Source organism: Myotis nattereri, assembly GCF_964212035.1.
Source record: "Myotis nattereri genome assembly, chromosome: 8".
Taxonomy (NCBI): Eukaryota; Metazoa; Chordata; class Mammalia; order Chiroptera; family Vespertilionidae; genus Myotis; species Myotis nattereri.
This window is the reverse complement of record NC_138083.1, coordinates 24,893,971-25,008,025: the sequence shown is the minus strand read 5'-3', so window position 1 is coordinate 25,008,025 and position 114,055 is coordinate 24,893,971. Positions and strand designations below refer to the sequence as shown.

The following is a 114,055-nucleotide window of genomic DNA, read 5'->3' as shown; positions in this document are numbered from 1 at the left end:
TCTCCTTCTGCAAGGGTTGTGGGAAAATCAGATATTTAGTCTCTAACAATGCTATTAAAGGACTCTGGGAAAATCCACTTGCTCCCTGAGTTGCAATCTCTAATTTCCCTCTGGTTCTAAAAGAGTTGTGATTCTGGTGCCCACCAAATTCAGAAAAGTATGTCAGCAAACATGAACCTGACAGTGAAAAAAATGAAGGAACATACCTGAGGGCTAGAACTGAGTCCATGTGTATAGAGAATTCGTGGACAGTGCATGTGATTTAAAAAGCAAAGTAGCCAGTCGGAGAAAGACAAGTATCACATGATTTCACTCATGTGGACTCTAATGAACAAAATAAACTGATGAACAAAATAGATCCAGAGACACAGAAGCACGAAACAGACTGTGGAATCTCAGAGAGAAGGTGGGAGAGGGTGGGTGGGTGGTTGGGAAGAGATCAACTAAAGAACTTGTATGCATATATGCATAACCCATGGACACAAAAAGGTGTTGAAGGCCTGGGATAGGGGGGTGAAGGGGGTTAGAAGAAGTCAATGGAGGAAAAAGCGGACATATATAATACTTCCAACTATAAAGATTAAAAAAGGAGCAAATTTTGAAAAATATTACTCTATAGAAAATATCATGGTTTGCTATATTTTTCTGAGGATTTTGTTCACAAAAATTCAAGGTCTCTGTACTAGTATTTTAGGAAACATAGCCTTTGAATCTTCATTCTATCCAACTGATTTCACCTGAGGGCACTGCCTTCTTTTGTAGGCCCATCCCATAGTCCTCTGGGACTTTGAATTTTTGCCTTACTGAGTCTATATCTCCTTTCTTCTCTTTATAAAAGCCAGCAGTCTCCATAGGAAAATCCTGCAACAGATTATGAAAGGGGGAGTGGATGGTGTGTTTGTCAATAGTGTCCAGCATGAACCCTGGCAGTTGGGGTCTTCCATTGTTGCAGAAATGAGGCCTGAGATTTCTTCCATGTCGTTACTTTCCCATTTTGATTCTACTTCATGCTGCACGGAATAACCTCCCGAATCAATTTCAAAGCTTCTCAGGAAGAATGAGTCACATTTAGGTGGTTTCCTCTAAAACCTATCCTGAAACAGCTGGCAACATTACCAGTTTCTTATAATTCCTTCCAGAGACATTCTGGAAACATTCTATATCCATCATATACACATATACATATATATATACATACCATATACATATACATATACATATACATACCATATACATATACATATACAAGTATACACACATATATACTTTTATTCCACCCTAATGGTGCCACATTATATATAAAATTCTATATTTTCCTCTTTTTCTTCTAATGGGGCATTTCTGCGATCTGATCCATATCAGTACAGGTAGGTTGCCTCATTCTTCTTTTGTGGGGTGTGTGTGTGTGTGTGTGTGTGTGTGTGTGTGTGTGTCCAGATTCTTTTTATTTATTTGTTTTTGTTCTTTTTTTTTTAAAGAATGGGGGCTCAAGTATAAGATGCAGATTTTTTAAAGCATTTTTGTTTGTTTTTACAAAAGAAACAAAAATAAAACAAAAAACTCCTTATACATTCCGTAAAAATTGATAGAAAAGCACTTGGCCAGGACAGCAGAAGGGTCAGCAGCTCCCACACCCTGCACCCCACACCCTCACAATGTGGTCTCCAGGGGGAGAGGCCAGTCTGCGCAGGACAATGCTGAGGGCCCCTTCTCCTTTCTCCCAGAGCTGTCCCCTGTCTGCCCCCCAACCCCAAGCCCCTCCTAAAGACATGTGGAACCAGATCTCCAGTTTTTCTCTATCTTTCACACACCACTGTTATTTCATAAATTTTTATTTTACATTTTTTACACCAATGTTACAAAAAGGTGGGAGGGAAGGAGAGGCAGACAGTGTATTTTATACCTATGAATGGGTGTTGGGGAGATAGGGGATTGGGGCAAACAAAACACACACGGTCACTATGGAAACATAGAGTTTCATAGCAAAACGTGGTGGGAAGCAGACCTTGGAGACAAAGAAGGGTGTTTAGTGGCTTTATTCTCAGGGAGAGATGGCGATGTGCAGGTCACTGACACAAGTTATGTGACCTGTCAGGGAGGGAAAGGACAAGGGAAAGGAACAGAAATGCAGCCACACCTGGCTGGTGTGGCTCAGTTGGTTGGGCATTGTCCTGTGCACCTAGGGTTGTGGGTTCAATTCTCGGGGGGGGGGGCGGCATGCAGGAGGCAGTTGATCCATGTTCTGCTCTCACATCGATGTTTCTCTTTCTCCCTTCCTCAATCTCTGAAAAAAACCCCAAACAAACCTCTATATATATAAAAGCCTAAGCGACGGTCATGACCGAATGACTGGAACAACCGGTTGACCAGTCGCTATGACACGCACTGACCACCAGGGGGCATATGCTCAGTGGTGCAGTGGTGAGGGAAGGAGGAGGGGATCCAGCGTCTGTTCCTTCCTCGCCCGGCTCGGCGACTGTCACCTCCTTTCCTGACCCCCCTGGGGCCTTCGGGCCCCAGGCTGGAATGGGGAACTGGGGGTGGGTGGCGATGGACACAGCCCCTTTCCCAGGGGGGCCGAGGGCTGGCTCCCTCCTTGGGGCCAATGGCCAACCTCTGGTGCCCCTTATTCCACTGTAGGGATTCCCTGTACATTATTTAGCTGGTTTCTTACTGATGAATTAGATTGTTTCCAATATTTTGCTATTACAGGCAATTCTGTTATACCTCATTCTGCACATGTGCAAGTATATCTGTAGAATAAATATCTAGAAATGTTATTGCCAGGTCAAAAGATATATGCAATTTGAATGTGGAAATATTTAAATAGGTTTGAAAATGGTCAGTATAAAGGGCAATTGGTTTGGGCCAAATGCATCACTTGGGAAAATAGGATATATTTCACTAAAAGCAGACATGTGGCCACACATCTGTGTGCTTTAGTTCAGTAAAGCACAGGGGTGAGTTAGGACAGAAGTACATTACAACATCACTCTTCTGGAGCTAGTGACTCCAAGGTGATTGGTAAGTGTGTGGTCAGAGTTTCTGAAGATCTGTCTCTAGCCACTGATATGGTCCATAATTTGCATCTGAGCTTTGTATGACAGATACCAGGCTCCTGGGAAAAGCTCAGCATCTTCCCATTGAGAAGGGAGGCTTCATCAGCTCTTACCCCAGAAGCTTGTAGTCCCAAGGCAAGTAGTCTCTGGAAGCCAGGATTAAGCTATAAACTTGACGGTGAAGGAGCAATCTATGAGACTAAGTAATAAATCAAAGCCAGAGCAGTAACAATGAAAACAATTCTCCATTCAGATAAGAGCCTGGTATCTCTGGAGCTCCATTCTCCCACCTCCTGCCCCATGACATGAGAGAGTTGGGGTGAACAACGCAAGAATTGGGCGTCATAAAATTAAGAAGGTTTTCTGTTGAAGGTGTCCCACCCCTTGCAATCAACTTCCTTTGGAGCCTCAAACCATAATATTTCCAGGGCAGAGTTCTCAAACACCAGGTGATGTGCCCAGAAGGAACAAGATGTTTGTTTCAACAGGGAAGATCCATAAATCTAAGATACCACCTCTGGTAGCTGGGCACCCCTTTTCTAATCTCCTGTACTTTAACACATGAAGCATTTCCTCGTGTGTTAGCGTGGGAAAGGTCGAGGAGGAAATGAGGCTGGAGGGGAATGGTTGCATTATCCAGAGTAGACACAAGAAAGTAGAGTGAAGAAAGAGCTGTGGCCTCCCATTTATCTATATTTATTCCTTTATCAAACAAGACAGAAAGTGGACCTCTCTTTTCCTGAGTTAGTGTTCCTAGAGTTCAGGAAGTACAGTGCACAGCAGTTAAGTCAGAGTCATGGATTCTATACCCAGCTCCCCCATTCTCCCAGTGACCATGGACTTAGCCCAAGGAGGCTCGGAGTCTACATTTATAAAACAGGGGTAATAACAGTACACTTATCTCAAAGATAATGTGGGTAGAGACAACATACTGCCTGGCACATACAAACTAGTCAATAACTGTCGGCTGTTCTCATTAATATGAATCTTACAGAGTCAGCTGTGTTGCAACTTGGTTTGCACCAAAGCCAATCCCTTATTGTCACAGTCCCTTGGGGAGCATCATTGCTTTGGCTTATCCTCCTTCGATCATGTGTGGCTTCCATATATACAGACGCGGTGCAGGTAATAGCATTGGATGGCAGGAATCTGCAATGCAGTTGTACATAACTGGACATTAGGCTAGTGGTTTTTAAAGTGTCTCTTTGAACCATTAGCAATTTCTTGCTGCAGACCTCATCAATCAAAATCTCTGGGGTATGGCTGCCTCCCTACCCCTCAAGGCTCCAGGTGATATGGATGCATACTAACATGGGAAAAACACTGATCTAGACTCTGGGATGCATTGAAGTCTCCTACTTCACACAGGAAGAGCTGGAGTGAAGAAAAAAATCCAAGAGGTCATGCTCATAGCTCATGGCCTAATTTAGGTGAGTGGTTTAACAATCTTGCCTGTTCTTGAATAGTCTCCTCTTTGGCTGGGAACAACTTGTCAAGCTGCAGATATCTCCTTTCCTCTTTCTCTCCCTGCTTCTCTCCCACAAGACACAAGATAGTTCCTGCCCAGGCATCTCAGATTACCATTTCTTCCTTAAAGCCAATTAAAGGTCTCTAATCCCTCCTGTGTTTACCTAAAGGATCAATTTGATAGGAAAGGATGAATGGGAAGGGCAAAATCCTAGAAGGGCTTGGGAAAGGAAATTTCTGCTCCAGCGGTGGGAACACACCCTTTCTTTCTCACTAAGCTTATTATGAACTGGTGCATTTTTTGAATTAGAATTCTCCATCCAGCCGGCCTCTTTTATCTAAAGCTTTGGGTTATCCTTTCAAAGGCAGCGTCTGACTTTATTTACCCTTAGTATTAATACTTTTGAGATCCCCCCCCCCCCAGTCATCTCAGCCTCTCCCGAGTAATTAGTTTGAATCATATGAAATATCCATGTTTGTAGGTAGAAAGCAGGTGGATATCAGCAATGTCTTATGATTCAACTTAATATATGCACTCAGGTCATTTACTGGGATCCATCATTCTGCCTTCCTCACAATTGAAGGCAGATTGTTTTTAGGGACTTCTAGGCACAGCAGATCATCTCCGTTGTGAGACTACTTAGAGTTTGACACTTACTTGCTAGGGTTTTTGTAAAAATAAGTTAATCTCCAAGTCTTACTTCCCTCCTCTGTAGAGTGGGGATGTGTCACCCTCCTTATAGGTTCATATAGGATTAAATGAGAAATCTGCCTACAGTGTCTGGCGTGGTGCCTGACTTCTAACTGGTATCAGATACATTAGTGTCCTATTTCAGTGAGGCTGGAGGTAATATTCTTTTTTTTTTTTTTGGAGGTAATATTCTTAAAACTCATGTCTCTGCCTCTTCTCTGTTCTACATATCTACTGATGGTCAGTCTCCAAGTTATAATTGTTACTCATCTAGAAGTGAGGGGTCTGGACATGTTTTTAAAGGCCCTTACACATTATGCGTGGTTATGAGATGGCAAGAGAGTGAAATATTTTTCTGTCTCAAGTAATCATTATTCTTCTTCATTTCAGAGAAATGTCAGATTAATTTATTTATGTGTTTTGGAATCTTAGTAGAAGAAAAAGCAGTTCAATAAATGAATGCAGAGAGTTCTGGTCTCATCACTAACCAGATTGTGCAACCTCAGAGGATTGGCTTAATCTCTGAGTGTCTTTGTTTTCCTGGCCTGGCCACGAGGCTTGTACATATGCCTCAATCTCCCTCAGTGAGGATGAAAGAGATGGAGCTAGTGCTTCATGAACGTGCTTTGAGCTTTAGGAAGGCAGAGATGTTACACAGATACAGGTGTTATTACATTACATAAAAACCATCATTTTTCTTTGGCAAAGTCATGACACCAGGAAAACCTATCTTCCATTAAAGTTCAAAAGCAGAATGAGGCAAGAAAAAACAATTTTTTAATTTGTTTTACAGTAGAACCATCATCACCCCAGAGATGTTTTGGAGGGTGTAACAGGAGTATTCTCAATGGTCTTTAAGAGCAAGGTTAAGAGCTACCTGCACTTGGTGCTTCCTTTACTACACAGGGGTGAGAGTCCTGACGGATTGTCTTTCTGGTTAATTACTAGATGTTCAAAAAGGTGAGTGGAAACCTGATACTCTGCAAGTTGAACTGTTGACAAGTGACCCTGTGAATTTTCAAAGGCGGGTGTTGATTGGAAATATGCATGTGCTCCCAGCCAGTTTTGCTTATGGAGTCATTTTATGCTTGGAAGTAAACAAAGGAAAGTAATCCAACATTCCGATCAATAAAACGGCTTGCCCTGTGCTTGTAAAATGTTCTGTGTCTTATTTGTAAATTGAGAGTTGAATAATGACAGGTGTATGGTACCATGCATGAGCAATGAGTTGGGAAGCCTCATTTTCCTGACTGTGAAGCTGTTTGTATTTGTAGAAAAATGGGAGAGTGATGTGTGAATGGGAGAACTGGACTCTGGGGGCCTCTATTTTTTTTTCCTTGTTAAGTTAAAGAGCTTGTAGCTTTTTGTTTATATCAAACTATGCAGTATAAATGCATCCTATATAATAAAAGCCTAATATGATAAGTGTCTGGCCGACTGGTCAGCCATTCAACCAATCAAAGCGTAATATGCTAATAATATGCTAAGACCACTCAACCGTTCGCTATGACGTGCACTGACCACCATGGGGCAGACGCTCTGACTGGTAGGTGAGCTTGCTGCTGGGGTCCGGCCAATTGGAACTGAGTGAGACAGGCTGGACATGCCCTGGAGCCCTCCTGCAGTCCCTCCCCAGCTGGCCAACCTCTTGCATTCCTTCCTGGCCCCAATTGTGCACCAGTAGGGTCGCTCAGCCTGGCCTGCACCTTCTTGCATCCAGGACCTCTTGGGGGATGTTGGAGAGCCTGTTTCAGCCTAATCCCACCGAGGGACCCCACTGGTGCACGAATTTGTGCACTGGGCCTCTAGTATTTAATAAAGATCCTTACCCAAGGATATGCTGTGAGATAGATAGATAGAGAATGAGAGAGAGATCTGTTGCCTTCTGTATGCTCCCCAATTTGGATCAAACCTGCATACGTCCTGAGCGGGAATGAAACCAGCAATCCTTTGGTGCATGGGATGATATTCAACCAACTGAGTTACTCTGATTGGGCTGAATGTGTAGTTTGAATACCTTCCTTCCTTAAAAACTTTTCAGCTATCACCACTGATGCCTTACTCATCACATATCCAGTCACTCTGTGGACATTCTTTCTTCTTCCTTAAAGAGGAAGTATAGTCTAGCCTTTCTCCATTCTCCTTCTCCTCCTCTTTTTACAGGTCATGTTTACAAATTTATGCCCATTCTGGCTACTTTCTTTGGTCTCTTTTGGGGAAGGCAGGTAATCAGGATTACTAACAGCTGCCTTAGAAGTGATTAGTTAAGTAAATGAAAAGTGAATTAATACCCTTAGTAACCAAACCCCAAATAGGTCAAGATGGAAAAATTCTGTAGTTACATCATCTGATGCCAGCAAAATGATAATTCAGGATTTTTTTCTGACATTTTTAATTTGGCAAATGCCAGCTTTCTTGCATGAGTCTAAATCAGGGGTGGGCAAACTTTTTGACTCGAGGGCCACAATGGGTTCTTAAACTGGACCGGAGGGCCAGAACAAAAGCATGGATGGAGTGTTTGTGTGAACTAATATAAATTCAAAGTAAACATCATTACATAAAAGGGTACGGTTTTTTTTTTTTTTTTTTAGTTTTATTCATTTCAAACAGACCGGATCTGGCCCGCGGGCCGTAGTTTGCCCATGGCTGGTCTAAATCAAGGGTGGCTTCCATAGAGGCAATTTGGCATAAAATACCATTAGAGGTTGGCAAAAGTAGGTTTGCAGTTGTTTGTATGGAAAATACAATAATCCTATATAATAAAACCCTAATATGCAAATCAACTGAGCGGCAGAACAACCAGCCGTGTACTGACAACCAGGGGGCAGACACTCAATGCAGGAGCTGCCTCCTGGTGGTCAGTGTGCTCCCACATGGGGAGCACCGCTCAGCCAGAAGCCAGGCTCACAACTGATGAGCACAGTGGTGGTGGCAGGAGCCTCTCCTGCCTCCGTTGCAGGTGGGTGGTAAGGAACAAGGGGTCCCGGACTGCAAGAGCCCTGGACTGTGAGAGGGATGTCTGACTGTCGGCTTAGTGCACGAATGTCATACACCAGGCCTCTAGTTAATAAATAATAATAATACAAGAATAAACTCTGTGCTTTGTGTACTCACAACTATCCATCTACTTTTGCACATCCCTTATATGTTTTGAAAATACAACTTGGCACTGTCACTTGATTAGAGACATACCAACTAAATATTAAGGTGGACTCTGCTCTGTCTCTGCCTCTCTTTGCAGCTCTTCCAAACACCCCAGAGCTAGTGATCAGATTAAAAAGCTTGAGTTCACACAAGCATTTCAGATGTCATTGGAGGAACTGGAGCTGGGAACTAACCATGCCCTTGTCACCTAGGTTGTGATGTCATTGCTGATATTCTCCAGGTTTCCTACATGCACCTAAGGCAGAAGAATAGTTATGCAGCCTTCAGAATTGCAGTAATTTGCAGTCCTAACTAGTTTTCTTCTCTCCATGCTGGTTTATTTTAACTCAGTCTTAAGGCTGAAGGTACTAGAGAAGTTACCAAAGGTTTACTCATGTGGGCACTTTTTCTCACTAAATTTGAGATAATTAACTTTCTTCTATTTTCCGAGACACAGAATTTAGCCTAAATTCAGTTAAAATGGGATTGCCAGATAAGCATTTTATTCAATATCAAGTATTTGCATATCATTAAGTTACAAGGGAAAAACATGGACCAGAAAAATCTACTGAGATCAGAAAATCTACTTGTCTCTAAAAAATTTTGGACTTACATTGATTGCAACACTAAGTAGCAGGAACGTCATCTTTTTAAAAAATATATATATTTTATTGATTTTTTTTACAGAGAGGAAGGGAGAGGTATAGAGAGTTAGAAACATCGATGAGAGAGAAACATCGATCAGCTGCCTCCTGCACACTCCCCACTGGGCATGTGCCCGCAACCAAGGCACATGCCCTTGACCGGAATCAAACCTGGAACCCTTGAGTCCGCAGGCTGACGCTCTATCCACTGAGCCAAACTGGTTAGGGCAGGAACTTCATCTTTCTTCCCTAATGTAATCCTAGCATTTAGCATAGTTTCTGGCACTTAATAAATGCTCAATAAATAATTCTTGACTAAACAATTAAAACACGAAAGTTTTTTTGTTTTTGGTGGCTGTCAGAGAATGTAGATCTTTGTATCAAAGTCTACATTGTTAATTTTCATCTTACTGAAACACAAATATTGTTCTAGAGCCTGAAAGATGATCAGGTCTAGACCCCTCTATCATGATATGTATACATGCCACCTCATCCTCACCCTACACACACACACACACACACACACACACACACACACACACAAGCTTATGTGCACACTTAGGCATGCTTAGACCATCTGGGCATGCTCCTTATCTGATCATTTGGATAGGGTCCCTGCTTGCTGGATAAAGTAGAGCCATTTGGACTTCTCCAGATGGGTATCTTGGTAGGACACCAGTGTTGATGGCCAAGAAATATTTATTGAACACTTAAGTGAATGATGAAAGTTTCAATTTTTATTTCCAGAGCTCAACATGAACTAAAAATTTTATATGACGTGATTTATAAGAGACACAAGAAACTGTACAAAGCCATCTTTGGCAAACATCTTGATCCTGTGAAATATATGTGCCCACATTATATTTAACTTAGAGGCTATTAAAAGACTTAGATCTTTATTGCTTCTTAATACTCTGAATAGAGTCCAAAATGGTTTTGAAATATCCTTTGAGTAGCCTATAAATACCTCCCACTTCATATCAACACAGTATTATTGCCTTCTGGATATTTTAGCTACAGATATAATTTCATTAATTTTATCAGGATTCCGGTCTATTTATTATTGGGATAATGATTTCCACAGCAAACTCTTCATAAAATGTATAGCTTAATAGAGGGTTAACCCATATTTAATTCACTTTGTTAATTTTAAAAGAATTAGGATACAATAGAGTTTATTAGAATTTACAAACCCCATTGAACATTATCTGCTCTTTTCTGAATGGTACAGAGGGGACCCCAGCACCTTGTCGCGCTTCCTGATCATCATTAATGTGATAACCATTACTGCGTTGCAGAAGTATGGCTTTGCCAGCTCATTACACACCACACACGTCAGTTTCCTCTTGTTGAATATCCAGCGTGCCCAGGCTGTGGTTCTAATCAGAAGAACCGTTTCCTATTCCTATCTAACTATCTTAATTGCCACTGCTTCCTATTATGCTACATAAGCAGATAAGAATAACATCAATTAAAAATTGTCAGCCTCACTACGTAACCCATAGATTACAGGTGTTTTATAATCTGGTTTGCTAAAGTAGGGGGGATTTCTTTACTAGATCTTTTGTGTTTTGAATCCAAAGACATTTCAGGGAATGAGTTGCCGAATTCCAGCAGCTTGAGTTGTGGGGTGCCTGTGTCTTTTTATTGTGCAATTATTCCATCACGAATGGCACGGTTCAGGCATGGGATGCTGCTTTATTTGACTTTTATGTGATTACTTTGGGATGCTCCCCTTTTTGGCCTTCAACTACTGAAGAGGGAGTGACTTCTTTCTGTGAGTAACCTTAAGAACCAGTGGTTGCACTTAAACAGATCACCCACATTTAGCAGCTGCAGAACAGAATTCAGACACTTCTATAGCCAGCTTATATCAGCCCCAAAGTTGGTAGATTCATTACAAGCTTGTCTCTTGATTTTAGTCAAAATAAGCTGATTTCTTTTCTGGAAAAAAAAAAAAAGAAAAAAAAAAAGAAAGAAAGAAATCTTTCTTAGACCATTTCCTTTCTTTTTTTTCCTTCTCCAATCAGCAGATCAAAACTTTGGGCCCTTCTGAACCTTAATTCAAACATCACTTCAGAAGTTAACACATTTGAGTTCGAAAAGCAATGCTTTTAACTTCTGTCCCATGGTCAATAAGGGGCTAAATCGATCTATAAACAGTGTCAGATGGTGTCTCACACATGGCACTTAAGAAACCTTACTCCTGATAGTGCCTTGACCTCAGGGCCCCCTGATCAGGCTGTCTGGGTGACACTGAGCAGGGAGGCATCAAAGCGAAGGCCTGTGCGGTCCTGTGAGCCTGACAGCCGCCCAGCCCCCGGGAGAGGGTGTTGAAGACAGGACAGGCATGGAACTGATGTGGACACAGCATTTTAGTTTGGCTTGTAGCATGACTGGGGGAGGCAGATTTCTGGCTCCTTTTCTTTGACTGGTTCCATTTCCCATGCCACCTGCATTGCAGTTTACCTAGACGCTTTGCACTGGGCACTGATGGAGTTCAGGGATGCCTTTCAAGGAAGCCCAAACAAGGTCAGCTCAGAGCTAGGGAGGCACAACGTAGTCTCGGAGGATGGCAGGATGGTCATCTGTTGAGCAGAGCAGCGTTTCGATGTCCTGCAGACTGTTCATGTAGACACTGCTAGTTTCGTGGAGGTCCCTTGCAGGCAGTTCTGCCAGACACTGAGAACGTCTAGTGTAACTATCTGAGGGTGTCTGTGACCCCGAGGTGTGCTTGGTCTGCTTGCAGGGCATGCTGGGAAAGTCGGGAGCTAATGCCCCCAGAGAGGTATTAGTGAATTAATACCCCTTCTTGCTCCTCAGTGCACAATTCTGAGATGTGTTCCATACAGCCTCTCAGGGTGGTCCCAGTCGGGTTGGGCCCACAGTCTCCCACAGCAACTAACTCATGGATACACTTTATATTGGCTTTCTTTCCCTTCCTTTCTCCCAGCTCCAGTCTCTCCCTCTTACTTCCTGGGACATTTCTCAAATAAACGCCCGGCACCCAAGTTTTTTTTCTCAGGGCCTGCTTTGGGAGAAACCCAAACTACCACAGGGACAGACAACAATGCAGTTGTCTCATCAAAAAGAATTTAAGTGACCCCCTCAAAAGCTCTATTTTCCATAAGTTGGTACCCCCATGCCTTGGTTTGAGTTCCCCAGAAGCAAATCCTAACACAAAGATTTCACTGCAAATTGTTTATTTGGGAAGTAATTCCAGAAAATGCCGTTAGAGTAGGGAAGGAAGACAGGGAAGGGCTGGAAGACATAAAGGGCGTATTATCAAACCAGTCACTACTGTGGGCAGCTGGAGCCCAATCCTGAGGAGGCATCTGGAACACTGGAACAGGCCTCAGAGATGTCCTGCCCAAGGGACGAGGCAGCCTGAGTATTGAGCCAGCAATTCTACATCTGGCATGGACTGAGGGAGGCTGTGGGGATACTTTCCAGAACTTCTGGGATGACTGCGCTCAGGCTGACCATGACCGTGTGGCCAGAAAAGAAGTCCTCTGGAGGAGCATCTCAGTTTGCAGCGAGCAGCCTTTGGAGACAGCGATAAGTACTGAGGGAATTTGGGAGGGCATCCAAAAAGCCCCTGCTACACACGCTGAGACTAAAAACCTACAAATATATCTCCGAAATAAGGGGAAACGCAAACGAATGGTTCCTTCATTCAACAACTGTTTATAAAGCCCTGCTGATGTTCCAGTGCTGCAGACTCAGGTGGAAAAGATTGTGCTTGTGTTGCTTTCGTGTGGACACTTCCCTCCTGTAAGAGCTCCTTGGTGCCAGCATGGAGAGACAACTGTGAATCCTAATGTGACTCACAGAGCCTGGCTTTCGGAGTTCATGGTTTCATGCAGACCATTGGACTGAGAGTTAGAAGACTTGTGTTCTAGTTTTGGCTCTGCCCTTCACTAGCCATGTGACCATGTTATCTTGCCTCCCAGGACCTTGATTTCCTCTCGTGCTAAATGAAGGAGCTGGCATAAGATACTCTGGGGGCCTTCCTGCCTGAAACACGGTGGCCAAGGATCCTTGTGCTGAAGTGGGCGTGGGGCAGGGCTGTTTGTGCTGTGTGGGTCTCTTGCCTCTGGTCTGGAGGCATTTCAGGTCAAGTGATGTCTGAGCTGGGAGAAGTTAGAACTGAAAACCTATTTTTATGATTAAAAGCAACGAGGCTTAGGGAAGCAACATGTCTTGTGCAAGCTCACCCAGCTAATTAGGGGGCAGAATTGGAGGCAGAACCTAGGTTTCTATTGCTCAATTGATGGATCTTTCTATTAATCCATGAATCACACTTTTTGTAGCAAGCTATAAGAAATATGGCTTTTGAGATGGTAGACTAAAGGCTGAAGGACCCACTTGATCCAGAGTAATCATGAAATTCAAAGGCATTCACATTTAAGGGCTTAAACCAAATCTCAGAGGCTATATAGTTCATTTAAAATGTTCTCCTGCTGCCGAAACCGGTTTGGCTCAGTGGATAGAGCGTCAGCCTGCGGACTGAAAGGTCCCAGGTTCGATTCCTGTCAAGGGCATGTACCTGGGTTGCGGGCACATCCCCAGTAGGAGATGTGCAGGAGGCGGCTGATCGATGTTTCTCTCTCATCGATGTTTCTAACTCTCTATCTCTCTCCCTTCCTGTTAAAAAAAAAAAATCAATAAAATATATTTTTTTAAAAAAATGTTCTCCTGCTAAATTGGTTTTATGTATTTCCCAATAGAATCCCCAGTCCATACATAGGGATTGGATTCAAGTGGAAAAGGTGAACCAAACAACTGAATACAAAATATCCAATTTCTTTTTATACCTTACCATGAGTGCTTGCTTCAGTAGTTACCACCTGTGTTATTTAGCCTTGGTTGAAATAGATTCAAGATGGCAGGTTGATGACAGGAGAGGCAAAAAAAGGAAACAGAATTGCAGAAACAAGTAGGGGAGCCCAGCCTCTATAGAATGTGAAAGTAATTTAGATGTGAATTTAGAATGTGAAGATGTCCCAGAACTGCTCTTCCTGTGTTAACACAAATAAGTATGTTGATTTCATTAAGTAAACGACCAGCTAGGTGATGATATGTTTGGCCTTACACAGGACTGAGTTCAGGCAGGTGATCACAGGGTGAATTATAGGTATTATGCAAACCACTGTCTATTATCTGGCCTGATCTTCATGTGCTGTATCATGTTCCATCTGAGTAAAGTTTTAAGTGTTTGGAAATCCTGCAAAGTAAAAGTCTGCTTTAGACTCTTGTGTGGTCCATGGACCAGCACCATCAATGTCACTTGGCAGCTTGTTAGAAATGCAGAATATCAATCCTGACCCCAGACCGACTGCATTAGAATCTGTGCTTAAACAAGATCGCCCAGGGATATGTATGCATGTTAAAGTTTAAGAAGCACTGCTGCTGGCAAGTGCTACTCAAAACAAGTGGGTACTTCCTTGAGTGGAATCACTGAAAAAACTTTCAGCCAAAAATAGACTGCTCAAGGAGACCTTGCAAACAAATGGAAAAACTGAATGTAATTCAAATAATTAATACACTGATGTCACGCTTAGTGCTGTTGTGAGCTAATATTGAAACACTGTTAAATCAAACACATCGCTTTTAAGAAAAACCTGCTTCACTTTTTTTCAGGTGTGAACATATGGGAAGATGTTATTTATAGTCATACCTTAGTTCTTTCCACAAAGGACAGAGATCTGTGGCTATTAGGCACAACAGCTATGGTTGCACAGAAAACCACCAGACACTGTTCAAGGGCTGTTGTACTTTCCACTCCGTGTCTTCAGACTGTACATGAAATAGATCTCAAAACCCTCCAATTCCTTCCTTGTCTTCGAGCCCACAGAGATAATTCTCAGTCTTAGTTCTATAAGATCATCAGCATTTATTCCAAAGGATATAAGACAGTGGTTCTCAACCTTCCTAATGCCGCGACCCTTCAATACAGTTCCTCATGTTGTGGTGACCCCCAATTTCATTGTTACAAATTGAACATAATTAAAGCATAGTGCTTAATCATAAAAACAATATGTGATTATATACGTGTTTTCTGATGGTCTTAGGCGACCCCTGTGAAAGGGTCGTCCGACCCCCAAAGGGGTCGCGACCCACAGGTTGAGAACCGCTGATATAAGATATTTGAAAAGTATGTGAGTTAAAGTTGGCTTTTTCTTTTTCAAAGACCATTGAAAGGATCATTTACAAGACACATCTTGACTAAATACATTTTGTTGGGAGAAGCGTTTAAATTTTTAAAGAGAACTAAAGGTTTGAGAAACATCTTTTCACTGGCAAGGTTCAACAGAATAATTACGAGCCATTTTTTAATATCCATACAATGCATGCTATGCTTCTTGAGAGCTAGGCTTGGAAATGGCACTTCTGCTATGTTTCATTTGCCAAGGAATTGTCCAGGCCAATCCTGGACTCAAGGGATGAAAGTAGACTACAACATTTAATGGGAAAATCTACTAAATCACATTGCAGGGGAGGGAAATAATTGGGAGAAACGTTGTAATCCATTTACCACATCAGAGTAGGCTGATTGCTATAGTAAAACAAACCCTGTGTCTCAGGATTTTAACACAATAATGTTTTATTTCTTGACTTTATTACAGTCCAATAAGGGTGGTCAGGGAGGTGGGAGGGGTTCTGCTGCACACAGCCATTCAGGAATGCTAGGCTCCTTCCTTCTAGTTACTGTGACCTCCAAGGCCATGAAGTCTTCTATCGTGTCCTCTGTTTCCAGCCAGTAGATAAGGAAAGAGCAATATGTAGCAGGAGCATCTACTCCTAATCGTCCCCGCCTGGAGGCACCGTACTTATTGCTCTGCCTTCTTTCTGATGGCAAGAACATGGGACGTGGCCCAATTGAACAATAAGGGAAGTTGGAAAACCTGGTCTCGCTGTGTTAGGAGCACGGAGGGAAAATGGTGTGCTGAATACCTACCTGGGCTCTATTTTATTCCAGGAGAAGGTGCACCCGAGGTATTTTAAAATGTTAATGACTGAGGCTCATAAAATGTTAATGACCTGAATCTTGACCTCTCACCTTCCTCCTTAAACAACCTGAGCTTTAGCACCCACTCATTTGTCCACAAACTACCAGATTCCAGTCTCTGTGAAGTCGTCCAGCCACTGGCCCTGCAAGTCAGCAGCATGGCCAGTGTCTGTGCAAGTGGCAGGAGCTCTCGCTCCCAGATCTCCATGTCCCACTCCACCAGCATGCAGGGTGTCTGGGTGTCTGGGGGCCTGGCTGCAGTGATGGCTGGGGTTCTGAAGGGCCGGGTGGGGGGGGGCATCCAAAGTGAGAAGGAGACTATGAAATGTCCGAATGACCACCTGGCCTCCTACCTGGAGAGGGTGAGAAGCCTGGAGGCTGATAATTAGAGACTGGACAACAAAATCTGTGAACACCTGGAGAAGAAGGGACCCTAGGCAAGAAATTAGGAGAATTATCTCAAGACCATCGAGGGCCTGAGGACTCAGATCTTTGTAAGTTTTGTGGACAATGCCCACATGGTTCTGCAGATTGACAATGCCGGTCTTGTTGCTGATGACTTCAGAGTCAAGTATGAGATGGAGTTGGCCATGCACTGGTCTGTGGAGGGTGACATCAATGGGTTCTGAAAGGTTACTGATATTACTCAGCTGGAGACAGAGATCAAGGCTCTCAAGGAGGAGCTGCTCTCCATTAAGAAGAACCATGAGGAGGAAGTACATGGTCTACAAAACCAGATTGCCAACTCTGGGTTGACGGTGGAGTTGGATGCCTCCAAATCTCAGAACTTTAGCAAGATCATGGTGGACATCCAGGCCCAGTATGGTGAGCTGGCTCAGAAGAACTGAGAGGCGCTAGATAAGTACTGGTCCCAGCAGAGCACCCAGTGGTCACCTTGCAGACCTCTGAGATAGGAACAGTTGAGATGTCACTCTTGGAGCTGAGATGTACAATCCAGTCCTTGGAAACTGACGTGGATTCCATGAGAAATCTGAAGGCCATTCTGGGGAACATCCTGAGAGAGGTGTAGATGCGCTAAGCCATGCAGATGGAACAGCTCAATGGGATCCCGCTGCACCTGGTGTCAGAGCTAGCCAGGTCCAGAGAGAGGGATAGCACCAGGCCCAGGAGTAAGATGCCCTGGTGAACATCAAGGTCAAGCTGGAGACTGAGATCGCCACCTACCGCCACCTGCTGGAAGAAGGGGAGAATTTGGATCTTGGCGATGCCCTGGACAACAGCGACTCCATGCAATTCATCCAACAGACCACCACCTGCAGCAAAGTGGTGTCTGAGGTCAATGACAGTAAAGTCCTGAGGCATTAAGGCAGCAGTAGCGGGGCACCCCTGGCTGGGCAAGTGGCCAATAAAAAGTTCAGAGGTCATTGAATGTGAAAAAATGTTGCATGAAACCGTGGGGTAGACAAAGTTTTGAAACATAAGATCATAATTAGGAAGGCAAGACAGAGCCAGATACCTAAGTAAATACCTAGGCTGAAAGTGGAGCCTGGGGAGGGTTTGGAGAAGTTTTCGGATGCAGTGGCTGCTTTGGAGGCCGTGGAACTTTAATCGGAGGAGAGGGGAGTGAAGGGCAAAGGGAAAGCTTTGAGCCGCAGGGGAAACTGGATTTGTTTGCTTGTTTAACATTGTTGTCTCTAGTGGGGCCTAAAGTTGACGCCTTAATGTAGGAGGCCTATGTTAGTGCTGATCAGAATAATGTACCCCTTAGGGCTACATTAAAAAACACTGCTCGGTGTCTCATTTGCACCTTCAAAATATGCACATACATGTGTGGGCCAGAAAAGGCTGTGCTCAGAACATGCATTCTTATGTGAACTGTAGGTAATTGCACAAGCAAGCAGGAAGTTGCGTAGGTATGCAGGCAGCCACCTGTTGGAGAGGCGTGTGCCTTGCCCTTTGAGTACCATTTTAAAGGTTTCTGCAGAGGGCAGGGAGGGGAAGCAGGCCTCTGGGCGTTTGCTTCTTTAACTGCAGCTGTCGTTTGTCCTTCTCAAGGTTTCCTTTCTGGGCAGGGCCAAGTTCAGAATGCGCTGTTTGTGGCTGTAAGAAAATGCCTTTTCAAGGTCTTTGTGGAAGCACTGATGCAGGGGGCTTTTCTCTGAAAGTTTGTGTTCCCGGAAATTCACAAGTTGGGTTCCTAAGGCCCAATGTGTTGGTGTTAGGAGGTGGGACTTCTGGGACGTGCTTAGGTCATGATAGTAAAGCCTCATGAATGGGATCAGTGCTCTCATAGAAGGGGCCCCAGAGAGGTCTCTAGCCCCTTCTACCATATGGGACACAATAAGTCTGTGACCCCTAAGAGGACCCTCACCTGACCAGGCCAGAGGGTTTAGAGGCAGCTGGTTTAGTTGGACATGTGTTAGTTCTGTGCTGGGAATTTGTTGTTGTTACTTTTGTGAACTGCTGATCTGGTGAATAAACTCTTCCTTTGAAATCCCCTTTGCTAGGACCTCTGTCTCCTGGTCCTCCTCCTGGTTCTACAGGCCACTTTCCCCTTCTTATTCACTGTCCTCTTCCTCCATTTGTCCCTCTGATCTTTCCCTGGGGGTCTGTCCTTCACCACCTCCTGCCTGTCTGGACCAGCACCGTCCAATGGAACTTTCTGCAATGGTGGAAATGTTCTATGTCTGAGCTGCCCAATACTGCACACACTTGCCCAAGGAACTGACTTTTACATTTAATTGAATGTAAATAGTCACATGTGGCTGGAGGCTGCCCTAGAGGACAGATAGAATAGTTAGAGCATAGTTCCTCTTTGGTCAGAGTTTCTTCCTTAGTGTCACCATCTACCTCATTGCTCCGGGTCTGCATCTTGCCCTGCCTGCTCTCCTGACCCACATTTATAAATATCCAAGACACATCCACCTGGCTGCTCTGTGGTCCCCTCAGATCAATGCAGTTAATGTTTAACTCTTTATCTTTACCCACAAAACACATTTTCTCCTGGCCTTCCTCCTATCACTTTATCCTTGGTCACCCTTGTTCATGTTTTAGAACACAGTTCTGATCATACCATGCCATGCATACATTATCATTGAGGTGGATCCTAAACTTACACAGATTTTTTTCTCCTTAATAAAAAAAGTAATAAAGTGCAAATGCAAAATTACATTCGGAACTTTGGAGGGGCCTGAATAAATGAGGGAGGGAGTGTCTGAAGGTTAAGCTTTATTCCCTTTAGTGTAAATTGGCCTCAGTTTATTTTAGAAAATCTTCCAGTTTCAGGGTTGGAATTTCAGTTTGGTCACTTTTTTTGCTGTACAAACATGCTGAGAGTCAATTGGTTATTAAAAATAAAGATGATAATGCCTATTAAACTGAGTTATTACAAAATTAAATGTGTCCATTGATAGATGAATGGATAAAAAAGTTGTGATATGTATAAAGTGGAATATTATGCGGCAGTAAAAAGAATGAAATCCTGCCATCTTTGACAATATGGATGGATCTAGATGGTATTATACTAAATGAAATAAATCAGGCAGAGAAAGACAAATACTGTATGGTTTCACTTATATGTGAAATCGAAAAACAAAACAAACAATCAGACAGAAACAGACTCATAGGAACAGAGATGAAAAGTATGTTTACCAGAAGGGAGGAGGTAAGGGGAAGGGGGAATATAGTCAATAATATTGTGATAAGTTTGCCCAGTGGCAGGTGATATAGAATTAGTGGGGTGATCACATTGTAAGGTATACAAATGTCAAATCACTATATTGTACACATAAAACTAATATAACCAATATAAGATTGTATGACAACTATACTTTAAAAAAAAGATAATATATGAAAAGCTCAGTACATCTAGAGCAGTGGTTCTCAACCTTAGCTGCACATTAGAATCACCTGGGAATCTTTTTAAAATCCTGATTTCTGGGCCCTATCCTCCGGAAATTCTGTTTCTTTGTTATGGGGTGAGGCTATAACATTAGTAACAAAGAAACAGAATTTCCGGAGGATGAGGCCTAGGAATCAGGATTTTAAAAAGATTCCCAGGTGATTCTAATGTGCTTCCAAGGTTGAGAACCACTGATCTAGAGGTTATTTCTTGAAAAATTTATTCCCTTGTTCTCATTATGTAGAGAGTATTGTTAGCAATAATAATGACAATAATAATAGCTACTATATCCGATGCTATGTTCAACACTTTACGTAGAATGTTTCATTTATTCCTATAAGGTAGGCACTCGTTTTGCTCCCACTTTACAAGTGGGGAAGTTGAGGCCCAAAGAAGGTAGGCAACCTGCCTGAATTCTCACATGTTATAAATAGTGAAGCTGGGATTCAAACCTAGGCTCTTAACCTCATGTCTTGAGTAGGGCTTTCAGGATTCCCTCCACATGCTGACTTCCCTCCACATGGGTCTATGTTCCTGCCAACCTCTAAACATTTCATGACTTGCTGTGTTTCTTTTTCTCTCCTCATACTGTTTCTTTTCCCTGGAGCTCTCTCCCTTCCTCCTCAGTCTCCTGTGTGTTCCTTGGGCTTCATTCATGTTTTCATATATCACTCTCACTGCTTTTACTCTAAAGGGGTTGCTGAGCGTGACTTCCCCCCGTACAACACAATGTCCTTCCTCTGAGCCTCATGAATGATTATCTCCTGAGCAACTGCTCTGTTTTTATCTCACAAGGGAGCCTTAAATATACAGCTGCCTGAGCCCTCACCCCTAGGCCACATTCATCAGAATGTTTGGGGTTGGGTTGAGATTTGCTGATTGAAAATATTATGTTTCTCTCTTTGAGCTAGTTACTAGAAAGCCAAGAACCAAGTCTTAGCTCAGCTCTGCAAGGAGGTAGGGCCTTGGGCTTTAATTTGACTCTTACTCTTATTTTCCCTTCATTCCTTATTTTACATTGTACATCACCCCCATTTTGGCATGCATTTGTGTAGGTCACCTAAAATAATTTTGCAATAATCTCAAAACAGGCATGGGTAGAAAACAAAAGGTGAAATCAATTGGAAGCCCTGAAGACAACTTTCTCTTCTAATTCAGGGACTCCAATCGCTTAGAACAATTCCATAGCCATGGGCATCTAAATGCAGCTTACATGTGGCCATACATCTGATGGCTTCATCGTATTGGACCCTTCTTGGATTCTAGCTTTATTGAGGAGATTTAAAAAGTCTGACTACTGCTTAACTGGTTTGGTTCAGTGGATAGAGAGTCAGCCTGCGGACGTCCCAGGTTCGATTCCGGTCAAGGGCATGTACCTTGGTTGCAGGCACACCCTCACTGGGGGGGCGTGCAGGAGGCAGCTGATCGATGTTTCTCTCTCATCGATGTTTCTAACTCTCTATCCCTCTCCCTTCTACTCTGTAAAAAATCAATAAAATATATTTTTAAAAAAAGTCTGACTACTAACAAAGGTGTATTTAATAAAATCTTCTAAAACAAATAAATTCCTTATATATTCTAAGCTATTGACATATATAAATGCCCAGTGTCTAAGTCTACCCCTCAATTCTTGTTATCTTGGTGACTTCCTGCTCAGGTGTCCTGAGCTAGTTGGGTAATGACCCCTGAGTGCATTGAGCACATATGTCTGTTACAGCTGCAGGATCTTCAGTTTTCCCATTTGCCGGCCTTCATCCCCAGGATCTGAAAGCAGGCACAGGGGCTGTGGCTGTGAAATGGCTTTTTGTCCTCATCACACATTAGGTACTTTGGGTCCTAAGATGGCAAAATGGAGAGCGGTGGCTGGAGAAAGGGGGTATGGGGAGATTCCCTTGGTTTCCAGCCGGCCTCTTGCCAATGCCCCCAGATGGTGGGGGCTGAGGGCAGGCCGCTCCGGTAGGGGCCCATATGCCTGGGCTGTCCGCTCAGTCCCTGGCAGCCTGGTGTGCCCAGCACCTCCTTAAAAACTGATTATCCGGCTTGTCTGCTTTGTGAGCCGGCTCATTACCATTTCATTGTGGTGTGGTAATTCTTACCCTGTGCAATGAATATTGACTTCGTGCTTGCTTTTCTAACTGAATTACAGGCAGGCAGTCTGAGGCCCGCACGGCTTGCCCAGCTCCAGCCGCCCTGGCAGCCTCTTGAATAGTCTCAAAGAAAAGCTGTTTGCTTGAGCATTTAGGGATAACAGAGAGCTGTCACTGGCCGCTACAGTGATTTATTAAAAGACAGGGAAGTGGGAGAAAAGGCCCTTACTTCTTTCTCGCACCAGCTGCCTGCTTGCTTTCTTTCATTCTCTGTCTATCCCCCTCTCTCTCTCTGCTTCCTGCCTCCCCTTTTCTTCCTTCCTCTCTTCTTTCTCTCTCTTCCTCTCTGCCTATCCCTCCCTCCTTCCTCCTTGCCTTTCCCTCTCTCTTTCTCTGCCTTCTCTTTGTTCTTATTTTTAAAATGAGAGAGGAAAAAAGAGGGCCGTGTTTTAGGCTACACTTTACACCTAAACGCAACACCCTAATAAAGGGAGAGGGTCCCTAGGTTTATCATTTGAAGACTATGAGAGGAGATTGAACACTTGCAGGCAGACACACACACACACACACACACACACACACACACACACACACACGGTGCTCAGCTGTCCTGAAAAGAGGAAACCCTGGGGGGAAAGTAGGGCAGGTTGTCTGTTGTCCTCTCCTCACCACCACCCCTCCCTTCCAGACTTGCTCCAGTGGCCCCGACCTCCTGAGACCTGCCCTGACGCAGTGCCCGTCTTCTGCAGAGGCCCCCTTCCGGCCAGGGCTCCTCTCAAGAACGTGATGCCTGGAAGGTCTCCCCTCTTTGTTGTGGTTCTTCTCGGGCCTGGATTCAGCCCCATTGAGTCTCTGACACAAACATGGCACATCTTGGGTGACCACAAACTAACCTAGTGGACCACTGAGCAAGCTGTTTCACAGGCTCACTGAGATAGGAAGGAAAGGGAGGGTGTGCTGGACACCCCTGGGCATGCTGGCCACTTGTAGGCAACCGTGGGGGCTGGGGAGCTGCTCCAAATCTAGCCACAGGGACTTTGTTTTTAGATCTTGTCTGAGGTTCAGGAACAGGGGCCTTTTCTTTGTGGCTTCTAGGAAGTTTCTAGACATGCAATTTTCTTGGGGCTAAAAAAATATTAATACTTTTCCTCCCATCTTCTAAGTTCTTCTGGCTGGGCTAATAACCAAATTAACACCGACAGATTATCAGGAGAAAATATTTACTATTATCAGAGGGATTTTGCATAGAAATGATAAATCCATGACAATCCCAAAGACAGTGAGGCAACATTGGGTACAGAAGACATTTGGACAAAGGAGAGAAGGGGAATGAGGCATTAGATTTCAGAGGAGAGCATAAGTGATTTATAGGTAGTTGAGGAACACACAAGGCAGGAAAATCCTTGCTAGGTGACTCAGGGACAATGTGAAACGGGTGCATCTAGCTAACAGGCACCTGCCTGAAGCCCCCTATTTTACCATATCGAATTCAAGTTAGGCTAAGGCAGCATCCTAAGATCTCCTTCCTGAAGCAGGTTTCTCTGTCTGAATTTCTTGGGCAGGAGAGGGGGGAGGGTCAAAGGTTCTTTCTGAGACTTTTGTTTCTTAATAAACAGCTTAAAATCAATGTCCCCCCCCAGCAGCGTCAGGGTGGCAGACGTTGGTTCCCTGCACTGCCTACAGTCTCTCTGCTTTGCTGCTGGAACTTATTTCTGCCGCCCCCTCCCCTCTCTAGCTCATTGTTTGCTCTCTGTCCTCTGCTGTGCCCTCACCTTTCACTTTGCTGTTCCCAAATGCCTTTGGTCCCTCTTATCTCTCTCCATGAGGCTCTAATTAGCCTCCTCACAACCCCATAAATCAGCTGCCCCCACTCCTCCGGTTGGCTTCCTCTCGGAGGCTGCAGGCTCACCTTTCCCTTCCCAGATGACAAATCAGCCATTAATCTTGGTTTGAAAAACATTTATTGGCTGACTTCCTTCAGTAGCTTCTGAGCTGTTTGCAAATAAAGAGGAGGGCTTTTGGGTGACCTCAACAGAGATAGGGACTCACAGGTGGATTTATTCTCAGGTTTGATTTTTTTCTTTTTCTTTTTTTCATGAAAAGGGTAAATATATTACCCTGCCTCTTCATGCTTGTGATTTCTAATTTTTAAAAAGTTTTAGGATCTTCTGTTGGGCTGCAGGGCCTTTGTTTGTATGGGTCAGGCTGGTTTGTTGCGAGGTATGCATCCAGACAGGGTGACCTGCAGCGATAATGAAGGGGGTGGCTTGACTGGGTGCTCAGTGACTCTGAACAGTTCAAACAGGGCACCGCCATAATGTGTTTATGGTCAACAGACAATGGCTGCAGAAGAGTAATCTAAATGTTTAGGAAATGGAGTTTATTTAGGCCTCTGGTCAGCCTGTTGGTTTCTCCTGCCTGATCTCCAGCTGGGAGTGCGCTCCAGTCTCCCGTCTTAGGCTCTGGGAGTTTGAGTGCTCTCACAGTCTAGATCCAGTCTCTGGGAAGTGGGATGAATGTATCAGCTGCGGTGTGTTTTTAAGGATGTAGGACATACAGCTGGAAAGCTCAGGGGAGGATCGGAAGGGTGTCTCTTGAGGGAGAGTCTCTTGTGGTTCTCAACCTTCCTAATGCTGCGACCCTTTAATACAGTTCCTCATGTTGTGGTGACCCCCAACCATAAGATTATTTTCGTTGCTACTTCATAACTGTAATGTTGCTACTGATATGAATCGTAATGTAAATATCTGATATGCAGGATGTATTTTCATTGTTTGTGACCCACAGGTTGAGAACCGCTGCTTCAAAGCGAAGACCATGTTTTCAAATAGGATGGATTAGAGACAGAATGTGGGTAAGAGGTGGAGTGTTGAATCCTTTAGTCCCCACTCTGCTTTAAAGCAAAGGAATTTGTGATGTGAGCATTTTGGTAGAGGACCAGGGCAGTGGGGGAGGTGTTTTCAAGTCCTCAGGCTCCATTCCGATTGTACCTCACGAAAAAGATTAATGGGGCTTCGTGACCTCAGTGCAATGGATAATCTTAAAACTGGAAGCCCTTGGGACATGATGTATGAAGTAATCTACACCAAAGTAGTGATGTTGAAGTTTGTAATCTTGGTGTTCATTGTCTGGTGAACATCCCAACAGTTCATTTAGATTAAGGATTACCCATTCAAATAATTTTTAGAAAAATATTTTTTAGTCACCAGGGTTTAAAAAAAGATCACATGTATGCTATTAAAATGTGTTCAGCAACTCTGTCTTGTCTTCCCCACGCTCTTTGACCTTCTCAGATAGTGTCTCCCCATCATTGGAAGGTCATTGAGGATTAGAGTATTGTCATTTCTATCTTTGTGTCATCATCTCCCTCCCCAGGCTTATGTATTTACTTTTTTCCATAGATTTCTATTGATGCATAAATTACTTACAGTAAAATGCACAAATCTTTAGTGTGAGTTTAATCATTTTTGACAAATTCATACACATATGTAACCCACAGAACATTTCCATTATTCCAAAAAGTTCCTTTGGGCCTCTTATCAGATAGTCCTCTTCCCTTTGCCAAAACCAGCTACTTTGATTTCCATCACTGTAGATTCATCTCGCCTGTTTCAAAATTTCATACAATTGGAATCATGCAATACGTATTATTTTGTGTCTGACTTTCTCTACTCTCTCTCTCTCTCTCTCTCTCTCTCTCTCTCTCTCTCTCTCGATTAATCCTTTGATCAATGACTACCATGGTTGGGCAGATGACCTTGACCAATCCACATAATTTTTATTCCCGTGGAAAGGGTCATTGCCACTAGGGTATATCTGAGATACCTGGGATAGCTAAACAATTAGTGCCCATTTAAAAAATGTGCCTGAAAATAAAAGAAACTACCTACCTAGTGTGTATGTGGCAGGTAGGGTAGGGTAGTGGGCGCAATGCTTTCTTTCTAGTACTTTGAAGGTACTTTTCTTTGAAAGTATTTTCACATATACCCTGTGGGCTCATTGACAGAATTTTATAACTACTGTACTTCAGAGGGTTGTTCTTTGTTGAGGAGGCTTCTGTGGGCTGGCCAAGACTCCAATCCTTTGTGCAGAATATACCTCTTGTATGACTTGCAAATGAACCCAGTCTGTTGAAAATGAAGAGATGCCTTGATTGTGGTCTTATCACGGTGCCTGGTGTGCAGGTCCTGGCTTTGGAGAATTTTCTAGACATGCTGTGTCTGTGTGCTCTCTCCCATCCCTAATCCCAGGCAGTTTAGGTTTGACTGGCCTTGGTCACACATTCAGTTATTTTATAGGGTGGACGTTGTACCAGTCTAGCTGCTCCAGGCTGCACCTTAGGCACAGGCCAGAAAGTCACCGTAGTACTTACTTAATTTATCTCTTTCCCAGTGGTGCACTGTTAATGATTAACATCCAGCCCTTCAAAATTGAAGATAATCATGCTACCCCAGAGGTTTTATTTTATTTTAAGTTTATTCTGTCCTCTAGCAATGCTTATTGACTTGTTCAGTTAGATTCTCTCATTTGGTTCTTAGACATCACTGAATTTTAGAGCATTGAGTGCTTTTTTGAGTCACTTTTTAAAATTAAAAAAATGAGAAGGTATGTCAGAGAATTTCACCGATGCATGAAACTTATCCCAGTATTTAGTGTAACTGGCTGGATGGCTGAGGTAGGAGCTTCCTGTCTGTTATAGCAACATTTATATATAATAATTTATATATAATAATCTCTGTGCAAAATGAAAGCCAGGAGAGCCAGGTATTACAGTCATTGGTGTAAGTTCCACTGATAATAGGTGACCACTACATTCTTTAGAAAGGGATGATGTTTAAAGCAGAGGATTTTGTATCTCAGTTGGGTGACTTGGAGAGAAGATAATATAACATGTCAAAACAATTATATATGTTAATATATATATATATATATATATATATATATATATATATATATTAACAATTAGTTATATTATTTGGCATCAATAAAATTTCTCTGGTCAAGGAATTTGGGAATCACCTGTAGCTCAGTTTGAATGGGTCATTTCTTGCTTTTGGCCTTCAGTATTTGATAGCCCCAAACTCTGACTTCTCAGCATTTAATCTTCAGGTAAAAGAGGAGAGAGGGAGGTAACCCTCATCCTGCCGCAGGGTCCCAGGAGACCCTCCTGTTGATGCCTGTGAGAGCTGAACATGTGGACCTGAGGGGAGGATATGGATCTGCTGGCTATACAAGTCGACCTTGACTGTAAACTACAGAGTTTAAAAAGCAGCTTTACCCAAGGGCCCGAGGCTAATGATTCCAAAGTGTTGACTATGATATCAGAGTAAACAATAGCAGGCTTTCGTAGTGTTTGCTTAGCTCTGCAACTTACACAGGGATTGCCTGGGCTCCATCCATACGGCATTGCTGGCTTATGTCACAGCCGTCCGTTTTGAAGCAACTTAAGTGATTTTGACCTTTTGTTTAGGTTGTGGGTCAGCACCGAAAGGAAGTTTTCTATAAACCACCATGATTTTTTTTTGTCTCCAATTGGAATGGGCATGTATTTGATTAGAATTCCTTTTATATCCAGGAATGATGTCAACACACTGGATTGAAGTGTCAAACAGGACGGGCGTGTGCCGAAAACTCATCAGATGTTCACACCCCTTATTTTGTTTAATCAAAACCATGGCAGATGATGTGAGATGTTTAATTATGGTTTAAATCACACCAGCAAAGCATATTCTATTCAAATGTACCCATACTATTGTATTTTTATAAGTAGCATTAGATGTACTGGTTTTACACCCAAGGGCTGTTGTGAAATTGCTCAAATAGAGAAAATTTTTTGAATTTCCTCAAAATAATTTTGAACTCCTAATTGTATATGGTACCATTTTCAAAGAGGCTGGTACTATGTTGAAATAAAATTAGTGGCACGGACTCTGCCCAGAGCTAATAAATGAAAACTGATAGAAAATTAGTATACTGGGTATGCTGGATATTAGTAGTATTATTCATTTCTCCAAATTCTTCTTGAGAAGAATGTGAGGGGGAAAGATGTACATACATTTGATCAACTGTGTTTTACTAATGTAGAGCCTGAAGTTCAACAGACTCAAGCAGTATAGGTAAACTCGCCCAGTAATAGAACAGGACTGATCTAAGCTCCGGTTCCCGTTCCTGGCCTTTGGTCAATTGGCCGCAGTATTGAGGGCACTGAGCCAGCCACAAGGGAATGGTGAGAGCTTTTTGCACATTGCAGCTCTCCTCTGCCTTTGAATCTTGTCACCAGCCATTTAGGTTTATTTCCACCCCCACCTCATCCTGTCACCACCCATAAACCCAGTAGATGCCAACCCATTGCCATATTTTACACTTTTCTTGGCCCCTTCTCCAGACAAGGTTTACCCAGCCTGTGTCCTGTTTCCCCAGAGCCAGCCTTATGGCTTGGTAGCCGAACAGGAGATAACAGCAGGGGTTGTCAGGCCATCATGCACATCTGAGCATTTCCTGGAGAGCAGAGGCTCCTTTCGTGCGTGGGTCAAAGCAAGCCCCGAGGCTTCCTCCTAAAAAGTCAACACTCCCTGGGATGGATAGTTGGTTCTGAATAAATAGTGGATGAATGAGTGAACAGGTGAATAATTTGAGTCCAGTGTACCTATTTTAAAGGGGGAAATTAAGGTCCAGAAACCTGGGGCAGTCTGCAGTCCCAGGAGCAGAGACCAACACTAGATCTTCTAGGGGCCACTCTTGTTACTATTCCATGTTGACTGTTTTTCGGGGTCAGTTCAGGTCCTGTTTTAGAAAACCTTCCAGAGAAACATCACTCTCTTTTTTTCAACCCCCTGCCTCCCCTTGAGCCATGGCTCGCTCTATACATCTTAGCACTTGATTCCACCGGATGCAGCGCTTTCTAACATTACATTTTGCATTATTCCCATTTGAACCCAATGCCTGCTCTATAAAAAGCACTCTCAGCTGTTTGTTGAGAAGTGAAGTGCAAATGTCCTGAAGAAGAAGGTAGACAGACACCTGCCTTCTATTTTTGTTGTGTTTATACAATTCACAAATGCCTAATAGGCACATAGTAGGGTTTCAACAAAGATTTATTGAATATAATTGAATTTCCTGGTAGCTGAGCAAGTAGACAGACTGGTGGATAGATATAAATTAGCAAAGCAGATTTAAACCACGTGTTGATCATTGAAAAGTCGTTTCATTTTTAGCCAAGATAAATGCTTTCTTAATGTGTAAAGAAATCTATAATTTTCTGTGCTTTGAATTAAAGCTCCTACTTCCCAGGTTTCCTGCCTGCTTCTGGCTGCTCTTAATGAGCTCATTTACCCCACCGAGGTGAGAGATTTCCTCTTGGGAGAGGGTTTAGATGTGACTCTCTCACATCCAGGGCCCCAGAGCGTTTCCTTACAGGGCTTTAAACACGCAGAACGCATTTAAGAGAGAAGCCAAGAAACAAATCTGTTATTTTAGCTTTATTCCCCCTTTGATCACATTTGCTGGAGTGGCAGGCCTGGAGACTGTTCGGAGAAGGGCTGGGTCTCTTTAGGAAGCCCAGTTCAGGGGGACCCACCCAGCTCCACACAATGAAAATAAAGTTGTCAAGCCTTTGAGGTGGCTGTGAAGATTTATTCTTCCTGGGCAAATTGGTGAAACATTTATATTTTAAAAAAATGCTTTGATGAACTTGATAAGGAAGCCCCTGGTTTGAATGTGGAAAAACATTCTAGAGCTTTTTCCACTGTTGAACTGGGTTCTCAACATTCATTGCGAAGCTTGACTTGTGGAAATGAACTTTCCCTTAAAGTAATGAAGAGCCCATGAAGGGACCATTTGGGTTTACAGAACACATGCTTACACTGTCTTAGAATGTAGGTCTCCATGAGGCAAGGCTGTCTTAGAAATCTGCAGATCTTGGCATCTTCTTCACAGGTTTTTCACTCCTTCGCTGCCCACAAGTCTTCTTCTTTAAAACAAAACAAAACACATTTTTATTGATTTCAGAGAAGGGAGAGGGAGAGAGAGATAGAAATATCAATGATGAGAGAGAATCATTGACCAGCTGCCTTCTAAAGGCCCCACAATGGAGATCAAGCCCACAACCCGGACATGTGTCTTGACCAGGAATTGAACAATGACCTTCTGGTTCATAGGTCGATGCTCAACCACTGAGCCACACCGGCTGGGCTGCCCACCAGTCTTCTGATGGCTTTGTTATGGTTGCATTATTTCTACCAGCTGAAGCAATGAAAGATGCACCTTGCTTTTATTATGCGTAGCATGGAAATAGTTCCTGTCCTTGGTAAGGTAAAATGTCGCTTGTTATGGAACAAGTGCCACATTGTTCTGTGTGATGATCACATTCAGATCTTGAAGGACCTAGGGGAGAAAATGGAAACTGGTGTGAAATATTTTTTCTTATATTCCAGAAAGCCTTTTTAGCCAGGAACATCTGCCAACAACTCCAAGATGGTGCTTTTAACATCCTTGAGTTTTGCAGACCATTATGAATGGCTCTTAAAAGACTGTGAGCTCCAGACCCCCCCCACCCCCCCAAAAAAATCATGGACATTTATCAATTGGAAGTGGCAAAATAATCTACAATTATTTAGGGATTTTCTTGAGAAAATTAGAAAACTGCCATCTTTTAATTCTGTTATTGAGACAGCTCTGTCTTGGGTTGCAACTGGCAATGTGGCTCCATGGAGAGCCCATGGGCTTGTGACAGATGGAACCAGATTTGCATTCCTTTGCAGATACTTATTTTCTATGTCACAGGTATATTCTTAATTCTTTTTGCTCAATTAGCTCAACTGTAAAATCAGGGTAATTGCATTTTGCTGGTTGGAGCCATTCAGGTTGTAAGGATCAAAGGCAAGCTCAGGTTACACTGGTGATCGGGGATTAGTATGAGAGACACAGGCACTTAAGGAAGTGTGGCAAATAATCACCACGCAGAATACAGCAGCACCTTCCTAAGACGCCCTGCCATATTTGCTGCATTGTTTCTTTTTTTCTCCTCATCTCTCTGTGCGCCAGTCTCCACTCTGCCTTCATGGATTTTTCTCCTCTTCTACCCTTTTATCTCTCTCCCTGTTTTTGTCTTGCATTCAAACCTCACCAACAGAGAGGATTCCATTGAATCACAAGGTTACCATACAACAGGGAGCCCCCTGTTGGATATAGTTCCCATGCCAGGCTTTTTCAGAGCTGGCGCCAATCCAGGATCCAGTTCCTGAAACCATCTTTAATAGCCAGGCCAACAGGGTCACATGACATCACAAAAGGTTACTTTGTTCAATAGGGGACTGTGCTTGATAATCTCCATTTATCCCTCCAGATTCATTCTTTTTTATTTTTTTAAATATATTTTGATTGATTTCAGAGAGGAAGGGAGAGGGAGATAGAAACATCAATGATGAGAATCATCGATCATCTGCCTCCTGCACGCCCCCTACTGGGGATAGAACCCACAACTCTGGCATGTACCCTGACTGGGAATTGAATGGAGATCTCCTGGTTCATATGTCAATGCTCAATCACTGAGCCACACTGGCTGGCTTCATTATCCATTCTTCTTTGCCCTGCTTTGTGTCCTGGGGGCTGACTTCTATAAACTATATTGCCTGTGTTCCATTGCTGTTTTATTTCCTGTTGGGTTTAGCTAATAGTAAGCATTGGAAGGAGATAAGATGGTGGAAGAGAGAGAAACTGGGAAATTTATTCATCATCTCTCCCCCACTTCTCATCACCTGGTGATGGTTTTGACAGTGCTCAGCCTCTGTCCATCAGCCCCTCTACCATAGCTACAACTCTCTCTAGCATTTTAGTAACAACGCTCTTCTTCAACCTGCAGGGCAATGGCACTTTTGTCGTTACCATCCCTGTGGACTTCACCTTCCTTAATTGATTCCCTGAACTCTGACCTTAGGTTGGCAAATCGTCCCTTCATCCAACTCCCATCAATGAACTCTTTGAGTGGGCCAGGTCTTACTTGTTGGAACCTTGACTGATACGGGGTTTATAGGTATGATGGATCCAAACATATCACATGCTGTCCAGGACAAACCCTTGACTTAATGGGTTTATGTTCCTAAGGGCCTACTGCCTCATGAGACCCAATAACTTGAAGCTCCTATCATTATTTTTATTTTTATGTTTGTGGGGAAGAAGTTAATCAACATTGTGTGGCTATGAAGTCTCCTCACATGTCCCATTTAGTTTCTTCAATAACCTAGAAGTGGTCACTTCCCAGATAACAAGAATGATGGTATTAGACTCACTGGTGGCATAATGTTAATTTTTTTGTAACAGCTTTAGAGAGATAGGAATGTGATAAGGGTCTCTGGGATATTATTGAAGGGCATGATATGGGGCACCTGTTGTTATTACATTATTAAAGCAACATAACAAAGTTGATGACTCAAATTGTGAAGAAATAAGAAATGGGGAACTTATTATTGGGTTGCTTCTGCTTTTCCTTTGCAATGAAAAGTTTGGAGTAACCAAGAGTCCGTGACAGAATATCAAAAAGAAATCACATTTATAGATAATTGGAAAAAAACCCCAAAGTGTTAGATATGGAGGGATTCTTATATGTAGCATACTTCAAATGTCTTCTTGTACAGATAATTACACTGAGGTCTAGAAGGCTCAATGCCCAGGTCATGGATGACAAATGTGTAGAACATGTATGACCACTAGTTGTTCTCCCATGTTCTTGATTGACATAAACAATCAGTCATGGTGCTAGTTCATATGCTGGCCAAACAAAACCTCAGATTTCTCCACATAGGAATCCACTTGCCATCACCTGGAAGAGAAGTGGTCTGTCACTCTGAGCCTTAAGGTTTAGAGATTATAAGTCTTGCTAGTGACAGAGCAGAACAGTTGGGATTTTGCCTTTGAATTCTTGGGTTTTTAAGTTTCATAATTACACAGATTATCTGAAATATAGCTTGTTAATGATACATGTAATCCATTGTGAGTTGTGGTAGTAGACATGAGAGGAAAGGGGGTTGGGTGCCTACTAATACATTCAACATTTGTCATCTAGTCTGAAAGTTACCCAGGCTTATGGTTTCTTTCTTTTTCTTCTTTGCCACCTTCCTTTGGTCTATTTACCCACCATTAAGACCACCCCCATAAGGCCAATTTGAGGAAACTCAAATCAATCTCCTCTTCTCCTTGTTTAGCTAAAATATTTGGGTGGCCTCAAGTTTCTAGACTATTTGCTTCTAGCTTTATTCATTGTCATTTATCCACCACTTTGTTGAAAGACAGCATTGGTTTTAAGAAACAACTGTGTTAATTTACTCATGTTGCACATCATTCAACCATTTGAAAACACCATGAAGATTTACAAATAAAACTAAAGAGGTGTGTTTTTTTTTAAAATTTCTTTTCCATTCAGAGATCTATGAAGTTGAACCATGTGAACTTGCTGATATTCAACTATTTTTTAAACTATCAAAAATGGCAATTTCATATGCACCTTGGAAAACTTATCCCTTATACCTTTATACTCTTGTATAGAAATCCCTGCAAACACAAGTCCACAAATGGTAATTTCAGTAGTTAGCAAGATTGCTTTTGTCTGAGAGCAATTATGTGACATACAGTAATGACCGAAGATAGCTGTTGTCATTAGGTCAGTGTCAGATCAAGAGAGGGCAACCCCACCAACCTCAGCAGTCTGCTCATGCTGCTCAAAGGTCATAAGACCCATGCAGAAGAGATACGCTGAACAACTCCAGGGGTCACTTTTCACTTCCAGTTAATGTGTGTGATGGTCATCAAATCAGGAGATCATCTTCTTCCTCTTATAAGTTATTATCCTATACAGTAAATATTGGAAATGTGGGCTCCACGGACTTAAACAGTTAACTTGATGTTGGCAAGATTCTCTATGGAGCTTCTGATATTAACGAGGAAAATAAGACAGATATGAGGAGGTTTCAAGTCTCAAACTCTGCCTGTGGCTACATAAGCCTTGCCAAAGGGATTTGTTTGGAGTTTTGTTTCACCCAGGGGCCAGTTGTGTGCATTCCATTATGTGCTTGGATCTGTGAAGATGGTTGCCATTTGACTCTAAATGTATAGATTTCAGAGATAGCAATGATACAGTAGTTAGGAACTTGGGCTCTGGCCTCTGGAGTTAACAGGAACAAGGTTCTTGACTCAGCTTCATTCCTCGGGTTATGTATAAGCAATTTACTTTGTGTTAGCCTGAGTTTTACCAAGTGTACAATGGTGATAGCAACGGAACATACTTCCCAAGTTATTAGCTAATGCCTGTAACATGCCTTGTGAGAGATATGTAATACTCAAAAACTTTAGTATAGTCAGCCCTCACTTAACATTGTAGATAGGTTCTGCAACTTTAAGTGAACAATGTAGATATAATGAGAGGACATTGAACAAAATGACATTAATGGCGCACCTGCTCTAGTTGTTATTGGTATGATAGTTCTACCAACACAGTTTACAAAGTAGGGTGTGCATGGTACTCAGCCCAGATCATTTTTACTTGTCAGATGCACCCATGCTAGCTTCTGCCAACAGCTTAACCTGTGACCTTCAGAAGGTCACCTCTGAGCACTTGAAGCTTCCTCACCCATAGCGAGATCCATGAGGGACTGGGACTCAAAATTCCCAGCCAGCCCCAACCTCACATCTGTAGCCAAAGACGGACAGGGCTGGGACTATGAAAGCCTAGTGTCTTTGCCTCAATTCAGGAAGTTGCTTGAGGTATAATTTTGCCCTGGAGCTCCCCATGGGATCAGGTGGAGGCTGAATATTTGCAGGAAATTTCAACTCTTGCTCAGCTCCTTCCCCTTTTCTGCCCAGCAACCTGGTGTCTCCTGACAGTACTCCCCTGAGTAGATCACTGGTGTATGAATCCTCACCTCAGGTGCCCTCACAGAAGCTGACTGACTTAGGAGAGTACTGCGCTTCATCCATAAAAAGTCTTTGAGGTAGGGATCCCATTTTACAGATGTGGGAATGGAGGCTCAGGAGGGCCACCTGACTACCCAAAACTCACTCAGCTAGTAGGTAACAGCTCCTAGACTCCTGCCTCCAGTTGCTCTGTCCTGGGAGGTGCACCTGCCTCCAAATCATTTACCTTTGTTTCCCGAGTTCTTCTTAAGAACAAGAGAAAGCCTAGAGTGATGGATCTTATGAAGCACTTGGTATCGAGAGGCAGAGGACAACTTCAAGTAGGCCAAAGAGCCGTGAATCTTATCACAAAGCCTGGGTCCTGTTGCTTTTGAAATCACATAGCAGAGAGAGATTCTCTGATAGAAGCAAGAAGGGCCTGGGAGGGAACCTGAGGGCTATTGTATTTCTCATGCAGGGTACTCTGCAGCCTGCTGGATGCTGGCATTGGCTTGCTTCATGCTTAAACCGCTTATTAAAGTCTAGACGCAACATAAAAGCACGTAAATTGGTTCCAGCCATCTCTAGTAAAAACTTCAACTGGAGCTGGGAAGTGATTGGAGCATCTCTTGGTGTAATTAAAATTGACTCTTAAAGTTTCTTTAGCTTAATTGGTAACACTTTCTTTGGAAGTTGGTGAAAGCGTCTTGCTGGGAAGGTTAAATGCATTTCTGTGTATAAGATCAGAATTCAAATATATGGACACATTTACAGTTATGTTCTACCCGGGTGGTCTTTTTTTCCCCCTGTATCTTTTCTATTTAAGATTTATGCTGTCATTCACCACAGTCTAAATGTGTTTTGATAAAAAGAAAAAAAATGAACCGTTGCTGACGCATTTCAAACAGAGAGTTGGTAATATTTTGAAGCTTTCAGTAAATTGAACAGCAGTTTGGCTTAACCCAACTCCTTCTTTCCCCCAAGCCTTTCACTTTGGAGTCTGGTGCTTGAACTTTGTCTGTTATTGTGGGGGCTAAAAAATATAATACTTTCCCTCCCATCTTTTAAGTTCTTCAGCGGGGCTAATAATCAAATGAACAGAAATAGATTAACAGGAGAAAAATCAAAGTTTTAATACTTGTGCATGGGGAATTTGCATAAGCATAAAAAATCTGAAAACAGTGAGACAACACTAGGTATATATGACACTTTGGACAAAGAAGAAAAAGTGGGTGGTGGTGGGGGAAAATGGGGTCTTACATTAAGTAAATGAGAATAAACAATTTGTAGGTAGTTGAGGAAGAACAGAACACAGGGCAGGCAGATTCTTGCAAGGGTCTCAGAATAGAGGGGATCTAGTAAGCATGTGGGCATTCCTGTCCAATGCTAAGGTGATTCTGTTAAGGTTTCCTTCCTGAAACAGGTTTTTTCCATCTGAATCTCTTAGGTAGGAAAGAAGAAAGAGTCAAAGGTTCTTTCTGAAGCTTCTGTTTCTAAATAACTGGCTAGAAAGCAAAGACAGCTTTAGGTTGGCAAAACTTTGGTCCCCTTCACTACCCAGAAATTGAAAGTAGCTACTACTGTTCAGCTGGGTCCAAAGGTAGAAAGCCAACACTTTCTAAAATGGTCATGTCCTGGCTTCGGCCAAACCCATTTGACCCTATTATCTGAGAATGCATGTGTTTATGCACAGGAATGTGTTTATATGTGTTGGGACCTTTCTCTCTGGGTTTGGCTTCTTGCAGGTCCTGTTAGTGGAGTGATAGTTTCTGATAGTGAAAAAGTCTATGCTTTAAAATTTTTGGAGAGTGATCAGGAATGAAGTTTCCAATTGCCTGGACCAACCTTAATTCAGACTTGGGGGGAAGAACTGCTTGATTTTACATTCCTGAGCACTCACTGTTTATGATTTCCAGGGCAGTGCCTTAGGATCCATCTCTACATAGCAGAGGGAGCAGCCAGCCATGTCCAGATCAACCCAACATACTTATCTGTGTGTGTGTGTGTGTGTGTGTGTGTGTGTTTACAAGGCTTTATCATTATGTAGTGTTTTTCTTAGTCTCTTACTAAAACTTGGTATAACATCTGTTTTGTCAGATATAAGTATTGCTACCCCAGCTTTTTTAAAAAAAATGTCCATTTTTATGAAAGATCTTTTTCCATCCTTTTACTTTTAGTCTGTGTATATCTTTTATTCTGACATGGGTCTCTTGTAGACAGCATATACATATATGGTTTATATTTTCTTATCCATTCAGCTATCCTTTGTCTTTTGACAAAGGCCCACACCAGAAAACATCATAATTAAAATGCAAATGGTTAAAGACAAGATGAGAATCCTGAAAACAGCAAGAGAAAGACAATTAGTTACCTACAAGGCAGTTCCCATAGACTGTCAGCTGATTTCTCAACAGAAACATTTCTAGACACAGGGATCGGCATGAAATATTCAAAGTGATAAGAAGCATGGATCTCTATGGCTGGTGTGACTCAGTTGGAGTGTCATCCTTTACACCAAAAGGTTCGATTCCCAGGAAGAGCACATACCCAGGTTGTGGGTTCAATTCCTAGAGCAGGATCTGAAGTGGCCACTGGATGCATTGGTTCTGGGGCCTCTTGGGAAGGACTCTGGTGCAGGCCAATGTCAGACACTGCCTCTTATTGGCCATGGGCAACCTCTTTGAAGCTACAAAGCAATGAATCCATAGTTTGTGGCTGCCTCTGCTAGGCCTGAGTGTGTGACAGGGACACAGCTGCGCACCAAGGCTAGCTTTTATCAGTCCTGCGGGAAGGTCAGCAAAGTCCCAAGGTACCCCAAGATCCACCTCCACCTCTACCTGCCAGCTGTCTGTTAGGCTCAGTCACTGAAAGAGCCTCTGGCAGTACTCAGGTTACATGAGGTAGGCTCTCTGTGAGTCACCAGATCGGGAAGAGTGGTGGTCACCAGATTGGTACAGGTTCCAACTCAGTGCCAGTGTTGGGTATAAGGCTAATCAGCAAATGTCTAGCTGCCACCCACAGTGTGCTTGCACACTTTTGTGGTGGAGCAGGGCCTCAAGGAGTTGCCAGAGTGAGGCCAAAAGAATTAATCAGACCCAAACAGACCAAGATTTAGCCATGTGAAGGGAGGGCTCTGCATCGGTATGTGAGGGAAAGACGGACTTCATCCTTGAACCACACAACTTATTTTGTGCCAGATTCTGCTGAGAGGAGCCTGAACTCAGCAAGGCAAGGCACCCGAATACTGAAAAATGTGGTTAGTGATCTCCTATGAGGCAGAAGTAATGGTAAGGCTTAGGGAAAGATCAGGGGAGTGGACCCTGCCCCAGAGCCACACAACTCAGTCTGTCCCAGCTTCTGCCCAGACCTTGGCAGGGCAGAGCCACCAAGAGTTGGGAGGGTGTAGCTGCCAGGAGCCAGTAGAATGGGGCTAGTGGCTCTTCCATGAGAGAGGGCACCAGTCAAGTTCATAGGAAAGTGGGGGGAATGATCCTCCAAAAGCTGCACAACTCACTGACACCTCCTGAATCAGCTCAGACCACTATACCCCGGCCTAGGCAGCTGACTTCTTTATAGGGTGTAGGGTGGGATGAAAGGGAATCTAGAGTATGGGGCTCTTGCTATCCCCCATGTTGATGCTGTATGTAGGAGAGTGCTCCATCCAAGAAAGATGGTGTCTATGGTGTGGGAGAGTGACTCAGCACAGGGATCCTGGTGACTATCCCTTCAGCTCTCTCCTCAGAGCCACAAACCCCAGATTCTCCTCATGCAACTCTAGTCTGCTCCACCCTCCCTCCACCAGAGCCCATGATGAGTGGCTGCAAACAAGATTGTATGTTGGCTCTTTAAGAGTTTGCTTGTATCTCTTAGCAGATTCCTGTTTCTCCTTGGCAGAGAGATCCACACTGATTTTTACAGTCAGATGTTATGTGAGTGCCTCTTCCCAGCTCTGGTGTTCTGGGTTGGGGAGAGCCAGCAGTTGGGATATCTGGGTTGGGATATCCCTCCAGAATCTCAGCTACTGTCCCTGGGAGTGGACCAGCCCTTTTCACATCTCAGCCCTTCTTACCAGTCTTGATATAGTTTCTTTTGTAAATCCTTGGTTATAAGACTTCTCTTCAGCTAGTATTCATTTGGTTATTCAGGTTGCTTGCTCTATATTTTCATTGCAATTCCAGTTTGGTTCTCGGAAGAGGCAAGTCTAACATCTACCTAGTCCACCACCATCTTGGACCTGCCTCTGTGCTTTAATAAATATTGATCTGTGTTATATGTACTATAGATATTAAATATGTCTTGATGTTTGATTATTTACATTTTCTATACTTTTTGAAAGAGTAGTGTTTTAGTTTGCTTTGTGAGTTAGGCAATGTGAATGTAGATACCATTTCTACTTATTTCATGGCAACTCGGTATTCTGGAAGGGCAATGGTAGTGTCATGAGATGACATTATCTCTGCTTTCCAAGAAGATAGATATGTCCCCCAGCTCTGATTTAAGTTATGCCTTCTATATATCAGGTGTCAGCCCAGGGGTTTCTGTCATTTACAACCTGAAGAGACCAACATAGCTTTGAATTTACCCCCATTTAAGGCCAATCTTACTTTTCAACTTCATTTTTAATTAATTTATTTATTCAAGTAATATTTATTGAGTGCCTTCTCTGTGCCTGGTACTTTGAAAAAGTTCAGCTTCCACTTGTATGGAGAAGAAAGAGATGTACATTAAAGCTCGTCTTCTGTAATCCCTGTAATAAAGAATATATTATCTTCAGGTAGGTATGGCTATGAGTTAAAGCTGAATTGCCAGAACTCAGGGAGCAAATTTTTTGATTCTTAAAATAATCCAAGAGGTGGGAGAGAATTAGGCCTTAGGGAAAGTATGTGTGCTGGATTGATACCTTTTATTGAAAATTCCTAATGATGGTAGTATTAGTAGAGTATCTGAAAATGGTCAACACATATAATTTTTATTACTTGATGAATCAGTTATCTCTTGCCATAATAATGTAGCACACCAAGCAGCCTCAGAACCTGAGAAGCATATGAAAATGAACAGTTTTTGTTCACAAATCTATGATTTTCTTGGGTGGTTCTGCTGATCTGAGCTGGGCTCAGTAGAGCTTACACCTGTACCTATTATCAGTTTTGGTTCAGTTGGGTAACTTTGCTGATCTTGGCTGAACCTCCCCACTTGTCCAAGACCTTAAAAGTGGGGTCTGCTCCACATGTCTGTCCTTTGAGCAATCTAGTGAACACAAGCTCGTGTAAAACAGAAGCGCAGGAGACGAAGTGGAAACATGCAATCTTCTGCTCACATCACCTCTGCTGGTTTTTAATTGACCAAACCAAACCACAAGGCTGAGTCCAGAGAGAAGAGATGGGCACTACACTACTATATGGCCAAGGGCAGAGATCCAGGGAAGGCGAAGAATTGAGGCCATTTTTACAATCTGTCTACCACCCTTGGTTGACTTACATATAGTTCATTAAAATAAATATAAATATAAGTGGTTTGGTTTGTTGGAGTGTAGACTATAGAATTCCTGAGATCCCTGAATAACAAAGCTCTTCACATTGAGTCTTGGTCAAGTCAACTTTTCTCCAAACACATAAGATTTTCCCTTTTCTCCATAGAAAGAACCCAATATTTTGAGTCTTTTTTTTTATAGAAAAGAAAAATGCGTCTTGGACTTAGAATATCTTGCCTTCCTTTATGGAGCTTAAATTTCCTAAGCTGGAAACTATGCATATCTTTTTTTGCCAAGGTCGGTTCTGGGCCTATGATTTCCACTGTCTTCTTGAAAGAAAGAAAAAAAGAGCAACCAACAAGATATTTAGGGCTCTATAATATGTCCTTCTTCCACATTTTATGTAAATTTTTAAAGGGCCTGATTGCTTTGGATATAAGTGAAGCAGAATTATTGTAATTGCCTTTTTAGAGACTCTATTATAACGTTACCTTTGGTTTTCTGATGTTATGGATTTCTGTAGTATTTGAACTTTGTAATCCCTGGAAGTTTTTTGTTTTGTTTTTTAATCTCACTTTTCTTTTTTTCCCTCTCTGTCTTTTACAGGATACTAACCCTGAAAGGTGGGTAGGATGAAAACACTGAGTAGGTACTTACATCTAGCTACCACTTTTTGTTAATTACAGGGACTTTGAAAGTGGGCAGTCTAGAAATGAAACCAGCTCTACTGCTTATTGGTTGGATGGCTTGAGGCAGGTTATCTAATTATTTTTAGCTCAGTTTTCCCTTTTGTAAAATGGTGTCGTAGTACCATTTTCACAGTGTTGTCATGGGGCTAAACAAGGTAATACATGGGAAGCCCTTTATCTTATGCTCCTAGATCAGTGATGGTGAACCTATTACACGCAAACTCATTTTTTTTGGTTGATTTTTCTTTGTTAAATGGCATTTAAATATATAAAATAAATATAAAAAATATAAGTCTTTGTTTTACTATGGTTGCAAATATCAAAAAATTTCTATATGTGACACGGCACCAAAGTTAAGTTAGGGTTTTTCAAAATGTTGACACGCCGAGCTCAAAAGGTTCGCCATCACTGTCCTAGATAATAAATACTCAATTAACAGGGGAGATTCTTATCTTTCCTTGTGAACTGATCTTTTATTCATTGCAATTAACAATATTCTTGAGCACCAGCTTCCTGTCCTGAAGAACTTCACTCAGGCTGTTGATGGCAGCTCAGAAACAATTTACATAATACACTCCCAAGGAGGACCCAGGTCTAGGATGGTTCTAGGAATGACATCAGTAGATGGGACATAACAGGAGGCAGCACATGAAGGCACAGCCTTGTTCTGCTTTTGTGGGGGTTTTATGTGTCTGCTCCCATCATTGTCTAGCTGCTCTTCTTCTATTTCAAACCTTCTATTTTCCTGCTTCAGGCTCCATCTCCTTTCAGGGGCCACTCACTCTCCAACAAGTTGGTGTAAAGATCCAAATGTGAGAACCAGTGGTTCTCAAATTTGACAGCATGACAGAATTGTTTAGGAAACATAAAAAAATACTGATGCCTGGGCCCTACTCCAAAAATTTTGAGTTACCTCATCTGGAGTGGGGCTTAGGCATCAGCATTTTTAAAACATCCCCCATGTGATGCTCCTCTGCAGGCAGGGTGAGAACCACTGGGCCAACCTATCTCAGGGCTTCTATGCAAGATTTCTAGTTCATTCTACTTTTATTATGATCCTACTTCTTGTCATTTGATTGCTGAAGCCTGCAAACATTCCTTTTGGAAGAAATGTTTGTTGTCACAATAGATGTGCAGCAAGAACAATTCTGCCTTACACTTAGGTAGTGATTTATACTCTTCCATAAGCTTTCACATTTGATATGAGAGGTATTGCAATACAGTGAAGGGTCCCACATTAGAACTTGAAAAATCTGAGTTGGAGTTTTACTTAGATCACTAATCATTTATTGTGACTTTGGCCATAGCTCTTAAATTTTTTTGAGACTTTGTTTCCTTACTTGCGCTCTATAAAGAATTCCAGTATAATGTGTAGCGTAGATAACACTGAGTCTTTGCCCCTCTTGGAAGACGTGGAAACTTCTGCATAGAGTGGAAAAGCAAGTCATCAAAGATCAGGTTCTTAGCCCAGCATAGGTGCTATTACTCTACACTGGCAAATTATCCAAAGAGTTGGGAGGTGTGTTGTTTCAGCTAAAAGAAATGGGAATTAGAGAACCAGCTCTGTGTAGATATAACAGACCTTTCCTTTTCTCTACTCCCATTTTTCTGCCTTCTCACTCCCTTCTAGGCCAGTGGAGATGCCAGATGAATAGATTCCCTTTCACAGGTGCAGTTGAGCAGTCATGAAGGCCCAGGCAAAGTCTTCTCGATTCTGTTGGCACTTGTATGCATTCTTGTAGCCTTCTTTGAGCAGAATCAGAAAGAAATGGTAGAGATGCCTAGTGTATTCCTCAAATATGCTTTGCCTTCTTCCTGGCACATAACTAAACTATACTTCCCAACTTCCCCTGCAATTAAATTTGAATACCAATAGAGTTCTTGCCAATAGAATGTGGATGTGCTCCTTCCAGGCCCTGGAAAACTCCCAGGGCTTCCTCTGTGGGGTTTCCATGTCTGTTCTTTGCACCATGGAAGCTGTGTATTTGAATTTGAAGACAGTGAAGCAATAAGGTAGAAGGAGCCTAGGTTCCTGGATGAGGGCTTGAAGAAGAGCTACCTGATCAAGAAAACCTGTATTGAACAATTATATGAGCAAGAAAACAAAAATTCAGAAAACATACTCAAACTATGCTATTTTGTCACACCTTTGAGATTTTTAAAAGTTTGCTTGAATTATGACTTTAACTAACTTTGGAGGAATAGAAAGAGGATTGGTGGTTTGGTGGGGTGATGCCTTTCACATCTGGAGTTCTCTGTGGGATCTGCTGAAACTATGACATTCCTTAGCTCCTTCCCCTGCCCTGTATTGTGTCTCTCACAGTCAGAGGTTTCACCTGAGAGCCCCCTCTTACAAGTCACAAGAATCCTCATCCCTGATTCTGCTCCATGGGGTCCCAATCTAAGGCATCGCCCTACTAGAATGTGAGCTTCCAAGGGCAGAAATGTACTTTATTTCATTCTCCACTGAATTTCTAGTTGTTCAATGACCGAATGTATAAGTGCCTTATAAGTATAAGTCACCAGACACTTTGGATAAATATAAGAAAATATAAGTCATGGATTTGACTCTGTTTTCTCAAGTCTTACCTAAGGTGTTCTTTTTTATGAACCTTAAAAGAATGTAGACAATATTATGCCGTTAGTTTTCACTGTTTTTTTCCTGAATGGACAATAATAAAGCATTTCTTTTCCTTGATTAGTAGTTTTGTATGCTTTTCTTTTTTCCCCCCTGAAAAGTGGACATCTGAGAGAATAGCTTTTTTTGAGTAAAACTTGAAATGTTTCATATAAATTATCAAAGTTAGCCTGGCTCTAGAAGCAAAGAACAAATCCACTTTAGAGACCTATTACATCTAAACATGATTCCTTTAAAGAACACAGTAGCTGACAGTGTGGCCTTTGCTTTGGAAGGCCCGCTGCAGGCACGGGGAAGGGGGGCTCCTCAGTTGAGCAGTGGGAGAGAAATGGTGAAGAGCGTGCAGAAAGCGATTGCTTTAAGCATATTGGCTTTTCCTTTCACATCTGCAACGTGATCCTATTATTTTGAAACAATGAGGTCATTTACGTGTGCCTGGCTGGAGGCTTGCTATTTTCCTCTATTCTTTCCTTTAAATCTTTTTGTCAACCATGTTCTCCTCTACTAGCAGAGCAGCTGTCTGGGTAGTTATAATCCCATTAAAAAGGCCTCTATAATGTCAATAATATATTTATAGAGAAATTAGTCACCTGGGGTTGTTGGGTGATTCTTCTGTTTAGACATATTGTACCCCAGAAAAGCATGACTATTCCCTTCTTGTTAGATAAGGCCTGCTGCCTTGTCACGGTACCATATTGGCAGAAACCGATTAGCAATTAACATGGAACATGCCTTCCTCTGTTTGCAAATCCCCCTTAATCTTTGCCACTGATCATATTCCTCTCAAGCTTTTTTGATAAAGCTGAGGTTGTAGATGTGTCTGGGTCTATGGGGCTTATAGTATTAGGTGAAAATATGACAGGCATTAAATGACCATCCTGATGAGAAAGGTGGGGGAATCTAACCACAAAGACTTTGTAAACCTGTTCAAGCGCATTTGATCAGTGCTCTAAAATTAGTAGTACATCTTCCTCCACAGATTCCGTTCTTTATTTTACATTCTTGCCATCTGAGGTCAGGTCTAATTATATTCTCCTAAGGGGAAGAGGAAAGGCAAGGGGCTGAATTGCACTAAAGAAACATATCATTTTATTATTAAGCTATCCACCATTAGTATGTTTAGGTTTTGGAAACTCATCATGTTTTACAAACCATAAAACATAGGGCACTTTTTAGCATATTTTACAATTAAAAAAAGGGTGACATTGAAGTCTTTTGGACTGATTTTTCTTTATTTCCATAACATAAAAAATTGATTTTTGAGATACAGAAAGGATCCTGTTCAAGGGTGACCTCAAGGGCTCCCACTGTAATTCCTCAGGAGCTGAAGAATTTTGGAAATGCCCAGATGCAGAAAGAGGGTCATCTATCGTCTAGGTGGCCCTTGCTCTCAGAATGTTGATGTCAAGTTGCAAATGGAGGTGCAAAGGAAGGCAGCCTTCTGAGTACCAGCTGTTGTTATCAACTTTCAATACCATGTAGGCTTTCAGGAGAACCCTAATCAAATTTGCAGAGCAGACTATAAGATTTAAATAAAGGAATATAAAGCAGATGAGTGAATAAAGACTAGCAATATTTAGATAGCATAGCTGAAATTTCCTCAGCTGTTTGGCATTATTTAAACATTACATTCACAGTGAAATTCAGAGAAGCAAGAGTGCTTGGCCAGCTATGTAGCTCTGCAAGTCAGATGTTCTAAAAGTCTCTTTGATCCTGCCCTCTGGCTCCTCCTACTCTTCATCTAGAGAAGGTTTCTCACGGTTCTTTGTTTCTTAATTTCTTTCTTTCTTCTTCCTTTTTTTCACATTCAAGTCAATTTTATGGGTCTTTATTGAGTATCTACATGTAAGAAAACCTGTGCTGCAGGCAAAATGAGGATGAATAGAGGGCAGATGTGTTATGGTGTTTCTACTGGAGAAACGATAAAAATTCTTTGATGTGAAAGCATTGTTGGTTATTACTTAATCCCTATGCTCAGTATCCTGTCTTTTTCTCATTCATCACTTGCATCTTGGGGTTGAGGTTCCTCATGAGCATACACCCAAGGTAGCTTTATGAGATTCTACAGGAATTGGAAAATTCTCTGAGAGTAGAATACTCTAGAGCAGTGTCATCCAATAGAACTTTTTGTGATGAAAGAGATACTTTCTGCATTAGCCTATTCAGTAGACATTAACCACATGGGATTATTGAGCACTTGAAATGTGGTTAGTGTGACTGAGGGACTAAATCTTTAATTCTATTAAATTTAATTAAAATCTAAATAGCCTCATGCTGAACAACGCTAGTAGAGTAGGTAACTTTTCTAGTAGCCAGGATGGACAAAGATGCTATGAACCACATATCTTGAGATTACAATATAATATAGTGGTTGATTGAGAGAGGCAACTGGAGCCAGACTGGATGGGTTCAAATCCCACCTCTGCTTTATTGAAATATGAAGTTGTGGTGGTTATTTAATTTCTATATATACTGGGAAATAAAACAATAACAATACCTTCCTCATAGTATGTGTGTAACCATTTATTGGCTAAATCAAAGAAAACACATAGAATAGTGCCTAGCATATAGAAAGCCAGATTTAGAAGTTGACAATACCAATGACATAAGAGTCGTGAGACTCCACTCCAGGAACTAATGAAATAAATTAGGAGGATTGAAGAAAACACTTAACTATTCATAGGTGCTCACTCATGAGAGCTTTTACTTCTCTCCTTTCTTTTTCATACTAATAGTTAATTAACTCATATATTCACCTAACAAATAAGACTGTTCTGTTCCAGTCTTGTCCTATTGTTGTTACTTGCATTGAATCAGATCTGGCAACTCTGTGAATGAATGAGTGCTGTCCATAATGTCCTATCCTTAACTGCCCTGCTCAGCTTTTATACACCCATGAGTATGGCTTCTTTTATGGGGTCAATTTATCTTGGTCTTCTTTTCCGGTTGTTTTTCTATTTTTCCAAACATCGTAGTTGTTTGCAAAGTACCCTTCCTTCTCATGATGTGCCCAAAGTAGGAGAGCTTCAATTTTGTCATTTTTTTCATCCAGTGATGTTTCAGGTATAATTTGCTCTAGGACCCACTTGTTAGTCTTTTTGGTGGGCCTGGATATTTGTAACATTTCAAATAAGTCAATTTTCTTCCCTGTCAGCTTTTTTCACTGTCCAACTTCCACATCCACAACAGCAATTGGGAATACAAAGGAATGGATGATCGTAGCCTTAGTCTCTAGTGACATGTTTTTGCTATTGGCGATCTTTCCTAATTCTTTCATTTCTGCCACCCTGAGTCTCAGGCATCCCTTAATTTCTTGAGTGCAGTGACTGGACATATACCAGTGAACAGAATAATTGTGCTTGTCCAGAGGAGTTTATAATCAGGTGAGGGAGACTATTAAGGTTGGAATGTAAATGTGGCCCCACTTCTTCACCCCTCTCTGCATCACACCCTTTGTCACGTCACTTTGCAGTAGCTCTTATCAAGAGGAGTCCATTTCCTCACTTTTAAATCTGGCTGGCCCTGTGGCTTGATTTGACCAATAGAATGTGGTAAAAGTGACCCTGTGCCTATTCTCAGCCTAGAGCTCAAGAGCCCTTGTGCAAGTTCTCTCTCTCTCTCTCTCTCTCTCTCTCTCTCTCTCTCTCTCCCAGCTGCTTTGTGAATAAGCTCCAGCTAGACTGCTGGAGGACAGACACCGGATATACATGGACCACAGCCAAATCAGTCCAGTTAAGACGATGCTAGGCCAGGAGGGCCCACATAGATAACCACAGATGCATGAGCAAAGACAGCTAGGCAGCCCATTGACTCGTGTTTGAAACCACTAAGTTTTGGGGAGTATTTGTGTGTAGCCATCACTCACTGACACAGAGATAGTTCAATCGATGCGGCAGCAATCACCATACAGAAGTGGAAATAAATATGGAATCTCAGAGGAACCTTCTTAATGGAAAACATTGTTAAGCTCAGACCTAAAAGATGATGAAAGAAGGAGATGTTTCAGGCAGAGGGAATTACATCAGAAACCTGGAACGTAGAGAACAAAACTCACTTTTTCTACATGCTATCAGGGACACATAAATATGAACATTCTTTTGCTCAAGGAGCTTCTTATGTTGCTGTCTTGTCAAGATTCACACACAAATAAAGAAGTCAGTTATTACACAAAATGAACTTATTTATTCAGACTCTGATGCAAAAAGTGGAAAGAGCATGGAAAACAGCCAAGAAAACTCGGAAGATAAACTAAGTGTGATAGGACTTAAAGAAAGGGTAAGACATGGCAGGGAGCACAGGGGAGAGGAATATGTGCCTGGACCCTTTTTGTACATTTTGTGCGAGGATCTACGTGGTCACTCCTGAGCCCCTAATGTGTGCTAAGCCCCGTGGAAGGAACTATGGGAAAAGAAAAAGAAGCAGGCAACATTACCTTGTCTTCATGAAATTGAGAGTTATGCTTACTTTGGGATGCCAAGCTCCTTTCAGGTTGCATCGTGGCTTTTGCACAATATAAGCTCAGCCTATCATTTCTTCCCATTTGTATTTTGGGGGATGTTGCTTTGTAGAAGGTGCAGGGGAGCTATGAAGTTGTAGATCAATGAGTATACATTCAGATGTTTCCATAGCAGCAGGGGGATTGGTGGCCAGTTTTTCAGAACAGGTTGTCTCTTTACCATTTTTCAGAGACCAGGGAGCTCCATTTCTCAGCCCCCTGAAGTGTGGATTTCATGCTGAGCGAAGTTTGGAGTCCCAGGACATTGGCATCTGTTGAGAGCTTTATCTTCTCTCTTGAAGGTTTTTACTGAACCTCTTTGGGGTTTAGATGCTTATATGGTATTTTCTTAGCCAGAACTCTTTGTAAAACTTCTCATAAATAAACAAGAGAATGCCCCACCTTCTGAAAACAGTGCTTAGGAAAATGTTAATTTGAAGTGAGGGTCTGCGCAGAGAGTTCTGGAATTAGCTAAGAGCTGACAAGCCTGTGCTGAAGCAGAAAATTGCTTATTTGTGAGAAACATATTTGTTGAATAAGAAAAGAATGCTATCACCAAAACTAAGACCAGACATCCAGGGACATGTGTGGAGTTAATTCATGCTGACCCTCTTTCCAGTTCACAAATGTGTTTGGAATGACTGGGTGGAGGGCTGGGGGCAGGGACTCTTTTTGAAGGATCACAAGAGTCCCCCATGGCTAGTGGAGTTGCCATCTCTAACCTTGAATGGTCTTATCTAGGCTTCTCTCATGGGCTCTCAAAGGCATTTCAAAATAAACAAGTGAGAAAGTTTCCCAAGACCATCCTAGTAATCTACTCTGACACTTGCTGAGATGATGGGCCAAAGCTGGTCCCTGTCCATCAGTTCTCTGGTCTAGCATCTGAGATTATTTTCTTTGTTAGCTCAGGAGTGAGGTTCTACATGTTACCATCAAGTGCTCTGGTCAGAGCTTTTCCTGTTGTCACAGTTTTAGAGAAATAGTGTTTAAATGGAGATATATACTTTTAATATTATTTGTGGCTTCTGGACCCCCTTATTCATTTCAAATGTATTTAAGTATAGGGAGTAGTCATGGGCTAAAGGAGAAAGTTTCTGTGATTAACTGTTTTTTAAAAAATACCAGTTTCTAATAACCATATAGAAAAAATTATAGTTAATATGAAATAAAGAGGACATTTCTATAATATATAAAGAGTATCTACATATCAATAAGAATAGACAAGAACTTAATAGAAAAAATGAATAGAAGATATGATTAGGTAGTTCACTAAAAAGAAAATTAATGAGCCCTGGCTGGTGTGGTTCAGTTCTTAGAGCATTGGCCCATGTACCAGAGGGTCACGGACGGGATAGGTTGTGGGTTCCTTCCCCACCCCCTATTGGGGCTCTTGTGGGAGGCAGCTAGTAGGCAACCAGTTGATGTGCCTCTGACATCGATTTTTCTCCCTCCCTCCCAGGCTCTCTGAAATAGCAATGGAAAAAAATATCCTCCAGTGAAGATTACCAACAACATAAAGCAAATTAATGAAATGAATATTTAGAAAAAGCTATTCAACCTCATCCTAATATATAAAAACCCAGGGTCTGTAACATCCAAAACAACCAAAGGCTCAACTGACCCGAAGGCAGTGCTGGGTTGCCATGGTGACCCAGCACTGACTGCCAAGGGGGCTGTGGATTGGGCCCAAAGAGAGGCCTAGAGAGAAAAGCAGGGTCTGATCCATAGCTTCTGTGGCAGCTGTTGATCAGCACTTGCCTCTCTCTTTCGCTCTGGGCCTGGCTAACAGTCGTGCCTCTCTCTCTCTAGGGCCTCTGCTGGGGCTGCTGATCAGGTCTGTTGATAGGCCCAGAGATGCTGACTAGCATAGAAACCAACCAATCAGAACCAAATCTGGGTGAAGTGCGAGGAGCCAATGGCTGCCTACGAGGTGGAGCTTTTGAAATTGACTGGCATAGAAACTGACCAATCAGAACCTAATCTTGGCGAACTGCAAAGGCAGAACCTAAGGCGAGGGCTGAGGAGGGCTTTTAAGGGCAATAGCTATTTGGTGTAAGGTATAAGAAAGAGGTTCAATTTTTTAATGACCGGTTTGGCAGTATAGTGCATATGGCTGACTATCAGTCCAGGTATAGAGATTGTAAATTTTTGTCTGCCAAGAGCAGCTCCTTCTGATGAAAAAGGCTCCCCTCCTCCCCATTTAAGCAATCCTCTCCTATATAATCTATCTATACTACTAAAAGGGTAATATGCTAATTAGACCGGGTCGACTGGCCATCTTCGGGAGTCCGACTTCCTTCCGGACAAAGCCATTGTGGTGGGGACTGAGGCAGAGGCCATTAGGGGTGATCAGGCCAGCAGGGGAGGGCAGTTGGGGGTGAGATCAAGCCAGCAGGGGAAGGCAGTTGGGGCAAGATCAAGCCAGCAGGGGAAGGCAGTTGGGGGCGAGATCAGGCCAGCAGGGGAAGGCAGTTGGGGGCAAGATCAGGCCTGCAGGGCAGGGCAGTTAGGGGCGATCAGGCAGGCAGGCAGGCAGAGAGGTTAGGGGTGATCAGGCAGACACAGGGGTTAGGGGCAATTAAGCAGGAAGGCAGAGGCAGTTAGGGGTGATCAGGCAGGCAGGCAGGTGAGCGGTTAGGAGCCAGTGGTCCCAGATTGCGAGAGGGCTGTCGGACATCCCTCAAGGGGTCCCCGATTGGAGAGCGTGCAGGATGGGCTGAGGGACCCTCCCCCCCACCCCTTGTGCATGAATTTTGTGCACCAGGACACTAGTCTATAATAACAAATACACATATTCAAACTATAATAAGATAGTTTTCATCTCCCAGATTAGCAAGCACCTAAATGTTTAATAATATATCTGGTTTAAGAGATGTGAAGAAACTGAAACTCTCATACATTATTAGTGACAATTTAAATTGGTACAAACAATTTGGAGGACCATCTGATACTAACTACAAAAATGGCAAGTGTCCTTTGACTTAAAAGTCTACTTTTAGGAATTTGTCCTACAGAAATAGCACACATGGGTGAAATAATGAATGCATAAAGTTATTCATTGTGGCACTATTGGTAAATACAAAAGAATGGAAACAATTCAAAATGCCTGTACATATGGGTTTGGATAACATATTATGCTGCAATATATTATATTATGCAGTGGTTAAAAGGAATGAGGCAGATCTTTCTTTATGTACTGCTATGGAATAACATCCAATATATATTTTTATGGGAAAAATGCAGGGTGCAGAATAATTTCTTTTGTGAGCTACCATCATTCCAAAAAAGAAAAAAAATGTATTTGTTTGTATGTGCATAAAATGTCTTTGTATACACAATAAAATTGAAATACCATTTTTGTCCAGAGCGGGGTTAGAAGTCAGAGGTGTGAGGGAGACATATTTTATTGTGTATCCTTTTGTATCTTCAGAATTTTATACCATGTATGTGATTGTATTACTCATAAAAATATCTGAGCCCTAATCTGGATTCTCAGATAAAAGTTTCCTTTAGATTTTCTTCCGTCTGGAAATTTGGAATTGTTCTTCTTCAAGCCCACCTGAGAGCCTATTTGCTGCGCAAGGGTCAGAGCCTATCACTGTCTTCTCCCCTTTGCCTAATCTAGTTCCTAGCATAGAGTAGTGGCTCAAAAATTCTTGTTGTAAATCTAAATAAAGGCTTAACATGTGTAAGATGACTACACAGAAGTTTGTAGCTCCCAAGAATCCATAGTGGGGCTAGTTTGTACGCACTATGATTTCCAGGGGAGTAATTTTACATTGAAATTGATCACTTGCCTTCTTAAAGAAAAATTGAAGAAAAGAAATGGACTTACTTGAGAATGTGCTATAAAAACTGGTATGACTGTATTGAAAGAGTTTAGTCTCAGTTGTGGTCAGTGGTCAGTGGTCATTGGTCACTGATAAATTCCTTTGGAGAGGATGGACAGTGAACAGAGGAATCTGTAGGCATGGTCTTGATCAGTGCTTTACTGGTAAAAGTTTAATAACTGGGTTCTTGAAAACAAACAAACCTTGACTTGTAGTGTTTGCCAATTTCCATGGTGTAAATACTCCCACCATCGCTGATTTCAGGCTACCGCTGTGGATTCTTGAAATGTGAAGTTGGGAAGAGATGATAGCAGTTGGCTCTTGTGACCCAGTAAGAGCCAGGTCCAGCACATCACTGATAGGAGTAGGTAAGAATTTCCCTTCTATAGTTGAGCGGTTAAGGCTTTAGTAGGGGTGGGGAACCTTTTTTCTGCCAAGGGCTATTTGGATATTTATAACATCATTCACTTAATATAATTCACTTAATATAAATTTATGTTGCTATGAAAAAAGCTCCTAGATTTATTGAATTTTGAGTTCTGCCTGTGGTTGCCTTGGCAGGGCCAGACCCCATGATTTAGTGGGCTTTCTACGGCCCGAGGGCTGGACATTCCCCTCTCCTACTTTAGAGTATAAATGACTCTTTGAAGGGTGGAGTGTTAGAAATGTTATGTAATTCTTCTAAGTCAGTGGCTCTCAAAGGGTGGTCCAAGCAAATGGTGGGGCTCCACCCCAAACCTGCTGAATCAGAAACTTGGGCTGGGCCCCAGCACTGTAGATTTGAAAAAGCCCTCCCGGTGATTCTGGTGCATGCTGAAATTTGAGGACACTGCCCCAAGCCTCTGCTTTCTCTAGAAATGGTCAGGTATATTAAAAAAATACAGAAGGTCTATACTTAGAATTATACAGAATACTGATTATAATGGACTTGGCACAGGAGAGGTATTTTCTATGGCTCAATTAAATATTTAAGAGGCATTAAATGAGTTTGCGGTATCCTCAATTCCCTTTCAAACGGGCCTATACCAAGAATAACATCCATAGCTTTATGTACGGTGGACCATGTGTAATTATCTCAATTTTCATTGCATCATTTGGGAGAGGTGAATACCAGCACTGTTTCATAGCAACATGCTTGTGTAGGATAAGATGCCTCAGACTAAGGTCAGAGAAGTGATTTACCCTCCAATGCTCAGCTCCTTGGTAGCTCCCAGTCTTTGCTTAACTGATTGAACCAACTTATTAGACATGTACCCAAAACCAGCCTCCATGAAAGGAAGATAATGAGCAGTGAAAAATGAGGAAAATATGTTTGGAGACCGAGGACTTGAATCTCAGGAAAGCTTCAGAGTTGGATAGCAACACTTGTGGTTTTGGAAAATGTTAGCTTCATTTATTGAGCGCCTACTACCTACTAGCTGTTATCTTTATTTTACAGAAAGAGATAATGGAGAGCTCAAGTAATATGTTCAAGGTCACAGAATAGATGGTTAGCTTCTTGGATACAAGAAAGACATAGAGGCAGTCCCTTTACTACCATTATCTTATTTTCCTTTATGCATTTTTTCCTCTATGCCTCAGGCTGTCCCTGATATAGGAATAGAAGGGCCACTAACCCTTCTTGCAGGCTTTTTTTTTTTTTTTTTTTTTTCCTATTTAGGCATATTTTAGAAAGACTTATACTAGAATGGTCTATGGCACGCTTCCCTGAAGGCATGAAGATGAACTTCCAAAAGTTAATGCAGTGCAGTGGTGAAAGCATGGGTCTCACAGACCTGTGGTTGAATTCTTGCTCTACAACTCATTAACTCTCTGACCTTGAGTATATGATTTATTCTAAGTGTCTTAGGTCAAATTCCTCAGAGGCAGAGCCTGAGATGGGTTTTTTGGGGGGCAAATGTTTTATTAAGGGAGTGTTGTTGGGAAAAATCTGAAATAGAATGAGTGAAGCCAGAGAGGGAAGGGGAAGATGCTGAGCAAGAATGTAGAATCTGGTTCAGCTGGAATCTAGCTTCAGCCTGATCCCGTAGGGAACTCTGGAGTGTGAAGTGTACCATACAGTTGGTCACAAGGGGGTCAGCTTTTGGACCACTCTGCCAGTCAGTTTTTGTCTAGCGTCTTCCAGGGAGGGATACAATCTTCCTGTGATGTGTTTCTGTCATAAAAGGTCAATTCTCAGGAGAAGGGGGAAGCTCTGAGCATTAGCTGCCATTATTCACAGTAGTTAGGTCTCAACGGGATTTGGGTAGGAGAGCACAGCTCCTACTATAATCACTCTCAGGTTTTTAAATAGAAAATGTATCCCTGGAATACATTCCACTTGATCATAATGTATGGTCTTTTTAATGCATTGCTGGGTCAAGTTTTCTAAAAATTGGTTGAGGATTTTAGCATCTATGTTCATAGGGATATTAGCCTATAATTTTCTTTCTTTGTAGTATCTTTATCTGGGTTTAGAATTAGGATAATGCTGGCCTCATAAAAAGAGCATGGGAGTTTTCCCTCCTCTTAAATTTTAGTTTGAGAAGGATAGATGTTAGTTCTCTCAATATTTGGTAAAATTCATTTATGAAGCCATCTGGTCCAGAGCTTTTGTTTGTTGGGAATTTTTTGATTACTGCTTCAATTTCAGTAGTTGTAATCTTTTTATTCAGATTCTCTGATTGTTCCTGCTTCAGTTTTGGAAGATTGTATGTTTCAAGAAATGTATTCATTTTGTCCAGATTGTCAAATTTGTTGGCATACAGGTGTTCCTAATATCTTCTTACAATCCTCTGTATTTCTGCGGTGTCAGTTGTTACTTCTCCTCTTCCATTACTGATTTTATTTATTTATCTTCCATTACTGGATGAGTATGGTTAAAGGTTTGACAATCTTGTTTATCTTTTCCAAGAACCAGCTCTTAGTTTCATTGATCGTTCGTATTGCTTTTTTAGACTCTATTCTGTTTATTTCTGCTCTGATCTTCATTATTTTCTTCTACTCACTTTGGGCTTTGCTTGTTATTTTTTTTTCAAGTTCCTCTAAGTGTAAAGTTAAATTATCTAAGTCCTAGACTCAGCTATCAGATAAGAAGAAATAAAAGGCATCCAAATTGGAAAGGAAGAAGTAAAACTGTCATTATTTCCAGATGCTGTGATACTGTATATAGAGAATTCTAATGATTCCACAAAACAACAACAACAACAACAACTACTAGGATTGGTAAATGAATTCAGTAAAGTGGCAGGATACAAAATAATATTCAGAAATAAGTTGCATTTTTATATACCCATAATGAACTATCAGAAAGGGAAACTAAGAAAACAATCCCATTCACAATTGCTTCAAAAGGAATAAAATACCTATGAATAAATTTAACCAAGGATGTAAAAAACCTGTACTCAGAAATTATAAGACACAGAAGAAAGAAATGGAAGAAGGTACAAATAAGTGGAAGCATATACCCTATTCATGGATATGAAGAATTTACATCATTAAAATATCCACGCTACTCAAAGAAATCTACAGATTCAATGCAATCCCTATTGAAATACTGATGGTGCACTTCACAGAACTAAAACAAGCATTCCAAAAATTTATATGAAACCACAAAAGACCTTGAATAGCAATAGCGAAAGCAGAACAAAGTTGGAGGAATCATACTACCTAAAATCAAACTATACTACAAGGGCATAGCAATCAAAACAACATGGTACTGTCATAAAAACAGACATATAGATCAATGGAACAGAAAAGAGAGCCCAGCAATAATCCCACACCTTTATAGTCAATTAATATTTAATAAAAGAGGCAAAAACATACAATGGGCTAAAGATAGTCTATTCAATAAATGGACAGATATGTGTAAAAAAATGAAACTAAACCACTTTCTTATAACATGCATAAGAATAAACTCAAAATAGACCCAAAACTTAAATGTTAGATTAAACCATAAAAAGTCCTAGAAGAAAACACAGGCAATAAAATCTCAGACATTTCTTGTATGAAAGAAATACTTTTTCTGACATATCTCCTTTGGCAACGGGAAGAAAGGAAAAAATTAACAAATGGGATTACATCAAGCTAAAAAGCTGTTGCACAGCAAAGGAAACCATCAACAAAATGAAAATATAATATGCTGAATGGGAAAACATATTCGCCAATGATACATCGGATAAGAGATTAATATCCAAATTTTGTAAATAACTTACAAAACTCAATATCAGGAAGACAAACAATCCAATTAAAAAATGGGCAAAGGACCTGAATAGACACTTCTCCAAAGAGGACATACAGATGGCCAATAGACATATGTAAACTTGCTCAGTGTCACTAATCAGCAGAGAAATGCAAATTAAAACCACAATGAGGTATCACATCACAATGGTCAGAATGGCTATCATCAATAAATCAATAAATAACAAGAGTTGGTGAGGATGTGGAGAAAGTGAACCCTCGTGTATTCTTGGTGGGAATGCAAACTGGTGCAGCCACTGTGAAAAGCAATATGTAGATACATCAAAAAACTAAAAGTGGAATTTCTTTATGACTCAGCAATTCTTCTGGGACTTTATCTGAAGAAAGCTGAAACACTAATTTGAAAGAATGTATGCACCCCTATGTTCATTGCAGCATTATTTACAATTGCCAAGATTTGGAAGCAGCCTGAGTGTCCATCAATAGATGAGTGGATAAAAGCAGCCATAGTACATTTACACAATGGAATACTACTTGGCTGTAAAAAAGAAGAACATTTTACTCTTTGTGACAGCATAGATGGACCTGGAGAACATTATGTGAAGTGAAGTAAGCCAGTCAGAGAAAGGCAAGTACCATATTATGTCACTCATAGGTGGAATCTAATCAACAAACTGAACTAACAAGCAAAATAGAGAGTAGGCTGACAGCTTTTAGGGTACAGGGTCTGGCGGGGTGGCGGGATTGAGCAACTAAGAAAAAAAGGGAAAGAACTGGTGGACACGGACTACAGTGTGGTGATTGTAGTGGGGAAAGGGGTCGGTAGAGGTGGACGAGTGTATAGGGGGGATAAATGGTGATGAATAAAATACGGTAACATTAAAAAATGAAATGTTCAATACTAGTGCCAACTCAAAGCTGGTAATATAACTATTAAATGACATGATGCATTCAGAGGCTTAAACACAGTGCCAGGCACAAAGTAAGCACTAAATCATTATTAACGTTTCCCTTCCTTCATCTCTCTGGTTGCAGTGAAGAATATTTTCTCAAAGGAATCAGCTATTCCCTGCCCGCACCCTTATATTAGAAGAAAATATTTGGGGAGGGTTATTTAATTTTCCCTCAAAAATATTTATTTAGCACCTACTGTGTGCTAGTCATAGGTCTAAGTGTTGGGAATATAGTTATAAAACAGACAAGATCCTTGCTCTAGTCTAATTTGACTAACATTCTACTATAGAGGAACTCACAATAAGCAAAGAAACTAGCAAATATTACCTATGATAAGGACTATAAGAATATATGTTAGGGGATGAAATCCAAAATGACTAGAGGGCTACATTAAATTGGTTAGTAGGGCTTGGCTGGTGTGGCTCAGTGGCTGAGCATCGACCTATGAACCAGGAGGTTAAGATTCAAGTACTGGTCAGGGCACATGCTTGGGTTGCAGGCTCTATCCCCCTTAGGGGGTGAGGGGTGCAGGAGGCAGCTAATCGATAATTCTCTCTTATCATTGATGTTTCTATGTCTCTTTCCCTCTCCCTTCCTTTCTGAAATCAATAAAATATATATTTAAAAAATTGAGTGGTAGGAAAAGTCCTCTCCCAAATGCCATTGGCTTGAAGGTCAAGAATGAATTGGCCATTCAGAGTTATGGGAGAAGACAATTTCAGGCAGAGAAACCAGCTAATGCAAATGTCCTAAGGTGAGAAGAAAATTAGCAATTCAGAGCACAGAGGAAAGGCCAGTGTGCCCCAAGTGCAGAAAACAGGAGGAGGATGAGGATAAGACTATGAGCCCAGAAGATAAGGTTGGAAGGTAGACACAGGCTGGAACTTTCAGAGCCACAGTAAGGTGTTCCAAGAAATTTTAATTTCACTATAAATCTCAAGGAAAGCCATTGGTGAGTTTACACAGGGGAGTAAAACAAACTTACATATAGATTTAAAAGATCATTCCAACTACTTTGTGAGGAATGAATTATTAAAGAACAAGAGTGGAAGCAGAGAGACCAATCAGTAGGTCTTTGTAAGGATAATGTGGTCTTGGAACAAGGTACTGAAACAAACAAAATAAATATAAATGGATTCAGGAAATGTTTTGGAGGCATATTTGGTAGGCCACCTTGACAGATTGGGTGTTGGCCCTGAGAGAAAAGGAGAAATCAATGATGAGTCCCCCATTCATAGCTTGAACCCCGGGGCAAATGGTTAAGCTATTTCTTAGATGGTAAATAACAAGGATAGGCAGGGATCCTGTGTATCACAGAAAGAAGGAAGCTGATGAAAACAAAGGTATAGGGAGCAAAATGAAAGAAAAGGAACGTGCCTCAAGGTACAAAATAAAATGGAGAAAAATCAGAAGAAAATGAAGTAAACAAGATTAAAAGTTTAATACTACTGGCTGGAAGATTTAATGCACAATATGAGATGCATGGGAATATGAAAGGCCTATTCAAAATATTCGGTCTTGTGATCAGCATTTTCATAGAATGGCAAATCAATTTTTTTTTCTTCCAGTCACATCTAGGGGTATTTAGGTTCTGGAATCTTGGAAGGACTGAGAGTTTACTTAAGAATTACAAGTGTTTTTTCTTTTTCTTTTTTTCAGATCTAGTCATCAAAGCCATAAGTACCAGGGATGAAATCCTTTTCAAATAGGGATATTTTCTGAGTGGTATACTTTGAAAATCTCAATAGATGGGTAGGAAAAAAGCAAAGTCTCAGCTTTTTCCATTGGCCTGACTCCTTTTTGGGGACAAGAGGCAGGAGCTGGCATCCTCTTTCCATCATATTCAATAGTAAAAAAAATTATGAAACAAATGTAGCATTTCTCCTTCAAAGATTTAAAATTAAGAAAAATATTTTGGGGTTGGAAACTTGGGAGCGATGGGCTGTGCTGATCTGTTGTCCAAGACCAAAAATTCCAAAGAGCTTAGGAGAAAACACAACAGAAACTCTCCTGTAGCTTTGTTCTTATTCACGATTCTTCTTTCAAGGCCAACTTTATTCTTCCCAATTAGACTTCCTTCTATTTTAATTTTTTAAGAACTCCAAAGGTTGCAGGAGGAAGAATAATGTAGAGGTGGTTGAGATGTTGCGTTTGTTTTTCATGGTTGTGTTGTTATGTTTCTAAAAGCAGCTATCAGGAACCACGGGAAATACTAGGGATTTCTTTAGAGCCATTTGAATCATTTAGTGGCCATCCATTTAGAGCTGGGACCCTATAATCATAAATCTCTCTTTCTTCTATTCCTCCATTGGCAAAAGGATAAGATCTTGGTGCAGTCAAAAGAAGATAATAATGGGTCCTTATTGAGAGTTTTGATAATGCTGTCATTTCCAGTCACCCATGAACTTGTCTGAGTGGGCTTTAATTGGAAATTGTAACGGGATCAGTCAGTCTCAAGCATCAGGAAATTATGCCCAATTCTAATACAATTGAGATGATTAGATGAAAAGCATTATTTCTTGATCTCTACTATGCTCCTGGTCCTACACTAGACATGTTATACATATTATAGTATTTATGCCTCCTGTTAACACCTGAACATTATAATTTCCATGTGAGAGCATTCTTGCCTAGCTGGATCTGAGGTGTGGACACATCAGGCCAGAGAAGTTGGGTGACACCTCTTTCTCTAGGTTACTGTATGTATCGACTGATCCTCAGGGGAGTCCAAAAATTTCCTGCAGAGGAAAAGTAACTTGCATTGAAATGGACTTGGCAGGGATGACAACAGAAGCCAAACTTCAGGGAGGGACTCTTGAGACCCTGATGAGTATTCATTCTAATAGAAGAATACAGTGTGATGAGGCAGATTTTGCAATAGGGATTGCATTGATGTTGGTCCTGGGTCTAGCATTGAATGGCACATGACACTCCAACAGTATATATGAACCATTGGAAGAAAAGGGCAATTTTAAAAGCCAGGAGTCTAGTTGATGCTGTCCAGTAGAACTTTCTGTGAGGATGAAAATGTTCTATATGTGTGCTGGCCACATGGGGCTACTGAGCACTTAAAATGAGGCTAATATGACTGAGGAAAGGAATTTTAATTAAGTGGCCACATGTGTCTAGTGCCTACCACAGTTAAATGCTTGAGTGCCTACACTGCTGTGGGATTCCCAGTACTAAGCATACCTCAGTAAATCCGAGTTAGAGATGTGGAAGTCAGTGGCGGCAAAGTGCAGCAGAGTGTGGAGTGAGAGACGTCAGAGTGAATGCAGCCCAAACCAATTTAGAGTTTGATAGAAATGTGCTTATGCACTGGACTTCTTGTATAAGCAGAGACTGGTGAAGAGCTGGCAAAATGTGTGTATTAATGACATGAATTGGACCCACATGGTAGTGAGCTTTGGATTACAGTTAAAAGGAACAATTAGGCGCTTGCTCTGCAGAGTCTCAGCACCTGCTCTAGTTCTTAGCACATTGTGTATGTTTAATAAATATTTATTTTGGATGAGTGAAGGTATAAATGGGATATAAAGGTACTCACCTGAGATCATTGTATCAGTTAGCTGCTGCCATAGTAATGCTGCATAACAAACTGCCCCAAAACCTAGTGACTTGAAATAAGATTCATTTATTCTTGCTCATAGATTAGGAAATGAGCTGAATGGCCTCTATCATGTGAATTCATTTAGGGACATAAGAGAAGCTCTTATAGAGATGATAAAAACATGAGGGCAAGCAGAAGCTTATACTTAAGGTGGGTCTTCAGAATTGTCACATTGTCACTTCCATCCACATTCCCCTGGGCAATACAGATCACCTCACTAATCCCAAAGGGAAGGGTTGGAGAAGTACCCTATGCCCACAGTATAAGGGGAAGAACTATGAAGTTACATGGCAAAGAACACGATTCAGGGACCGGTGAGGAAATGAGGCCCAAAATTTGATCTGCCATGGTCATGTGGCAAGCCAGGGTCAGGTCTGGAGTTCATTCTAAGTTTTCCCAGTTCCAATAGTCTATATTTCCTCCTCTACTCCAAATTCTTCATGTGCGATCAAAGACAGTTTTACCATCCATGTGACCCCTTGTCTCCAGGGCAGATGTTATATTTTCATCCTTTAAAAAACCTGATATTCTGCTTTTAAAATTTTTGTTATTTATCTCATTGAATGATTGTCATTTTTGTGGTACTGGACTGCAATCAATCCACATGACTTGGCTCTGTCCTAGAGTTGGAGGTGTAGTCTCACGGAGGTTCAAAGAATCTGTTAGTCTGCAAATATTTTTGCTTTAATCGTGTACCGTCTCAGTTACTAAGAACCTGGGATGCTGCTGCCAATGGCTGAAGCACAGAGAATGGAAGTTTCAGTCCTAGTACCTTGGGGTTTGGTTTTCAACTTTAACAGAGGTTCTTTGCTGCTATCAGAATCTACCATTGCCCTTTTCAAAAAAAGGTTCACTTAAAAAATATACAGCAAAATTCTATTTTGTGTGTGTATTATTTTATAAATTTTGACACATTTGGGATTCAAGTAACCACCAACACAATCAAGATAGATCTGTCACCTGCAAAATTCCCTTGTGGTGCCCCTTCGTAGTCAATCCTTCCCCACATGTCCAGCCTTTTCTAGAATGTCGTATGAATGGAATTTATAGGGTAGCCTTTTGAGTCTGGTTTCTTTTTGTTAGCATGATGCACTTGAGATTGACCATGCTGCTGTGTGTATCAGTAGCTCGTACCTTTTTGTTTCTGAGTGGTATTCCACTGTATGAATGCCAAAACTTTATTTAGCCTTTCTGTGGTTGAGAGACATTGACAGTTCGTTTCCAGCTTTTGATAGTTAGGAAAAAGCTCCTATAAATATTGTCATATAGGTTTTTGGGTGAATGTGAGTTTTCATTTTTCTTGGAAAAATTTTTACAGTGAAATTGCTGCATTGTATGGCAAGGATATGTTTTAATATTCCAATTCCCAATTAGAATATTGGAATCCAAACCAACCTTTTTAGAAACAGCCAACTTGTTTTCCGAAGTGGCTGCACCATTTGCAGTTCTACCAATAGTGTATAAGAGTCCCTACTGTGATTTTTAATTTCTCTATTTTTCTCTTCCTATGGATTTGCAATCACAGACCCCATTTTGATTTTTTGTGTGTCTGTGTGCCTTCCCTAGTAGTTTAAAAAAAGCTGTTACCTGGATTAAATCTGTTTTTGGAATACATGTATCATAGTTTTTTGTTTGTTTGTTTTTTTGTTTTTTTTTGCCTGGAGAAATAGATGAGAATGCTGGAGTTCTAATTCATAGAACTGAAATGTTAATTTGCCATTAGTACACTGAACATCCAAGGGCATTTTTCTTCTTGACCCTTGTGACCTCAAAACATAAATAAAGGTGTTGACCTAGATAGTAAGTGTAGTTTCCATAAATCTGCATTAATGATTTATAGTTTCTTAGTCTTAGCTGCTTGCAAAAATTTGGGCCATCAACCTCCCAGCATTTCTGATATTATTCAAGCTGAATTCCTGACTCTGGCCTTTACCATTTCAATGTATGCTGGCACGACTCTCAGCTGCCAGCGCCTGCCTCTTTTTATTTGTGAGCTTTCTCCTGTCATCCAAGGCCACTCTGCTCATGTGCCTGGCAGGTTGGAGTGCCAGGGAATTAACACCTGCTCAGTAGCTGAGCGTCATCAAGAGGTTGCCAGTTGGATTCCTGGTCAGGGCACACGCCCGGGTGGCAGGCTCAATCCCAGGTCAAGGTGTGCAGGAGGCAGCCAATCGATGTTTCCCCTCGTATCAATGTTTCTCTCTCTCCCTCTCCCTTCCTCTTTCTGTAAAAATCAATTAAAACATGTTTTAAAATAAGTTTAACTCTGCCCTGACCGGTTTGGCTCAGTGGATAGAGTGTCGGCCTGCGGACTCAAGGGTCCCAGGTTCGATTCCGGTCAAGGGCATATACCTTGGTTGTGGGCACATACCCAGTGGGGAGTGTGCAGGAAGCAGTTGATCGATGTTTCTCTCTCATCAATGTTTCTAACTCTCTATCCCTCTCCCTTCCTCTCTGTAAAAAATCAATAAAATATATATTAAAAAAAGTTCAACTCAAATATATTTTAAAAAAACCACAGACTGACAGAGAAAATAGAATGAAATGGTGTATAAACACCTCATCTCCTGCACCCTCTGGGTGGGATAACTCTGAAGTTCATGGCTCTACACTGGTTCCCAGAGTGCCCCAGGGGGTTTAAGCTCTGGTTGCCCACAGTAGCAACTTGCTTGGTAATGCAAACTTTCCTGATTGCCTTACTTTTGTTTGATTTCTCTTCTCTTTTGCTGGTCCCTTTGTCTCCAAGATCAACTACTTTAAATCAGTCCTTGACTCTGTGTCTGCTTTTGGGGAACCCATACCAAACCAGACCTGCTTCTGATTTATCTTCTGAACAACCTTTTTTGGTTACCTGCATTCTTGACCTCCATGTGTTCTATTCTTCATTAACTGAGTATATTCAAAATTATATCTAGTTCTCCAATTCCTGACACATTCTATTTTTAAAAAATCTATTTTTTAAAATTTACTTTTATTGATTTCATAGAGAAAGGAAGAGGGAGAGATAGAAACATCAATGATGAGAGGGAATCATTGATCTGCTGCCTCCTGCACACCCACTATTGGGGATCGAGTACGCGACCTGAGCATGTGCCTTGACTGGGAATCAAACCATGACCCCTTGGTTCATAGGTTGACATTCAACTACTGAGCCACTTGACTGGGCTCCTGACACATTCGAAATGTTCCTGCTCTCTGCTGCCTATGCACGTGATATAACATTTGTTTTGGTTGAAAAGATCATGCTTGAAAAGAGCCACATTTGTATAAAGTTGTATAAGTGATTTAAACTTCTCTGGCTTCAGTTATGTCATCTGTACAATGAGGTTAGTGGGCCCCATCATAAAGATGGTTTAGAACTTTAATTTCCTGTGGGATTTTAGTGGATAGTATAGATCAGTGGTCAGCAAACTGCGGCTCACGATCCACATTCGGCTCTTTGGCCCCTTGAGTGTGGCCACGAAGTTTCAATCGCACTGTACATGCGTGCCCGCATGTGGTATTTTGTGGAAGAGCCACACTCAAGGAGCCGCAGTTTTCTGACCACTGGTATAGATCATCAGGCTAAATTGATTCTCGTGTTTCTCATTGTCTGATCACTTATAGACCAAGGTCTATATCCTTCATGGCTGACCACTTTTCAAGGCCATACTTTAAAGAATCAGTCTATTTTTACCTGTGATATTTGGTTTTTTATTGATGGGAAATAGCATTTCCAAAGAATGGTAAAAATGATGATATCCTGGTTTTCATTGATGGGAATGTGACATGATATATTTGTGCCATAGTTCCTATGTTGGTAGATTATTTCAACAATAGAAATAGTTTCTTCCAGTGTTGCAAAAATTACAGAGTATTTCATAAGTGTTTATTGAGGTTGGGTGAAAAAAAATGTGCAACATGAAAACAAATGTCTTATTTTTGCTTTGAACCCCAAGCATAATGACAGAGAGAAGACAGAGCAAAACAGAATCTGAGTTAGAAATAACAGGAGAATTGTAACAGTAATAGTCATAGGTAATGTTTCTTGAATACTGGGGATGTGCCACATAGCAGTGTGCTATGTGCTTTGTAGATGCTCCCTCTATAATAATCTTCTGAAGTTGGTCCCATTACCATCATGCCCATTTTATAGATAAGAAAACAAGTCCAGAAAAATTAATGAACTTGCCCAAGGTTACATTGCCAGTAAATAGTGTGACCAGAGGCCAGACACCAGAGAAGACACTTCTAACCTCTGTGCCATGCTGCCTCCCCAGCTTGAGTAGCCTTGTCATGGAGAATTAATGGTTTTCAATACATTTTGTTTCATGTTTTATAATCTTAGTTCTTTATCTTGAGTGTAAATAAGCTCCTAAGTTTCTTAAATCCTTTGATTCTGGTTTTAACTTTCAGAAAAGGTTCTTTCTATCCTGACAGACTATGAGGCTTACGCCATCCTCCCTCGATTTTCTCTTATCCAGAATAAATAGCTCCTGAAAATCCTTGCTGCAAATCACTTGTGTAGTGCACGTATTTATGATCACTGGAGAGATGGTGCATATCTATACTGGTCATTCTGAAGATAGCTCTTCACCAGGCACCAATTTACTTTAGGTTTATATCATGCCTAGTCTTCAGCTTGTTTTCATGGAAGGAAAGTTCAAGTGGAACCAGAAGTTTATCGTTCTACAGGAAGAAATGAACAACTCCAAAAACAATGAATACATGGGTAAATATACATTTTATTTTATTTTATTATTATTTTTTAGAGAGACCCTTGACAACTAAAAAAAATAACCAATGTATTCCTAGATTTATAACATATCTGATAACAATCACATAAAGAGGAAAGGGAAGTAAAAGGAGGATTCATACATTATATGTGACATGCTCTAATATTAATTTTTAGTAGATTGTGATAAGTTAAGAATGCATATGATAATCTTTAGGATGATCACAATAAAAGTAACCAAAGAGGTATAGTTGAAAAGATAGTACACTAGGTAAAAAAGAATACTAAAAAATACTTGATCAATTAATCAATCCAAATGAAGACAGGAAAGCAGAAACAAAGAAACAAAGAAAAGTGAAACAAATAGCAAACACATAACAAGAAAGTAGTATTTCAAACCCAATTGTATTAATAATTTCATTAAATGTTAATGGACTAAACACTCAAATTAAAAGGCAGAGATTGTTGGATTGAGGGAAAAAATAAAATCCACTTATGCTTTATTTACAAAGAATACATTTTCTATATGAAAACACAGAGAGGTTAAAAAAATAGGTGAGAAAAGACATGCCCAGGAAGGGACTGACCACATAGACTAGTGATGTCTGCCTTGCCTGAAGCAGGAAGTATAGGTTTATATAGAGGACTGAAGCTTTAACAGAGAAGGAGGAAACTTGAGAAGAATGACGCCTTGGAGCAAGAGAATGCTGGTGCTGATGTATGCTGAAACCATTTCTCCAGAGATTCGGCAAGTTTAGCAAACAATCAAGTATTATCCTTCCTTTTATGTGTTGTAGAGAACTGCCAATAAATCGCCATGTTTAATGGTGTAGAATGGTGCGAGTTTTTATTTTTTATTCCACCTTTGCCAAAATGGCTCTTTATTTTATTTTCACCTACCATCTGGGCTGTGAGCAGTGGCAAACACATGACTTGGGTCCTAATTTCTTCACCAGTTGGGGTTTGGTGATAAAGTTAGCGGACTGCCATCTTTTTTCCCTGATTCAGTATGTCCTATTTTCCTGCTGGCCCCATGACAGTGGCTGTTGCCAAAGCAAACAATGACAGAATATAAGAGAGAGAAATGAACTGTTGGCATATTTATTGCTCAAATTTTGCTGGTGAACTGAAGGGTGTAAAAACGAAAGAGATGCTGTTGTGGCTTTGTTTGTCATGCTTTGCTATGAGGCCGTTATTTGGTAAAAAGTAGGCTTTATGAGTAGTGAGTTATTTTCTACACATGCAGCACATATGCAATGTGTGCCTGGCTCTTCCAGGCCTTTTGGAAAAAAAAAGGAACCCTGGAATGTTCCTTCTCTTCCTCTAACCCCCTGCTCTGACTCCTGCTCCTGTTTAACATCCCTTCAAAAGGCCCCTCAGCTGGGCAATTGCAGGGATGTAATTCCATTGACAAAATTCATGGTTCCAGTCCTGCATGTGAAATGAATTTCAGATAAACTGGAGATTGTCTACCACTGTGATACAGAGTTTGGCTGGACTGGGGAGAAACTCTCCGTGCTGGGTGGTTATTTTCCTGGGAGGGACTTTAATTAACCTGTCTTCTCTAAGCCTGCACACTGGAAAGGTTTTTGAAGGTGGCATTTCCCCCTGGCTGTTCAAAGGGAATGAAGGTGACAGTTGAGTTTATTCTCAGCATTGTTAATTTGGTTGATATTGGGACCTTTCCAAAGAAATTACTAAGCCTATCATAGAAAATGAAGGCTAACACATTTGAGAAGGATTCTGGAACATTTGGCTCTTGTACTGGCCTGCATAATGTCTGGCAAAAAAAAAAAAAAAAAAAAAAAAGAAAAGAAAAGAAAAGAAAAGGATGAATTCATTATCTCAAAATAGTGGAAAATATTATAAATGGCAGTAAATGAAGTAAGTGGGAGTTTCCACTGTAATGTATAATTCTTTAAGCTAGCCACCCAGAAAGAACACAGCTTGGTTTTCTGGACGGGGAGTCTGAGCTGAAATTCAAGAGACTGTTCTTAGGCTCCGAGCGCTGTTTGGGAATAAGGCATTCCTTTTGCTGCTGTGGAGCTGCTGGTTTATTGCCCAGCTGGGCGATGCATGTCTTGCAGCCTGTTGAAATAAACCCAAATGGAGTTCTCACCTCTTCAACTTAGATCTGACCTTAGGGTGTTCCTTTCCTGTCTGACTCAACCTCCAGGGGAAAAGAAAAAAGAAAATAAGAAACCTCCCGTTTTGTGGGGAAATGGTCTCTCTTGCTCCTGGATGCCTCTCCAGTAGAACAAAAGCCATGGCTGTGTCTCCTTGTCAGTGGGATCCAGTGCTAAGCATGTCTGCTCAGGCCTGGGCTATGACGCTCTCGGCCGCGGACCCCGCCCTCATATCCTGGGGGCTGAACCTGGAGTTGACAGCTTTCCCACACAGGACCAGAAAGCCTTGTCCATCGTCGCCACCGCCGTCTCCCTCTCCTGCTCTAAAAGATCCATGAAGGGGATCCCCCACCTTTACTGGCTTATTGATACCACCTTCATCTAAATGAGTGAGTTACCCTCTGACCCAGAGTGGACGCAAGGGCCACCTGATGGATTCTCTTTTGTTCTTCAGGCTTGTAAAGTGGGTCATCTACAGCATCGCATCTTCTCTATCTTTTCTTCTAGTTTAGCGATTTTTGTGAAATATATACAAGTAATTATAGGCTCTTGGTACCTGATATTTGCTATGGGTTCCAGAAAATGGAGTAACTATGTCTATATTTGTATAAATTTAAAAATAAACTCATCTCAGGGTTTTATTTTCTATCTTTTATTCTGACTACAAACTGTCTTGTACTAAAAAAAAAAAAAAAGCCCTGAAGTTTGGTTTTTAAACTCTTTTCAAAAATCATTTTTATTGATTTTAGAGAAGGGAGGGAAAGAGAGAGAGAGAGAGAGAGAGAGAGAGAGAGAGACATCAATGATGAGAGAGAATCATTGATCATTGATCAGCTGCCTTCTGCATGCCCCACACTGGGGATCGAGCCTCAATCTGGGCATATGCCCTGACTGGGAATCAAACCATGACCTCCTGGTTCATAGGTCAACACTCAACCAATGAGCCATGCTGGTCGGGCTGGTCTGTGAATTCTTGCTGGTCCATAGAAATTAAGGGGTAATGGTGCAAAATTAAATTCTATAAGCATTGTTGAGAACTCACTATGTGTAAATTTCAAAAGAAATATAAGTCCCAGCTTCAGTCCTTAATAAGCATAAAATTTACTTACAAAGCAGAACAAACATATATGGAACACCTGGTATGTATTTCCTCCTATTTGATGTGCATGTATGCATATGTACATACACACATGCATGCACACAGATACACACATCTGTATGCATGCACACACATATATGCACATACTCACATCTACACACATATAAATACTTATACATTTCTATAAAGCATGTGTATACAATAATAAACACATTTAAATATATGTATAAATATATGTATAGTGCTTATGCATAGATACACACATACATACATTCATACATTTATATACACCTCCTTTTTTTACAGACATATGCACTCACACACACTCTCACACACATATACATAGTTTCTCACATATATATGTGTATATATATATATAGATATATATATATGCACAAATATATACTTTCACATGCATATACCCAGTCACAAACATATATAGATTTATGCATAGGCACAGGCATGTATACACTCACACACATATATACTCACATACCTATACACACACAAATACACATTCATACACATATACATACAGAGATATACACACTGTTAAAATTGACTTTTTAATTTTGATCAATTAATTTAATAAGTAGAAACTGTAGACCTATATTAATTAATAATAGTTGTGTACCCTTATTTTAAACATTATTTTGATGTACATACTTTTAGTGTTTCACCATTAAGAATATATATATATATATATATATATATATATATATATATATATATATCTTAAAGAGACTTTTATTCCCAATTTACTATGGGCTTTTTTTGTTCTGAGAAATTTGACAAATACCCCAAAATATGTTGAATAATGACACATATTTATATAACATCAACCAGAACTAAGGATTTGAAATATTTTGCTCCATTCTAATTTAAATGAAAGAAATAACATGTTACAGAGAAAGTTTTCTTTGTTCTCTACTAACAGTTTATTTCCCATGTCCCAAACCCAGGGGAAAATGTGAACTTAGCACATATCTTTTTTTACTCTATTTGAATACACTTACATACATATGTATGTCTCAATAATAATACATAATGTTTATTTTTTGTTTTGGAAATTGGACATAAATGTCAAGATATGTGTCATCTGAAACTTGCTTTTTTTCAATTCAACATTTTGTGCAGAACTATAATTATGTGACTGAGTAGAGAGAGTTACATTATTTTAACAGTTGCAGCATTCCAGTGTATGAATTTACCAAATGTGCACCTTAGATAAACCTGTCAGACACAGAACACTGGGCTGATGGACCCTGGGCCTGACTCAGTGCACCTGCACTTAGGATTCATCCCTCTCCTCACTGACCTACGATCAATGGCTATTATGCTGCTTAAAAATGCAGACCTTGAATCTGACAGCCTGGGTTCAAATCCTAACTCCATGTCTCATTTTCCTTACCTGTGAAATGGGGATGATAATGATTACAACTTTATAGGGTTGCTATGAGGATTAAACCTAATATAAACACTCAAATATTTATAAACCACACATACACATATGTATACAGAAAGAATGAGAGGTAGAGAAAATACTTAAAGTAGCTCCTGGCACAAAGCATCTATATATATAAAAGCCTAAGTGACCTTTACGACCAGAAAGACCAGTCGACCAGTTGCTATGACATGCATTGACCACCAGGGGCAGGCACTCAACACAGGAGCTGCCCCCTGGTGGTCCCCAGCAGGCCAACCTTCCGCAGTTCCTACACCTGGCCAGCAGGCCCTGATTGGCCCTGATCGCTGGCCAGGCCTAGGGTACCCCACTCATGCATGAATTTGTGCACCAGGTCTCTAGTGTACCATATAAATCTGTAGAAATGTTAGCTACTCTCACTGCTATTGTTGCTTTATCTCAGGTAGTGTTTAGTACTAAGTCTCCTAAATTCTGTGTATATTTTACACTTATAGATCATCTCAATTTGGATGCTAAATTGCCATTTATAGTTGAAAGACTTATGATGAAAAAGTAGATTTACATGCTTAAATTGTTCTGGAATGAGCCTGACTTTCTACACCTTGTTCTTCATGTGCACCTGTTAACCAATTGCTGCTTTGGTTCAATTGGCACTCTGCTTAATTTACCCATGGCTCCTGCTGACTAAGACTTGCTGTCTTTTTTAAAATGTTCCTTTATTTTTCTTTGCATTCTATTTGATTCCAGATAGCATTATAACTTCTATCATCTATCTATTATCTATCTATCTATTATCTATCTATCTATCTATCTATCTATCTATCTATCTATCTATCATCTATCTATCATTTTTACCCGTCTTTCCCCATGCCCTTTATCAACTACTGGCTTGTTCTCTGTATCTGTTGGTCTGTTTCTTTTTCTTTATTCATTTTTTTTTATATACTACATATGAGTAAAATCATTCAGTATTTGTTTTTTTCTTATTTTCCTTTGACTTATTTCACTTAGCATTATTCCTCTCAAGTTTCATCCATGTTGTCGCAAATGTCAACATGTCATTCCTTTTTATTGCTGAGTAATATCCATAAATATGTAGGTGAGAGGTAGAGAAAATACTTAAAGTGATTCCTGGCACAAAGTATATCCCATATAAACCTGTGTAAATCGTAGCTACTGTCACTGCTACTGTTTCTCTATACATGAAAGAGAGACTTCAGCCACGGCTTATAATAGTTCACTGTCTTAAATTTGGGCATATGATGAAGATCCTAGGCTATGTTTGAAAACAGTGCCACTGAAATCATCACTGAAATGTGGATTTATGCCCTGGACCTTTTGCATTGCTCTCCTCCTCCTACCTCAGGGACAAACACATCATCCAGTTTGCCCATAACAGTTTAGTAGCTTAAACTGGTTCTGGGTGTCTTTACATAAATCTTAAATGTCTTGCCAGACTCTTAAAAATCCAAACAAATACAATAGCCTCCTTTAAAAATATTAGGTGAATAAAATGCCCCTCCCCCCAGTCAAATGCAAATGCTGTTTGACCGGGGTCTTTAATTCTTCTTCATCGCTCATCTTTATGTTCCCTGCAGTGCCTGCTTACAGAAAGTGGTCAGTTTATATTTGGTTAATGACTGCCTCTGTTTCCTACTTCCCATAAAACCTCTCTTTCAGAGGAGACTTGAACTAATTGCTCCTTTACCCATTTCATCCAGGCCACAGACAAAACCACAACTCATTTGGTGGCTGAAGTTTACTGAAAGCTTCCTTTCCTCTTGATGCAGTCAGTTTATTTAATCACATGGCAGGGTTGGCCTGAGGGTAACAATGGGCAAGCGTTGTTGGAACAGTGACTGCTTATGGTTGGGGGATGAAGGCCTTGCCTTCAAGATTTAGCATGCTGAGGCCCAGGAAATTGAATCTTTAAATCTATAGATTTGCAATGAGTGCAGTCAAAATTGGAGTATTGGCTTGTTTTGAGCATCATGGGAAAAAACAATTTAAGTATTTTGGATGTCTACTGATGGCTGAGAAAGAGAATAAGAATTTGTGTAGTTTTACGGGGTGAAAATCAGAGCAATGCTCATGGCCTTTGATGCACATTTTATAAGCAAAGCAAGGTGGTAGCTTGAATTGGCAAGGGATATTTTCATTCATTCATTCATCAGTCATCTTCTAGGTTAGCATTCATTGAATGATTAACATGTATCAGACACTATTCTAAGTACTTTACTTGCATCAACTCATTAAATCCAACCAATAACCTATTACTCTGGCACTATTAGAAGTTACCTTGCTCAAGCTTACATAGTTAGTAAATGGTGGAGTCAGAACTTGAGCCAGGATGTCTGACTACAGAATCTTTTGACTTTACTACTAGATAGGTGACAGACTGGGTCCCTGCTCTGATAGACTTTATATTATAGTAGATGAGACAGCCAATAAACATATAAGTAAACATGAAATAGGAAATATTTCAGAGAATAAAAATGAATGTTAGAGAATAATAAGATTAACTAAGTGAGAAGGCAGGGTGTCTACTTCAGCTTAATGTCCAGGCATGGCCACTCAGACCAGGTGACACTTGAACTGAGGTGCCAGTGATGACAAGAAGCTAGACACTGAAGATCTGGAAGGAGACTGTTTCAGGCAGTAGCAATATCTAAAACAAGTTCTTAAGGTGGGTCCAGTAAAACTGGTGATGCCCTGCCTACATTGCCTTCCCTGAGCCAATGTACAAATTCCCTAGCTGCTATAAATGTTGGCTGCTTTTTGCTCACAACTGCAGTTGCCCTCAGCTGAAGGAGAATGGCTGACATTATGTCCACCCCTGTGGGTTGACCACAGCCAATGGCTGATTGATAGTGTGGTACAAGATGCTGGCCCCTTGCCTCATGCGGAGTCATGGGATCATCAAAGTTAGCCTCCAGTGGAGACCACATCTTTGCTTGGCTTTTCCCCATTTCCTGTTCTGCTTCCCTTACTCTTTTACAGTTTGGTTCTGAGATCCTTCCCTCAATTAACCACATGCACAAGAATCTCCATCAAAGGCTCTGCTTCTAGGAAACCCAATCTAAGACAATGGGAAAGAGCCTGGTGTCATGGAAGGACAGCAAGGGAGGCTGGTAATGGCTGAAGCACAGGGAGCAAGAGTGTGAGGGTGTGAAGGTACATATGGGGGAAGGGGACAGCTGAAGGAAACTTATGCAGGATAGATGAAAAGCTTAGATTTCACTTAAAGGACAATGGGAAGCCTTTGGAAAGTAATTTAGGTATCCCAGTGCTCTCCAGTTGTGGTGTGGAAAATGAGCTATGGGGAAGATGAGGCAGAAAACCTTCTTGACCAAAAATTGTAATATCACAGCTAAGAAATAATAGTGTCTTGAATTAAAAAAAAAAAAAACAAACGTGGTGAAACAGGTGAGCAGGGGCTGGATTTGGGAGATATTCTAGAAGTAGAGTAAGTACTTCCTGTTAAATTGGATATGGCAGAGTAAAGAAATCTAGGTTGGAGAAGTCAGGCAAATGGCTAAGAGTGGTAGGAATAGTACTTGCTTTATCGTATGCCTTGGAAATTTCTCAAATGGGTTGTCAACATTTAATTCCAGCTTCCTCATTGGAGGAAGCTAATATAGTTTTGAATTAAATGATACAAAATTGTAATTAGGGGAATGCTACAAAATCATTTAATTGTGTTTCTCTCCATGAAGGCTTCTCAATAATTGTTCATATTTAAGGGTGTTCGCTCCTCCTTGCTCTTTCTATTTCTTTACCACCTCTGGCATGGCTTTGATCAGATAACTCCTTTTAAGCTGGGAAAAGGCAATTCCATGGCTCCCGGCTTTTTTCTGGGCAGGCAACTTTGTACATGGCTTACTGCCATAGCAATGCCTTGATTAAGCAAAGGCCAAAGAGCCATGCACCATCAGGGAGGGCAGAACTCCATTCCCCGCTTGCTCTCAATTCCAAGCGGATGTGAGTGGGAAAGAAAATGTGGAGTGACTGTTTGTGTGAGAATGATTACCTTTCCCTTCAGAGAGCCTCTTGGAATATGGAATAGATTAAGATACTCGGAAGCTGTGAATGCCTCAGATCATGCCCAGAGGGGTGGTGATCATCCCAAGGGCTTAGGCCTCCCTGATTTCAGGGTGAGGCATGGAATTAGCAAGAGGCCCTGGATGGGGAATCTAGGCTCCTCATGGAGGAAGAGAGCTTTTCTTTATTCTTCTTTGTTCACAAGAGAGATCGTCCCCCCGCCCCCCCCCCCCCCCGCCTCCCCTCCCCCCAGGGGGAGGTGGGACTCATGCATAGCCAACAACTGATTAACTCTTTTTAACTTTCCTTACTCAGGGAGGGCAATGTTAGCATCAGTGTCTTCCAGGGGAGGATCCCTCACAGAGGACTTTGGGAGCTGGGATGCCATGACTGGGAAAGAAGATCCAGGCACTCACACTAAAAAGAAAAGTGAGTCTTGATCACAGACAGATGCTTAACAAGCCCACAAATAATTGAAAGGAGAGAGTCCACATGCGCTTTTTAATTGATGGAAGTAAAGCATTTAGAGTGTGAACAATAAGTGGAAAAGAGGTCACAGCTTTTCTTAATCCACTATGCCCAAGCCAGACACCCCCGTCACTTCCTGATTCATGCAATGCTATTGTGCCTTGACTTGCAGCCAAAATAAGTACTTAATTTTCTATCGCTAGGTGTACAAGCAATGTTTGTCTAATTTTGGGTGATGTCTGTCTCTGTTATCAGGGCCTCGCACAGTGTAAACTTTAGGAGGACAAGAGGCAACATTCAGTGCCAAGCACAGAAGTAGGTACAACTTGGCTGCTTTGGGTCAGTCAGGCCCCGGCTTTGTCCCCTCTCTCAAATTATTGCCCCAGCCAGGTAAAATCATCTGTTGCTTTTGCCTGTAGGCCTGTTTTGCCTTAGACCAGTGGTGGGCAAACTCATTAGTCAACAGAGCCAAATATCAACAGTACAACGATTGAAATTTCTTTTGAGAGCCAGATTTTTTTAAACTTAAACTATATAGGTAGGTACATTGTTATTATCTTAATTAGGGTACTCCTAAGGCTTAGGAAGAGCCACACTCAAGGGGGCCAAAGAGCCGCATGTGGCTCGCGAGCCACATTTTGCCGACCACGGCTAGACTGATGCCAGTTCCTGCCCCCAGCAAGAATCACATAAGAAGTTTCCTAAAAGTTGTGCAAAGTTGCTCCTTGTGTCACACTGACTCTGCGTTAGCTAAGTAGAGCTTGAGGAGTCAGTGGGCCACAGTTAGAAGGATGTCAGGCAGGTGGCTGGGGTGTTTGCAGGTGTTAGATGTGTTCTGACATTTCAGAGTGAGTCCAAAGTAGTGATATACTTTTGGGAAACACACTGTGAGGATGGGAGCCAACGAGCAGCTTCATGGGATAAAGACAGTACCATGAGCAGAAAATAGGCCAAGACTGGTATTTTGGGGAATATCCTCTATTAAGAGATGGACAATGAATAGCAGGGGAAACCCCAAAGGACGCTTGAAATGAGCAGGAGGAAAAGTTGGAAGGAGACCAACATCACAGAAACCAAGGAAGACAAGCGTTCATGCTGAGAGGTGAGAGTGCTGCTGGAAATGCAAGCAAGAGGAGCAGCCAACCGAGGCCTTTGATTTTGTTTGACTTTTGTGAAAACAGTTTCAAAAGACCGGAGAGAGGAAGAGCCAAGATCCATGAGACCGAGGAATAAGTCTCCCATTTATTTGGTGTCTCTAAACTTCAGGCTGGATGGCAGACAACATCTTATTTTATTGAGGGAAAAAGAGAGAACAGGAAGCAGCAGACTCGGAGGGAGAGTGGTACGACAAGGAAGGAGAGGAGTAGATCAAGAGAGGGTGTTATTGTCTATTTCCTTTTGGATGGGAAGATTTGAGCTCATGTTTAGGAATTGGACAAGCAGCTGGTGAGGAAAGGGAAAACAGAGACCGTAGTCATGAGAGGGAGGGTCCAGCATCATCGGAGGCAGGTGAAGGGGTTAACCTGCCCATGTGGCAGAGAAAGTTTCTTCCAAGATGGGCGGGAAGGAAGAAAGTTTCTGTGAGGATCCAAAGAAAACTTAAAGAGCTGGGAGGAAACTTGTGGGAGTTCTCATCAGATGTTCTCAATTTTCCCAGGGAAGTAGGTGGAGAGGTCATCTTTGAGAGTGAAGGGGCAGGGGAGGAAATAGACCTGGAGAAGAATGAAGGAAAGGGGGAAGGTTGTGGTGGTGAATTCCATGACAGGAAGTACTCTGTGGGTGATGAAAAGGGTTGCAGCCAGGCACTGAGCCCAGCTACTAAGGTCCCCCTTCTCTGTTTACTCAGCCCCAACCCCCTTTGGCTCTAGTGCTGACAAGGACCAGGAGAGTCTTTACATGCTCAGAGATTTATTGAAAGAAGAGGAGATAGGAAAGGGAAAATACCCTCTGAATTGCTTCTAAATAGCCAGGGAAGACTTTACAGAGGAGAAGAGAGTTTAGAAGGGCTTGATCTGAGAAGACAGAGAAAGTTTGCACAATAGTAAGGGATCCGATGGGCCTCTCTGGAAACATATCTTTAAGCTTTTTGGGAGAAAGTAGAGAAGCAATTATTCAGTGGATTACCCGAATTCCTCTTTTAACATCATTGTATCACTGCCAGAAGTTGATTTGTAAAACAGTTCAGTCACTTTACTACATCTTACCTCTTAGAAAGGATGGATTGGGGATTTTTCAGGTTACATGTGTTTTTCAACCATCAGCATTAATACTGATAGATTATTTTCTTAGCAGTAAGTGTAGGTATAATGCTGTATCCAAGCCAGGGAGGAACATTTTATTCGAAGTTTTACTTTCTTAACCATCATCTTGACCTTCAATTTGTCGAGACTTCCTTATTTTTCCCCAGTTTTGGTGGAGAATATCTCAGTCTGGAAATCCAACTGACATAACTCCCTCCAATTACACTCTGGAAACAGTAATCTCCATAGATATTTGAGTGTGGTCTGTGCCTCTCAGTTTATCAACTTGAATCTACTGCAGAGAGGGCTCAAGGCAGAGTGTTTTAAAATCACAAGCTATGTTTGGTTTGCTGATAACTGAGCTGAAACAATCAGGACTGGCTATATAATTTGCAGGTCCCGGAGCAAAATGAAAATGTGGGGTCCTTGTTCAAAAATTATTAACATTTTCAAAATGAACCAAGTGTGGGGCCCTTCTAAGCACAAGCCCTGTGCAACTGCCCGAGGTACATGCTCATGATGCTGGTCCTGGAAATAACCCAAGGGCAGTCACACAAGTTGCAGAAACCTCACCAACTTTCCCCCTCCCCTGCCTCTCACGACTGAGCTTTAGTGTTGGATACTTGCTCTAAACTCTGAGCCAGGTTCTCCGTTAGCTCTCTCTCCTTTTGGAAAAGTAAAATCAGCCCAACACATTGCTGTTATGATCTTCTGCCCTGTGACCACCCCAGGAGTCTGGACAAGGAGGTTATAATGGGATGGTGCGGTGGACAGAGCAACACAGGGGTCAACCTGGGAGTCATGCCCCAGTATAGAATCACATGTTGGCTTCTAAGTAATTTTCAATTCTTGCCCGGAAGTGATATCTTAATGGGCAGCCAAAGCAGTAGTTCAAGTTAGGACAGCCTTGTGAGGGTGGGTGTGGTGAGCCCCTTTGCCATTGGGTATAGGCTTCCAACTGAAAGTAGATATATGTCCATTTTGTGACCTTATTTACAATAGGAACACTTTTTCTTTCCCAGTTTTCTGATGGAGAGAATTTTAACCCCTCACTATGAAGTTTTGGTTTCAATAATTAACAGCTTGACAAATCTCATCTAACTTAAAAGGTTTGGTAAAATATATTTTGCGAATAAATTTATTTAAAATAAAAAAAGGTTTGGGAGTAGGGGAAAAATTATTCATACAGGTGGCTTGGACCTCAGTCTTGGCCTCTCATGTTCCTCCCTGAACAACATGATCTTCAGCAACTGCTCCAGGTTCTCCACAAACTACTGGACCCTGGGCTCCATGTAGTTACTCAGCCATTGGACCAGCCAGCCAGCAGCATGGCCGTCAACTATGCAGATGCCAGGGGCTCAGCTTTCAGATCTCTGTCCCACTTCACCAGCACGTAGAGTGGCCTGGCTTCAGAGATGGCTGGGAGTCCAGCAGGCATAGAGTGGATCCAAAATGAAGAGATTATGCAATGCCTGAATGATTATCTGGCCTCCTACCTAAGATGGTGAGAAGCCTGGAGACTGATAACTGGAGACTGGACAATAAAATCTGGGAACACCTGGAGAAGAAGCGACCCCAGGTCAGAGATTAGGGACATTACTTCAAGACCATTGAGGATCTGAGGGCTCAGATATTTGTAAGTTTTGTGAGACATGCTCACATGGTTCTGCAGATTGACAATGCCTGTCTTGCTGCTGATGACTTCAGAGTCAAATATGAGAAGGAGCTGGCCATGTGCTGGTCTGTGGAGGGTGACATCAATGGGCTCTGAAAGGTCACTAATGACACCAATATCACTCGACTGCCACTGGAGACAGAGATCGAGGCTCTTAAAAGGGCTGCTCTTCATGAAGAAGAACCACGAGGAGGAAGTACATGGTCTACAAAACCAGATTGCCACCTCTGGGTTGACTGTGGAGTTGGATGCTTCCAAATATCAGGACTTCAGCATGATCATGGTGGACATCTGTGCCCAGTAGAAGAACTGAGAGGAGCTAGACAAGTACTGGTCCCAGCAGATTGAGGGGAACATCACAGTGGTCACCTTACAGATTGCTGAGATGTATGGTCTAGTCCTTGGAGATTGATTTAGACTCCATGAGAAATTTGAAGGCCAGTTTGGAGAATGTACTGATGGAGGTGGAGATGTGCTATGCCACATAGATGAAACAACTCAATGGGACCCTGCTGTACCTTCCATCAGAGCTGGCCCTGACCTGGGCAGAGTGGCAGCACCAGGCCTAGCAGTAGAGGCCCTGCTGAACATCAAGGTCAAATTGGAGGCCGAGATTTTCACCTATTTCAATCTGCTGGAAGAAGGGAGGACCTCTATCTTAGTGACACCCTGGACAACAGAAATTTCCTGCAATCCATCCAGAAGACCACCACCTGCAGAGTTGTGGACAGGAAGTGATATCTGAGGTCAATGACACCAAAGTTCTGAAGCGTTAAGGCAGCAGTAGTGGGGCATCCTTTGGCGAGCAGGTGGCCAATAATAAGTTCAGAGATCAATGAAAAACAAACAAATAATTTTCCATCCATTAAAGAAGTTTTGTAGCTGCTGGGGAAAACCTACCGAAGAACCTATCAGAGGACAGTGAAGTTGCAGGAATTTGAAATTCAAACAACCCCATGGGCTAGAAACCCTGAATGTGCTAAAAATTAGATGCAAACAACTGCACAAGTTCAGAATAAAAAGTAGGTCAGAGATCAAACAGAGAAATGAGCATTGGTGGGGAGAACCAATGCAATCCATAGAGAGCGTAACAGAAAGTTCAGGCAAATAGCATGTGGGAGAGTGGTGGGAACTGGGAGGGTGGGACAAGGAGGACAGAGCCAAAGGGCCAGCCATAAAAATACTTTGGTTACCAGGATAACTTGTTCAACATGTTCTCCTGTTTCCTCTAAGGTATGTGACTGTTGGCTGAAGTGGGCATGATGAAAGGTGGAGCAAGAGGAAGTTCAACAGAAAAGAGTGTAAAAACACAGATGTATGCAGTCCTCTAGTTCTGAAGAGGAAATCTTTGCATTTTCTATTTTTGGACTGATAAATAAACTCTTCCAGGGCAAAGATCACTTATTCTATTTTTGTCCTTCTAGTCTATAGCATAGGACACCATTCTCATGCCCTCTTTCCCCCACTCTTGTTTTATTACTGAGACATAATTTGTATATAGTAAAATTCACAGATTTGAAGACTAAGCTTGAGGAATTGCCATATATGTATATACCTGTGTAACCACCACCTGGATCAAGATGGAGACCTTTTCTATTACTCCAGTAAGTTTGTTTGGACTCCATTCATAGTCAATGCCTATTTGTCTTTCCTTACTCATGTAAATGGAATCAAAGAGCATGCAGTTTGAATGTCTGGTTTATCCTGCTCGTCATTATGCCGGAAGATTCATCCTTGTTATTGGGGATAGCAGTAGTTCATTCTTTTGCATTGTTGAGTAGTATTCCATTGTAGGACTGTACCATGATTAGTTTATTCATTCTCCTGCTTAGGCATTTGGGTTGTTCCCATGTTCGGGGTATATGAATAAATCTACTATGAACTGTCTTTTTTTGTTGTTGTTGACATATACTCTCATGTCTCTTAATGTCTTCCTTTTTGAAATATTTTAATTCTTTTGTCATCCAGGGTGTGACTTTTTATTTATCTTCTTCCTATTTCCCTGACTTATCTTACTTTATGTCCTCTGCTGTTTTTTTCCTTATTTCCTCAACTTCTAAATGTTGGGCTCTCCCACCCAACCAGTTCAGACCTTGGCCTTCTTCTCTATCTAGGTCCACATTCTGTGTTATCTTCTTCAGTATTGTGGCTTTAAATACCACCTTCTCATAATGCCCATATTTACAACTTTTGCCCAGATCTCTCACTTAAACCTTAAATTGATATATTTAAATGTCTTTCAACACCCATACTTGGATATTTAAAAGGTATCTCAAACTTTAGAAGACAGACATTGGCCTTCTAACCTAACCCTCACAATATGATGTACCTCTGGCTTTCCCCATCTCAGTTGTGGCAACAACATCCGTCTAGGGGCTAAAGTGAAAAAACTTGGAACAATCATCAGCTCATCTCTTTTTCTCTAACCTCCCATTCAATTCACCAGCAAATCCTGTGGAAGCTACCTTCACATTATACCTTGAATAATCATTTCATCACATCCATCACCCCAAGACTGATGCTTCCGCTTTTGTCCTCCCTAGAATCTCTCCTTCACGAAGAATCCAGAATAATCCCCTTTAGAAGCAGAAGCCAAATCAGGTCATTTATCTGCTCAGAATCCTCCAATGACATCTCATCTTACTCAGAGTCAAAGTCAAGTCCTTTGCTATGGCTTATAAGGCCCTGAGTGAATTCCTGTCTGTCTATGCCTTCTCTTCATAGTCTTTCCCCCTTGCCCTCACTGCTCTAGACATGCTGGTTTTCTTGACATTCTGTGACCAAGCCAAATACGTTTCCAGGAACTTTGCCCTTGCTGCTTGCTCTCTCTGTAATGGTACCCCCAGATACCTGCACAGCTTACTCCTTTCCCATCTGCAGGTGTCTACCAGAGAGCATAATGGAGAATTCGTTTGAACACCTTCTTTAATGCACTAACTCATCCTCATTCCATGCCATGGGGAAGGATGTACCATATGTTGATGTCTCTTACAGAGACTTCCTTAAGAATTACCCTCTCTGTAAAAACTAGCATTTTAAAGAAACAAGTGTTTCTCTCAAATTAGGTAATAATGTCAAGGAGAGTACATTTATGTTTATTCTTCACTGTGCTCAGCCCAGGGATGTTAATATGTTTGATAAGTAGGGTTTGGTGAATCATACAAAAAATGAATAAATTAAGGCATCTGTAGAGAAGTAGTGATGTTACTGAAGGGACTGGTTTTTAGCAGTTACATGTCATGTAATCTTGAGCTAGTAGTCCTTTCTGAGGCTCATTTTTTGCATCTTTAAAGCCAGGGTAGTAATTCTTTTATATTTGCCTCAAGGTGAATTCAGCATGATTATTTAAAACGGACTGACTTTTGAGGTTACAGGTATCTTTTTGGAGAGCATTAATTTGGATGCTACATAAAAACACATATAAACTCTAAGATGCAGTACAAAATATAATATTAAAGTATTAAGGTATTGAGGAATTGTAATCCTGGACATTTCTATCTGTGGATGTCTCTATTTATACAAGTTTCTCCTCAGTCATTCCAATGGTATATGTCTGAAGGCAATGTGATTATTATGTGAAGTCTCCAGCCTTCTGGAACCTTCTGTTACATGCCTCTGGTCTTCACAAAGCGATCATTAACTTCCAGGTGGCCTCCCGTTCTGACTCGGGCAATGGGCCAATTCCTTGATTCTATCTCACAATGTAACTTCCAAAGTAAATGTCTATTAAGCCTTTGTGTAAACATTCCAGGCCCGTAGCAAAGTCAACTGAACATAAATCACCCAACGAAAGGGCTGTAGGAAAATGAACGTGTAAGTTTGAAAAATGAAATAATACAGCACAGTTTGGTTGTGGATCTCTGGCCTCAGTTACCTCAACTAAGACTTTTTCTGGTCTATATCAGAGATCATTCACAGAGGTGGTGGTTTTCAGTCACTCGAGTAGCTCTGCCCAAATATAGAGAAAATAAGCTTCCCATGCAAAAAGATGCGAAGATGCCTATTTACAAATGGGCTTAGCCATCTTCTAAATAAAAACCACATTCTACCATCTCCTCATCACCAACTGTATCTTGTTCCTGTTTCAAAGGTTTGGCTGGAAATCAAAGAGAGTGGTTGTGATAAGTTTTGTTGTTTCCCTTTGGTATTCTGTCTTTATTTAGAAATGGATGGTGCATGAAAGTTCTAGCTTTTATAAGTTGATTTCAGATTTTTTTTCCCTTTGGAAGGTAGGGTGAAAAGATGAAATAAAAGCCCTGCTGGAGAAGTGAATGGAGTGAAGGGCAGGTATTTGACAAAATTAAGGAACTTGGTTTGATTCCTGCCTGAGCGGCTTAGGTGTGCATTATGTCTCTCAAGTGTTAGCTTATCAACTTGACTTTTTCCAAAAATAGTTGCTCCAAACTTGACTTTTTCCAAATACGTGACCCAGGAAGCATATGTGTGGAGCTACTCCTATGCAGAGGACTCAGTCAACCTTTTTGCAGGTAGACATTTTCAAATAGGTTCTCACATTTTTAGAGTAGAACACTTTAGCTCAGAAAATCCTTTCCCTTCCACATACCTAGCAGGGCCTAAAAAAATTCCTTTTATGCCCTAGCCAGTTTGGCTAAGTGGATAGAGCATTGGCCCAGGTTCAATTCTGGTCAAGGGCACATGTTTCGGTTGTAGACTCGATCCCTGGCCCTAGTTGGGGCATGTGTGGTAGGCAACCCGATCAATGTGTCTCTCTCACATTGATGTTTCTCTCTCTCTGTCTCTCCCTCTCCATTCCCCTCTCTCTAAAAATCAATGGAAAAATATCATCAGGTGATGATTAACAACAACAAGCAAATGCAGTGTACTTTATTGATCAAAATATATTGTCAATATTATTCTTTTTTTCTACCTGTTGGAAACCAAAGTAGAAGGACAAAAACTCACCCAAAGAGATTTTGATGGTATGTTAGAGTGTCATAATTTAATATATATATATATATTTCATTGATTTTTTACAGAGAGGAAGGGAGAGGGATAGAGAGTTAGAAACATCAATCAGCTGCCTCCTGCACACCCCCTAACTGGGGATGTGCCCGCAACCAAGGTATATGTCCTTGACCAGAATTGAACCTGGGACCCTTGAGTCTGCAGGCCGACGCTCTATCCACTGAGCCAAACCAGTTAGGGCGAGGGTGTCATAATTTGACAAGCTTTGGAACAAGTGACTAGGAAACATCACACAGTGTCCTTCTCCAGAAGGTAACTCAGGATGTGTTCTCCTTGGTTGGGCTCCTTTGGCTTTGGTTCTGTCTGAATGCATAAGATGAACAAGGACCTCAAAGACTTTCATTGTGTTCCTGAGTCACAGATGTCATTGCCCTGTTCATTCCTTTGTCCACACCAGGAGGTCACTTGCAGATGACTCTAGGATATGCTGGTGGCTTCCTGCATCTTTTAGCTCAAAGACATCTGGTCCTGTGGGGCTGTTCCTCCTATGCCTGGGGCTGGCTGGAAGTCTTCATTGAGGGGTCAGTGTCCCAGAAGCACCCTTCAACAATGTGGCAGGAAGTTGGCAGATAAATTCTCCAGGTGCCTCCGCCCTCAGAGGGACATTTCTGAGGTGTGTGGTGTGTTCTGTGAAGTCACCCTGAGGGTCCCCAGTGGGATTGTGTTCAGTTGTCCACAGTGGTAACCTGCTCATAAACACACCCTTAATTGCTCCCTTTCCTTTCTTGCCTTGACTAGCTACTTGGACCCAAATATTTGTCTCAGGTTTTGCTTCCAAGGAAACCCAAACAAAGACAATGTATGATCTCTTCACTTATAGAATTGCTTAGGCCAGACATAGAATCTGCTGAGCCTTTATTTCCTCAGCTCTAATATTTTAATAATAATAATAATAATAATAATAATAATAAAATTAGTTTAGCACTCACTATGTACCAGATGTAATTCCAAATGCTGTATATAGAAAATTAACTCTGTGAGGTGTGTATGACGAGTACCTACATTTTTCAGATAATAAAGTGAAGGCACAGGGAGGGGCAGGTGATTTGCTCAGTCTCACAAAGCCAGTAAGTTTACAAGCTGGAACTCAAACTCAGGCATCTGCAACCAGCATTCCTAACTACTGAACCATCCTATCCACCCCTTGAGAATCAACTGAAAAAATAAACATGAGGGTGGCAAGAAAAAAGTACTTCTGTAGAAATGAGAGGGCTGATTGTTACTAAAACCTTCCCAAGGTCTTCCTTCTATGCCTCCTGAGTGTTGAGAGGATTTTTAGCAAAAGTTGCTAAAGGCTGGCTCCACATTCTCTCCAGTTACTGAAAGCTGCTTCCAAATGAGTAGAACTTAGTGTAAAAGGATATTATATTCTATTAAAAGGATATTATTTCCTAACCACTGCTTATTTTTCAGAGCTATCATGAAGAAGTCTATTGTCAAGGTTAGGGAGGTTTCATTGCAGTGGATCTTAAGAGGCACTGGGGCAGCTGATACACTGAGGTGTCATTAAGAATTATATCACCACCGAAGGATAATCTTGCTCCAGACAAGATTGCTTTGGGCGTGTGCTCCAGTGTAGGTGCCAAAAATGCTAAGACTTGGAGAAAGGAGAGGAGAAAGTAGAGCTACTTCCTCTTGCTGCTGGGAAGGGAGACAGAAAATCATCAGGAAATGCTCATTTCTTCTCTTGGGATCTTTCAGGACCTCCCACCTGCACAGGATGGTTGATCTTTGCATTGGTCAGGAATGACTTGTTAGAAGATGAAAGGCAAGTGAACGGGAGTCCAGTTCTTCACAGCTCCCGCGGAGCTGCTGGCTGCCGTGAGGTGGAAGATGGTGTAGGAAAGGCATGGGGACAGGTGTGATGCCAGCCACATGGCTGACAGTTTTCTTGCTGGAGCAGTTCCAGCATGAGCAGTTGGGAGGCAGAGGCCTGCACAAAGCAGAAGCAAAGAGGAATTTTGCCTTTTCTTGACCGTCTTCAACTAGGCTGTTTTTCTGAGAGTCATAAAGGTGGTCATGATTTCACAGGCAAAACAGAAGCGATCTGATCTACACTGGGCCTGGGAAAAACTCCCCAGGTGTTGCAAAGGCCCAGATGTGGGGACGAGCAATTTAGAATCCTGAACTTTTCCTCAAAGTTTCAGTGTTGGGTGCAGTCGACGATGGAGTTGACCTTAGTTGACTTGGTGCTTTAGGGAACGGTCTCAGGGCCTGGCATACTGCCACCCTTCCAAGGAAGATGGGGGAATAAACACCATTAGAAGGTTGATAAGTGTTTGTTTTCCTTTGGCATTAGGGCTAAGAAAAATAAAGTGGGGAGGGTATCAGGTCCTGGAGTAAGCCTTTAAAAGGTTCCCCCTTTTGATTCTTTTATGATTGTCTATTTATAATGGCAACAATCACAACAGAGAGAAAAGGACTTCAATCACCCCTGGGACACATTTTGTCAAAATTACATTTAAGTACTTTTTATATATGAGCGAGAAGCATTATCTTTTATGATGTCTTTAGGCCAGCAAGGGGGAGTTGTGTGTATAAACCAAGGTGTTGCTGTGGCCTGTTGTCTTTTTTTAAATCCCTGGAAAGAATCACCAAGAAGGATGCTTCTGATAACTCTGTCTGCCAGGCAGTTTGCACGAGAGGAAAGAGGCCTTTCTAAAATCCATTAAAGATGATTCATTACTATCGGTCATACACATACGGTATTTTATTACTTAACTGCATAAATCATACATTGACAACTAATTGTATGTGTCACACTATTTTAGACCCTGGGAGGACTAGAGAGGTACAAGATATGATTATTATTCCCAAAGAAAGTTCTTTAATTAGGGAGATAAGACTATCATGTATGCAATAGTTAGAAACTACAAAAAAGCATATGATTAAGTAGTGAGCTGTGGATTACAGGCTAAAGGTGCTGTGATTCTCTTAGTTGTGACACAAGAGGTATCATGGAAGCAGCAAAGCTTGAGACAAGGTTTGGAGGACGGAACAGATTGAGGAGGGGAGAAAGTCTGGAGTAGAAGAACGGAATTCACAAAAGCACAGAGGTGACAATGCATATATATGTCTGCGAATAGAGGGTTTGGGCAAATGAAGAGTGAGCAAGAAGATGAAAGAGAACAGGGCCAGAGTAGGAAGATATGACTTAAATCATGCATTTACCTTCCTCTCAGTGCTATGGCAAGTCTACGCTAGATCACTCTGTTTTGTCCATTTGCTTATTGTCAGTTTTTAAAAGAGTAATTTGTGTACATGGGTGACATGATCTGTCTACGTTTGGGTTTCCCCAGGGGCAGACCCTGATACAGAGAATCCAAGGCAGGGGATCCTAGGAAATTCTAGTAGGGAATTAGGAAAGTGAGACCAGGAGGTAAAGGAAGGCAATAAGGGGTGTGCTATCAAAATATTTACCAAGGCGGACAACTGGAGCTTAATCCCCCTAGGAAACAAGGGGACTCAGTGTAGAGGATGCCTCAGAGTGGTATCACTTGAGGGGTGAGGGAGTTGCTATATTTATCCACCAATTTCCTTCAGTCATTGGTTCAAGGCTGATTTTGAGGGCATTCACTTTTGTTCCATTAAAAAGGCCCATAAGCAGAAGTTGTAGGTGTCTGCAATAGGCAATCTTGGTCCTAATATGTCAGCATTTTTTTAGACTGAAACTTAGAGCCCCTGTGTCTTCATCGGCTCAGGCTGCTAGAACAAAATACCACAAATTGGGTGGCTTGTAAGCAACAAAAACTTAGTTCTCACAGTTTTAGAGACTGGAAATCCAAGATCAGGGTGACAGCATGGCCAGGTTCTGGCGAGGGCCCTCTTCCAGGTTGCAGACTGCAGACTTTTTGTTGTATCCTCATGGTGAAAAGCAAAGGATGAGAGAGCTATCTTCAGTCCATTTTATAAGGACAATAATCCCTTTGTGAGTTCTCCACCTTCGTTACCTCCTAAAAGCGCCAACCTCCAAATACCACCATATTGGGATTAGGGTTTCGACATATGAATTTTTTTTCTTTTTTGGTTGAGGATCATGACCATTCACTGCGTTTCAGACCCTCTAATGAAGGAAAAGTCACTCTGGAATATATTTTAAAATCCTGTTTATCTCTTCTTTTTTCTTTCCATGTGTTACAATTTTGACTCCAAAGCAGAAGACAAATTGTTCAGTTTGAGATGTGAATGGAAGCACGAGGGAGAGTTTTAGTTACAATAGGACTCCACCTGGGCTGGTTTACTTCTAGTTCAAGGAGTTTCCAACACAGCTGTGAGGGAGATTAATAAATACGACAATGACTCAAATTGGAATGAGCCAGAGTAATGATTCTAGTTTGGGCCCTGCGTTTTCAGTGGAGAATGTATGTTAGTGAACTGAGCTCATGTTTCAGTTTTCATGGGGAAACCAAGATGGCCTTATTAAAAATCTGCAAACAAAATATCCACCCATTGTATACTCCCATCCTCAACACATATCCCTTCCCTTACCCTTCATGTCATGCAGCATTTCCACAGGCTAGTTAGGAAATATCAATTTAATCAGGGATTTAATGGAGTAATTTATTTTTTCTCTCCATCTGCAGCAACTCTCTATGCCAGTTGGGTTGTGATCCAGTGAAAGAGAGATCAATTAAAGGGAAACCACAGTAGAGAAAGCATTTAAGAACAACATTCTTTCTTTCTTACTAAATTTCAATTTTTAAAATTTGCTTTGGGTTTTGTTCAGTTAATAAAGAGAAGAATAAAGAAGAAAGAAAAAGCAAATAACATTGTGTTTTTTCATATGCCTTGATGGAATCCTGGAATTGGAAGAAATCTTGAAAGGCCATTTTGATGTTCTTGACTTTTCATCAATATTTGTTGAGTTAGTTAAAGCTCTATTCTATATGAAGAATAGACAGAAGACATGCAGAGAGATTCAAACTCCCTCAATAATTTGGTATTTGTCCAGTCATCCATCTGTCCATCCATCCATCCATCCATCCATCCATCCATTCATTTTCTTGCCATTAGAAAATTCTATGTCAAGCTCTGTCAGACTAAGTATTCTTAGGTAAATGAAGAAGAAAAATATTTTTGTATTACAAACTTTAACACAAGTTAGATTGTATCATTTTTTTCTAATGAGGGTTCATGTCTGGGTGTTTCAAACTAGGTTTTTCCTATAGATAATTCCCACTTCCCCCTTGTAGTCTACTCTTATCAAATGTAAAGTCATAAATTAAAAAAAAATATTTTTATATGGATGAATAATTTTGGGAGTAGTTATAAATTATATGAGAAACATAAAAGATAACTTAAAAATGGAAAGCCATGTTCATAGATAGAAGAAAATATGATAAGGATGCCAATTCTTCTTTAACTAATGTGTAAATTTTATGTGATCCTAATAAAAACTAGGTGGAAAGATCCTAAAGTTTATGTAGAAAGATAATCAATAATAATAACATTCTGACAAAGAAAGTTAATTAGAGATGACTGCCCTATCTTGTAAAAACTCATTAATTAAGATGGCATGGTACGTGCATATGAACACGCAGACATCATCAAAACAGAATGAAAGTCTAGAATACACCCAAATACAAATGGGAATGCAATATAAGATGAAGTTTGGATTTAAAATAAGTGAAAAAATTTATTCATTGAATTAGGTTAGGACAATTAAATAGCACATCACACCTTATAGAATAATAAGTTTCAGGTGAATAAAATCTCTAAATGCTAAAAATGTAACCATAAAAATATGAGAAAATATAAAAATTATAATTACAGAGGAGAAAAGTGTTTTGTTTTTGTTTTTTTTTTTGTTTTTAACAATGACAGGGAAATCGTAAGACATAAAACAGAAGATTGATTGAAAATAAAGAATTTGTACCTGGTATAAACCACCAACATCAAAGTTAAAAGATAAATTAAAAACTGGAAAAATATTGCAATTTTGTGAAAGTGTTAATTTCTCTGTTTTATAAAGAAGGCATATAAACCTATAAAAAAGACTAGTATCAAATAAAGAACAAAGATTAGAACAGTCAGATAATACAAAGAAAATTCTTAAGAAAAGATGATTTACTTTGCTTATAAAAAGAGCAGTGCAGAGTAAAGCTAAACTGAGACATAATTTCAGCTGTTAAATTGGCAAGATTTAGGTACTACCTGCTGTTGCCAATGGTGTGCACACATAAAGACTTTCATGTATAGCTATGGGAAATGTCAAAGGGAAAGGCTGACACACAATGGCCTGAGTCAAATCCAGCCTAATGCCTGTTTTTGTGCTGCTAAGAATAGTTTTTACATTTTTTAAAAATATATTTTATTGATTTTTTACAGAGAGGAAGGGAGAGGTACAGAGAGTTAGAAACATCAATGAGAGAGAAACATGGATCAGCTGCCTCCTGCACACGCCCCACTGGGTATGTGCCTGCAACCAAGGTACATGCCCTTGACCGGAATCGAACCTGGGACCCCTGAGTCCGCCAGCCGACGCTCTATCCACTGAGCTAAACTGGTTAGGGTAGTTTTTACATTTTTAAATAGTGGGAAAGAATTTTAAAAATAATGTTAGTGATGTGAAAATTATATGAAATTCAAATTTTATGGCCTTAACTAAAGTTTTATTGGAGCAAAGACACACTGATTCTTTTTATATGTCTATAGTGCTTTAGTGCTATTTGAGTAGTTGTGACAGATTGTAAAGCTGAATAGATTTACTTTTATTTCCTCTTTAGAAAAAATTGCTGATCCCTGCCCTACAACTTAAAAATATCTATCAAACTTATAAATTCCCTTTCACCTAGTGAACAGAAGACCAGGAACTTATCCTATAGACACATTTGCATAAATGTAAAGTAAAATATGTTCAGAATATCCACTGCAGCATTGGTTGGCAAAAGATTGGAAATGAACTAAATGTTTATCAATAAAGGACTGGCTATATAATTATAGTACATTCCCACAGTGAAATGGTATGTAATTATAAAAAAAGAATATATATGCACAAATGGAATAATCTCTAAATATATTAAGATATATTTATGGAAGATAGAAAGATAGAAACTACTATTTGTGTAAAAATGGGGGAAAATAATATATGTAAATATACCTAGATATCTGTATACATCTACATATATTTTCTCACATAAATAAAAATCATCTCTAAAGATTACACAGGAAACATTGATTGTCAAAGGGGAGAGTAACTGGGTGATTAGGGCCCAGCGAGGGGAGGGGAGGAAAATTTTCATAAGCTTTTATACATAATTTTATTACTTTTAGAATTTTTAACTATGTGATTGTGTTATATACTCAAAAATATTTTAAAACATTTCTTCCCTTATCCCACTCAGTTATTCTGTATCTCATTACCTGGTAATAGTTCTTCATACCACATATCTCCATCTGAAATTTTTGTTCCTATGTTTCCTTCTCTACTATCCTTCCTAGACTACAGACCTCTTGAGGTTGGTGATTGCATCTGGAGCCATGTAGGATAAAGCAACTGGCTCCCCAAGGGTTGAGTGGTGAGGCACAGTTGAGATAAATGGCTTGTAGTATATGGTCCCTGGAGCAAAGATGAACCCCTTCCGAGCACATGCAGTGTTCTTAAATGGTGGGAGTCAAATTTTATGTCCTCATAACCTTTGAACTCTCCAATAAATCCAGCCTTCTACCACTACCATTATTGCAATAGAAGAACAAAGATGCGTTTTGACAAAAATCAGTAATAAGCAAACAAAATAAACCAGACTTTGTCATTTCACGAGGGCACCCTTCGTATTACATAGTCAAATGTACAGCATAGTTTGTAGGAGAGAAAAATCAGAAATAATCCCAGGGTTCATTGACAGGTCCATGGTTGGGAAAATGTTAGAAACCATGCAGGTATAAAGGGAGACCTTTATAAATTGACTTGAAATGATAATCAAGAAATAGAAAATGAAGAAAGCAGGTTGCAAAAATAGCATGTGTGATATGATTCTGTTTTTAAAAAAGTTATGCATAAGAAAATGTAAAAACAATGAAGAATATATGCCACATGGTTTGTAGTGATTGTTTCTGGAGACCAGTGAAAAGGGGGAATTGCATATTTTATGTTAATTATTTATGTAATATGTGAACATTCATAAATTTCTTATGCAAGTAGGAAGAATAAGTGAGTCTAAATTTGTATATAGCTCTGTGTGTTAATATCTGAGTACCTGTCATAAAAATGTTATCATTAGGAAAATACATAACTTACCTACAGAACTCATGAAAGGCTAAATGATAGGAAACTAAGGTCTGGAATCAGTAAAAGAAGGGTTCCAATCAGGATTTATGATATGTGACACCAGGGATTGACATTGGTTCTCCAAAGAAAAATTGTATAGCACTGGATATGGGGAGAGGATGGTTGTAGAATATGGAGGTCCTAATGTTAAATTTTAATCATGTGAATTTTGATAATATTGAAATAATAACCCAAGGACAAAAGGGGGTCCATGAAGGGGTTGAGGAGCCATGTCCATATACCACCTTCTATAATCACCTGCTGTCTTTGTTATTATATCTTGCTCTTGTTTTCTTAATTTTTCCCAATGCAGCTGAGACAACAAGACAGGGTGGTCCAGGGCTGGGAGTGGAGACACCTGGATTCTAGTCCTTCCTCTCCTCTGGACTTGCCCTGGAACTTGGGCTGTCCACAACCTTTCTCACTTTCTCAGCTTCCCATCCCCACCAGGGAACTGCTTGTTTTTGACCAGGTTCTCCTGGTTTCAGAGGAGGGTATGGACATCATGGGATTTGGATTTTTCTTATTCAAATGGTCTCTAAAAAGGTTGTGTGTGTGTGTGTGTGTGTGTGTGTGTGTGTGTGTGTGTATCTATTTGATCTCAATTTATTTTTTCTGGTATCCTATGAAGAACTTTCTATTTCATTCTCTCTTTGCATTTGCACTCTGATGGTCATCATGCAACAACAGGGCTGGAGGAGGATGTAGACACCATCTGGTTCAAGTCCATCAGTTTCCAGGTGGAGCCAGAGAAGGCTGGATGACTTGTGCTCACACTTTAAGGTTCACAGGAATTACATGGAGACTTTGTTAAAATGAAGATACTGAATCATTAGGTGAGGGTGGGTCTGAAGTTCTGCACTTCTAACAAGGTTCCGGGAGATGCCAGTGCTGCTGTTCCATAGCCTGCACTGGGGGACCAGGGGTGTAAGACAGCTTCTCGGAAGCGAAGGCTGAACTTGGCCCCATTTCCCCCAGCCACTGTGTGGTGCTCTCTCCTATAGAGGACATAATTGTTAACTCAGTTGTTTCAGGACATAAAGCTATCACCTATATGAGAAGCTTTCTGTCAGAGTCACTTGGGGGCTATTTTTAAAATTTGGGGTGTCTGGGCCTCTCTCCAAGAGTTTCTTTTTCATTAATACAGGTTGAGATCTGGGAATGAGTATTTTAATAAAGCCCCCTGATTATTTTGGTTTATTCAGCTTATGATCAACTTTTGGAAACAACTGTCCAAGTCATTTAGGAATATTTAATTATATTTGCTATGATTTGAATTTTAAAATTTATTTTAAATTATTGTGTTAGTGCATATTGATCCCTTGTATATTTTTAGCACTTCCTTAGTCGCTGACAATGTCAATGTACTGTAGGAAAACCATGTTCATTAATGAGTGCCAATCCTCAAAACACACACACACACACACACACACACACACACACACACACACACATAAGCATAGCTCAAAGCCACCCTGAGCCTGGGGTGAGTTGTTAGGGAAGGTGTAGTTTAGACTTCAAACACATGTAGGAAACCTTTCCTAGAAATGCATTTTCTGCCACCTCTGTTCCTTTGTAAATCTGGATTGGCAAGACCTAACTATCACCTTAGACTGAAGAACCCCTAGGCTTTTACCAAAAACCTATATTTCAAAGATTTTTGTATATTTACTGATGTTAACACCTGGCAGATTTTCTCCTTTTTGTGATTTATGTATGTACATATGTATGTATGTTTTTATTTTTCAACTTTTGTGACAACCAAACAAGTGTGGAATTGCTCTCTTACTATCAATGTTCCCATTGCAATATGGTTGTGGAAGCATTCAAAAGCAGCCATCTACTGGAGGAGCCATGAAAGCCCAGGGAAGTTGCACATCAACCCGGGGAAAGATGCCCATTATTTTAGGTTTTATCTTAGTCCCATATAACTCCATACTATTGTTTTCCCCACAGTGCCCACAGCATGGATCAACTCAGAGACTTGCCTTTCCCAAGCTTCTTAGAAAGAGCTGTACTTTATCCTAGCACCTGATCTCTAGCAACAAGAGACTCTTTCATATTTTATCAGCAATTAATTGTAATCACTGCTGCTTTATGACCTGACAAAGACCTTCATCGCCATGGTTCAGTCATTGTTTCCTGCTTTTCACCTTCCCTCCCTGCTGTTCTCAGAGGTGCTAGCTCAGATGAATTTTCCAGCCTGCAACTGGGTGAGGCACTGGCTGAATCACATGAGTTTTGACATTTAATAAGACATGATTTATCTTTGAACAATGTATTCCTGCCTCTAGCCTACTGTGGGCAACTGAGAACATGCTTCGCCTGCATAACGACATCTCAGTAATGGAAAGAAAGGATGATTATTCAGAAGCATTGGCATCTAGAGGAAAATTTGGAAGGTGTCAGGCCTTGCCCTGTTGTCACTTTTAGTCTACCTCACCGAGGACCCATGATATGCCAGATTATGGGTAGATGATAACATGGAAAGTATCAGATGGGGCACCAGGGTAATAGGCAAGGGCCTCATTCTCTTTAGCTGACGATGGACTGTCCTTTATATGCCATATAAAATTATTTGGTGGTACACAAAGTACAAGTGAAAATGTTCAAAATCAGATAAAACAAGTTTGGGCGGTAAAGTCATCTCCAAAAACTGTTTTAAGAAAATAGAACTGTCAACATGTTTGAGAAACTAATTTATCGTTTGGCAAAGAATAGAAGCAATGATCCTAGACTCCCTGTATTTTCAGAGCCTGCTTAAGCATTTTAGATACTGTTCGCTACTGTTCTTATTTATCTCATGCATATTCACCAAATAGACTCTGTATTTCCCAAAGGCAACGAGCAAGTCTTCAGGCTTTGGTTCTTTTCTCTATTGTTTATACAAAGAATGTAACAGCACATAATATAAACTGAATAAATTCTTGCTGTTGCTAATAAGAACTACATTTTAGGGGCCTTGACTATGTGCCAATTACTAATCCGGGTTCTTTGTATATTAGCCCATTTAACTCTTACCACAAACCCTGAAATGGGAGTTATTAGAACATGGGACAATATTATATCTGTTTTGAGACTGTGGGAGGGATGTTAAAAGTTGCATAATGGCAAGGCTCAAAGCAAAATTCGAGCCACAGTTTTGGGGGGCCTTTTTAGTATCGCATGTAATGGATTGTTCCATTGTTGATAAGGTTTTTTTCTGAGTATGGGATGTTTCTTTTTAAAATAAAGGAGACCTTGACCACCTAGGTCTAGGCTTAGACTGTTCTTGACTCAGCAGGTAGATGATGTTGTATTGAGAAACATGTCAAGTATAGGGCTGGTGTGAGCACACAGTGGGTGTATTCTGCTGTGATGCTCTTGAATTATTTTTGTGTTTTTGATTATTCCTCCTGGGTTTTGGATTTGGTGTGAGCCTATGTATTTATCTTTGGGTTAGCCATTATAAAACCCAATAGTTGGTGGGGGAATGAGAAAAGATAAACCAAGAATTTATATACTTACATGCATAGCCTATGGACAAGAACAATAGTATGGTAAAGGCCAGGGGGGTAGGGGTGATTAGGGGCTGGGTGGAGTGGGCAAAGTGGGGAAATGGGAGACATCTATAATACTGTCAACAATAAATAAAAACAAAACAAAACAACAAAAACCCAATATTGAAACCCTGCTGTACTTGTCTTTCACAAAATTAACCCAGCTAGAAGTTGTGAGAAAGAAGTGTTAGGAGAAAGGCCCATGAGATGAGTCAGCTTACCCTGTGACTTGAACTTGATGGTGGGAATCAATCAGTGTTTGACTGTATTCCATCTTAGTGTGGATTAGGATAAAGACACTACTATCTCCATCAGCTGGAAAATTCTTGTAATTTACTGATTGTACTAGAACTGCCTGAGGTCTAATGTTCTTTTTCAAAATAGCACTCCTAGCAGCTTCCAGAACCAATTGGAGTTACCATATGGCGTAAACACTATCTGTGACCCCTGGGTTTTTTTTCCCTAATGTGCCTTTTCTATTTGCAAAACAAAACACCAGGGAAAGATGTGCTTCTATTTTGGTTGAGGCCACAGGGCTTCCCCTCGGGATGAGAGTTGTTGGGCTGGCCTCTTACCCAACCCAGCTGGGAACCCAGGAGCAGAAAGCTCTGGTCTAGTTACCCCTTTCAACCAGTAAGTGATATGGTGGGTCGGGAGAGAACAGACACATTTAGCTCTATCCTGTTCTTTAGAATGAGAGCGCAATGACTTTTAGTGGGATTAGATGGTCATTTGTCTTACTTGGGTAAACTGGAAATGCTATATGCCATCTTAAAACCCAGTGGCACCTCTCCTGAAGTTTCCTGTAAGTGAAACAAAGGGAATTTAAATGACTTCACAAGTACATTAGGCATGTGAGGGAGACATTCTCTTGTGGGAAAACATACAACTTACATAATGTGTAATATTCTAGGATTTTTTGGCAAATTGATTGGGAAAAAAATCTCCAGTTTTCTATCACTTTCTATATCCATGCCATTGACATTGTGATCGTGCAACCCATTCCATCAAGAGTTGGATAGGGGAGGCTAGGGGACTGTCTAGGGCGGGGGGATAAAATGGACACATATGTAATACCCTTTGTAATACTTTAAGCAATTAAAAAAAAAAAAAAAGAGTTGGACTCTGTCCCCTCCCTTGAATCTTGGCTAAACTTGCAACTTGTTTTGGCCACTAGAATGGAGTAGAAGGGATGGTGTGCCCATTCTGAGCCTGGGTCTCAGAGGTCTTATGTGCTTTTGTTTGCTCTCGTCTGCCACCACCCTGTGAACAAGCCTGAAATATTCTTTTGTAAGATGTAGAACAGAAATGAGCCATCCGAGATCAGCCAGCCCCCAGTCAAACCAGCAACTATCCAGAGGAACATGAGTGAAATCAGATGAAGTCAGCAAAGCCTGCCATAGATCTGTGAAAGCACCCAGCTGACCTAGATGTGCATCAGCAGGAATAAATGGTTCTGTTTTAAACGACTAAATTTTGGGTTGGTCTGTTACGTAGTAAATGCTAACTGATACATATTCTGATTCTAAAGATTATTTTGATGGATAACTTACATAGCATGCATAGAGCTACTAGCAATGGGTTTGGCATTTGGTAGATATTTAACAAACATTGACCCTTACCTTCCTTTTCTTCAGCTAAAGAAATATACTGCCAGATTGGAATTTGCAGGTTCCAGCCTAGGATAGCAACTTGGAAGTTGCCTCACATGTATGTACATGAGTTACCATATTACATAACAGTCAGTAGAGTCAGGGGCATTTCTTCCTAGGCTAGTCAGACTAGCCTTTCTAAGCAGCAAGACTTGATGTCATCTTCTTCAGGGGAGAGAAGAGGAAAGAAAGATACGTTAAACATATCAAAAAACATACCCTTGAATGACTGAAAAGTAAATGATACTGTTTTTGGTTTATATTATTGTTTTTACACAAAAAATTATCAAAATATGAAAAACGCTGTTAGGAAAATTAAGAGTCATGGCTCTGTGTGACCTTGTGCAAGTCACCAGCTTTTTCTGGACCTTGGCTTTCTCCTCCCTAAATTGGGAAAGTTGAACTCTGCAAGGTGACTCCTAGCTCCAACCGTCCGTAACTCTTTGGCAGTGACATAGTGCAGTTAGAGACATAAGCTCCACAACCAGGTTACTCGCCCTGAGATCTGGCCCTGGTTCTCTCTAGCTCTGTGCCCTTGGGTATATTGGTTATTTCCCTCTGCCTCAGTTTCCTTATCTACAAATGGGACTGCCTCGTGGCATGGTTCTGAGGATTACATGATATAATCCATGTAAACTGCTTAGAACAGTGCCTGGCTCGCAGAAAGTGTTTAACAGATGTTAGCTATTATTTCATTTGGCAGAGAGTCCTGTCTTATGCAACTGCACTTTCATGGGATTTAAATGATGAAAGTTCAAATGGTGAACATCAACCCAGTAGATGAAACTGCTGCATGTTTTTGAAATTCATACACACACGACAGGGTATTAACTATCTTCAAGCTCTTATATCCACCATTCAAAAGGTTTTCTTCTCACCTAGTTGGGTGTGGTGTCTTATATAAATGAAATCGCCCACGTTAGCTCTGAGCTTACTTTTCTCTCTTTTGCTGCTACCTTTTGGCATTATTTAATGCAGAATTTATTTGAATGCAGGATTGAGAGGATGGGCTACTAACTCTGGCTCTGCCACTTACTAGCTTGGTTAGTTCTTTAATTACTCTATCCCTCCATTTTTCACATGTGGGTGATAACAGTGCCAACCTCATAGGGTTATTGTGAACACAAGATCCGTTTAAGAGAAGTGCCTCACACATGGTAGGCTCTTAGTAAACACTATGGATTAGTATATTATTATATGCTGCTGAGGTGGAATGGTTTTAAAGCAAACATTAGGAGACCAAACATTGTCCAAAGGAATATCTTTTGAGATGAATTAGGGTGGTAAGTATAGGGATGCTGTTGCTGATCCATCCAAATCCTCTTTGGCAGGCTGTTGTCCCCATATTCCTTGTACTATGAGCATTGGTTGTTAATGGCTTACAGCTGCCTCTTTCTCTAGAGAATTGCCCTTGGCCTAATGGGAGTTGCCTAGCCTAGAATTGTCTGGGAAGTTTAGCAACTCTTCTGCCCTTGGGTGTGGCTCATAGCCAAATACTGACTCAGGAGCTAGAAAGGACCCTTTGCCTCAAAAAGGGAAGGGGGCAACTCCATAGTGCAATCCAAGCTCCAGAGTTCCCTGTGGGATCAGATAGAGACTTGACTCCAGCTGAGACCACACCCTAGCTCTGTTTTCCTTTCTGAGTCCCTTACTTACTATTTCCTTTCTCAATAAAGTGCTTCCATGTGAATCTCCATATTGGGCTCTGATTCTATCTAGACCCTAACTTACGATAGGAAGGAAGGAGGAACCAAACCATGAGCAACTGGAGATCTTTTGAGAACTTATTGTTGACTTTCTAGTAGGGCAACCATCACAGATAGGTGCAGTTTTGATTCTGTCCAAATCTTTATTTGGGAGAAGAGGCTGGAGGGGCTGAATAAAAGTTGGGATAACAACAGGACCTCCAGTGATGGCATATGTGAACCAGCAAAGATGGGCCATGTGTTACTGAGATCTGTACATAGATTGTGATGACTCATATGAACTGCCACAAAGATTTTGATAAACCATATTACTGTTGCAACGATTAGTACCAATTAGACCTAGGATCTTCCAGGACCCAAATGACCATTACCCTAAATTTTATGCTGACTTCTTTTGACTATGTGGAAATTCACTTTTATGTTATGACAGTTGCCTTCTTTCCATACTTACCGAGGAAGATTGTTCAAAGGACTCAAGGGATAAATTAGGAAGGTTAGTATGAAGTTTCCTGCTTATGAATGCTGGGCTGGGCTGGTGCATAGGGCAGGTTTTTCATGATAGGATCACTGTAATTTGTCCCAGAAAGAGATATTTGTAAAATTATCTACAGATTTAGGCTGGGCTTAGAAGTGCTGAAAAACCAGTCACCCACTTGAATTCAAAGTCCTATTTCATCCTGATGTTTCAATGGGGGAATGAAATACAGAATATTTTCAGAATTTTCTTCCTTCTCCCAAAGAACTGGGTAAGGAATTATCACTCATTTTCCTTTCATTCATTCTTTCTCTCTTTCTCTGTCTCTTTGACTCCGATTTATAGGTGGCATCTTATGAGAATGCCTATGTAAACTCAATTTAAAAAGCTATTTAACATTTACTAAAATGAGTTAATAATTAAAATAATAATTTCTGTCTTTGAAAGGATCTTATGAAATTTGTCCTTTGTTTCACAAAGCTATGCAAGACTATCTGCAGAATAGAACATGGTGCTGAAGGTAATGTTACAGAATTTGTAGCACTAGTTTTGTACTGGAAGGGGGCACAGAGAATTTGGTGTAGTATTTAAGTAGTCCATAAACTTTAAAAATAAACATGAGCTTTCAAAGAAAAAGTTGCAATGATAGTTGACAGTATGTGTTCATCCCTCAGACCTCCGGTGGAGTACAATGTTCTTTTAGGCTAAAAGGACAACTTTGGTGGATGTTTCTGAGAAACACTATTTTGTATGACTTCCACCAGTTCATAAGATAATGTGAATAAGCCAGCATTTTAATCCAATGTCTGTAAGAATTATTAAAACATTCAATGCCTGACTATTTAGTCAGGGCATTGACCTCTTTTACTTGAGAATGTCAAATAAAAAAAAATGACAAAAGCCAACACAATGATAGCCATCCTGTGTGAATGAATCAAAATTATACCTATTTTTTGGTCAGATTGGCAAAAAATATATTTTTGCTGTGCTACAGAGTTTTAATAATTAGTCTATGTGTGCTGAGTTGGAAAAGGTTGAAAATCACTGAAATAAGCATTCAAAATAACTGTGCAACAGCAGGGAGGAAAGGTTTAGGAATGTTCTAGTGCCATATTCAACCTAAGACTGGAAATGCCAATAATATTTCATATTTAGATGACTAGTTCATGATCTAGCTGAAAATTCCAATCTTCACCTTCTCTGGAATGAAAAATTCGCCTTAGTGAAACACAGTTTTATTTTGGTATATCTTATGGGGGACAGGCCTGGTTGATCCCACTGTGGTAGATAAGATATAGGTTGCTTCTCAGAAGTGATTAAATGGGTGCCCAATAAATGAATGGTAGCCCTATGACTTTTGGGTGAGGAAATAAGAGAGTTATGTAATTTATGTGCGAATTGGCTCTGTTCAGTCCTGGGGAGGCTGCAGGCTTAGCCTGGCCTGAGAGAAGCTTTCTTTCTCAAGATTCTAAATCACTATTATGTTGCTTCTACTTTGGAACTGGCAGCATGTGGCCTGAGTGAGACTCAGGACTTATCCCAGGTCAGTGGGAGAGGCCGTAGTTCCTCACTTAAGAAAGCAGTGGTGCCCTAACCGGTTTGGCTCAGTGGATAGAGCTTTGGCCTGTGGACTGAAAGGTCCCAAGTTTGATTCCAGTCAAGAGCATGTACCTTGGTTGTGGGCACATCCCCAGTAGAGGAGGTGTGCAGGAGGCAGCTGATTGATGTTTCTAACTCTCTATCCCTCTCTTTTCCTCTCTGTAAAAAATCAATAAAATATATTTTAAAAAAGAAAGAAAACAGTGATATTTTTGTCTAGTTTGTGTGGGGGCCCCTGAGGCTGAGCAATGCTCTGTGTAGACTGTGTTCCTTCAGAAAATACAGGTGGAGAACCTTCACTTTGGGTCAAAGTTACTGTTTTTTTTTTTTTTTTTTTCTGGGCAGGGTTACGTTGATTCTGAACTCTTAGATTTCTATGAAAAAGCCATACAGCAAACTCAGGGAGGTGAAATTTGGAGTTGGTTTTGGACCACATCTGCAGGCTTTTCAGAAAGTGGCAAGACACAAAACATAGACAAAAGTTCAAGAAATGTGTAAAGAGAGACTGTCTCATATAAAATCTAAACAAGAGTGTAAGGATATCAGCTCCTAAGAGAGACCTTGAGAAACAAACATGCCATAAAGGAAAGATTAGGAAACCAAATCCCATTGCTTGACCAGAAAATCTTTGTCTCCTCTCAGTGTAAGGTCTTCTCTTGGTGGGTCTGTGTTTAAGTTTCTACATGCTACCTCCTTTTTCTTTGGGGATATTGGGTGAGCAGAGTCTACTCTCACAGGAAGAATGGAGTGGGGTGCACACCAAGTCTTTTGATTATGTATTCACTTCAAGCCTGAGGATAAATTTCATGCTTCCTCCATGTCCTTTCCCATGAAACATACAAATGAGTGGGTGGCTCAGCCAGAGATGCCCAATAAATATTTGCTGGTGAACACAATAGAGGGAACACTGATGATGGCAAGGTATTCTTTTCCCCAATTCCACCCCCCGCCCCCCGATTGCCTCTAGGAGGTGGCACCCTGTGTTCCTGACCCCGTGCCTGTGGAAATTTCATGGCACTCTCTGAGCCTGGAGGCCCTGTCACGCTCCATCTTGCACCATGCTGCCTACTTGAGTTTCCTGTGCCGTCCTGCCTTATTCCCAAGATTAGGAATCACTCTTTTTCCTAACGAGCATGCAGACAGAAGAGGGAATTAAGGAGACAAGTAGAAACCACCCAGCAAGAAGACCTGAATAGTGGGCAGGGGAGGGTAAGGAGAGGAAGAAAGGAAAAATGTGTTCAAACAATATAGTTAGTGTCAGTTCTATAACTTTCCACTAATCCATATGTGGATTTGTATCAGCACTCATGTCTTACAATCCAAGACGAGAACCAGACAAAAATGTGTGGGTTTAATAAATCCAGGAGAGAGGTTTGTTTATCAAGGTCTCTCATTGTTTGAAAACTCCACATCTGTCAAAGACTTGAAGTTCTTTGCCCCCCACATTTTGGACAGGTGCTTCTGGTCTTATAGCTCTGGTGAGTGGATTTTAAAGAAACATTCAATGGGAAAAACCAAGGTGGCTTTCTATCCATTGCCCTTACCTCTTTTTCTAACCAGGCCTCCTTCTCTCTCATTTGGACTCTTGTAGATCTTGCAAATAGGTCTCCTTGTCTCCCATCACACCCACACTCACCTCAATCTTCCACACACCAAGTTAGAAGTTAGTCTTTATAAAGCCCAGCTTTAATATATATATATATATATATATATATATATATATATATATATATATATTTCAGAGATGGAGGGAGAGGGAGAGAGATGATTTCAGAGACGGAGGGAGAGGGAGAGAGATAAAATTCATGAAAGAGAACAACTCATTGGCTGCTTCCTGCATGCCCCTCAGTGTGGATTGAGCCCACACCTGTCCTGACTTGGAATTGAACCATGATCTCCTAGTTCAATGCTCAACCACTGAGCAACACAGGCCAGGCAAAAGTCCAGCTCTTAAACACTTATTAAAACTCCCCAAACTTCCTAGTCAGGATCTTCAAATTCTGAATTCTTTGTTTCTTCCAGCCTATTTTTTTTATTATTATTCTTTCTCAGGTGGTCTTTTCTGATATTTTTAATGGAATATTTTTATAAACATATAACATAAATGTAGAAATATATAAGTGCTGCTTGCAAAATTTGTATGCCCACAAAATTGGCAGTCATATCATAAAACAGAATACCACCTGCATCCCCACAGTCCTTAAAGGTCCTTTTCAGTAACTATCTCTCTAAGGATAACCATCATCCTAACTTCTAACCCCAGAGGTTAGTTAGCTTTTTTTTTTTTGGAATTTTACATAGATGAAATCATAGAGTACATATCTTACCATGTCAGTTAACATTAGATTTGTTTCACCCATATCGTACATGTGGCTGTGATGGATTCATGTTCCTCACTGTATAATATTCCATTAAAGGGATATTTATTTCCTAGGTCTATTCTTGATGGAAATTTGGGCTGTTTACAACTTTTGGCAATTATAAATAGTATAGTTATAAAAAGTTTTTCTAAGCAAGACCTAAAAAGTGTTAAGCATAAAGGGAAAAGTTGATAAATTGGTTAAGATTGGTTAAGACACTTTTGAGAGAGGAAAGGAAACCCATAAAGCAGAAGATATTTGCAATATAATAGCATATGTCTGGATAAAGGACTCATATATTGAACTTATAAAGAGCTCATATACATCAATAAGGAAAAAGCAAATGACCCAGTAGTAAAATAATCAGAAGACTTGAATGAGCACTTCACAAAAAGAGCATATCCAATGCTCAGTGGCCCTAAACACATGAAGAGGTATGCAGACAATAAACTTTTCAGACTTACTAATCTCTTTACCACTCCCCATTAAGCCACACAATTACTATGTCAATATCTTTGTACAGGTTCTTCCTGCTACCTGAGCTATCTTTACCTCCTTTCCCACCTTTTTTTTTTAAAGGCCAGACAGATGACATCAGCTCCTTCCTGACACCTTCCCTGATTCCATAGTCAGAATTAATGTTAATTCTTTGGGATCCCAAAGTTTGATTTCCTGGAAGTGAGACGTTTAAGTAATATGTCTTCATGTCCCCAGTGCAGAGCATTGCACTTGGTACAGAATAAATGATCGGTTTTTGGGATGGATGTCTAACTTTCCCCTCAAACCTCCAGATAGGATCTAAAACCAATGAAGTTTATACAGTAACAAAGACTCCCTGTGTTGAACATGGGAGTGTTGATTAGCCAATACAGCTTACTTCATAGGGGAAAATGCTGGCCTATTTCCCAAGCTACAGCTCATCTTTAATGAATAGTATCACCACAAGCCTGTGGACAAAGACCTATGCTCTATAAATCGAATTGTATGTCATGATATATATTAATAAGTCGGACTAAAAAATAGCATTTATATTCCGCAAAGGTAACTGAAGTGAGTGATTGGAATCCTGTTGTAGGTCTATAGCATTTACTTGACACACAAGGGAGCTCAACAATAGTATTAACCTGAATTTACAGTCAAAGAGCTCTGTGGGGAGAGAGAGGAAGCAGTTTTTTGCTCACTCCTAATTGTACCACAACTTAAGCAACACTGCTATCTAAGCAAGGCTTCTTTTGTCATCTTCATTTCCTGGAATCCCTCTTTCTCACCAGCTCATGCTTTTATAGGGTTCTAACTTTCCCGGTCCTCTTGGGGTTTTGTGCCTCCAACCATCTTGTCTCCAGCCTCATTGATTTCTTCAGTTCCAAATTTTTTCCCCTCACTGCTCTAAGTCATTTTAGCCAGATGATAAGAAAGGTTTAAATTTTTTTCTTAAAAGATTTGTCCTTTATGAAACTTTGTATTCCTGGCTGTATAAACTTAGAGCCCTATACATAGTGGGTTCTCAATAGATATTTATTGAATCAATGGCTTGGCAATTTCTTACTAGAATGTGAATTATTGCTGACTCCTAACCTTTCCAGAGATATTAGCATTTTTAATGAGATGCTCATTAGCCTAAGTGAATTTTCAAGTTATAGAAAGTCAGGTAATAAGGAAAATAGGTGAAAATATTTAGAAAAGTGGGTAGAGAAAGAGATTCTGAGGCAGAGAAGGCAACTTTTTCATGGATTTTGACTGTGGGTCCTTAGGTTGATTGTTTAGACACACAGCATTTTTCCTTTCTTTTACTTTGGGAACTTATATTCTAAATCAATAATACCTCTTTAGAGTATGAGACACCTTCTTTAACATCACAAAAATCTTACATACCCAAGAGTATTGAAATTGATAAAATATAAAATGACCAAGACTTACCCTGAATTAAACATTTTAGGGTAAAAGGAATTTTAGGATCACAAGATCCATGAGTATTTGTTGTTATTGGTAAACATTTGAACAAAGAATAGCATTAATATAGTCTACAGATGAAGCTTGATGTGCTGATGAATACATGGGTCCTTGTCAATAACTGCAAGGACTCCTAGACCACTGTTGTAAAAATTGCACCTTTTCCCTCCCTGGTGGTATTCAGAATACATGGTGGCAAGAGTTTATAAACACAGATCAGATGTTACCTGGATGCTGTCTACAATTATTATTGGGGTGGATGCTAGCTTCATAAACTTCTATCTATGGCTTGTCTTAGGTGGGTTTCCCTAGAAGCAGAGCCTGACATAGGGATTTCAGGAAAAGTTATTTATTGAGGAAGAAAAGGAATGAGAGAAAAAGACAGGAAATAGGAAGAGGCATAGCAAAAATAAGGTTGCAGATAAATTCTACTGCCAGCCTGATCCTGCAAAGAGCTCTGGTGTGTGAAAGGCACCATCATGAGTTTTTTTTACCTGAGAGCTGGGCTTTTGTCTTCCATGTACAAGACATTCATTGTCTATGGGATGCCTCAGGGAGATTATAAACTCACTACAGGTGAGGAGCTCAGATGCCCAAGGATACTATAGTAAACAAGCCTGATAAGGTCCTTACTTTCATAAAGCCCACTGTTTTGGGGGAGACAAAAATAAACTAGTAGATAAATATAGCAACAGGAAGGATAACTTCTGAGCGTGACAATTGTCCAAGAGAGAAAAGAGACAGTTTATTGAATGATTGGAACAAGGGGTTGGCACTTGAACAGAGATCAGAACTGTGAGAAGGAGCAAACTGTGAAAGGATGTGAGGAACCAGTGTTTAGACAAAGGGAATGGCCGCTGTCAAAGCCCTAAGATGGGCAGAAGCTCATGTGTTTGAAAACAATGAAGGCCAGTGCTGGACTTGGGAGAGCTGTAAAAAAAGAGTGGAGAGGTGGGCATAATAGCTGGAGGAAGCTAGTATTATAAGGAGTTTGGTAACTTTGCATTGTAATTGTAAAATGAGTTCCTTGACCTGCATTAATATAGTAAAACTGGCCATTTGTCAGACTTAGATTTGCCTTAACATTGTTTATCAAAAGTGTTTGCTTAGCAGATTCATGGAATGAATAAGAAAAATAAGTTAGGTTTAAAAGACAGCTCACTGTTTTCAAAATCCAGGAGCATAGGGGACATTGAATTCAGACATCTTTTTATGGTAATTCTGAGAACATTTTCTTTCCATGTTAAAACACTCCCAAGAATTTAAGAGATATATAGTTGGATTCAACCTTCCTTTGTCCTTGGCAGTGTGACAAAGCAACATTTTTAGAAAAGAATGTAAGTTGGACTTGACCTTGGCTATAAGCAAGGAAAGTTATCAAGGTCACTTTTTTTTGGTTTGTTTTTACTGCAATTGCTGTGAAAATGAATCAAGAAGTAAGCAGAGACCATCTCTCTGTTGCTCAACATTCTGCTCTATGCTGAGACCACAAGTCTTAAGTGCAGATCTATTTTCCAATTGTCAAATAATGATGCATTTTCCTTAATCTTCTCAAAGTTTACTGGAAAAGGTACCATGGTTAGAAAAATGACACTAGATCTTGATTGTGGAAAATGCTTCCTAGACTTTACTCCTGAGGAGAGATAATACTTATAGACCATTGACCTCCACCAAAGCTCGTGAACAGAATCCAATGAAATTGTATAAAATAAGCCCAGGAAAACAATATCTGCTATCTGAGCTACCAGATCATTGTTGAAGACCAAGGTCATAGAACAGCTCTGTACATTAGAACAAACATCATTTCAAATCACGAGGAACTGACATAGAGGAATCATTCTCATTTGTTCTAAAAATGGATTTTTAAAATACTTTAACAAAGTGCTTTAACAAAGATTCAAAATCTTTTTGCCAGACTCAACCCTTGCTCACAACCCTTCATGTGTAAAACCCATGTTTAATTCAGGAGGAGCTTAATCCATGTGTTTCTGATTCATTTGCATAATATTCTTTGATAAGAGCTACTTGATGTCCAGAGTCTCCTGGGAATTTTATGTCTTTTAAAATTCTTCTTCAAGCTAGAAAAATCCTATTTTCCACCTCAAAGTGCCCCTCTAAGCTGAGATACTCTGGGCTTATTAGAAAGCCTACTTTGAGAAGGCCTTAACCTCAGGCAAAACATAACTCCAGTTGTGAGCTGTGCAATGAGACCCACTCAACCAGCTCCTGGGAGACAGGAGAAGCAGAGGAGAAGGGACACAAAAAGAGCCTGAAGAGTGTGGGGATTTTTGGACCTTCCATGTTTTTCCATTTCTAGGAACAACCAGTGACGACCTCTAATCTCAGTTTCAATTTATGATGAACATCTGGAGCCAGATAATTTTCAATTGGCTTTGTGTACTGTCTCGGAGCAAAGGCAGAGAACTCTAGAACAGTTTTCGGATTTGTAAATATAAAAAGGCTTCATTTATAAGCGCACTTAGCAGTTGCACAGCAATTCAGTGGCCAGGCTTCATTTTCCAGAAAGCATGATAAAGTCTAAAGATGAATTGCTGACTGTGGAGTTAAACAACTTCCAAGAATATAAAGCCTGTGGGCTTTTTAGGGACAAGTGGATGACTGTTGGCCAGTATGTGCAAAAGTATAAGAATCATTTCCTTTGTCCCATTGACTTCAGCTGTGCTATGACCCACTTTTTAACAACCTTTCAGAGCACCTGATGTCTCTGGGGGAAAAATGATCCATAAACCTTCCTATATAACCAAGTACTTGGCAATGCATGCACACTCATTAGAAAATGGTTATTTTATTGCTCAGAGCTTGGATTCATCCTAGCTCACGTGTCAGTTTTCTACTGGGCCTGAAATGTGCTTCTACATTGTCGTAATCCCAAATTTGGCTATTTTGCCAAAGTAAATTCTTACTCAATTCTCCTAAAATGTTTTCCAGTCCTACCAGATAATAAGCAGTAAGGTAACGTAGAAAGCAGAAATGGTGATAAACCATCCCATCCCAACAGATGCCACTATCATTTTTGTAATTTTTCAAAGAAAACTCCCCAGAAATAACTCTTGATTCTTCTTTTTCCATGCAATAGATTCCAAATGCAATCTACCAACAAGTTCTGTAGATTCTTGCTTCTCAACTGTGGTCTTTGGATCAGCAACGTCAGCATCACCTAGAAGTTTGTTAGAAATTTAAGATCTCAGGCTCCATACCAGACCTATAGAATCAGAATCAGCATTTTAGCAAGTTTCCAGTGATTCACATGAATGTTTGAGAAGCACTATTAGACCACACCTCCATAAGATGCTTCTTTATCCACTGCCTCTCTCTTGCCTAGGTTATTGCAATTCTTTTCCAGCTTCTATCCTTGTCCTCCAGTCTAATCTCAATTCAACACCACAAGTGATCTTAAAAATATCAATTAATTCTACTCTTTAAAACCCAACACTTCCTACCACACATGAAATAAAACATGAACTCCTTGCCATCACTTAAGAGTCCTCTATGAAATGGCCTTTGCATCTCTTCAACCCCTACCTCAACCATTCCTTCCTGGTTATTTATTCTCTCTTCCAGTCATACTGGTCTTTCTATCCCAAAGAGCCAACACCAACTTTCCCTTCACCTAGACTAGAGTGTTCTTCTGTAGAGTTTCTCATCATTCAGGACTCATTGCAAATGTTACCTTGTGATGAACTATTGGCCATCAAATTTCAATCCCCCTCCAAGTTACTTTCTATCATATCACTCTGTTTTATTTATTTTTAAAATATGTTTTTATTGATTTTTAGAGAGGTAGAAAGAGAGATTGAGGTAGAGACATCGATGAGAGAGATGCATCCTGCATTGCCCCCACTGGGGATGGAGCCCGCAACCAGGCATGTACCCTGATTGGGAATTGAACCTGGAACCTCCTGGTGCATGGGTTGATGCTCAACCACTGAGCAACACCAGCCAGGCCTCTGTTTTATTTTGTATTGCTTTCTGAACCATCTGAAACTGCCTTGCTTATTTCTTTATGGGTCTATTGATTATTATCCAGAATAACCATTTTCCTTAACTATGGGAGGCCCTCTGCCAGGGAAGGCACCATTGGCTTTCCTTTAAGTCATGTTGACTGAAACCAAGGCCTGGGCATAGCCCTTCCTTGGGGGCATTTCTGGCCAAAAGGTGAGAATGCCTTCAGCTCAACCCTTCAAAGCCTAGGTGCAGGGGTGGGGAGGGGGGGGATGGGTTTTTTATTATGTAAACCCAGTCAAGCACCCGGAATACCTCCCTTATCTTGAGTTTTGGCGAAACCTCCTGATATTTTGGGGAATTTGGACTATAAAATAAACACGCTGCTTTGGGACTGGGTCTCTCTGCCTCTCCATCAGAAGAGGACAGAAGCCCACTCAGACCCAGCTTTTATTTCTATTTCTGCGTCTGTCTTTCATTTCTCAATCTCAAAGCACCTCTACTTGAAAGAACCAGTTCGCGCTCTCTTTCCGTGCTGGACGTGGAGAAGGGAGCCCCACGCCCCGACACACTTAACACCTAGAATGGTACCTGGACCCAAGGAGATACTTAATACATATATTAAATAAATGAATACATTTATATCTATACAGTCTGTGTAAAAGCCAGTGTCTTGTCATTTATGTGTCTTTCTCTTTCACTCCTTCTTTTTCTTTGAAAAATATTCGCTAAGAATTTAACTTATGCCAAGTACAGGCTAACTAGGGGAGACAGAGAACAGATTCAGTCTCTGATCGTGTGGAGCAAAAAGGGAAGTAGAGGAGGTAGTTATTAACCAAAATCCCAGTGATGCCATTCCATAAAGCATATAAAGCCTTCGTAACTTATTTTAGGGGAACCACTGTGAGCCGAGGGCTGAAGAATGCGTACACTAAGCAGGAGAGGACAGCAAAGGGAGAAGGTAAGGAAGTGTATGTTGTACAGAAAGAATGACATATTAAAAGGCAGCATAGCATATTGAAGAAACAGAAAGAGAGGCAATAAGATGGGTCTCTAGGAAACAAATGGGGTACTTTATGTGGTGGGGCTGGCAAGCAGGCAGTGGCCAGACCAGTAGGGCCTCCTATAGGTAGAGTAACCATAAATCCTGGTTTGTATTAGAGAGTTTTGGTTTACATCTGAGACCTGGTGTAATTATTCATACACTTGTTAGTCACTCATAGGCCATGTCATAGGTTATTATCTTCAGAGGTTCACCACAAAGCCTGAGGACTCTGGATGCAGGTTATTATTTTTATTTATTTTTTGAGTAATTGGTTTGCTGTTACTTGCACTATGCAACTATGCCTCTTAAGGCAAATTGCTAAACTTCTCTTAACTTTGTCTTTCTTTTTAGTAAAATGGGGATTCAGTAATTATTATATTCAACTTGTAGAATTTTGATATTGTTTAAGTGAGTTAATCTTATAGCATAGTGTCTGGTACACATAGTAGGTAAGTACCCACTAATGTTAGCTATGTTATTTTTATTATTAATATTTTTGATGTATGGATATTAGTGGGAGGCTATGAAAGTTATTAGAAGGAGGTGATATGGTCAGAATTGTGTTTTTCAGAGGTCATTTAGACTTTCACATGAAATATTATTTTGAGGGAGACATTAAAAGAGAAAATGCACATAGAGTTCTTCTAAAATGACTGACATGTATTAGGTGTTTAATAAATAGACACAGTAAGTAATCATCATGGTCATCTAATACTAAGAATATTAAAATTCGGAAATAACATAGTTTTTAAATATTTCTGACCAATTTCCATTGGATAGTATTTGGGGCAAAGTAGCTATTTGGAATTGTAGAGTCAAATGAATAAGTATTATTTTAGAACCAGTGGGAGAAGTAGCAAATATCAGAGCTGGAAGGATCAACCAATTTACTTATATAAACCAAATTCTATATTCCCCCTAAAGCAAGGCAGCTAGAGTCTTTGGATTGCACAAAGTTTTTTCATATGGATGCCCTATTAGGTATTCAGTGACTTCCAGGGGTGGGGTAGGGGGCAGAATTCAGCAACAGCAGAAAGGAGTTGGAAGGTTTCAACAAATTCCTCCCAGTGGGCCTTGACTCGAACTTTCCAGGCCTGGAATATCTCCTGCACAGCTCCCTGACACTCCTGTTACCCCAAGGGTGAGAGGAAGCAACAAGAATGAAAAGGGACCTCTTTCTCCTGGGGTCAGTGTGGGACACACCTCACCTTCACTTGTCACTTTGAAATTCCCCTCTCCCCGGAGTGTGGAGAAGGATTACAGAAACCTGGCAGATAATTAACGTTTCCTGGTGTGAACGAAAGGGATTTGTCACACAATGACTTGAGCATCATGACTTTCTCAGTAAACCAGGGGGAAAGTAGGCACAGATTCACAGGAAAATTCCATTTAAGGATGGTTGAGGAACAGGAACATTGTAGTAAATTGTTAACCATTTGATTAACCAAGACTCATCATATTACCACATTTGGATTTTCCAGTTTAAAGTCTTAGGATATACTGAGGTGATTTTAGCAAACTAAGTTGTCTGACCTTTCCCAAGGCCTTCATTAGCCTTTGGGAAGCTGTTCTAATTGATGAGAGTCATTTGGGGCAGGGCGGGGGGGGGGGGGGGGGGCAGGAGGGAGCGGGATTGGTGGTTTGCGTTTCAAATAAAAGAGGATCTAGCCTGAACTAGGCATAAATGTGAAAATATTATGGAACACTAGTAGATGAGACCTGATTAAAAATAACCACCTTAAGATCTGAGGCAATCATTTAATCTCCAATTTGCCAATGAAAAGATTCTACTTATTTGCAGTTGACAGAGAACTTAAAGCTATTTTTCTTTTTAATTATTATTTTTAAAAATATATTTTTATTGATTTCAGAGAAAAAGGGGGAGAGAGAGAGAGATAGAAACATCAATGATGAGAGAAAATCATTGATCGGCTGCCTCCTGCACATCCCCTACTGGACTAGGGATCAAGCCCCGCAACCCCGGGCACGTGCCCTGACCAGGAATCGGATTTTGACCTCCTGGTTAATAGGTCGATGCTCAAATAGTGAGCCACACCAACTGGGTTCTTTTTTATTTTTCAGGACTGCAAGGTTTAAAAAATATTTTTGAAGCCATGCTTATTGTCACGAAGATATCTTAAGGAGGTGGGTTTTAAGGTTAGTTTAGAGAGAAGGCAAGAAGGTGAGGAGAGCAAAAACTGGGTCAGATATTCCAGGTGGGAGGAAAAGGGGGAGGAGGCAGGAAATCTCCCAGGTACGACAGACAGAGATGCTAGTAATGAAGATGAGGACAATGCTAACATCTGTCAAGTCCTTACTTATGTGTCATCATTTCACTTGATTCTTTTTGACAACATTATCAGGGAATTTATATTATCCTCATGTCATAGATCAGGCCAGACTGCAAAGGAAATTGAGTGCCAACCTAAGCAGTTCATGTCTGCTATAATAGGTGCTATACATATTTTGCCCAGATCCCCTTCACTGGGCTGGTGGGCCACTGTGATCATTGGCTCCTTATCCATCGTGGTGGACCAAGCACATGGAGCCATTCACTCTAAAGCTTCCTAAGGGGATCAGGCTAAGTGTGGACTTCTGAAAGCACATCTTTGCCTGACACTTTCCCTTGCCCCATCTTCCTCCTGTTGCTTCCTTACAGGTTTCTTCTATGAGCCCTCTCTCAGTATATCATTTTCCCAAGAGTCCCGTCTGAGGCTCTGCTTCCAGGGAACTTATCTAAGACCACAAACACATTTCTGAGTAGCTCAAAGGCAGTGAGCCATTCTCACCTAAGATTTTTAAAGCGAGTCAGGGATTGCCAATTGCTTTCTAGGAATGGAAGCTGAAAGAAAGAATAGGAAGAAAAAAAAGATAAGATCTATGCTACCTCAGAGCTCTGCTGTGGGCCTGGCCACCTCTTTTCTCTGAAATTCTGTGGCTTATTCTTCACTGAGCAAATATTTATTGTTATGTGCATTTAGAATTTTTTGGGGGGGAAAGTCAAGGTCTTTCATTTGCAGCTTTCATATTCCTTGTAACCCCGCCCTCCTGGAGCCTTGGGATACAAAGGAGAAGAACACACATTTTTGTTCTAACCTCACTGTATTCTCCTTAAACTTAAAAAAATATTCAGACAATCTTAATATGATACATGTGGTTATATTTTAGCTCAACGCGAGACCAGCCATATAGTGGTTCAGCTCCTTTTTGCTTCTATTTTTTTATTTACAGAAATTAATTGAATGGAATTCTCTGTCTGGTTCTGCAAGTGATTGGGATTTTTGTAATGGTTGCCTTTGGATTCTGCATGAAAGACATGTTTTAAATCACAGAGCAGCTGCACAGGTTATTACAGAAAATATTCAGTGATAAACAGCAAGACCTGCCGATTTCCTAAGTGCTCATGATTTAGAAACATGTTTACTTTCAGTCTTTCCAACTATTTAGAGTCTTCCGATTTGATCTCAGAATTCTGCTTCTACCTCCGGAAGAGGCATCACTTAGGGAAAGTTCATTGAGGACAGGGTGTTGATTTTACATCTGACCTTTGTTTGGGAACCTCAGCAAAGTTTATGGTCCAGTGCCCAGTTTGCCTATCAAAAACACTCACTAAAAAAGAATATTTATTCTATTTTAATTTCCACTACAGAGAGGGTGTCAGGAGCTGGGAGTTACTGACGAAGCTTCCAACATAGCTGTTTCTGCCTTTGTTATGCTTCTAAGTCCAAAGAGCCTGAAAAGACCTGCATCTTAACCTTGTATCAGGTTGATTGTTAAGAAGGGTGTGAGTCATGGAAGAAATTCCTTGGGTCTCACATAACAATGAGATGTATATACCAGCAAGCCTGCTATTAAAGGCTTCATTTTATTTCTGAGCTCCACCTAACTTTGTCCATCTGCCATTGTGGTTCCACCCTCAAGCAATTTTCCCAGTACCTACTCCCTGTGGTACCACAATTTTTCCTTTTGACAATGTTTTTTTCTTATTTAAACTTTATTTTTCTCCACCCAG

The 114,055-nt window shown here is 40.8% G+C and overlaps 1 pseudogene across 1 annotated transcript; it reads left to right on the top strand.

Annotated features, from left to right (window-relative positions):
• Positions 1–16,223: 16,223 nt before the first annotated feature.
• Positions 16,224–79,278, top strand: LOC308523688 (keratin, type I cytoskeletal 18-like; annotated as a pseudogene). Its single transcript has 2 exons — positions 16,224–16,379; positions 78,332–79,278. The product of its transcript is annotated as a keratin, type I cytoskeletal 18-like (transcript).
• Positions 79,279–114,055: the final 34,777 nt, after the last annotated feature.